Source organism: Callospermophilus lateralis, chromosome 16, assembly GCF_048772815.1.
Source record: "Callospermophilus lateralis isolate mCalLat2 chromosome 16, mCalLat2.hap1, whole genome shotgun sequence".
NCBI classification, from domain to species: Eukaryota; Metazoa; Chordata; class Mammalia; order Rodentia; family Sciuridae; genus Callospermophilus; species Callospermophilus lateralis.
The window spans coordinates 21499186-21643364 of NC_135320.1; the positions used below are offsets into that span (position 1 = coordinate 21499186).

General features: G+C 40.2%; 1 protein-coding gene across 1 annotated transcript; it reads right to left on the reverse strand.

Moving 5' to 3' along the window:
- Window positions 1–11830: 11830 nt before the first annotated feature.
- Window positions 11831–86916, reverse strand: LOC143381767 (extracellular sulfatase Sulf-1). Its single transcript, XM_076835405.1, has 19 exons — window positions 86745–86916; window positions 74229–74468; window positions 63274–63425; window positions 60651–60820; window positions 49863–50013; window positions 48543–48718; window positions 46741–46869; window positions 46404–46460; window positions 45523–45652; window positions 32920–33136; window positions 30154–30406; window positions 28702–28798; window positions 27714–27808; window positions 27328–27393; window positions 26011–26183; window positions 20230–20372; window positions 20014–20137; window positions 17913–17946; window positions 11831–12425 (listed from the first exon to the last, which is right to left on the reverse strand). Exons 1-19 carry the CDS (start codon window positions 86914–86916, stop codon window positions 12395–12397), a joined length of 2610 nt encoding a protein of 869 aa, XP_076691520.1. The 3' UTR covers window positions 11831–12394.
- Window positions 86917–144179: the final 57263 nt, after the last annotated feature.

Here is a 144179-nt window from a genome sequence, read left to right on the forward strand (position 1 = left end):
CAGTCACTCAGAATCATGGTTTTGGGAGTGAGGGAAAAGGAAGAGCAGAGAGGACATAAATGATCATTTGTGGAGTGTTGACTATTTTTAGCACTATTTTGTCAAACATTTAAATATACATCATTCATCTTCATCCTTTTAATAACTTGCAAGGAGTTTATTGTTTTTGTTGTTTCTTGGTGGTGCTGGGATTGAACTCAGGGCCTCACATGTGCTAAGCACAGACTCCACCAGGGAGCTACACCCCAACCCTGTTTTTGTTAATTTTTGAAAATAGATGTGAATGTGAAAGGTAAAGTAACTTATTTAGGATTGTACAGAGGGGCAAAGTCAGGGTTCAGATATAGGTTTCTCTCACTCCATTGTTCACTTTTTATGCTACCTAATGCAGAAAATAGCTTTCGGTTAACAAAGCAAAATGTGATTGTAAAATCGTGAAGTTATTTCATTATATTATGTATTACTGTCTCTGAAGAATAGAGACATTATTATTTCTTTGTGTAGATAGTAGAAAACATCTGTAGGAACCATCAGCATTTGATGTTTAACTAGATTTCTCAAGGTAAATTTCATTTGTTTAGCCAAATGTAATATTGAAAATAACTTGTCAAAACAATACCTCAAATATTTTTGTAGTTCATATTTAATAGAACAAATCCAATTTTTGTGTTAATATCTAGTTTCAGCAGAACTTCTGAAGAGATGCACTATGAAACATGGTAATTCAGATTTTTTGAATTGGAGCTTTGGGATGTCACATGTATGTTTTTTTTTCTTCCTTCAGAATATTAACCTTTCTATTACTATTATTGGCAAACATGAGTTTTAAGATTACTAATAAAGGCTTAAAAATGAACATATACAAAATCCAAACCAAACCACTGACCCAGACTGTTACCTTTAGTGGCTGTGACAGTGCACTGCAGCACATGTTAGAAACAAGGAGGTGCCACCAGAAATCAAACTCGTGCTCCGAAGTGGGTGGGCAAGGCAAAACTTCACTTCTGCCAGAACCACGAGCTACCAGAACCTGCTTACCCCGAAGTCAGTCCTCCTGTTCCTAAGTCTTAGTGCTGCCCTTTGCCCTGATTGGAGAACTCAGGGCTACAACCTACCTGATTGGTTAATTTTAAAACTGGGGCAGGCAAAGGGGAAGGGCTACAGTTAGAATGGCTACAATTGGATTCAATTAAGGCTGAATACTATATTTTGAAAATGGACCATCAGACTTTTTATTTCTCACACATATGACTCGGAAGAATCAGGCTTCAGATTCTGAGCTCCTCCCCGCTTCCCCCGCCATGTAGGGCTTGTGTATAGGTCATGGCTATCCTATATGTTCACTAACCACTGAGAAAATGTTTCTTCAGTTCACAATCCCAATTTGCATTCTTTGGTGGACTTGGAGCCAGAATATTTTTTTTCTCTTTTCTTTTCTTTCTCTTTCTCTCTCTCTCTCTCTCTCTCTCTCTCTTTTAGCTTGTTTTGTAGAAACCCTTTGTGCACCAGGGAGAAGCTTCACGGTTTGGATGGACCTGAAGTCTTTGTGGGAATTCTGTATTGTACCAGGGAACAGGAGGTTAGTCCAGCCCTGGGGTGGTGGCCTGTGTGTGTGCTTAAAATATCATAGATGATAGAGAACAAGACTCTTAACCATTGATAAATAAATGCATACTGAGTATTCTAAGTAGCAGATATCACAAAATACTGTGTAGCCCCAGAATTGCCTAGAGGACAGCTTGCAAATGCTCTGTTTGACAGACTAGTAAGTAGCCTTTACACATCAGTGTGTTTCCTCTTCCATAATGAAGGGAATGTGTGGCTGGCAGGTGAGATTAGTTTCCTTGTGCACTTTATCTTTTCTATCTTCTCCCTTTCATCTTCCAGGATTGCTGCTGACTACATCTGTCTCAGACTTCTTGTTGTGTTGGAATCAGATGTGTGTATGTTTAAAGAGGTTTCACTTTAAGCACTTCATTTTAACTCAGCCCTAAGGGAGGGTTCTAATGTGACCAAAACCTTCCTTAGCTGTTTGCTTCTGCAATCTTGGGGGGAAAAATGCCTTGGTGCTAAAAAGCATTTAAGGATGCATGTTCACTACTGAATTCACAGTATTTCACTGATAAAGGGTTGCATGTACTTTGCATTTGGAAGTCTGGAAAAATTCCCAGAAAATAAGCGCCCATTACTCTCATTTCTACAATTAACCTATGAACTCTACGCTGCAAAAATGAAAAGTATAGGAGGGGATTCTTTTCTATGGAAAACTCAGTGCTTTTGATATTTAGTTTAGCCAACCAGAATAATCAGATGCTAAAAATAATTTCAGAGAAAGGTAAAAGAAAACTATTTAACTATTTCCCATGATCTTTTCTTAGTTCTCCTCCAAAAACCTTACAGCCCTGTGAGGTGTTTTTAGCAGTGGGGTTTTGAGGGTGTCGTCTTTTCCTGGTAGTCTATTCTACATGTCAACATTGAAGGAGAAAAGGTTTTTGAAGGCTAATGTAATTGTAAGGACATATTAAACCAAAGTGGTGAATGAAAGAAGCTTCAAGTTTGTATCTAGAAATTAAAAATAAGAATCATTGGTAAAACTTGATAGTGGGCATTTTACTTAAGATATATACCTCTACCCAAAACACCAACTGTTAATTTAGAAGCATGAAGTGGGAAGATCAGCCTCTAACATTTTAGTTTAAGGAAATGTAATACCGTGTCCAATAAATACCGTGTCGGATAAACTGGCGTTAGGATCTCAGTGGAGCGTGTGATCTGTGTGAGTGATTTTTCTGTGTAGAGGTGTGCTTGTAACGAAAGGCTGTTTTTAGTTTGTTAAGTTTGATTTTGTGATTTTAAGGATTAATATTTATTTGGGGACCTGTTAGAGTAATTTAAAAGATGTTTGATTTTCTTGTGCTCGATAAAACTGATTGTCAATGTACTAATAAACCTTGGTTTACAACATCTTGAATACTTGATCATTGAAAATTAAGGGAAAATATTTTTAAAAAAGAAAAGAAGAAAGTGTGTTGGGTTGAAATTAGTTTGTCTCTGAATTTTTTTTTTTTTTGAGAGATCTAGCCAGAATGCCAGTGTGATCTCTCACCTCTTCCAAAAAATCAGCTTCTTACCCAACTGATAACTTTGTCTTGAAGCAGAATGCTTTATATGTAAACTATTAGGATTACAGTTTTCAGAGCCTGTTGAAGCAAGTTTTCCATTGAATCACCAAAGAGAATCCTTTTATGTCATTTATCACTTATTTAAATTCACAACAGATTTTTGGAGTGCAGAACTCTGTGCAGTATGAACTACGTGCATATTAGTGTGGTTTGTCAGGCTATACTTAAATAACATGCTAACCCCCAAATCTCAGTGGATTCATAGTACACAGGTCTATTTCTCACTCACTGTATGTCCATTATGGGTCTGTTGTCTGTAGCCCCTCAGAAGCCCAGGGACAGAGGCTCCACCATCTTGTCGCTGTGCCATCTGGAACTTCCAGGGTTGGTCTTGGTTGCTGGAGCAAGGAAAGGAAGATTCCAGCAGACAGCCGGTGGGGGCTTTTCTCTTTCCCGGCTTGGAAATAACACACAGTATTTCTGTTCCCATTTTCTGACCTGAACTAGTTTCATGGTTTTTCCTAACTGCCTGGGGTCCCCAAAAGAGAGGGCAAATTATGAGCATTTTGGTGGGTACTATTTTTTTGCTGCACACTTGACTATCAGATGTGAAAAAAAATCTTCAAAGGAGCCCAATTCATTATTCTAAACATTGGCACACAGGGCTGGGGACGTCACTTAGGGGTACAGCGCTTGACTAGCATGTGCAAGGTCCTGGGTTCAATCCCTAGTATTACAAAAACAATCAAATTGGATTCAATTAAGGCTGAATTGGTATATAAAGAGAAAGTCTCGAGTGTAAAAAAGAATGATTTCAAAGGAGGGACTATCAAAACTTGGTCAACAAAGCAGTTAGAAGCCCTCTTGGTCCTACCTCTACCAAATGGCCCAGAAGTCAATGCTGTGGGACTGGAACAAGGACTGGTGTTCAGACTCCACCCGGGGAGAGAAAAGCACTGGATTTGTACACACACACACACACACACACACACACACACACACATACAAATATACAAATATATATATAAATTACATATAAACATTTATCATTTCTTTGTGTTGGAAACATTCAAACTCCTCTGTGCTATCTATTTTGAAATACACAACTCAATGTCAATAATAGCCGCCCTATTGTGCTGTAGAACGTTAGAATTATTCCTTCTGCTTAGCAATGTGTGAGACCCTGGATTCAATCCCCAGCACTTGGTGGAAAGTAAAACAAACCAAAATCATTTTTTCTACACAACTGCAACCCCATGCCTGTTCACCATCCTCTTGTTACTGGGCAAACGCCTGCCTTGGAGCCGAGGCAGCCACAGCAGTCCTCTCACACCCATTCTTGTGATTACTCCAGAAAGATTTCAGACATGTCGCTCAGAGTGGCAGACATGCGTTTATTAGACGTGATAGGAAAGGGGATACTCTAAAGGGAGAGAGTGGGTCCCCACAGAGGAGAGGAACGTTTTGCCTTTCCTGCCCTCCAGTTTGATTGGGAGTTCCAGGGACATTTCCAGTGTCCTGCCCGTCCACCTCTTGACTTTTGACTGACAACAGGATGACATCAGATTTTCAAGTCCCCACTATGCTTGGTAAAGGTTTAGGACAACTCTAGGTCACTTGGGCCCATGCCAACCAGTTCTAATTGGAACCTGTTCTTACAGATTTTGTGATTAGCGGGAATTATCTCCCTGAATTCTAGGGTCATAAAAGGGCCCCCTCCCCTTCAGGGTAACTTATGTTCTCCTTGTGGGCATTTCTGGTCTGGATTTCTCCTGCAGATAACAGATTGGTTGCTGAAGAAGGTAACATATCCTATTGACTTAAGCAGGGCCAGGCTGCTAGTAGATTGCTTTTTGAAAGAAAACATGTGGGGTCACACACTGGGCCCAGTTGATGGAATTATTCCCTTAACCTCATATTCCCACCACTCAAGCTATTACCTACCACCCTCTCCTTCTCTCCTTTCCTGACATCCTTCCCAGGTTCTGATAACCACTGTTTGACTCTAAGTCTATGAGACCATTTCTTTTCAGCTACACATATAAGTGAGTACATGCACTATTTGTCTTTCTGTGCCTGATTTATTTAACACAATGTCCTCCAGTTCCATCCAAGCATTGGATTTGGTGGTCTCTTATGACCAACGACACCGTTTTCTAAATAAGCTGGCATCTAAAACTTTCGGGGGAGAGTCAGAAGGAGGTAAAAGAGACATGGAAATAACAGCAGGACTCATGGGCTGAAGTGCAAAGTGGTTAAATTTAGACCCTGCCCTGAACACTCTGTAGGTGGAAAACAGGGCAATTGATTTCTACTTCTCACTCCTTTTCTCCTGTGCACACTGAAGATGAAGGGTTAGAGTGGTCCAAGGTGCATGGGTTTGGGTGGGTGGGGGTAGTATGTACATGTGCTGACTAGTAAACTCTATTTCTTCCCTAGCTTTGTACATTCAAGGAAACTCTTCATTCAAAAAGCAAATAGTAACCCATGATCAAAACTTCCATAGTGTCTTCAATTATGTGTGCATAATTTTGGTAAAAGGATTCCTTCTAATTTCTTAAATTTGCTACATCTTTGCGATATAAGCAGAGACATTTTTTATATTAGGTTTTTTGAAGCAGACACATAAGAAAATGTTTCACTTTAAGAAATGATCAGTGAGGGAAGGTTACAGAATGTGGTCAGTTCTCTTTCTTGCTTTAGCCCCAGACTTAGTATAACCTCAGGGTTTTTAAGAGCTGTTAAAAAGCATCTAGTTCCTTTCTTATTTTTAAAATTGCCAGTTGGGCAGAGAGCGCCTTTGTGGCTTCAGCCCATGAGAGCCAAGAAACATTTTTAATTGCACCAAGTCACTGGAAAGCAAGGAGATCGATATTCAATGCTCATTTTTGAATTTAAATGTCAAAATCTGGTGCAGTTCCAACTCATAATACCAACATAAATCAGTAGAAATCTGAAACTGTAATTTGGTTTGTTGTGATGGCTAAGGTCCTAAGCACTGAAGAAAGAGTAAACTTGGCATGTATCAAATTGTTCTAGATGTGTTCCTGTCAAATGGTAATACTGAGAAGAGAGATGTCCCTTCAGAAATCCTGCTAAGTGGTGGCTTTGCCCCACCCCCAAGCAAAGATGTCTTTAGTTGCCCTAGAGTGTCACCTAGTGGTCCTTATGGAAAACACATGCTCTGCTAATAGACCTTGTTCCTGCCTTGAGAGAAAGGGGTTACTGGGGTAACTCATTATGAGTGGCAAGGTCCACGACCTCTCTTATTCCACTGAAACCTACTGGAGGTTGAATTGGTTTGCCTCAATTTCTGAGTCACCTGCCCTGTTGGACTTGGAAAGTAGGGGATGTGGGGAAAGCAAGGAAGGTAGGGATAATACAGATTCTGGATCCCAGAGTCATAGAAGACCCTGGTGTGGGGGCTAGAAAATTCAGACTGAAGGCAACACCTCTGCTGGATGCTTCTGTTCACCTGCTGAAGAACGAGGCAGTGCTCAGCACAGAAGACTCTTGACATGCCTGGCTTCCATTGCCTCCCACATGTTGCCCAAAGTAAGGGGCCAGGGGCTCTCCCTAATCCCAATAGGAATGAGCTGATATTTATTTATTTATTCTTTTTAGTTATACATGACAGTAGAGTCTATTTTGATACATTTATGCAAGCATGCAATATGTCTTATTCCAATTAGGTCTTGTGGATATTCATGATGCTGAGATTCACTGTAGTATGTTCATACGTGTACATGGGAAAGTTAGGTCAGGTTCATTCCATTAGCATTCCTATTCCTATCCTGCCCTCCCTTCCCTTCATCCCCCTTTGTCTAATCCACGGAACTTCCATTCTCTCCTCCCCATTGTTGTGAGTTACATCCACATAGCAGAGAAAACTTTAGAGCTTTAGTTTTTTTTTTTTTTTTTTTTTTTTTTTTTTTTTTTTGAGATTGGCTTATTTCCCCAGGCATGATAGTCTCCAGATCCATCCATTTAGCGGTGAATGTTATAAAGTCATTCTTCTTTATGGCTGAGGAAGGATCTGATTTTTGACACTTTTCTTTCTTCTTACAGTGGGATCTCTGAAGGTATCTTGCTGGCAAAGTCATCTACATCAACAACACAACTTAAAGAAAGGCGAGTTCACCAGACCAATGTGAACAGTGGTCACATCAGCATTGCCTGCTCAGAAGTAGGTAGGGAGCCAGATTATGAGCTATTCTCATTCCGTTGACCCCAGAGTTGGTATGTCATCAGTTTTACTTGAGAAAGAGTGTAAAATAGGAGAGGTGTTATGTCCAGGGATGGGCAAAGGAATCCAGAAAAGTTTACATGAAAAGAAAAGGACATTTAAATCAATATGGGGCCGGGTGAGGTGAGGCGGGTCTGTAATCTCAGGGACTAAGGCAGGAGGACAGGAAGTTTAAGGCCAGCCTCAAAATTTATCAAGGCCCTAAGCAACTTAGATAAGACATAAAAAGGGCTGGGTTGTGGTTCAGTGGTAAAGCACCCCTGGGATCAACCCTTGGTACCAAACAAACACCAACTAATGTGGGAACTGAAGGATGGATGAGATTTCTGCAGGCTGAGATGGGGTTGGGGGTAGGTATAAACCAGGGTAGGGGGGTAGATGCAAAAATAGGGAAAAATCAGGGCCTGGGAAAGTGGTGCTAATTCAGAAGAAGCTGAGGTGGCAGGAGAGGTCAAGGAGGAACAGGAGGGTGGATGGAACCCCGGGGCAGCTAGAAGGCTCAGAATCCTCCTGCTCACATGGAGGGTATGAGAAACACTAAAAGATTCCTGAGCAGGAGTGGGATCTGAGAGGAGGCAATGAAGGACACATGGGGTAGACTGTGGGATGTGCTGGGTGTTGGGTGGGGCTGGAGGTGGGAATGGGACTTGGGGACTGTTGCATCTTTTACAGCAGCCTCTGTGAGTCAGGAGGGCCTCAGCGACCCAGCGGGGTGAAGTGCGTGGAGATATTAATTGTCCTTTATACTTGGAAACATAAAGCAGAATTGGGCTACATTGGGGAATCGAGGACCTTAGGCAAGACCTCAACGTTAAGCATTTAAAGATCTTTTAAATTTACGACAACGTGTTTAGATATGTTGACACGGGGTTGGAATGTTAAGTTTTCAGTCCCTTTTTCTTAACTCCAAACCCCTGAAGATGCTAATGCTTTCTGGATTTATTTTTTATTTTTTTAGATTTTTTTATTTTATTTTTTAACTGAAGGTCAGGAGGGGCCTCAGAAAAAAAAATTAACTTGAGGATGGCAAATAGGTTGGTTATCTCACGTGCCAACACCAGTTCAGCCGTGGTCAGAGCTGGCTGGAGAAGTATCTGGCTCTGTTGAGAAGGACTCTAAGGGCACAGCTGCTCTAGCTTCATGAGAATGTGTCCTCATATATCCCTGACACATTTTTAGGACAAGAAAATACAAATGTTATGGACTTGCCTTCCTTGATCCAAACTTCTTTTATAACTTATTATTTTTTTTTAATAAATTCTAGAGTTGTTTTAAGAGAGGTTTATGTGACTTAAGCTCACATGGTAAAAATTAAGAGTTTGAATGTCATGCTTGTGGTTCCTTCCTTGCTGAATGGGGTCTCATTATCAACTGGGGCCCCTCTGAGGCTTTTCTTTTCCCTGACCTTGTGTATGTGTACGTGCACATGCGCATGCATGTTTAAATGGAGTGAGGAGAGGCACAGAGACTCACTTTGTGGGGATAGGGAGATGCACAATTGGGAAGTTAGCTCAGTTCTTCCAGGTATTATTTGTCATGGATTGAACCAGGCCCCTTGGTCAGTCAATCCTGAAGGGCCCTTAAGTTTCTGAAGTACAGTCTGAAACACAGCCCTGCCTGAGAGGCCCAATCTTCTCATGCCCTTTACACATGACAAGTACAACATAAATATGGAATTGTACTAACACAGGTTCTCTGGGATAACAAAAACTTGGCTTAGTTGCTTTTAACAGGAAAGGAACAAGTAGCAAAGCACATATTGCATACCATCTCTTATATGTGGAAATGAAAACAAACATTGATCTGAAGGTAGAAGAGTGATTACAGACACTGGGAAGGGTGCCGGGGCTGGGGAGTGGTGACGGTGGAAGGGTGGGTGGACATGATCAGTGTGTGCTGCATGCACATATGGAAATATCACACCAAATCCCATTAATATGTACAGTAGTGTGTTGATTAAAAACAAGAAAGTACAAAGTGCATCTTTAGACAATATTGTTATCGTAAACTCTTCAGATGATATTAAGGTTTCCTCAATCATCCTAAGTTTGATTGACAAGTTCTTTAATCCTTTGCTTTTATTTTTTGACCTTCATTTTTAACCTCCTGATCTCTGGACATTTCACAGATCCTTAGCCTCTCTACCTAAATGCTAAATCTGCTCAAGGGGAATTGGAATAGAAAGTAGACAGGGCTTGTCAATCAGAAAACGTGAGGTTTTCTAGAGGGGTTAGGTTTCCAAAGAGCTTCATGGTCCCCAAAAACACAAACTGCTTTTGTTAGGTGTATCTTCTTGCTTTTGGAAAACTCCATTTGTGCTGCCCAGTATCAGCTATTTCAGAGAGACCAATGGAAAATGTCAACTTGGGGCCCTTTGTTCAAACATTCATTGCTGAATCCTTCAAGATGTAAGGACAGAACATTCAAGCAAGCACAGGCCCTTTGCAACTTCCCAGATTGTGTAACAGGAAACCACCTGGTGCTGCCTCTGCCACCACATCCTTCTTGGTGGCAGTGAGGCAAATCCAAGTCACAATCTTTGATCTGATAATGTTCTAGAATGTGTGGACTTAATGGGGGGCAGGCAGGGCTTCACAAGTATGGTTAATGTTCCTTCATGTAAGTTGAGATAGGACTCAAGTTAACTTGCAGGGAACAGGTGCACCACGAAAACTTGGTTAAGTTCATTTCTCTGAAACAGGTAAAGTTCAAACACCTTTTATTTCAAGAATATTGCTTCTAGACTTTCCTGAAGCCAGAATTGTTCTATAAAAGTATCACAGAGTATTATACAGGATTAAAAAAAACACAGTATGCTTCCTAATATCTTGAAATATTTTTTACAAAGCACATCATTCATGACCATAAATATGTTTATTCTGTCATTCGGCCAATGACACACATCTGATAAACAGCTAGTTAATTTTAACATATGTACAGAGTCTATGATTAAGACTTAAAGTTACCAAAGATTCAACTATAACGTGTTAATTTTTTTAAAAAGTTTACCTTGAACACTTAAAAGAAACATAATTTACCTAAATGAATTATCTAAAAATAAAAAGAAAATCACTGTTAAGCTAAACAAACAAACAAACAAAACCTTCTTGGGAAGTTGAATGGGCTCTGATGACTCCGATGAGGTAATCCTTTTGCTGGAATTTAAAAATCTAATATGAAACAAGAATATTTGCAAGAATACAGAGTTCTTCAGAAGCAATTTTGAACTATATCCTTAAACAAAACCAGAACTTGTTGATGGTCTTAAAAAGTTATATAACACAATGTTATAAAGTTAACCTCCCTTATGGTCTGTTTAAATTATAAGACATTGATGATTTTTGTTTATTGGAGAAAATTCGTTACATAAGTTCAAAGCTACACATAATTTTTCAAATGCTTAAGCTTATTAACCAGGCCAAGAAAACAAAATGCAGATGGAAATAAAAGGTCTTTAGTCCTTTTTTTTCCTGTCAAGAAAATAACCACAATTTAGCAACCTTATTAAGCATACAGTGGACAGCTTGAGCCAGATGCAGACAGAGCAGGCAATCTTGGTTTTTTTATTTATTATTTATTTATTTATTTTTACCACCAACATTATTAGCCACGTCTTTCTGCTAATCAATTTTAGCAAGTCGAGGTAAAACACATGCAATATTTTCTGGCAAAAGCATGTTAAACAATATGTGATCCATACTGTGTGTCATCCTGGGGGATCTATTTGACTGTGTCACACTGAGAGCAACCAGTGTGTCTGTGATACATCTGTAAAAAAAAATTAAATGCACCAAATACACATGGCATTCCAATCTCAAAGTGCAAGATAACTGAATCCACAATGATGGCACTGAAAAATTCCAGTGGCTCGAAATGAATCAAAACTTCCTTATCCTGGCAGCACAATGTCGCCAAGGGTGTTGGTTTTAGAAGCTTGGAAAGGCACAGTTTTAGCCATTTTGACTGGGTAACATTTACATATGCATGACCCTACAATGCTCAAAAAGATAATACTGGCTTAGTACCAAAACAAAAACCAAACAGAAAAAAAACCTCAACCTTTCTTTCTATTCTTGGCAAATATGAATTCTGATGAGTCCCTGTGTGCACAACACTTGCACACTAACTCTTTCTGCACAAAGGTACCCAGGGCTGCTTGGAATGTTGGTAGCTATGATTGATTGCCCTTATTAGTTTACTAATAAAAAGTTAAAAAAATACTGCGTTTAGGATAAGGTAATAGTTTCATCTAATCGGGAGAGTGGAAAGCAGTGGGCACTGCCTTCTAGATTGTAAGCTCTCCTTTGTGTGATTATTCTCCATCCTCTCTGCTCTGCTGGAATGAATAGACTGGTCCATGATGGACAGGTTGAAGGTCTGATGAACAGAGGCTCCCTCAGAATGCACAGGAAGATAAAACTGATCTTCAAAAACTTCTTCTCCTGGACCAGCATCCTGGGGAAGTTCTTTCTGATGCCTGCTGATATGGGCCGCAGCCTGGGGGTAGGGCTGGTGCACCAACTCTGTCACACCATTGCTACTGAAATCACTTTCAGAAAGGAGTGACCTCTTCATTCCCCATCCATTTTTCAGTTTTACCATTTCTCCAGTGTTCAGAATTCAAACAATTCACTTCTGGAATGTCATTATTCCGTTCAAGTTTACTCTCTAGACTTAATGTTGGTTGGTTCAAATGCAGGGTTTGAAGGTTTGGCTGGCAAGGTCAAACGAGGTTCTTCCCCAACTTGGGCCTTCATCTGACTCTGCAGAGGCCATATCCACTGGCGTAGAGAGCTCAGCAGAGACAATCAGGAACCCATCACCTTGAGCTGTTTTCGTCTGACTTGTTTTATTCTGCTCAAAGTGACTGTTCAGCAGTGCAAATACTCCATCTATACCCTTCAAGTCATTAGTCCAGTCCACCAGACTACGTCTATAGTTGAGTCTGTACCTATAGATGTTTTCATTCACACTGTATGGTTCCTCCAGGCCTTGCCAGCTCATGGCTGCCGTGAGACTGGGCAGATTAACCTTCCCATCCGTCCCATATCTGTCCTCTGTGGAGAGAGAGGTAAAGGTGTCTCATTAGTGCAAAATATGTTTTCTACTTAACTGGACAAGCAAGTGACCCTGCAAATCAATTCAAAATAGAACAGTAAAAGGTATTTTTTCCTAATCAAGGAGTGGCCTTAATTACAAAGATAATTGCATAACAATTAAAAATTGAAAAAAAAAAAAGCCAGGTGTGGTGGTGAATGTCTGCAACTAAGGAGGCCCAGGTGCGAGGATCATAAGCTTGGGGGTAGCATGAGCAACTAGTAAGACCCTGTCTCACAGAATAAAAAGGGCTGCGAGATGTAGTAAATCATCCCTGGGTCCGATTCTCAATACAGAAAAAGAGAAGAAAAAATGGAAAGAATAAAGAGCAAACAAATAAAAGCTTCTCCACGTAGACATGGTTGGTGTTGGAATTGGCACAATCCTACCCATCAGAAGGCTTGCGTTTTACGGTCACTCTGTCCCCAGGAGAGCATATGAGACTGTGTGAGTCTTGGTCAAGTTCCCCTCCTCTGTAGGAGGAACTGGAGACTTTGGAGACACAACTGATTCCAGATGTTGGGGGGCAAAAGCACAAGATGAAACTGGAACAGCTGCTGGGCTAGAAAGCAATGCAGTGCTCACGAATGATGGGGATGACCCAGCAGCACACCGAAGCCACTGGAAGGCACCTGTGGCTGAACTTGGAACACTTGGATCCTTAAAAGACATAATGATAGCAAAAGAACATCCATGGAATAAAGGAAGGCTTATCATTCCATATGGATACAAATAAAGAAGTAAGAAGAGACATTCACTTCTTTACCATGGAACACTACCTAAGAAATGGAAGAGACACCCAGCATCTTGGGAGGCTGAGGCAGGAGGATTGCTAGTTCAAAGCCGGCCTCCATAACCTAGCAAGGACCTGAGCAACTTAGTGAGAGCCTGTCTCAAAATGCAAAATAAGGCTAGGCATGTGGCTCAGTGGTTAAGTGCCTCTGGGTTCAGTCCCCAGTACAAAAAAAAAAAAAAAAGGAGGAACAACTGGGGTAGAAAAATCAACAATTGCAGTCATTATGTTAACAATGAGTGATCCAGGCAAGAATCAAGACTGTCTGCAAAAGCTAGTAGGTGAATTACTTATTAATTGAAAAGGAAGAATAACAATTATACAGAGTATTAACCTATAGATCCACACTTTAGCCAAGTTATCAAAGGTTGCACCACCAAACAGATGTCATGCAGCTCCTGATGAGATATCCTGAGAGTACAATGTTGGTTAGGTGTATTCCTGCCCCAAATGCAAAACTCCAGTCCCATGATGAGGGACCACAGACAAACCTCAGACTGAAGGACACTCTACAAAACAACTGGCCTGTACTCTTCAAAATGTCATGACCAATGACAAAATGTTGAGAAACTGTTTCAGAAGAAGTGATACTGAAAAGAGGTGACAATTTACCACAATGTATGGTTCTGGATTGGATTCCAGATCAGACAAAGAAAAGCCAAAAAAACTATAGTTATGACATTTTTTGGGACAATTGGAGACATTTAAATATAGAATGTAGATTGGATGATACCTATCAACACTGAATTACCTGATTTCAATAAATTTACAGCAGTTATGTAAAAAGATGCTCTGAGGAAATATATATTAAAGCATTTTTATATAAAGAGGTATGATGTCTGCAAATTACTTGAAACTGATTTAGAAAAAGAAAAGTGTGTAATATGGGGGGAGGGGCAGAGAGAACAAGGGCAAATGATGAAGCAAATTTCTTGGAACTATTCTTGTAAGTTTTCTGTAAATGTAAAGTTAAATCAAAATAGCATGTTGAAAAATCAAAATAGCATGTTTAAGACCTAAAACGCCCATGTCCCTGTCCTGGGTTCTTCCAGCTCACAAAAGGAAGCCTTTGTCTTGGGCCATTCTGAGGTTCTTTATTCAGAGAGCAAAGGTCTGAGTAGGGTTGTTCTGGAGAGAGCATCTCTAGGCCAAATCTAGATGATTTCAAGCTGTGGTAATTGTCCCCCAACCCTCGACACAGAAAGGTTGTGAATCTATTAAGAAAGATTCAAGAACACACCTGGTTCTCACACTGAGTTGTAGTTCTTCCTTAATAACACAAAATATGGTAATGTCCTATGAGTTAGTGTCTCTACCCTCTTCAGCACACTGTTTCTTTTGTGAAAATGTTCTGTATTCTACTTTCCTAATAACAGCCGTCACTTCCTGGAGCTTGCTGAGTACTGTGCTGTTCTCAGCATGCTCACCAGCAAGGCTGGGTCTTGAACCAAGGCTGACTGTCTCCAGCACCTGTGTTCATAACCACAATGCACTATAGCCATGTCACCCACATCCATCATCAGAACCAACTGTTGCTCTATGGAGAGATGAATCAATACAAAACAAAGCAAGGTGGACTGTCTGGTTGTTGAGGGTGGAACTCCATGTGGTCACCTGGCCTGGAGGACCTGGTGCAAAGGCTCTGGAAGCAGTCTTGCCAGAGCCAGGCTGGTCAAAACTACTCACCATAGTGTCACACTGATGAGTTCAGGACAAGACAACTGGTCAACCTCAGATTTTGGGAAAGGACTACTGATTGACCACTCAGGGAGAGAGGAAGAGAGAAGAGGAGAAGAGGCCCTCTAGACCTCATAGTCATACACTGATCAGCTCAGGACAGGACAAGTAGTTGGCCTCAGCTTTTTGGAAAAGGACAACTGGTGGTTCATTCTGGGGGCTGGGAGGATGAGGGGATAAAGAGAAAGAGAGAAGAAGGAGAAGGAGAAGGAGAAGGAGAAGGAGGAGACGGAGAAGGAGAAGAAGAAGAAGAAGAAGAAAAAGAGAGAGAGAGCGAGAGAGAGAAATTTCCCCTTACACCCTTACAGCCAGTAGGCCCACAGCCATGACTGCCAGGAACTCTTCTAAGACATCAAAGAGCAGAAATGGTGAATTTCAAATGCAAAAGGAAAAATAAATACCCTATCATCCTGTTGATCCTACTCTATTTTGCAAGACAGAAGTTATTGTTTTCAAATCAAACTAAAAATTATTTCCTAAGTTGTGGGTGCCATGACTTTTTCTTACTGGAAAAAGACTGCATAAGAAAAGCATTTCAGCTCCCTTTGCCTCTTACACTTCGTAACTATGAAAACAAGTCAGCAAACAAAAACAAAAAGAGGGAACAGCTTTTTGAAGACCCTCTAAATAAATGTGAAGATTAAATTGTGAAAATCTATAAAAAGAAGATAGTTTTAAAACACTTATAATCCACATTGTACATGATAAATTTTCTACCATACTCTGCTGAGCTTTTCAATTCCAAATCTTTCAGATCTGATAGTTAACATTTTTCTCATTAATTTAAGATTAAGGTACATTTTAATTAGTTTTTTATTTAACTAACAAAGTCTTAAAGAACTAAGGCTTTTGAGTGGGCTTAAGTGGTATGCCATGGATGGAGGGCTCTGTACTGGTAAACTCCACCCACATATTCAGTGGCTTGTTTTGCATCTGTTCCAACAAGACACAATGAACAGGCAAGGCCACATTCAACATGCATGTAGGGTCCAGTGAGTCCTCAGCTTTGATTGACAAGGCACATGTTCTCTTAGCAACCCCCCTGTTAAGACGTGTCTGCCATGGTGAACATCTGCTGTAAGATGGTTCACCTTATGGATTATGAAACGGTAGAGTCTGGAAATTCCAGTTATTTTGAATTGTAGAGTATCCTTAGAGTTGCCCTTTGGTAAGGAGTTTCAAAAGAAAAAGAAAAGTAACAAGTAACATCCTGTCACCCTTGTTCACGTGCTTCCCAAAGCTGAAGTTGCCAAAGCTGTGTCAGAGTGACCGCAAAAGCAATTGATTATTTATCTCTTTGGGTGGTGCTGGCAGGGATCAGGAAAGGGGAGCATCCTGTCCCAGATGCCTGTCCCTTAACTGCACCCCACGTACAGTTAAACATCCTTCATTTCAGTTGTCCAGGAAGGACTTCATGGAGATAACTGACTCAGCTCTGACTAGGTGTGTTGTAAACAGTTACCTGCTAATAATACCCTTTCACCTCTTTCATGACAGAAGTGAGAGGATGCTAGACTCAAAATCCCTCAGCTGTAAAACAGAGTGCATCAAAACATAACTGTGAAGTCAATATTTAGTATTAGGTTCTTTTATAACGTTACACTTCAGAAATGTCTGAATGTGACTGCAGGGAGCAGAGAAAATATTCCCGGTGTATGAATCTTTTAAATGTACTTGGAGGGGGGAGGTGACTCAGGGTCGATCTGGGGACAGATGGAGTAAAGGAAAGAAGAAAAATGGGAGAGGAAATAGAAGAGATGCATAATGGCTATCAAATATCCTCAAAACAGTTTCTTTGGTTTGTTTCTATCTTTTTCAACACCTTCCTATTGTCATTTAGCTTCTTCTTAGACAAACCAGTTGCTTCTAAAAGGAGGAATCTGAGACCCTAGCTCAGAAGGATGGAGGGAGAGGTGGCAGGATGAACAGGGTCCCCTGAAATGGCGATATTCTTTTATTTTTCTGAGAAGATATCCACATGCATGGCGCTGATTGGGTCCATGTTTCTTTGGCAGAAATTTTTCTCGTAAGAGGATTCATTAATAAAGATTCTGGCACACCCATGCCTCAGTGTCCCCTCAGAAGAGGTGGCAAGGAAAGTTCCCATCTTCTTCACATGGCATGGCTTTAATAGACCCTCCTGAGGTCTGAATATCAGCAATGGCTGATATTCCTGGTGACCAAGGCACACATTCCATGTGTGGGTCCCCCCTCCAGAGCACAGTGAGGTAGAAAGGGATAGATGTGGCTGAAGGGGAAGAAGATGGATGCTTATGATGTTCATGTGTCTCGGTGCTATGTTGAGACTTGACTGAGTCTTGACTCTAGATATCCCGCCATTACCTCTGGCATCTTCTGTGAATTCACCACCACCCTGCAGAACCTTCCATGTTCTCCTGATTATAGCTGCTTTTGCCACTGAATGACCATTAATGAGGAAATTCCTTTGGTTTACTCCAAGTTCAGCTTTAGAATGTCCTTAAATTTCTCATTAGTCCTTTCGTGTTACCGATGTTATATTAATAAAAATCTTTAATGGTTTCCATGAAACCTCCAACCAAATTAATTGGCACTACAAAGAGAAGAGATCTCCCACTCTCTCCCAGGGCTCTGAAAGGCCAGTCTGTGTTTCTCCCCTTTCGCAACATTCCATGCTCCAAAGCATCACCCAACAAGCACACAAGGATGGGGGTGAGTAAGTGCCTGGAGATGCAGCTTGCTAGGTCAATGAACTGATGTAAAAGCAAAGCGAAAGATCTGTAACCAGGGACCAAATGTGATGAAGAACACGGTTAGAACAAGCATGCACTCCAAGCTATGTTCCAAGACATGGTAAGAAGCAGAAATTAGTTTGAATGGTGAAAACATGCAATTATTGAAAAGAAGTTTCCAAGAATAAAAAAATAAATGTGAATACCTGTGTGGGTCATAGCTTCCTCCATCTTTATTTCCTGATATAGGAAAATACAAGAGTGATTTATGTTAGCTTGAGAACTTATAAAACCATTCACTATGTAGTTTTTCATGCACAACATCTAAACCCTAGAAAGAAACATATTGGGTTAAATACAGAGTGCTAAAATCCAGAGATTTTCTATTAGAGGGGTTCGAAATGAGGACTGAAAGCTACAAATAAAAAGGTTTAAGGTTAAAAAATAAAAAAGTCACAGTTCCCATGAAAAAATAGAGTTGAGTTCATTTAAAAGCAGTGAAATAAGTACTTCCGGAAGTTCACATAATTCTCAGTGGAAGTTAAATTTGGGCTCTTTTTCAGACAAAACACTTGAAAAATGGACCCATAATGATCTCCCTTAGGAATAGTCTAGAAGGTGGATGACTTGAAGTGGAGCAGCAATAACGGACTCCACCTGGCACGTCATTCATCATTAAGGACTTTATCAGATGTCACCAAGTAGAGCTGCACTGTCATCACCAGTGAGTTAGAGTGTCATGTTCTTTTGGGGAGAGGTATCTGGGTGTAATATTTCTAGTGCCTCTAATAGTTGGCTGAGATTCCAGGCCTTTGTGGGCTGTTTCTTTCTTTCCTTTCTTCTTTTTGTAAGATTTCAGGAAAAGGTCGTGAGATTAGCAGGATATTTGAAAAGATTTGAGCTGAGAGGGGTCAGTGACCAAGGGACCTATTCTGCAAGCCCCGCCCTCTCTTGGCTTAGTGACTTATTTTCACTAAGTGTTAACTGAGAAGTGCTGATTGAGAACTGAGATGTGATCTCCCTCACAGGATTTATATTTTCTTATAGGACGCTCACATCTCAGAAAACTTTAGGATCCCATAGTGGTGGACATTACAGGCAGGAAGGATGGGAGGGGGGCCCCCTTTCTCCCTTCAAGTCGTATGGCCCAGAGAGCTGCCCACTTTTATTCTGAGGATGCTGGCTCTGTATGGGACCCACAAGACACAGTTTAAAACTCAGCTGCAGACAAAGGGCTCCTGCAAACCGCTCCCAAATGCCTGTGAGTCCACTTCTTTACTTTTTTGGGGTTGTCAGACTCGTCTATACCAATGTCCTTACTAGCTTCAGTTCTTTCTCTCTCCTTCTCTGGATAGCTGATCTTTAAATTTTTACATAAATATTGAGAAGCAGTGCATATTCTCATTAACTGGTAAAAAGCTGGGTCTGATTTTGAAAGAGAACCGCATCTCCATAAGCCAGAGGAGAAGTCAGTTCAACACTGCAGAGCAGGGACGGAACACTTGGCTGATTCCATACAGACCCTCTTATACTTTCAGATCCCAAGGGAATACACTGCTCAGATATCTCTATTTTCAGATGGGAGCTATTGGCAAAAAGAAATCTAATTCATTGTATAACAGACAAGGGTTCAACTGGGGGAGGGACCCAAACTATGACAAACAGAAATAGGGCATTATGTGTTTCCATCCAAGTTCCCTTAACAAAAGAGGATCTTCTGATTTTCTTAGAGAGTATTTTATGACTGCTGACAGCAATAGCAAAGAAATCCTCAGTTTTGTCTTGTCTTCTAATAGATGCTTTATCAGGAATTGGAGTTTACTAATCACATAGACTTGAGGGAGAGATTGGAAGAAAACACTCACCAAATCACCCAAACTTATTTGTGTGTGTGCGCGAGGGAGTGTCCCAGGGACTGAACTCGGGGGCACTCAACCACTGAGCCACATCCCAAGCCCTATTTTTTATTTTATTTAGAGACAGGGTCTCATTGAGATGCTTAGGGCTTCACTGTTGCTGAGGCTGGCTTTGAACTCATGATCCCCCTGCCTCGGTCTCCTGAGCCGCTGGGATTACAGGCGTGTGCAACCGCGCCCACCTTCACCAAATCTTTTGATGGCTAGTTTTTTGACTGTGCACTCAGAGCTAAACTTAGAGACCAAATTATGTTTGGAATTGCCTGGAAATTTCCCTATACATATCCAGAGCTATTTGTTTTCATGCATGTAGATATTTCATAGATAGAAAACTTGGTCACACAAAGAGATCTCTAGGCAATACAGAAAAACACAAGATTCTTGTCCTTACCAATTTCTAGGCCCTTCGGTCTTGGGTTGCACTGTTTATACCCTTGACAGCTGCGGAGCTCCATTAGCTGTACATGTAGCTGGTTCAAAATGCCCCGTTCTACTGTGTGCACGGTGTTTGTGAGCTGGGGAGGAAGAGGTGGGAGGACAGATTGAAGTTCATGTCCTGGTTGTTTCTTTCCAACAATCTTTCTAAAGTGAAAACATATTATCGTACCTGATAAGGATCTGTATTCATATCAAAGTACTCCAGAAAGCCAGTGGCGAACTCACAGAAAAGAAAATTATGTGTCTCATTCACTGTCCGTAAACACCAGTAGGTGTTATTGTTAGAACTGGTACAAGCGCAGAAAGATCCCACTGTTGGATAGGAAAACAAAACAAAACAAAAAAAGAATGAAAAATCAGTCACCTCCATTCTCTACCCTGGAAGCCTCAAGTGTTCTTTCTTATACTTCCTCCCATTCTATGCAAATTTGCTGTGAAACTCCATGAAAGTGGAAAACAAGATGGTGGGTTTGTAGAGGGTGAAGGTCAAGTGGAGTTTCAGCCTGATTCTCCCCTTAGTTCTGTTAGAAGTCTCCAAACTGGGGTGAATGCAGATTGGGAAAAGATTATCAGAACATCTCCTGATGGTTGTTCTTTACCTTTTTTGAGAAAGGAAAGAAATGGAACTGGTGCTATTGCCTGTTCTCTGGGTTACGTGGCCAGTGGGAAAAATGGTCAATGGAAAGACAGGGTTCTGCAGTGTGCAAGGTTTTGGAGAAGGTTTGGAGGTTGGTGGATTCTGGGATGATGTCATTTGAAATCATTGTAGACTCATTTTAATATGTGATTGGCTTTGATCCAAACATCTTTTGTACCATGCAGAAATTGCCTGGTACAAAGTATTGAAAAGAAATTATTAAATTTAAAAACAAATCATCCACTTTTATTTCCAAAAAGGCAAAGGGTACAATTTGCTGACCTTCCTGTCAATAGTAATCGAGTTTCAGAAACATAGTGCCTAGCAAATATTTTCAAAACAATTAGAATAGGCATACTTATTAGGATAGGCAAATATTCCTTGTACATTATACATTTTACATGTATTAGCTCACTGAATTTGCAAATTAACCTTCAGAGACAGTTTATTATTATCATCCTCATTTTGCCCATGAGAAAACCAAGGCACAGAGAACTTAAGTAATTTGTCCCGGTTGAAGAGTTGACAATTGGCAATGTGGGGGTCTGACTACAGGCTTTTCTTAACTGCTAGACTCTATTGTCCTCTGCGGTATAGATGCACTAAATCTGTCCATTTAAGTGAAAAGGGATATTTTAAACAATAAGTGAAAACTGATTGTTCTAAAAAAAAATCAATAGATTTTATTTTTTGGTGTAGTAGGTTCACAGAAAATTTGAGAGGAATGTCAGAGTGTTCCCATATATCCCCATGGATGTACAACATCCCCATGGATGTCCCCCAGTACTGACATCCCACAACAGGCTCATTTGTTAGAAATGATGAACCTACTTTGACACACTGGCACTATTGTGATTGTACACTCTACGGGTTTGGACTATATATAATGGCAACCATCTGACATTATATTTTCATACACAGTAGTGTCATTGACCTAAAAATCCTGTGTTCTATGCTCTCCTCACTCAATCCTGTCATGTTTTTACATCTTAGAAATGGATGATTGAGAATGATTTCATTGTTATATGATTTTTTTCATTGAAAGTAGGTGCTGTTATTCATAATTTATATTATTTTTAGTTAAGCATTTAGCTTACATCTAAATAAGTTAAAAACCATGGAACCAGAACTTTCTAATCTATGTATAAATCATCCAAATATATATTTTAAATAGGGTTTGAGCTTGTTTTATAAAATATACTAATATAATACCTTTTGATTGCTTTGAAAGAATAATTGATGAATCTCAGGAGTGATGAGAATTTATAAGTGAAATTTCAATAAAAATGACTGTTTAAGGGTTGAGGTTATAGCTCAAAATTAGTAGAATGTTTGCCTCGCACGAATAATGCCCTGGGTTCAATCCCCAACATCACACACACACACACACACACACACACACACACACACACACAAAATGAAATGAAATAAAATAAAAAGACTGTTTAGTTAACAGTAGTACTTTAAAAAACAAATACCCCAATTAACTCAGCATGCTAAGGATACACATCTATTGAGTCAGCACATCTTTCCAAGTTATTTTTCAAATCAAGACAGTCACTAAGACCACATTTCCAAAATGATCTTTTGGCTTACTGCATTGTAAAAAATGACATCTAGATTGAAAAAAGAACAAAAGCGTACTTAATAAGTGTAAGCCACATATTTTGGGACCTCTAAAGGATCAACTGAAAACAATTTTTAAAGATTCTTTATTTTTGTCTCTTTTAAAATTTTTATTTTGTGAATTCTCATAGTGTACAGGACAAGTTAGTATGGTAAAATTATAGACTGTGTGTTCATTTTAAAAACTGATAAATGAAAAAGGAAAGAAATGGAACTGGTGCTATTGCCTGTTCTCTAGGTTACGTGGCCAGTGGGAAAAATGGTCAAAAATGTTTAGAGACCATGATCCCCTCTCTCTCTCTCTCTCTCTCTCTCTCTATTTTTTTTTTTTTTTTTGCTGTTACTGTTGAATACCTACTACAATGCCAAGGATTCAAGTTGGCACTGCTAATAGAAGGAATAGGAGAATAAGAACATTAAAATATGAAATAGGAGATAAAATATATCAAAGCGTATCACATATGTTACTCTTCAAATTTTAAATTTCACTATGTAAATCACATATATACCATTTATGTAACACACACACATAGATACACATATGTGTTTGCATATGTGTACCCAGGATTCTAATATAAAATGATTTTTTAAAAACTGTGGTTTGTTGTGAAAAAAAAAAAAAATTCTAGCTTTTCCAGAATATCAATACCAAGAATGCTGTCCACTGGAAAAAGCACAAGTTTAGTTTAAATGAGACCAATTCTCTACTTTGCTCCTGAAAGCCAAGTGACACCAGGAGACTATCTTACTCCCTTTTATGTTCCTCACATCACTAGCGGTGACACCCAGTGGCAGGCATTCAAAGCTTAGTTAAATTGACATGAATTGAATTGATTTTGGATGGGGTAGTTTGCTTTTACGCTTATTTATTTACCTAACACTGGTTCTGCATTTCCTCTGTGTCAGGGGAGACATTGTTACATAGACATGGTATCCTATCTGAGAAACTGGAAGTCCAATGGGAAGACAACTGTTCAGTGAAGACAAAATCTAAAAACGACAATGATAATGTATAATGGCAAATATAAGTCCAAAGGAGACACAGAAGAGCTCACTCCAGAGTGTGCAGCTGTTCTTCAATATCCGTGTGGGATTGATTCCAGAATCCTCCAAGGATACCAAAATCCCTTACAGAAAATGTCTGAGTATTTGCATACACACAGTGCACATCCTGCTGTATACTTCAAATCACTAGATTACTTGGAATACCTAATACAACTGTGTACATAGCTGTCATACTCTATTGTTCAGAAAATAATGGAAAAATAAATAAATAAACAGGTCTGTGCCTGTTCATACAGATAGCATTTTTTTCAGAATATATTCCAAGTGTGGTTAGTTAAATCTGTGGGTGCAGAACCCATGGATAAGGGGAGCTAGGTGTGTGATAGGGGATTAACCTGGTCTGAGGCACAGGGACAATGTCTATGAGAAGAGACTTTGCAATTGAGGTCTCAAAGGACGAGTCGATGTTTGACAGGTATAGAACTTTGGGTGGGTATCAGGACAAGAGTCTTCTAGGAAGACAGAACATGTGCGAAGGCTCTGTGGTGGGAGAGGGCTCCGGATGCCTGAGGAAGAGAGAAGTAGGCCAGGGTGGGAGGGAGAAAATGGTTTCAGAGTAGGACTAAACTGGAGCGTGCAAGGCTTCATGGGATGTGTTAAGGATTTTGCTTTTTAGTCTAAGAAAAAAGAGGATGTTATTAGGAGATCATTCTGACTCTGTGTGGAATGGATTGGTGAGAGCAAGAGGAGTCTGGGAGTTCGAATAGGAGGCCTGGCAGGGGTGCAGGTGAGGAAATAGAGGTTTGGGCAGGGTGCCTCAGCTCAGGCAAGAAAGCACAGAGAGGTACAAGGACCTGCTCCTGCAGGAGCCAACTCTAGCTCCCTGTTTTGAATGTCCCCTCTTTTGAGGAACTTTCCAAACTGGAATGCACCAAATTTGTCACTTCCTCAGAACCCCTGCTCCTGTGTTCCCTCTGTGGGATGTGGCTCCCTTCCATTTGGGTGACTTTTCTCCACTCTTTAGGTTTCAGCTCCAGTGTCACCCCACTGTTCTGCAGCTTGGATCTGGGATGTTTCCCAAAGGCTCAAGGATTAAAAGATCCTTCCCCAGACGGGTGTTATTGGGAGGTGGTGAAACTAAGAGTGGGGGCAGCTGGGAGGTCTTTCGTCACTGGGGACATTGAAAATTACAGGGGGATTGGGACCCTGGTCCCTTCCTTTTCCTCTCTTTGATTCCTGGCTGCAGTAAGGCAAGCAGCTTCTTCCACAATGTGCTCCCACTGTGACGACTTGTCTTTCCATAGGCCTCAAACCACAGGGGCCAGCTAAGGACTGAAACCTCCCAAAGTGTGATTCAAAATAAACCTTTCCTTTTTAAAAGTTCATTATTTCAGGAATTTTGTTACAGCAATGAAAAGCTGACTTACATACCCATCATCCCCACCCTGAGTCCCCTTAAGATTTTTGATCAGTTTCCCATATCACATGCTTACAACTTGTAATTAGTGTATTTATTTCATTTACTTGCTTTGCTCACCCTCTCCCCCATTAGAATGTGTTAAGAAGGTACAGAACAAGGTGTCCTGTTTGTTATTGTATTGTTGATATGTAGCTCAGAGCCGGGCAGAGAACAGACCCTCAGCAATCTGAATAACCCTCAGAGAGTCCCCAGTTCCATTTTAGGAACTCTATCTAAGATAAATGCAATAACTTTAAGAGTCATCTGGTCTTGATGTGAATGCAAACTGAGAAACATCAAAACAAAATGATAAAACAAAAATCCTGCTGCATAGGACTTTAACCCTCTCAAAGATGGTCTGTAGATTCCTTGGGATTCCCAAATCCCAGTTTGAGAAACAGGTCCCACTGGACTTCAAAGATCATCTCAATTGGAAGATGGGAGCTTTTATCTACTCCATGGGCTGGCAAGTCTTCAATTGGGAGAACATACCACAGAATTCTTAAGGTATTATTTCTACATGTCCTAGGTAAATATTGTCCAGAGATCATTAAAGAAAATAAAAACTTTAATTTAAAAAGTGCATGATAATTCTGTATCCTAAGGAATCAATGCAAAGCCAAATAATTTTAAGGAGTCTTAATATTCTACAAGAAGGATGCTGACACTGAAGTAGGATGAGATGAAGTGGGTATTGGCTCAGAGTTTAAGGCACCCTCACTGCTCTTTTATTTTCCTATATTCCACTTGCAGTATGCATGTGAAATAAAGTAGAAACAAAATTTGGGGGGGGGGGCGGTGAAATTGTCCCTGCATTCATTGTTATTTACTTATAGAGCAGTTTTTATGGGGTAGTAACTCTGCCAGGTGCTGGCTACTCTGAAACATCATCAGGAAGAAGAACCCTGAGAGAAGCTTGATATTTAAAAAAAAAAAAAAATACCACTGGGGGCATGTATGAATATGTAAAACAAATCCCACCCCTATGTGAAACGATAATGCATCAGGTAAAAAATGCCAAAAATTTTTCTAAACAAAAAATCTGGGTTTTTTTTTTTTGGAAAAATAATTCAAGTATAAATTATAATGTGATGCTTTCCTCTTGAATCTCCCTGGATTCTTGGAACTGTGCTGCTAAGTAACTATGACTAAGTAACTATGGTATGGGCCATACCCTTTCTCTGCAGGGTGGAAGGAAGAGACATTTAGAAGGAGCAACTTACAGTTCCAGAACGGGGCCGTCTGCCAGTGGTTGTTGTCGTGGGTGAAGCAGGTGAGGCCAGGTAGGCTGCACTCCTCCCCCTTCCTCTGTCGTTTCTTCTCCTTCCTCTCCTTCTTCCTCCGACGGTTCTCCTTGAAAAGTTGCAGTTTGCTGTCAACTTCTTGAGCAGCCTCCCTGTTCCAATAGAAGGGATTTTTTTTTTTTTTTTTAATGATGAGAAGGTACTTTCTTGATGAAAAATAAGATCATTGTTGTGAGTCTTGCACCAACATTTAGATACATCCAATAACAGATGACCTTTACTTTTTAACAGAGAACTTCAAAATATAATCAGCAATAGTGAGGGCAAACTCAATAAGTGAGAACGGACTCAGAACTTATTAAACCTTAATACCATCACCACCTTTTTTCTTATTTACATGTAAGCATCAATTGAGATAAATGTCAAGTTAAATCAATGGATCCTGCTAGCCACACCCTTTGGACAAGGGGCTTAAATTTCTGGTAGCTCAGTACCAATAGAGTCAATGGTTAGTTGAACCAGATGGCTTGCATTAGACAGTTTTAAAAATAGGTTTGGAAAGCTGATTTAAAAAAAAAAAAACAATCTTTATTATCTTGCTTTTTTTTTTTTTTTTTTTTTTGTACCAGGATTGAACCCAGGGGTGCTTAACCACTGAACCACATCCCCAGCCTTCTTCTTCTTTTTTTTTTTTTTCTTAGAAACAGGGTCTCACTGAGTTGCTTAGGGCCTCTCTAAGTTGCTGAGGCTGGCTTTGAACTTGCGAATCTCCTGCCTCAGCCTCCTGAGTCACTGGATTACAAGTGTACACCACCATGCCCAGCTATTTATTGCTTTTCCCACACAAGGATTAAACTTCATTGCAGTTCAAATGCTAAATCTCTTTTTATGTGCAAATTCTGGATTATTTTAAAATATCCATGTATTTCTTTGCAGTTTCAGAATTCAACGCTATAACAGGCTGCTCTTTAGAACACACTGACCTAATTAAGAGGATCTGTAACTCTTAACCACTTTCCACAGATGGCACTGTATGCAGAAAAACCCTTCCTGGTCTCCTACGAGTAGCAGAATGTGCATGCAGGGTTACAGGGGAAGCTCCACATGGCTGTCCGTAAAAGGATTACAGAAGCCTTGCGAGGTCCCTTGGTGAGGCTTGAACTTGTGTCAAGGATCTACATGGATCTATCTCTGCCAAAACAGCATCACTTGAGACCTGGAGATCCCTTGCTATTTTTCAAGTGACCAGTGGATGGTTCTCAACTCCCAGCAAACACGGAAAAAGGAGTCACTTACTTGAAGGGGTGAAGATGGCTCTTCAATTTCTCTTGTTTTTTTACACCTTTTTCTTTATTGTAATAGCTGCAGGCCAGAGGGTTACAAAATGAGTCTTCATAACCTTGCATTTGATCGAAGAGTTCATTTTTTTTTTTTTTTTTAAAGCAACATAGATGGCAGGCAGTTACTCTGTTGTCACTACTGTAGTTTGTTAGGACTTAAAAAAAATCTTTTGCTTAAAATTCATGGCATACTTGACTTAAAGAGGTGAGGTCATAATACTTTATGTTAGTGCATTCATATGAAGCTTGGTGTTGGTAAAAGAGAAATGAGCCTCGTGCTCACCACTCTAGCTGTGTAAAAATGGGTGCAGAAAGCAGACCGAGGGATGGGCACATGCTCACCTCTGCTTACTGCAGCTGCATTCCTCAGGCTTTCTTCTCTTTAGATGTCCCCTCACTTCTCTCAAATTCTTAATTTTATCTTGGAGAACTTCAATCTGGAAAACATGTATTCAAATCATTACATTTTAACATCAGGATCTTTCTTTCTTTCTGCCCCCATCCTTTCTCTCTCTTTTTTTTTTTTTTTGGTACCAGGGTTTGAACTCAGGGGTGCTTAACCACTGAGCAACACTCCCTGCCCTTTTTATTTTTTGTTTAGAGACAGGATCTCCCTAAGTTGCTGAGGCTGGCTTTGAACTTATTATCCTTCCACTTTAGCCTCTTGGGCTGCTAGGATTGCAAATGTGTGCAACCGTGCCTGGCAACCTCAGGATTTTCTTTCCAAAATACTTTTTCTTTTCACCCTGTTTACTGTGTTCCTTAGTTACACCTATTCAAGATGGCAATTAATTTAAAAACAAACAAGGCATAGAATACATCTATCTGTATTCCAGCTGAAGTGTAATGGATAAACATTAACAGGTGCTGCTTTTATAACTGAATCCTTTTGTTGAACAGATGGTCAAAATATCATTGAGTCAATCCACATTCTCTTCTCACACCCTGTTTTGTTTTCAGCAGGACTATCACTAAACCACAGGAGAATTATAAATACTTTGACCAGTTTTCTATTTTTCATGGAATTATAAAAAAAGGCGATGCATTCAGTGGTTATGTCCCATCCTGCCAGATTCTGGCAAACTGAATCTGTATATATTGTATTTACTTTTCTGGTAAGGGGATGGAACTCGGGGTTGCTTGACCACTGAGCTATATCTCCAGATCTTCTTTTAAATTTTTACATTTTGAGATAGTCTCTTTACGTCGCCCAGGCTAGGCTTAAACTGGCAATATTCCTGCCTTAGCCTCGCGAGTTGCTAAGATTACAGGCATGCACCACCATGCATGGTCTGGACTTGGAATAACCTTACAAGGACGCCATGCTGACCTCTTTATCAATGTATGCCTTATGATCCTTCCAGGCTCTGGCTGACTGATACAGTTCTCTCTCACAATGGATTGTATCATTTGGAAGAATAAAACACCTGCAAAAACCGATAACAACAACAAAAATAAAAACATGACAAATAAGTTCATATTCTAATATTAAAAAACACAAGGGATGATAGCAAAGAGAACTTATTATCCTCAAAACCCTTTACTAGTAGGTAGAAGCAGCGAGATTGGAGCTGATCCCTAGACAAGGGTAAATGAGAATGTGTCCCCGGCTACTGCTCCGGCAAAGGAGAGTGTCACCTCTCTGTGACTGAGATCATCCTTGAGATCACCTGGGGAGGCGGCTTGCATTATGAACCCATGAATTGTTTCCACCCTAAATCCAAGCTTTGAAAGCCTGAGCAAATACACATAGAAAAGTAAAGGAGGTATCCACAACCATAATGCAGGTGGCTTATTTGAAGAAATGCAGAATTAAAATGGGAGTAATCATTCTGTTTCATTCATTTGTCTAAAAAGAGCTTGTCTTAAGTACTCTGTCAAGTTTTCTCCACCACCCACCCCCCCCCCCCCCGGCCTAGTACTAGGGACCCCTAGTTCTTCCATTAACTTTGAGGCAAAGAAAAAGTGTTAGGGAGAGAGAGAAAGTAGGTGGGATACGGGTCAATCTCTGCTGTCAGAGAAACAAACCCTGGCCTAAATCTCTAAGCATGTAATTCTAACAACTACAAGGACTGGAGACCAGTCCCAGAGATAAAAACCGTGGCAGAACTCACAGTACCTCATGTTCCAAAGTGATGACATTAGGAAAAAAACCAAATGTCTTGCTAATAATGTCAGAAAGAAAACATTTCTTTATCAAGAGAGTAAGTTGATCTAGGGAGGAACCACAGACCACGTGAGTCCTTGAAAGCCACAGGGGAGTCATTTCGCTTGCCTGTCTGCTAGACTTCAAGGATCTCCCTGCTCTCGCGATCTGAGTCAGGTCAGGCGTTTTCTGCAACTTACACCCATCCCCAAACGACACCAGTTTTCTAGAGCTTCTTTGTGATCCCTGTGTTTTGTTTCTGAGGCTGTGACTGTGCAATGCTCTAAGGGACAGTGACCATGCATGTGGAAGAGCCTCTACCAGCTCCTATAACCGTTTCCATCTGCTTCTTGCTGCCTACTAAAGGGTAAGTGCTTAGGGGCAGGAACCCCAGGCCTGCTAAGTCAAGATGTGACAGAATCACCCTGGCTGGATTCCCAGTTGATTAGCGTTAATGAGAAATTGAACACAAAGCACACCCCTTGTGGCTTCCTTAACCCCCAGGTGTCCTGGAGGCCAGGCCTTGGCCCGCCTCTCCAAAGCCAAGTTGATACCTTTTACAAAGTGCGAGTGGTGATGATCTGGGGCAGGGGGTCACTTTGATCTGAAACCTAGAGAACAACAAAACCTTCTTACTTGTGTGTTACGCGGACGGTGGTTGGTAAGCCCACGGCATTGCTGCTGTCTGCCAGCAGCTCATCCCCGTTGCCACCGCCCGCAGCCTGGCGGCCTCCCAACACCCTGTGGCCTTGGTCGTGACGCTTGGCAATGCTTCTTGGCTGCAACACTTGCAATTCTTCCTCTTCCAGATTTATGTCATATATTTCTCCTTCAAATTCAACAGACAAGGAGCGTGTCTGCCGGGTATGGACAAATCGGGGCTTGTACTCTGCAAATGAGGGAAGTGAGGTTAATATGGATGACCTGATGCAGTTTAGGAAGGAAGAAAATGATCACCGGCACTGTGAGGGCCTTGGAGAGGGTCAAGGAATACAGGCTGCTCTGCTCTGGGGCATCACGGGGCTCTGGGATTCACCTAGGGAAGTGGGGCTCTTGTCCTGGGAGTGCTACCTCATGGTCATCTCATGGGAGTCTCAACTGAGGGGACGAATATAGGTGATCTCCAAGGTCCTTTCCACTGATGGCAGGCTGTGCACTTTTACACTTAGTTCTCAACAGGAACCCCTAAGATGTTTGAATAAAACTATATTACCAATTATGGTATTCATAATCCTTAGCTGGGTGTGGTGGAGCCTGCCTGTAATCTGAGACTCAGGAGGCTGAGGCAGAGGATTGGAAGTTCAGGGCTGCCTCAGCAATTTAGAGAGACCCTGACTCAATATAAAAATAAATAAATAAAAAGGAATAGTGTTTTAGCTAGTGGTAAAGTACCCCTGGGTTCAATTCCCTGTTACCCTCACCCCAAATATATCCTGAGCTTTTACTATGCTTTGTACACCTTTTATTTATCTTGAATCTATAATCTTTATTGAGATTGTCAAAACAAGCTCGTGGAGTTGGTGTTATCATCCTTATTTTATGAATGAGAGAACTGAAGCTTTGACCATCACATAGATTCTGCAAGGCAGTGGGAGTTAGGGCTAGAACCTCTCAGGCTATGGTTTTACTATGACTTCGGGCTACTTTTTAAAAAAAGCTCAATGTTCTAGATATCTTGTATTTGCACAAATAGGGAAAGATATGTTTAAAAAATAATTAAAATTTGCTTGTGTCAGCCAAGTGACTTTCCATATCTGGCAAATGGAGGGTAAGGTAAGGCAGAGGCCAGCATGTTTTCTGGTGACCATGGAATATTACTAATTGCTCATTGGGTCCCACCCAGCTAAGAACTTTAATGTGCAAACATTGTCCCCTGTTTATCAGATGCACTTAGACTCTGTGGGTACAATCCTCTGGACTTACCTCTCCAACCTGATGCTAAAATAAAAAGAAGGGGGCAAATCAGATGAGGAATCAGAATCTCTCTGCTCCAAGACAGCTCTTGTAGGACCTTGCACTGTTCAGTTGAGTGGTGGGCCACCGTGACAGTGGGTCACGGGGCATGCCCACAAGTTCTACTATTGTAGAAAAAAGAAAAAGCCCCACTTCTGCTCTCAAACACACAATATTCCATGCAATTGAAACAGCTTGTGCCCAACGTGGAAAAAATGTGTGATCTCTAACTTTCTAAAGAGAAGGGATGACTCTGCTTCTAAGATAAACTTTTGTGATTCAGTTTTGTTCCCCAGGGAGAATGTCAGGAGACCTTGTCCCTTGTTGATTTTTAATTTTTTTTCTTTCTTTTCTTTTCTCTCTTTTTTTTTTTTTTTTGGTGCTGGGGATTGGAAGAGGGGCTTTCTATCTATCAGGCAAATGCACTACCACTAAGCTACACCTCCAGTTCTGATTTTGAATTTGATAGAATTATGTAAATTATTTGAGACTGGAATATTCCCTCAGGAAGAAGGAAAATCTTCTTAGCTTTTTGGGTTATGTATTCTTTTAAGAATTTGTTGAAAGTTAATCGACTTCGAGAAAAATATGCATATATATAAAGAATATACTCATGATTTTGGATGAATGATCTAGGATTCATAACCCTAAAACCTCTCATCCAAGATAAAAACACCATGTTAAGGGCATATATTTTTCTCATGAGTGACTGGATTTCCCCATCTTGGCCACAGAATTCATGTTTCTTATTTCCAAAGGAGTATAGAAAACCACCACAGAAGTGAGCCACTTTTCACATTATTCCACTAGATGGCACCAGACTCTCATTCTTCTACTGAAAGTGTGGGCCGGCTGGTTTTCATATTTATAATAATGATAGGTATCTCAAAGTGGCCTGATAATTTTTATAAATAGAATTCCAGGTCATACATTTCACACCAAATTCAACTAGTTTGACCCTGCCAGTTAACAATATCCAATAAGTTGACAAAATCTAATATATATTTTGTCCCATAACAGATTAAAATATATGCCCTTAACAAAAAAAAAAAAAGGTGTTTCTGCTTTTCCTCTGAAATGCATATGCATTGATGCCTTGGATTATGGTTTAAAGCAACTTAAGGAAGACAAATCAGGACATTAGCATAAAAGTAAAATAAAATGGACCTAAACCTTATACTTTACCCTTTGGAATAACCATTTTATAGTTTTTATTTGTAAATAAGTCTTGAATCTGGTGTTTTTACTAAACCTATTTTCATTCTATGCTTACGTGGGAATATTTAGAGAGTGAAATTTCAATTTAATATTAGTTTTCTTATTTTAAACAGAACAATGATTTTCTTTTGGTCTGAAAACTATGCATTGATAATATCTGAAATGTGGAAAGGGGAACTTTTATCTAAGACTGTGGCCTGCCATTGTGGTGGTCACAAACGTTTGTCTTACTTGGAGTCCCCTGGTTTCTCAGGAACTGCCTCTGACTCTTCCTCTGGCTTCTGCTGGCGCGGTAACCAGACTCCCTGCAACTGCACTCTTTGTCTTTATCATGGAAGCCGCGAGAGTAGAGGTTCCGCGTGCTCTGCCGGACGGTCAGCAGGTCACTGGGCCCTTTACACTTGTGAATTCGAAGCTTCCCAGATGTGTCCTCAATGCACTGCCATTTCTGCAAAAGCCAACGGGGAGGGGAGGGGAGGATTCAGATCCAGGTGTTATTTATTAAGGACTGCAGCCTTAGGAGTGCCCCCACCCACCCTTTTAAAGAAGCACTGTCAATGCTGTGAGAATGAATGAAGAACGCCAAATTTTAAGTGACCCTGCAATAACTCCGTTCTCAGCTACACTTCTTTCCTTGTAGGCAAACCCAGAAGACGACGAAATCAATGCAAATCACAACTACCCCAATGACACGAGAGCCAAAAACTGATATATGAATCCTCAGCATGCAGACTAAACAGTCTTGAAGCAATCATGTGAAAGCCCTTCCTTCACCAAGACCCAGGCACAGCTGTCAGGGCTGTTTTTCACCAGAACCCTCTTGCTCTGGAAAAACAAACCTGGCTGCTTTGTTCTCTGCCCCTGAATTTCTAACACCAGACAGGGAAGGGTGGCTCATGAGGAAGACAGAAATGGGTCTAATCAGAGAACATCCCAGGTGCTGGCAAACTGGCTAGGTTGCCTTTCATCTTTCCTTATCTTACTGCAAATCCTGCACACCCTGTGGGATGCTCCTAGGAGAAGTGGGTACACATGGGAACCTGCCCTGGGTTTCTACTTGGAGCTACTTATCAAGCCTGCTGCAGATGTATGACACTGCTTCAGGGCTCAGTGTCCCCAACACTTCCTGAGTAACTGGTTGAAAAAATAGCCCTTCACCCTCGGAGTCTGGGAGGTCATTTCATGGGATTCTCTACATGGAAAGACTTAAACTGGGCATGGTGGGCACGCCTGTAATCTCAGCGGCTTGGGAGGCTGAGGCAGGAGGATCGCCAAGTTCAAATCCAGCCTCAGCAACTTGGGGAGGCCCTATGCAACTTACAGAGACCTGTCCCCAAATAAAATATAAAAAAGGATGCGGCTTATTGGTTAAGCACCCCTGGGTTCAATCCCCAATACCAGCAGCGGAGGGAAGCACTTAATAACCTCTTTTTACTTGCATCCCTACCCCTTCTCCTTCCTCATGTATTAACTCGAGAGTCAGGAAGAATACAAGCCTCAACTAGAAGTTGATCAAATTTAATGAAAGTACTGACAAATGAAGCATCATCAAACTTTTATCTTTTTCCCCCTTTCTATTTATGAGTATCACCGATGTGCCTCTACGCATGGATACTTTAAATGCACACATTTCTAAATTGTGGCCAACCCAATAATATCTGCAAAATTATGTGTTGTGCCACTTATATATTTCCAAATCTGTTAAAATAATAAATATTTTTTAAAAGATTTTTTTTCATGCACCATTTAAAATGATCTCCTATCTATCCCCTCATTGTGTCCATATCACATTGGGAGTAATACCTTGGCTGCAAAGTGTACTAATGCCAAGTTGAGATTGGCCAAGAGTCCCAGAAGGCTTTGACAACAGGTGAATGAAACTTGTACACAGAAGTATCATGATGAACTAGAGACCTAGAGTCAGTCTTCATTTTCTGTTAAGGGAATTTACATTGAAGAAATGCAACTCTGAGCTGCTTTGATACTTCTACTGGACACTTCCCAGACCCCAGATAGATAGAGCTCATTCTATGATTTTTGTTTTAGCCCTTTATACTCTGGCTGTTATTGAATTTGTTTGTTTCAAACCATTTTAAAGTACACTTTTATTTGTGGGTTGGCTAGAATGTATTTCTATTTATTTATTTATTTTACTGCCATGGATTAAACCCAGGGGTGCAGACCTTTTTATTTTTTATTTTCAGACAGGGTCTTGCTAAGTTACCTAGGGCCTCACTAAGTTGCTGAGGCTGGCTTTGAACTTGAAATCCTCTTGCCTCAGCATCCCTAGTATCTGGGATTACAGGCATGCATCACCACACCCAAACTTGGCTAGAATGTCTTGAATGTTTAGCATCGACTGTGAGAGAACCAAGGCAACTATTAATCAACTCATGAAAAGGGAACAAACAAGTATAGTCTAAGGATTTAGAGAAGACTTAACTAAAAATAATGTGAAGTTAACTTGATCAGGCCCAAGGGAGGTAGGTCACATGTGGGGGTCTCAAACTTGGCTGGACCTTGGGATTTTCAGAAGCTCTCCACGTGATTATTATGTGCAGTTGGGGTTAAAAGCCCCTGCTATACATTAGCAATTGGGGTCCTCTTTGCAGCTGGAATCCATTGGGAAGGAAGGAGGGATATATTTCAGAACAGCTCAGATGCATGAGTCTTTGAGGAGGATGTAGGTATCTACGAGTGTGGCTCGTGCAAAGAAAGGCGTTTCTAGAAATGTACTGATGTAATTGGGTCAGAAAATGACTCCAGTTGGATTATTAAATACAACCAGCGCATCAATCCTTCAGGACAAGTGCTCTACTTAAGAATAACCAGTTTTCCCCATTCTCTCTCCACAGTTATTGACAGGTGACTTACACTTGGTTGAAAACTACATGTGACCTGTTGCCAGGTTCTGCTGGAGACGCTGGATTTCCAGGCCTGGGAGAGTGGCCTTCACAGTTATGTCCAATTAGCTCCAGAAGGTGCTGTGAAATTCTCAAAAAGTTTTCAGAAACTGAGAGGCAACTACACTAAAAAATAGCTATATTCCATATAGGATTCTTGCTGGTGAAAAGTGTTGCAAAATAAATAACTTTTCATAGCTCCAAAAAATTGGGAATTAGTAGTGCTTGAAGGTATGTGTAGATCTATATCTCTTAAATCCAAATGACTTGAGACTTCTCCATCTACCAGGTATCTACCTCTAGCATTTAAAAAGTAAGAATTGATTACTTGATGTCTCCAATAGCAAAAGAAGTGGCCAGTGCATTCAAACCCATAGGCAAATAGGTGCTTAAGAAGCACTCTACCTTCTATCTGAAAAATGGAACCAATTTTATTTTTTAATAAATAATGGTCTGTCTGTGGTTGCAAATGACACTGACTTTGGTATTATTATTATTATTATTATTATTATTATTATTTTGAGATAGATCATGCTTTATTGCCCAGGCTGGTTATGAATTCCTGATTCAAGCTGTTTTCCCATCCTACTTTGCTAGTAGTTGAGACTACAGGAGTGCACCATTATTCCTGGCCAAATGTTAAATTTCTTTTTCAGTACTGGGGATTGAACCCAGGGGTGCTTAATTGCTGAATCACATCCTCAACCCTTTTTAGGAATATTTTTATTTAGAGACAAGTTCTCACTGAATTGCTTAGGGCTTCCCTAAGTTGCCAAGGCTAGCTTTGAACTTGTGGTCCTCCAGCCTCGGCTCTCTAAGATGCTGGGATTACAGGCACCTTGCTTCAAGTATTAATTTTTATATCACACAATTATAGTAAATTCTTTTCTTTTTTTTTTCTTTCTTTCTGAATTGTCATCACCAAATCTATTTTAAAATTTGCTTTTTTTAGTCAGGCACGGTGGTATACACCTGTAATCCCAGTGGCTCGGAGGCTGACACAGGAGGATTGTGAGTTCAAAGTCATCCTCAGCAACTTAGTAACATCCTAAAGCAACTCAGTGAGACTCTCTATCTAAATAAAATATAAAAAGGGCTGGGGATGCAGTTCAGTGGTCAAGCACCCCTGGATTCAATCAATCCCCAGTACCAAAAAAAAAACAAAACCAAAAAACAAAACAAAAAACCTGCTTTTTTTCTCATTGGCCCAGAAAAAATGGTGGTGTAAGTAGATTCCTATGGAACCCAAAGACATAGGCAGAATTTTTAGCAACTTAGTGTATTTGGAATCTAACTTACATTTTCCCATTAGTCAAATTCCTGGTTGACTTCCTGTGAGGATAGAGATCAAGGGAAAGAGAGGTTTTTTTTGTTTGTTTGTTTGTTTTTGTTTTTTCTGAAGAGGAATTTAACCACACTAGTTGTCTGGCAGTGTCTCTGGTGTGGATGAGGTGTCACACAAAATCAAATACACATATATGTGTGTATTTGTGCACACATGCACCCACATGTACATCCATATACACTCTAGGTATACATATTTTTACACACCTACCTGGGGTAAAGCAAGAGTCACTGACAAGTGTCAATTACTTTCTCTACCATGGACCCTCTGAAAGAGTTACAGACCCTATTAGATGAAGTAATTAGCTAGAGGCTTTGAAAATCTTCTTAGTGGCAAGCATACTAGGAATTTCAATGAAATATAATTACCACACATTTACCACAGTCATTTTGGTGTTCCATATCATGACACTTTTTATGACTGTGCAATAAAACCTTGAAATAGCTGCCACTAAAAATGGTGATTTTGCTGGGAGAGTTTATAGATGGAGGCAGAGAAAGGAAATTTTTGTAAAGAATTACTTCGAAACCAATGCTGCAAGCCATTTAAACAGTCAAAACAAGGAGAAGAGAAGATTTTGCCTTCAGATGAAAATCTGAGCCCAGGGGAGGCACCTGTTAATGGAACACGCAATCAGCCCCAGAAATGAGCTCTGCTCAACAAGGGCCTTTGCAGAAATTTAGCTGTCACACGGACTTGCTTTTTATCTACTCTCTTGAAGTTTATCAGTAAATCAGTTAATTGCCAGATCTGATCGTCTCTATTTTTACCCTCACTCTGCACATTCCTCTTCTGCTTTCTGGGAGTACATCATTTCAGTTCTTCTCCTACCTCTCTAATTTATCAGTTTGTACCAATAATTTAGTACACACCAATTCCACAAATATTATGCACATCTAGTGTGGACACAGTGCTGAATAAAACAATTTAATTGATTTCTTCAGTTGTTATTTTATCTGAGTCTTTTCAACTTCACTGGAACCCAGAATAAAGAGCAAGGAACATGTCTCCTTAATTCTGAATAATTCCTGGAAGTTAGATCAAAATGGAATTCTTCTGGTAGGTAATTTTTGTATTAGTGTTTTTGATTCATTGTATCTGCCTATATATAAATCAGGAGGAATGGTTATTTTGGTACAAGGGTACATGCATAGCGAGTTTGATGAGGAAATAGATCAAAATAGATCAAACCCCTTTCAAACAGTTTTGTTCATCATCATCTTTACCATCAGAACCATCAAACTCTTACTTGATGCCAGGGGTCTGGTCTGGAGCACTTTATATGAATTTATTCATTCTACTTACACAACTACCTTAAGTCATTTATTGGGACAGTGAATATTACCTGTATCCTGTCTTGGTCTTGGGAAGGATATTTAATACCCATTTGGAGTGGCTTGAAGAAAAATTCTAGACTTTCAAACTAGAAAGCCTGGATTTGAATAGAGCCCCCTTTATCACACAGCTCTGTGGCCCTCTGCAAGGCAGCTGTGAGAAGCCTGGGCAGAGCCCTGAGCCTCACAGACTATCCACAGGAAGAAGCCAGCACATGGGCAGGTGCTCTGGAACACAGCTGCTATTACTGTTATCCATGCCCTCACACTACTGTATTTATTACTCAAACAATTACAGCTAATGTAAACTTGATGAGAGGGAGCCATTTTTTCAATAGAGATAAGTATTGGGTTGGGCATCTGAAGACCTCAAGTTGAACTGTCTTTTGCTGCTAACTCATGGCTTTAAGCACACTGCAGACTCTTTCTGTTCTTCCTGATTCCACACCTGGCAAAACAATACTTGCTTCTCCTGGCCTGGAGGGTAAGTCATGAGATTAAATTGTTAAGTGCTTTGGAGTTCTGAGGAGAAGATTGACTCCAGGAATCTGGACCAGACCTTTATAAATGTTTACCTAATTCCTGAACAGATCAGTATTTCCTGATGGTAAACTGTACATAATAACCATTTAGAGGGGGAGGTTGTAGCTTTTATTTTATTTTATTTTATTTGAGAGGGGTCTTGCTATAATTCTTAGGCTGATACCAAACTCTTGGGCTCATACAACCCTTCCGCCTCAGTCTCCCAAAAGCTGGGACTATAGGTGCATCCCTCTGTGGCCAAAAAAGGCTGTGACTTTGTCACATACACACATGAACTAACATTTGTCACTCTTTTAGAGTCTATTTTCCCACCTGAGTTTTAGCCTCTTCATGTATAAAATGGCCACAATATCTGTCAAATAGAACAGTTTTCCATGCACGGTGCACAGTAGAATGTTAGATGACGGTACATCGCTGGTTACTTCTTCTACCTGAAGTAACAACTAAGCAATCATTGTAGTTTCTACACTTTGAATCTCATAGATTCCAGGTTGATTAGGGATTTTTTAAATGTTCATATTTAGATCTACTTATGCCTGTTTTTACGAATAAGAAACAAAAAAATTGACTATAGCTTTCTCAAATGTAAACTGCAATGAACAAATAAATAAATGAGACAAAAAATGTAAACTGTAATGGAAGCTTAATTTGATGCACACACATGCACACATACACATATTGGTTCTCTGTTATTATGTATATTATTACATGGATTTGGGCATAATTCAGGTCAAATCACGGTAATCTGAAATGTAATAATGATACAGTAATTTTGACAATCTGATTTTTGACAATTTGATTATCATTCTGTAGACCAGTATCAACATCATGAAAAATAGTTACCTGAATATGGACATGAATTTAAACTTTTATCTCAGCACTGGGGAATATTAGAAAAATATAAATATTCTTGTCCAAACTGCTACTTGGCTCAACCACTATCAAATTTTCTCAGCAATGTGAAATAGTTGTGTGTAGCAACTGTTTTTAGGTGAGTAGAGACCGGATGGGGGGTGGGGAGTAGAAAGGAGAAGCAGAAGAGAGAAAAAGGTTTCTTCATTTAGATTTTGACCCAATCATTTGGAAAAATAAGTGTTAGAATGTTGTAAGAAGTCAGTACTTCAGGAAAAATACAGCTGGCGAACTAACATTGGCCAACAATCAATAGCCAACATTTATTGAGTGCTTGCTGTGTGCCAGACATTGTCTCAGGTGCTTGATTTAATGTGTAACTCATAATTCTTACAGCAATGCTCGGAGGTAGGTATTATTATGTCCATTTTACAGCTGAACAAAGTGAGGCAGATGAAGTCAAGTAACTCACCATGGTCACAAACTAAGAAAGTGGTGGACCCAGGGTGTAATCCCAAAGCACCTTGAATGGTGCCTTCAAAAGCAGAATGATTTGGGGGAGGGGGTGGGTCTTCAGATGGGCGTCAGTGAGGAGAGAGCATTTGGGGAAGGCAGAAGTAGCAATTCACATGCAGATCAGAAACTGGGATGAGCACCTGACCAGAGCAGGTTGTTGGGAAGTGGTGGAAAGAAGACAGAGTGTAAACAGTGTGGGGCCACACGGTGTAGTTTTTGTGTCAAGTGCCTGTTCTTACATTTGTTTCTGACTTGTCTGGAACCATATGCACAGAAGCAAAACATAAGGAGATGCACAACTTTTCAGAGGTGTGCTTTAGTGGAGGTTGAGGCTAGAAGGCTGAGTGGTCTGCACAGCCTAAGTACAGGTGGAAATTCAGTCGGAGGATGGCAGCAGGAGCTCAGTCCTTCGGGGTGTGCCTCCAGAATCCAGGGGTGCAGGGGATGCCTGGAGCCATGATGTGCTTTTAACCAGGGTTCGGGGAGTTTCTGGAAACAGGCTGTCAATTTCTGGCAAATTAACAATTCTAGCCAGATCTTACTAGTAAATGTCTTTTTAATTCATGCTCTGCAGGGGGTCATATAGAGCCAGAGGGATATGGAGTGTGTGTGTATGTATATGTGTGTGCTTGTGTAATATATATTTATATATATTTTTTCATTCATTCAGAGGAACATAGATCCTGGAGCTAAACTGGTTTCTACTCAACAACGACATTCTAATTTTCTTTACAATTCTACCAGCTTGCCTGATATCATCTCTGATTTGTCATCCACACAATAGTAGAAAGGCAAACTAAACTGTCAAGATGCTGGAATTTAACAACTCAACAAAGGACATTTGCTCTATGAAAAACAAATCAAGTTTCTCTTTTTCCCATGAAATGGCAGAGAATACATTAAAAATGTCCTTCCCAATTGGATGCCCAGGGAATTTCTCTTTTTAAGGAGATGATGTCTATACCTAGAGGAAGAAAAAAGAAAAAAAAAATACCACCCAATAATACTCATTTGGCATTTATGTTTCTTAACCTGGGCTGTTCAGAGAAATGATCCTCAGGGACTTGAAATAGAGCTGATACCTGCATATCTACTCACAAGGTTCTGACGTAATCTACCTGAGGTGGACTTGAACATCCGCATTTTTTTTTTTTTTTGCACCAAGGATTGAACCCAGGGGCATTTAACCACTGAGCCACATCCCTACCCCTTTTTAATATTTTATTTTGAGACAGGGACTCGCTAAATTAATTACAGCCTTGCTAAATCGCTGAGGCGGGCTTTGAACTTGTGATTGACTCTCTTGCTTCAGCCTCCCAAGTGCTGGGATTACAGGAGTGAACCACTGCATCATTTCTAAAGATTCTGCTGTGCAGTCAGAGCTGAGAACCACACCCCAGGTGCTGTGAGTAGCTGTTACCATTAATAGCAAATGCCATTTGCAGTTTTGAAGGGAAAATATCTACCATCTTAACCTGTCAAAGAGATTGTATGTCACAGGTTAGAAACTACTCAATTTGAGGTGAAAAGATGCAGTTAGCTTAAGTTTTCTGGACCAAAACTTCCTTATCAGGAAAATGATACCATTCAACTGGAAGATTGCTAAGACTCCTTCTAACTTTGATATTCTCTGATTCTAGGCCTGGGGTTTTTAACATTGTTAAAAAAAATATATACAGATGCCTTGGTCTTGCATTAAGACATTTAAAATCTGATTGGTTTGGGGTGAGGTGGTGCATTACTGGTTTTCAAAAGCTCACTCAGGTGATTCCCATGTGTAGCCAGAATTGAGCATCATGGATCCATTCTCTGGTAAACAGAAGTCTTTTAAGACAAAAGTTGAGAATTGCACATGAACATGTACATGTGTGTGTGTACAGAAATGTGCTTGGGGGGTGTAATGCCTAGCTGAGAGAATGGTGGGAATTCACACTTTGTCTTGGATTAATTCAGAAACATGGAAGTAGTGTAAACACATATGTCCATGTTGTCTTAATTAGTCCCTGCTGGTTGCTCTGTGCACATTGTCAAGGACTGATGCCAAGCGCTTGGGATTCCAGCCCATTTTAATTCCCTGCTGGTTTCATAGAAATGAAAACAACAGGTAAGTCGGCCTGGAACAATAGCAATACCCAGCCTTCACACAGTGGAGAAAAATAGATCTCAGTCTCACCTAGTCCTTTACGTGTATGGTATTACTTAATCCTCATAAGAGCGAGGTTAATTTTCTCTATTTTAGAGATAGAAGACCTGCAACTCAGGAGAAATTGAAAGATTTGTTCAAGAAGACACTGTTAGAAAGTGGAGGTAACTGTTTTCCAACCCAAACCTTTTTGACCTCCTATTCTTTCTTCCTTTATTTATTTACTCTGCTTTATACACACACACACCCTCTTGGCTCTGGTTAGATGACCAGGCACAGGGGTATAATGGGAGGGAGCCATACACTGTCCCTGGGGATTAGGAGTAAAAGGGGCTAATGGTGCTGATTTTTCTGCTACACCTCATGGAGGGTCAAACCTAAAACTGTGCTGCCTTAGCATGTAGGCAATTACCTGGGTAAGAGGAAGAAAGCAGGGCACAGGCCAGGTGTGACCCCAACATCAAGACAGGGGATTCCAAGCAAAGTGGCATAGCCTTAGTTGTCACCTTGATCCTGGACAACAGAATCTCATTGTTCTGGACTCTGTTTTGTTGTTTCGTTTTAAGTCAGTGACATGGTCACCAAAAAGATCATTTCGGAAAGTAGTTAGAGCAAAGGGCCAGGAGATAAAATTCTATAGAACTCAATAAATTATGCGGTTTGATCCACAGATTTGGTAACTCCTTTGAAGAGGCTCAAGATTTTCAAGGCTCTCAGATTCTTTTTTTTTTAAATTGTTTTATTTCTATTTGTAGACAGATTCAATACCTTTATTTTATTTATTTATTTTTATGTGGTGCTGAGGATTGAACCCAGTGCTTCACATGTGCTAGACAAGCATTCTACCACTGAGCCACAACCTCAGTCCAGTCCTCAGATTCCTGAGCTGTGATTTAGGCACCACCAGGAGGCCAGAAATGTGCTTCAGAGTCACCCGAATACTTCTTAAAGCACCACTGAGGACTCCAATTCAGTGGTCTGGGGTACCAGGGAACTTGCATTTCTGAGATGCTCCCAGGGGGTGCTGATCTCACTGGCCTGGGGACAGACACTAGCAACTACTAGATTAGAACAACTATTCAACGAAGCTTGAGGCAACCTAATAATCTTGCTAGGTCTTTATTTCTGCCCAAATTGAAAAATCCTGTAGAAAGAAATTACCTTCAGGGCAAAGCTGAATTCTTCATTCCACTAATTCAGGCACTTTTTAAGAAAGAGATGCTGGTAAATGTTCCTCCTATCCATGTGATAGGATCTAAGTTCAGACTAATTCACATAGAAATAAAACAGCATAGGAAACTTCCAGGGAGCCAGATATCAAAGAATTTCATGGGAGCAAAACAAGTTGAAACAAATATGAAAAAAGTAAAATTAAAATTTTAATACAGTTAGCATTTAGCACATGAGTGCTGAACTTATGCTCAAGTACCATCATCCAGTTAACGCTACGTTTGGCCTTTTAGGGTATATATTAAAATTTCAGTACAAGCCATATGGAGAGATTTGCAAAATTATATCCTGAAAGGTAGGGAGGCAATGTACCTTATTCCCAAATGGCTATCGTACTCCCATTTAGAGGACTCAAAGAGGAATAAGATCACCAATTTGCATGAGATATATTTAACACTGAACATTTCCAACTCCTGAATAAAAGTAAATTAGTCTATTGAGGCTGGCTCATAAGAATCAGAGAGCTACAAAACAATTCTGAGGCTTTATTCATAATAATACTTAGAGCTGCCATGAGAAAGATTTGAAGACTTCAAATTAAAATATAATGAATAGGTCTAAGCTCCTCCACTAAACACTTGAAATAAAGACTTCCTAGAAGAACTTGAAGGCCTGATTTTATTCCTTCCTTCCACAGATCTCCCCCCCACCCACACCCACACACACACCCTCTTCTATTTCAAAGAGATCCTGTGTACAAAAAAAGCATGAGGAAATACAGAGGTAGGATCAAGTTGTTTGTTTTGATCATCTACCTAATATGCTGGCTACCACCATATAATAATACCATAATGAATGAGGGCATTTTGATAATAACCGGGCTGCCCATTTCATGAATCTGCTCTCTTGAACTGGCATCAGCGAATTTTGTGAATACCTAGAGGTCAGAGAAATTTTTAAATCTCATCTAGGATTTGAACTTCTCTTTATCTATTTAATGTAGCTTATCTTGGAGGGCAACAAGTGGCTTGAGTTTTTGAATCAGTAACTCCTCTTTGGATCTCAGCTTTGCCACTTACCATCTGCCCATTTGTGAGATGGAGATGAAATGACCTAACCTCACTCAAAGAGATCAGGATTAAATTGAGTGAATACAGATAAAAAAAAATCTGGTGTATTGTGCTTTACATAAGATAAACAAAAATTTTAAAAATTAAAATAAAAAATAAAAAAAGTTCTTTTCCCCTTCCTCTGATTTTATTCTAAGTTGCTCTGATTTTAGCAGAAATTCAATCTGTCAACATGACACGGTATTTTCTTTTAGCTTGTATAGTTTTCCTTTTAGTACAGATTCCAATCAAGAGTTTTTAAAATTGCTAAGGTTTGTATATCTTTACTTTTTTTAGAAGTGGTATTAATTCATTGTGTAATATTTCTTTTGTTCTTATAATAGGTACTACACTAATATTTCTGTTAATGAAGATTTATCACAATGAAATATTTGATGTCAAAAAGTTTGTGAGTAAAGGTGGAAACAATGCACATACAGAACGTGGTTTTGTTTTTCCTTTCTTGACCTTGGGCATAAATTCTATCCTCTACTGTGTTCATGACATCTGACATTAATTCAGGAAGGGAACACCCCATCATGTCTCTTAGGGTGCTACACTGTCAGAGGCTCAGCATCTACCCATGTCTTGACTGAGTGACCTTGTGACCACTGTTTGACGACTTGTTAACAGGAACCCCAGGAACTTTTTTCTTGGTGAAAGCATTGTCTTTAGGCATAGAAATCTCTCTCTGAGAGCACCATATTTTTTAACTGGAGGGAGCTCAAGTAGTGATGAGGAGGGCCAGTGTGAAGCAGTTACACATGACTGTCAGTGGAGAGGTGTCACAATGAACTTGCCCTCATGACCATAGGAAACTTACATTTACACAAATGTACATTATTTGTAAGTTGAAAATCTTTTGAGTTAGTAATGGAGAGGTGCATAAATGATGGAGAAGAAGAGTGGTGTCACTCACCTGCCCAGGCTGTTCACAGGCTGTCTGGTACCTGGCCTGTTGGCACAGTTCCTTGACTCGCTCATATTTAGGCAAGTGATTTGATTGTTGGATATTTTTGCCAGATTCTTCCTTCTTTCGTAGAAATTTGCTTTGACAGAAAGGAAAAAGTGAGAAGTGATCAGCATTACCTTCCTGAGACCTGCCCATTCTTTTCTTTTATTTTTTTCCCCTTGTTGCATGACTCTACATGCTTCAAATAGCAAGATGTAAATGTTAAAGCTCTGTCTATAGGATTTCAACATTTTCTGAGCCCTTGCCTTAATTTCGACACATTGGGCATTCTCAAGTTCTTCTTGCTAATAAATAATGACATAAATGCTTTTCTCGCTCCCAATTTATGTACAAAGAAAAACAAGGCAATAAGCATGACCAATCAGAAGGGGGACCCAAAGTGACTATGGAAATAATTATAATGGCTTAAATTTATGTTTAAAGTGATGACAGGAACATAAGGAAAAGAAGTAGAAGGTAGGGGACCAGACATGCCTTGGAGGCTATTAGAGAAGGACTTGGGAAGGCTGGTTGAGAAAGTTGATTGGTCTGGTTAGAAACCAAGGTTGAGAAATGCAACAGTAAATCAGTACTGATGCAAAGGCTTTGGCCCCATCTCTCGATAATTTATTCTTTACAATTGTGATGCAGGAATAATTACTCCCCTGGCCAGGAGAGAATAAGCAGCAAAACCATTCAATCTTGCAACTAGGCTTGCAAAATCCACATGCTTAGTAAACCAAAATAGGAGGGAGAAAAAAAAAATAAAAGGAAGAAAGAAAATATCCATCAGGGAGAGCTGCCCACTAGGACTGGTTCCCAGAAGCACCCCAGGAACCAATAATTACCCTCTTTCCACTAGGAATGTATCTCGCCAAATTTTGGCCTTCTTGTTTGTTCGAAACCTGAAAGCAAAATAATAATATTTACTGCTGGCATCTGGATGTTTTTCCAAATGGATCTGTGCTAACAGTTTATTTAAAGAAACACCCCTCACTTCCTGCAGACCATGACTGCATCTCCATCCATGTGCTATTCACATACGGCAGAGAAAGGCCCAGCTCGGGGCCATCTGCACGGGTAAAGTGTATTTTATCTTGGCTTTTCTCAGCTGTGGCCTGCCTCTGAGAGCCAGCCAGAGCCCTGGGTGCTTGGGGATGGCTGAGAGAAGGAATTCTGACGCACCTGTTTCCTGGCTTTTCTGGGTCTAGAAGTTTGAGGACAGATTTGCCATCCACATCAGGAGGCGTGTCAAGCCCAGCAATATCCAGGATGGTAGGGGCCAGGTCGATGTTGAGAACAATCTGTGGGACTCTGCAAAGACACAGATGGTTAGGCTCAGCCCCAAAGCCAGGGGAGGGTGGCATCTAAGGCTGCTCTTTCCACAGAAGTGACTCACTGGTCTTCAACTCTTCGAGCCCTTCACCTTTGGTTTCACAGGGATAGGTTGTGGGATATCTCCAGGGAGAGTAAGAAGCAATGGCACACAACAAGATTAATGGACTCATGGTGGGGAGGAGGCTGGGCTGGAGAGAGAGCCCATAGCCTTGGGCTCCAGCCACACTGCCAGACAAGATGTAGCCCGATTTTATCTTTTTGTGGGTTGTATACTTTCTTCTAAAACCTGACAGGTCCATAACTCCTCTATTGAACCAGGGCTTTAAAAATCCATATTCTCAGAAAGAACACACGACTTCGGAATTGAATCTAACCCAGGCTACCAAGGCTTTCTTTCCAACATAAAGCTTTCTAACTATAGATGTGACAATTCCCAGGGTGTTGCTAATGATCATAAGAGACATAATAACATTCTTCAGAGAAATCCTTCTTACTCCCATCACCCTCTCCTCAGTGTGCACTGTGACGCACACATGAGACACATGGGTGAGATTTAGAAAATCTGGGTTATGTATTCTGTTGCCACCACCAGCAGAATCAGGGACAGGGCGTACATGCCTGTCTAGCTTATCCAATGATATATCGGGATCCAGGCTAGATGACAGGCATTTTGAAATATAATTCTATGCTTTTCTTTTAACCTTCATGTAATTCTTTTATGCACAAGATCTCATGTTATACAAAACATGGTATAAGACATGTGGAACCCATTTTATCATGGGAAAATAGAGATGGAAAGGGATGCAGTGACCAGCGAGTGGTGACAAGGTGACAGAAATAGAACTAATAGCCACTTAAATCTTTCCTTTAAAAAGTCAATCTTGCTTTACAACATTTAATTTTTTAAAAATTCAGTAATTTAAAAAATTTTTAGATGGTGATGATGATGATGATGATTCTTGGTACTAGGGAATGAATCCAGGGGTACTTAACCAGTGAGCCATATCCCCAGCCCATTTTTATATTTTATTTAGATACAGAGTCTCACTGAGTTGCTTAGGTCCTCGTTAAGTTGCTGAGGCTGGCTTTGAACTTGTGATCCTTCTGCCTCAACCTCCCCAGCTGCAGGGATAATAGGTGTGTGCCACCACACCTGGCAGAGATTTTGTTTTTTGGTACTGAGGATTGAACTCAGTGCCTTGCACATGCTAGGCAGCATGCCACCACTGAACCACATCCCCAGCCCTCTTCTAATTGAATAAAAAATTAAAAACTGAGAGAATGGTATTGGTTGTTAAAAAAAAAAAAAAAAAAGCAGTGTATCTCTCTCTGATTCAGAGAAGGTAAAGATGACATCTGTTCCCCCAAATCACATTTTGTCCATGTACACAGGCCAAAAAGATATGAGTTCTGATCAATTTGAGAGAATTAATCATCAATAGTTATTTTTCTTTTCTGTTTAAACAGTACATGTTAGTTAATTTAACACGTGGCAGTGGGGAAAGGTTTTCATCTTCTAAATTACCCACCTACATGTAACCTTTTTTTGTTTTGAATGAAAGGAAACCAGACACTGAGATGAGTAATTGTATTATCTCAGATGTGCATGAGCTGAGGCAGCCGAACATTGCAGACAGAGAAATACATACGTTGATCCCGGTTCTATGCTTGGACCACGAATAAAGAAAGGCACACGGATATCGAAGTCATATGGCATGGATTTCCCCTTGACTAGTCCAAACTGCCCAATATGGTAGCCATGGTCAGCGGTGTAAATGACATAAGTGTTATCCAGCTCCCCCGTCTCCACAAGCATGTCATACAGCTGCAACACAGCACAGGATGTGTCAGAACCCATCATTGAGACACAAGATGACATGATATGCTGTTGCCACAATTTGCTCTGAATCTTTTTTATGCTTTTTTTTTTTCTTTGGTACCGGGGTTTGAACTCAAGAGCACTCAACCACTGTGCTGCATCCCCAGACCTATTTTGTATTTTATTTAGAGACAGGGTCTCACTGAGTTGCTTAGCAGCTTCACACTTGCTGAGGCTCACTTTGAACTTGTGATCCTCCTTCCTCAGCCTCCCGAGTCTCTGGGATTACAGGCAAGCACCACTGTACCCAGCTTTCCATTATTTTTTAAAAAAACAAGAATTCTACAATAAGACTGACAGACGTGAACATGAACCACGTTTTCTAACTGCTTACAATCCTGGAAGGGAAGGACCCAACGATACAGTTCAAGTGTCACTTTTCTGAAGGCAGGACGTTCTACTAACAGGTTTTGTTCATCTGTTTAGTAAAGCAGCAGTAATGATGATAAAACATAAACAAAACAAGGCACAAAACAATCTCTACGGCCAAACTTTATAAATTTTACTTTGAAAATCCCCTGCTAAGGTAAATCTTAATTTCATTACTTTTTTTAATCTAATAACCAAAGGTTAAAAATAGACTGCCTGTCAGCCTGATCTAGGTAGATCCAGCCTTAGGTGTGTCTTATTTGATTTTAAAATTCAGGAAATTTCAAATGAAAATTTTTGTATTTCTGGCTTCTTTTTAAAAGTCAGAAAACTTGATAGTTGGTGTTCATTTCTAAATGGCAAAAATTAGTTGGGGCTATGCATTGCTACTTGCTTTCTATAGGGCACCTAATCCTAACCTTGCCACACTTCTCACCAATCCCTATTGCCTAGTTCTGGAACTTCGACAGTCATTTATGTTATTGGCTTAATTTCTGAGGGTATGGCCTGATTTATGATGCTTTGATTTTTCTCTCCTTGGTCACCAGCTCCTTAAGAACCAAACTAGAAAATCAGAACAGGGACAAGATAAAGGAGACATGAATAAGTCATCCAACACTCTCTCTTTTAATATGAGGCCAGAATCAGAAAGGAATGAACAGGATTGGCAAGAATGGATGTACCCAAAGGAAGTTAAACAGAAACTCATCCCTGTACTTACCCTTTCCACAGAATCATCTACTGACATCAAAGTCTGGAGTCTTTTGCGCTGTAGAACATTTGTAAATTCCATGTGGATGGGCAGCATTGGTCCCGTGTACTGCATAATCCAGTGTTTATCCATATTTGGTGCATAGTTATAACTAGGAGTTCTGAAAACATCCAGAGAGAAAACTTATCATACATTTTTTACTTAGTCATTTATGGAGATATCTTCAGTTAAAGGTTGTGAAATAATCATATTTAGGAAAGACAATCTAGACATAGCTGGAGTGTTTACCTCTTTGTGTTTATAAGAAGATCTGAAGTCCTCACAACCCGCCCCCCACCCCGCAAGAATCTACTCTCTGGGGGTATGAGGGTATATAAATTAAAACAGATGAAACCAAGATTGGCGGCTGAACAGGTTATTAGTGCAAGTTTTTGGGTTCATCAAATAAAACGTGTAAGAAACCCATCAACACGATTATGGTTATGTTACAAAGCTACAGATAAAACTCAGTAATACAGAAGGGAATGTTCTCAGGGTGATGTTAACTCATAAAAATTTTATTGCTAATTAGGCTATTAAACATAGTCGCAAATGTTATGTGAAATGAAGATGAATCACAGCCTCAGTGCATTTTTCTCTTGAATTTCTTAAGAGCATTTTATTGATTACTTATATATCTCTATGAGTTTTTCTCATTCCTGATCTTGTGTATTAATACCATTAATTACACTCACTGGAATTATAGCCAAGATGATGTCTTCAACATATGTGTTTACCATGAAAGCTATTCATTTCATAGACAAATCAGCATGGATACAGGGCATGATTTTTATTAACCACAGGTAAGTAGGTCCTAGTGGTCTAGGATAGGTTAGTTCAAATCTATATTTAGTCTAACCCAGAGGCCCAAGTGTTGTCAAATGTATTTCACTGGGGACCCCCAAAATATCTCACCTTCCTGTTGAAGTCCAAGTCCCTCAACCATTAGATACTACCACCTTGTGTTCCTGAAGTGCAGACTCACACTAAAGCAATTCTTAAACTCAGAATTATTTATTTACACTTGAATTCTTTGCTAGACCATAATCCACTGGAACCTTCTCTTTAAACATTATTGGGTACATAGGAGTTGTGAGTATTGACCGTGTGTTTGATATTGTGCAAAGCATTTTATATGCCATTAACTCATTCAATTATCTCAGATGTCCTGGGAAATAGGTTTATTATATTCATTGAACAGATGAGGAAACCAAGACTTAGCAAAGTTAAATGACTTCTCCAGATTAACAGTTCATCAGGGGTCAAATCAGAACTGGATTCCAAAGTTCACTTGCTTTAACAAAAAAACAAAAAAAAATAGTCAAGTGAGGGTTGATTCCAAACCAGGACTTTACAAATGGGTAAGGAGCAGTCTATGTTGATGGAAAAATCTGATTAGCCCTTTTTGTTCTGGAGAAAAGTCTATCAGTGAAAGATTGTTGATAAGAATTACTAAAGGGGACCCTGGGCCACTATTCATATTATAAAACTAGAGAAACAATCAGTCACTGTGTGCCCAGTGACTTCAGGAGACTGGCAGAGTACTCTCTTAATTCTGTGGTGCTTTGAATTTCCTCTGGAAAAAAAAAAAAAAAATGGAGCTTCTGAGACACATGGTTGTACACTGGCACAATCCTGTGCACACCGAGCCATAGAAATGCACATTTTCTTCTGCTAGGGGATTTGCAAAACCTCCCTTTCTATAGGAGAAAATGCTCGTAGGAATTATTAGACTTCCTGTTCCATAGTTACTCTGATGATCAGTGTGGATACTGGTTACCTGAGCAGAAGGGCAACAGCATAAACACCAGTTAAACCCAGAGACCTTGTCCCTTAAAGTGTATAAGTTATGATTAGAAGTGTAAGCCAACTTCCATCTACAGGGACGTGTTCCAGAGTGGGCAAGAACGTGTGGCTGGACATGCTCATTGTAAAAAGGGCTTCATTACCCCTTTCTTAAAAAGCTGTTTTGATCTCAAGTTCAAGGCCAGCCTGGACAACTTGGCAAGATCCTGTCTCAAAATTCAAAATAATAATAATAATAATAATAATAATAATAATAATAATAAATAATAACAACAGCAATTATAAAGGGCTGGGGGTGGAGCTCAATGTTACAACATCCTTGGGTTCAATCTCCAATACCACCAAAAAAATAAAATAAAATAAAAAGGCTGTTTGGTGAAACAACTACACATACACATTATTATTATTATTGTTATTATTATTATTATTATGGACACATATATTTATTTTATTTTTATGTGGTGCTGAGGATCGAACCCAGTGCCTCATGCATGCCAGGCCAGCACACTACCATTTGAGCCACATCCCTAGCCCCACATATATATTATTTAAGCAGGCCTATTTAGATGAGGTCCACAAGTTTCCTTCATGAACCATTGAACAAATATACTTCATGTAAGTCTTTGGGTTGAAAAAATCCTGTTGTATTAAAATGCTTCAGGTCCACAGTAAAAATAGATAAATAAATGAAAACTCTTCAGGTAGCATCTGTCATTCTTTTAAAGAGAAACTTTTAATATAAACTTTCTTCTTATAGGTTCCTATTTTGGAGCCTGCAGGGGCTCCTCATATCCAGAACTAAGGCATGGTGGGAAGGGAAGAAGGTGAGAACTGGGGCTATACTCCTCATCCCTGATGCAGCCTGTCCTGCTACAGACAGGGTTAGACCAAGAGATTGAGGAGCAGGAGAGAGGGACTTCCAGATCACCTCTAAAGGGCTTTTCATCCCTGGGGGTTGTTTGAGGTTAGAGAAATAAAGCAACTTGGTCGTGAAAGGTCTCCTAACTATTTACTGATACGTGCCCTGAAAGAGAACACAGCTATAAAAGATTATCCAGGGTTTCTTTATCATAAACATCCTCCCTCTTATTGCCTTTGATGTTGGGGTTGGCTCAATTTAAAAATAAATCTGGTTGACTTTCTTAAAACCACAAAACCTCAATGCAAATAGAAATTACAATAGGAAACTGACACACAGGCTCACTGTGGGCAAATTATATCTTCCACCAGTTACCTTGATGTGCTTGGCCTCGTCCCATCTCCCTTCAAGGAAGAGGGACGGTTGCAGCAAATTACAAGCCTCCAATTGGACTCTCGGATTTACAGAATGACATATGTTAAATCTGGCTTATATTAAAAGGGAGAGTTCAGGGTCTGCTGTCAAAGCTGTCCCCTGCCCCACACTCCTTTATTGTTCTTAATTTCTAGTTATGGGAGATGACCTCCAGTTCTGGGATGATATGGAGGGAGGGATCCCTGTGGGGCAGCGCAGTGGGCGGTGGGGAGAGAGAGGCATTTGCCTTTTAAAGGAAGACAGACTGCCTCTGCTTCTCCCCCCTGCCCCCCCCCCCCCCAGAACAGCAGCTGTTCGGGGGACCTGCAGGTGGAAGGTCGAGGGTTGCTGGAATTGACAATGTTGTTGAAAAGTGATCTTTTGCCAAAGACCTGTGGTTGCCTCCTGCCGAGATCTGCCAAATTCCTTGAAGATGCAGCCTTCTGTCCTCCAGTGATAATTAAGTCTTGCTTCCCTAACTAAGGATTGACTTAAAATTATTCAAACAGGGCCTGGAGCTGTCAGCTGGAACACCAGCCACTGGAAGAAGTGGGGAACTGTTTTAGGTTAAAGTGGAAAAACTGTACATTCGGCTCTTTCAAAATGTTTTGGGCTCAGATTCAAATTTTCCTCCCAACTCCGTTACTTACTGGTATGGGATTCTGGACAATTTTTTTTTTCCCTTTATGATCTAAGCCTCCGTTTCCTCTTCTTTATAATAGGAATAACATACTTTGAAGAGTTCTTGTGAAAGTGAAAAGATTTCTGTGACTCGATAGAGCAAATTTGGGGATCATTTTGTACTTCTAGGTAACTGGGAAATGACTTATCACTTAATTACTCATTAAGGCTTCTTGTTTCCATTTACAAATGAGAAAGTACTCAGATGTGGCAGCTTTTGGCGAGTGCTCCTATGATGTCACTTGGACATGTCCCCCCTCACCACCAACCATACCATCACAAAGCATGTAAAAATCCCAGCCATTAAGCAGAGTGCAATAGCACATGCCTCTAATCCCAGCCTCTAAGCAATTTAGCAAGGTCCTGTCTCTAAATAAAATATAAAAAGGGACTGGGGATTTAGCTCAGTGGTTAACTGCCCTTGGATTCAATCCTTGTTTTTTTTTTTTTTTTTTTTGTTGTTGTTGTATTCTTTTGTTTTTAAAAGCCCAGCCATTAAAATGAGGACTGATGTACACATGTTTTTTTTTTTTTTTTTCCTATCAAAATCCTCCAAACCTGACTCTTTGTCCCAATTTAAAATATTAGCAACTTCTGCTTCTCATTCAGGTGCTTCCCACCAGTTGCTCAATGTCAACTTTTGTTGCAAACACAGAATGATGTCTGGCCCTCCAGGGCACACCAAATGCATCTGCAAAAAGGGAGATAACACTAGCTGTTGCTTTAAAATTAAGAGGACAAAGGACCAGAGAGTCTTATTTGACTTTCTGTTGCTTTCTTTAAAAAAAAAAACTATTTCAAGATTCAGTCTCCCATGCCCAGCCTGGTTAGACTTTGTCTGTTAGATTAGGGTTTTACCCAGACTTGTGCACTTTAGCTCTTAAACTCATATACCTCTAATCCTCCAAGATGACTACTGTATTTAAAAGTTTTAACTTTCCCCAGAAGCTTCCTGCATATTGCCTCTCTCTTGTCATTGCTTGTTGGGATGCACTGCTCAGCACACTGGGTCATACACTCCTGACCCCCCTTCACTTGTAAATTTGACCTTCACCATCATGCCAATTCTCTTTGGGGTTTGATTTTTCTTTCCAGCATTGCTTATTGACAGAGTAGGAATACGAATTCTGAAAATCAATAATGTCACTTTTCTTTTTGATGGTGGATTTTTTTTAGGAGAATAATGCTTACTGGCAAATTAATAGTTTCAAGAAATGCACATGTTGTATATTAAACCCATATTGGGGACTTGCAAAGAACTTAGCAATTCATTTTTACTGCCGATGGCCTTTGCTGTCATTCCCGTGAAAATAGATGTTTTTCTCATGTCTTGTATTTGAACATGTGTAGTCTTCATTTGTTAGCTAGTCTCAAACAACAACAAAAACCCTAATAAGGGAACTCTTAAAGGACACTGGTAGCAGGAACATAATTCACTGAAAAATGAAATAGTTCTCAATTCTCAGAATAAGCCAGTTATACGAATTTAAAGCACACATGCAAAGCGTTAAATGGAAAATTCTATACCGAATCTCTCAAAGCCATACCATCTTGGTTTTCACTAAAATCAAACTTATTTAATGGCTTTGTGGAGTTATCCCTCACCCAACTGCAAATGTCTTTAGATAGGTAATGTTTGAAAACAAGCAGAATAATACCAAAAGATTTCAATTATGGTTATACAATGGAAATAATTTTGAAAGTCTCTTAATGATGCTGAGAATTAGAATATTAATAGTGTGTGTATTGTGAACTGAACAAACCTGGTGTAGTAGGGAGAACAACTGGGTCCAATTTTGTCCCTAACTACTCATGTGACTTGGGAAAAGTCATTTGGGCTTTCACTTAAAAAAGGAGAAATTGGAATTAGAATATCTCTAGGGTATTTTTAATTCACAAAACCCATTATTTAAATGGTTTGCTGTTACTTAAAATGTCTTAATGTCAGCCAACTGATAAGGTTAACATTATTCATTTGGTAAACAACAATAACTTTTGCAACTGCTAAGTATGTCAAGATCCATGCCCACCAGGACCTGGGAGGTAAACAGATGTAAGGCTTAGGTCCCTGCCCTGGGAATTGTATGAGTCCAGGGCACTATTCATGACATTTTCTTTGAATGCTGCCCCCTGGAGTTGTACACAGTAAAACCTGGGGGATCTGGGCTAACCCAGATATGTAGTCAGGTATAAGACACAGGCAAGGTAGGAATATAGAAAGGGAGCAATTAGTTCTGCCCAAACCAGAAATTTGCATAGAGAACTTTAAATTTTCTAATCTGAAAACACCTCCTTTTATGAATTTTTGGAAGAAAAAAGTTAAGGATGTACAAATTCTTTTTAAGGTAACATCTTTCTTTGCAGCTTTAGATAACAAAGGTGTTTGAAAAATGTTGCTCTATGGCTTACACAGGTGTATTCCTCTGACATACTTGGTTTATCCAAAAGCTCTATTTTCACAACAGCTCTTGCCAATTAGTGGAGATTCTTCTGAGATTTTAGGTTCACTTAAAACTCTCTCTTTCTTTCTCTGTGTGTGTGTGTTTCCAGTAACAACTTTTGAACTGGAATAACAACAAAATTTTTTTCAAAGTTGCTAGGGGCATAGCTCACTGGCAGGTGGTAAGGATTCCGGCTCCCCAGAGCTATGTGCCTATTATCACACTGTGGAGAAAACTCACTGAATAGTGTGGCAGTCTTAAACATAGGGAAGAACTTTATGATAAACATTATTATGTGTATATATATTTTTTCTTTTTGCTGAGTTGGGGATTGAACCAACGGGCCTTGTAACGGACCTTACACGTTAGGGCCACTGAACTACAACCTCTGCCCCTGTATGGACTATTTTTGTGACAGAGGCTCTCTCAGATTCCTGGGAGGCCATAATTGGCTGAGCTACTGTCTGATTAACAGTTCCCCGTGCAACAAGTGGGTCATAACTCGCTCTTGGTCTCAGTTGGTAGGCATAACCTCTCCCCTTGCTTTGTAAAGCCAACATACCAATCTTGAACTGGTTTCCTCTTTTTGCAAACACTGTGGAAACATGATCCATTTGCTCCGTCTGAGAGGGTCAGAGAGCTATAACCCAAGACTGGATAAAAGGGATCTGGACGATGCTTGACCACCTAGGAAGAAGACCTAAAGCAAAATGTTCACATTGCTAGCTGCCCCGCAACAGGGGACAGTCTATATAGCTCCTTGCTGTTTGTGCAGGGCCTGCCAAATATTTCTGCAAAATACTTAACTTCTTGCATCCCATTGCTTGAGCATGTTGCTAGTGTTTTCGCTGAGGAAGCTGGCCATTCAGTAGCTCCCTGCACCACAATTGGCAGCTTGTCTTCAATTTGTCTCACTTCTGCTGTCTGAGGACTGAACTCTGAACCTGTGCACTCCACTCCCTATGATGTGGGATGTACACTCATGCCCTCCAGCCTCTTCCTCCAGCAGCTGCCAAAGAGAACTTTACAGAAAAGATGCTAGGAATTCAAGCTCCTAGGGCAGCTAGTGATGTGGATCTCCACATTCTAGGTGCACAAAGCTTCAGGCTTAGTGGCCAAGAGAAGCTGAGACACCCAGCCAACCACATGAATTTTCATTTTCTGTGGCTGAGGGTGATTGCCCACCGTGCACCTGGAGAAAATAATACAGCCCAGATTGGTACTTATCCTGAGTTTTTTTTAAAATGGCCAGATGTGAGAGACTCATCACAATATAGTCTTAGCTTGTCAAGATATTTGCCAGGTCACCATGGACAAGTGTTTGACTTGTTATTTGTCAAGCTGCTTCCTCCTAAACTATAAGTTGAATGATATGAAATTGTGCCTTTTTTTTTTTTTTGGATTCTGAGGATTGAACCCATGATACTCTACTACTGAGTCCCATTTCGGCCCTTTTTAATTTTATTTTTTATTTTGAGACAGGGTCTAAGACATTAAGGCTGTCCTTGAACTTGTGATCCTCTTGTTTCAGCTTCCTAAGTAGCTGGGAGTACAGGCATGTGCTATCACGGAAAGTGCATAGGTCATATATTGCCCGGTTGTATATAATTCATCTTAAGAGCAAGGATCAACATGAATTAACAGTTTTGAATTGGCTTCCTATGTTCCAGGCCCTGGGTGGGGATTTACTTATGTCGTCCCTCTAACTTTTTGTTCATGACATCACATCAAAGTGCTGGTATTATTATTATGTGCATTTTACAGATGACACTGAGGAGGTTCTGAAAGGTTAAGGAAGCTTCTCACAGGCTTAGTGAAGGCAGGTAAGACAGGATACCAGGCTTGCTTACCTGTAAGGCCTGAATATGTGTAGATTTTACTTAATAGAATCAAGGGTAAGGACACAGTTGGTTCATTTAAACTAAAAAGGAATACCTGAAGCTATTCATGTGAAATGGCATGAGAAAACATCCAAGTCACTCATATTTTGTTAGTGCTGTGGTTACATACAAACTCACTGAAATTTCCAATATTTTGCAATTGTTTTCTTTTGGAGATTTATCCTGTGCTATTTGTTTGTACTCTGTTCTCCAATTTTTTGCGCCACTTACATGGTGAAACTCTCTGTGCTTTATTCTCTTCCTGAAATCATCTACTTAATGTTAGTTGAATCGTCTGCAAAAAATTTTTTCCATCCTTTAAGGCCCACTTAGAAAGCCTCTTGGTCTATGAGATTTTCCTGGCTCCCCCCAGAAATGTAAATGCTTTTGCTCTAACCTTCCCTAGACCCCTGAATGCCTGCTCTGGACTTGCCACTTGGAGTACTACTATTGATATGACTATATGGACACTTAACTCCTCTTCCCTCTAAAGCAGGTGTCAGGGCACACTTACTTTGTGAAGGAGCAAATGACAAATATTTTATGCTTTGCAGATCATTTGGTGTCTACTCTAACTACTCCACTTGACTGTTGTATCTCAACAGCAGCTGTAGAGGACATGTAAATGAACACGGATGTTTGTGTTTCAATAAAACTTTATTAACAAAAAGCTGGTGGCAAGCTGGATTGGACTGTGGGTCCCTGTGTGCCAATCTCTGCCCTGGTTTACGGGTTTCTCAGTGAGAGTCATAGAATCTTCCTCACGCCTATGTTTTTTGCATCATGCTGTGTGGTAAAATGGGCATCACTCATAAACATTTGTGAGCTCAGTAGAATTTTTAACTGTTGGAATCAGAGATGCTTTTGTGCAAAGCTATTGTTGAGGCCCTGAGAACTCTACAGATTCCTCTCCTCATGCAGTTACTGTCTGGACATGCAATGGAGCTGTCAGAACCTTTTGACCTGGGGCTGATTTTCCTGTAGGCTTAGGACCTTGTCTTGAAGCTTCAAAGGCAGGCTAACTTCTAAGGAACCATGAAAACACCATATTTTATCAACTCCCTCTCTTCAAATTCAGGGAAACACCTGTAAGGTTTATGGTAAAAGAAAGTCACCTTAGGCTGCGATTCTGCTAATGCAACAAAGGAAACTATACAAAGTATTTTCTGATTTCAAAAAAAAAAAAAGGGGAAAAAGTGGGTTTCAGAGTAGGGGAGAAACCTACAAGACTTTTTCCCTTCACTGACTCAGCTGGTTAGTAAATTTGTGTGTGCATTAAAACAGAAAGTCTCTTGCCAAGTGGCTTCTTTCAGGAATTTAGTTGCAGAGTTATATGTGGGTAAGGCCTTCAGAGGCTTGTGTATCTGCTCATGGGGTTGAATCTCCAATACAATGGCTCATCCAGACCAGAGTCTCCAGTTGCTGTGACAGCCTTCTTTATATATGGGGTGTGTGTGTGTATATATATATATATATATATATATATATATATATATATATATATTTTTTTTTTTTTTTTTTTTTTTTTTTTAATAAAACACTTCTAGCCTCCAACTTCCTGGTCATGCTCAGTAGGTCTCCCACCCTGGCTTCATATATTTACTGTTAATTCCTAAGTCAGCTCAGGATTTCTTCTTTCTAATCTCAATCACTTGATATACTAAAGACAATCAATGTTTCCCTGTTTAGGAATCATTAGTCAATTAGTTATAATGAGATCTAAAAGAAAAAGAAAAATTCTCCAGGGATATATAATGACCAGCAATCATACCTTCCAGAAGTTACTTATCTATTTTCATGAGCTTTCTTTCTGTCTGGATGGAAACAAATGGTATTTAAGCACAAATAGATTAAAAACCGATTCTGGAGGTTTGGTGATAAGGAAATAGATATCAATTTCCTGTTCCCTGCCTTTCTAATGGGCAAGCTTTCAGCAGACCCAGCGCCAGCCAGCTGCACTGCGTGGAAGACTGAATATTGATTGCAATGATTGGGAAGAAACTGTGTTGACAGAGTCAACAAAATCATGTTCTTTGCTGCCAAAGCACCCAGGCTTCTCCATCCTTGGCGTGTTACAGCTCTCTGCTCACTCTCCCCCTCCCCCCTGCACTCCTCACTCCCTTTTCTCTGAGGAGACTCCTGCCTCTCAAAAAGAAACAGCAGGTTATTTTAAAGCCGTGACCTGAGCAGGCCTCCTGGGTGAGCCACTCCAGCTGCCTTCTGCAGATCCTAATTGCACATCTGCAGCAAAGCTGCTATAGTATTTGCCCAGAAAACAAACCCATGTTTCCTTAACCAGACCTGGGTGGCCGTTCTGCTGCTATGAAAAGCATACTGTTTGATTATTATTATTATTAATATTATTAGATCATACACATGAATATTCTTTAAGACAATGAATGGCAACTTTAGGTAAAAACTGCCCCCATTCACCTGATGAGACTCTTTTTGAGCTGCTGGTAAATGTGATTCCAAAACCATCTAGACAAGACAGAGATGTCAGGCCTGGTGGCTCTGTCGTGTTCAGTGATTGGCACTTATCAGTTTGTCACAATGGACTCTGGCATTTCTGCCTTGGGGACACACAGTGTGGAAGGAAATGAGGTAAAGGTGAGGATCAAGTGGAGAGCAAAGGAAAGGCCATATTTGTCAGACACAGCTTTGAGGTTTTACTCACATGTGTTGGGAGGCATTGGGGTACAGTTTTGAAAACTGTGGGGCCGAGTCCTCGGGGCCGTGGGGCGCAGCGTGGCTGATCACCATCATAATGGGCCTATGGGGATACATTCTCTTAGACATTTTGAAGTAATTAATGCTCTCGTTAGTGATTAAGTCTGTGAAGTAGTCCTGAAACATACATTTGACACAAAACAAAAATTACAAAAGGTGACATTCATCAGAACACATTTGAATACTGCTTTTCTCAGAAGTCTGAACGAAGAGGTAAAGGTTTAAAACATGAAAGAAGATGGTAGCTTCTGAGGCAGCAAAACATCTTCAAGAAAAGACAAAAATCAGTTGCTAGTTAATTTTGAGGGTTGCTGGCTTAGTAACATGCACAAAAAAAATATTGTATTTTAAGTAATGCACAATTTAGCAATTAGGGAAGAAAAAAGACAAGTTGTGTTTGCCCAAGATAATGATCAGACCTGGCAATACACGCGCTAGCACACACGAAGCACCGGATATATATTTCATTCTCAGGTTTTGTTGTTGTAATTCGTTGGCAAAAGTTTTAATTACTTCAAGGGCAGGAAACACCCACGCCCACCTCAAATTCACAGTTGCAGAACACACACGCACACTCACACACAAACTCATGTACACACAAAGGCACAAACACAAGAAAGGATCTTTTCTTCACATTAAAAATTCACCTGTGGGAATAACATAATAATCACTAATCAAAGCCATAGCCAAAATCTGGGAGCACAGGGGAAAGCTGCAACATTTTATCAATTAGTTTATTTGAAACACTTAAATATGGGGAGCGGTTGATTTCCTGCAGATTATACTGTGTTAATTGCACAACTAAAGTAATACAGCTGCTGGGATTAGAGCCTGTTGCTAATAAAATGACTTAACCCACTGTCGGGGGCGGGTGGGAGGGCTGATGCAAGTCTGTGAGGGGGTGGGAGGGAAAAATAAAGAAAGGATGAAAACTTAAATCAAACCACCTGCTTCCTCTAAGTGTGTATCACTGGGCTGGAAGTTTCAGTCTAAACTTTATTCAGAAAGTCCCAGGCCATGTTCACAACGTCAAAGACTTCCAGGCATGGCTAGTCACATGTTGTGGATTTAAGGACCAGAACAGCTGCAAAAGCAGTGCTCAGGGGACAAAATCTGTGTCACATGTCATTGTTAGGACAAGTCCGCAGGCTTGTCCCCTTCCTCCATGAGGGTGTCTGTTTTTATTTCTTTCCTCACTACAAAAAAAAAAAAAAAAAAGATATATCTTTTATTTATTTCTTTCTTTTTTTCTGGACACAGTTGTCTTTGACACTTAATCTGCTGTGATAATGAGCAAGTTAGGCTGATTTAGTATTTGGAAAGAATCTTGATTACTTTGCTCTCCTTAGGACAACAGGGAATGAAAGGTTAATAGCTTGAACAAGGAGCATGAAAAGCATCCCCACAGATAGAAAGCCATAGCAGTGACAATTAGTGCGTGTGGCACACATCCTTGGCATGCAATGAGTGTAGCCACAACCCGGGGAAGTGACCTGGGGTGTGAGACTGGTGGAACCACTCTGGGCTGCTTTATTCTTCATCTTGTAAAATGAGGACATTGCTCAAATTTGCCTCCAAGGTCCCTGCCAGCTCTCAACTTTGATGAGTCTAGAAGCCTATTAACAATGTTTGTGAATTAATTTGCATTCATTGTGTTCTGAAGGGTACGATCAGAACTTGTACCTTATCTCCTTCCATGTCCCCTGTGCTCAAATCAGGCCAAGCACAAAGACAGCCATGTGCCAACCACATTAAGTCAAGTTCCCTTTTTCTGTTTCTACCAAGCGCCTAGTGGGAGGGTTGCTGGACGAGAGAGGGTGCCATGGGTATGGCTGGAAGGGAAGGGAGCCTTTCAGGCTACATTCAAAAATATTGTCCCTTTTACTCTTATGATCTGAAAACAAATTTTTAAGTAAGCAGTCACAACACCTTTGTGAATTTCTAAGGCAAATCCAGTCTCCACTGGTTAGAGAACCCTGGAACACACCAACTTTGGTTTCTATGAACGGATTTAAAAATCCTGATTGATAGCCCTGGAGACTCGTGTGGACTATGGCTGCCATGGGGCAGGTGTCCTTGTCACATATACTAAGCTTGGTCAGACAGGAGTACAAACAAGGAATGCAGTTTCCCAACCTTTAATTATTACACTTGTCTGCTCTTATTTTTACATCTACGTCTGAAGCCACAGACACAATATTCTTTCACCCCACTGAAAAGCAAAACAGTATAAGATGAACATTTGATTATGTTGACAAGTCCTTCAGAGAAAGGGAAAAACAAAAATTAGCACGAGCAAGGGCTGAGGATGTATGATTTTTTTTTTTTATGATACTTTCATCAAGCACTGATTATGTCCATCCTAATGAGGGGGAAAAATTACTACACAAAGACTGTGTTCCTTGTGAATCTTTTTCTTGCCTGCAGTTGAAAATTACCTTAAAATTCCTCATTTTAACATCGTGAGAACATAGAAAGCCAATCTTGTGGATAGTTTAACTCACTGAAAATGGCTTTCCCCCATTATGCACAAAGTAAATTGATGCAGTGTAAAAGTGTCTGAAAATTACCTTTGCATAATCAAATCCATGCTTTTCTTTGATGCCATTTCGACAAACAGTGTAATTATAGAAACGAGAATTCTTGATTAATCCAAGCCATTCTCGCCACCCAGGAGGGATGTAGCTGCCATTATATTCATTGAGGTATTTTCCAAAAAAGGCTGCAGTGGGGGGAAAAAGAGGATTATTTTCTCATGTGAAATGATTAATCATAAGTAAATGCCCACGTATAAAATTAAGACTTGAAAAAGAGATGGTGAAATGAAAGTTAATCTAGGTAACATTAATGCCAAAACAACATTAATGTAATACAGGGCTAGTGTTATACATTGAACAAATGTAAGTAGCACCAAGGTACGTGGATTATGGTTTAATAAAACCGCCATAATGATTATTGCACTCTTATTTCTTATGGTCCTCCTGGAATACAACCAGGATATATTCTTTTGATAAGTTGATGTAATGAAAAGAGAAGTAGCCAGTGTGAGTTTGGGCTGCTAATCATAGAGCAAGTATTGGAGAGTTCAGACTCTGTAACAAAGTTTTCTAACTTACTGTTTGAGAGTTACGAATTATAAAGACGATGCTGAAAAGCTCATCGTGGTTTTCATATATCTAGAGAGCACAGATTTTTCCAAGCCAGGGAACTGTGGGAAACTCCATCTTTATGGATACGGACAAGGTTTTCATGGTACATGGGTGTTTGTTATGTGTATTACGTGGACATCTATTATTGATAACAAAAAAAAAAAATTCTGGGAACACAAAACTTCCACACAGCTCACTAATGTTCATAGAATGACAGTGAAGTAGAAGGTACATGTTCCACAATTAAAAAGGCCCCTGGAAGGACTCTGCAACTGTAACTTTGTCATTCCACATCTAAGTCACTATGCAGAAGGCCTGATTGATCTTTTCCAAGAGGAAGACTGCAGTTTTGCTCCTCTGCTAAAGATGATAATAAAGATGATAAAGATGATAAGGACAGGGCGAGTTGGAATATCACAGGAGCCAAATGGTTATGTATTAAAGTCAAATAACTTATAACTGTCACAAGGGTGGCAATTAATGTATTATCAGAGCACTTAACTGAGAAAGAGGTGCTATTTGTAATTCTGATTACACTAGGAAAACTGTTACGGTTGGTCACTTTAAGTATGAAAGAATGGAGAAAACTTTTATTTTCTATATGTCTGTATGCATACATGTGGATGCATGGGTGTGTATAGACATAACACACTTACATACCCACATTTATGCAAGCTTTACTTTTCTGATTCTTAGAAACCTGCAACATTTTGTTTTGGGAGAGACCATGTTTTGTGGCCAACTAGATACCTACGTAGAAACCACTTCCTGGCTTCACTGACCACGTTTTACAGGTCCCTTCATTTACACATCTGGCAAAAGGTCAAGTTCTCGGAAGACTGGCTTGGAATGATTTTAAAAAGGAAGATGTGTGTGGGGGGATCCTAAAATCAAGGTACCCTAAGACAGGGGTATTAAAGTGCACATTTCTGGAATCTTAAACTTATGCCATGAACTTCACATCTGGGTCTCTGTGGGACAGCCACTCAGCTTGCTTTCATCATTAATATACAATTGCCTGTAACACATCTCCATCTGAAGGTGCCATGTGCTCATCCAAAATGGAATGAACTATTTTGCCTTTCAAATCAACTTCACTCCTCAGCTATCTTTGAATCCTCCAAGTGGCATAATCACCCTCTTTTTAGATTTTACCATCCAGGACCTCCTCTGATTTAACCTGCCCCATCCGCTCCCCCCCTTGCTGAACAAGTGGCTCCCTGTTGCGATTCCACTCAGTGACAGGACTCAACTCTGTCCCTTCTTCCTCGGTGACTTGACATCCCATGGATGCTCACAGGGTCACTGCCGTCTCTCTGAGCCAGCTGCAGGGTCTTTCCACCCTCAGTGTCACCACTGAATCTTCCCAAGGACCAGCTGTGGTCATGTCACCCTCTTATCATAATCCTGGATGACCTGTGTTGCCTGCAGAGTCAAGATAAATCCTCTACCTTGCCCATCCTGGGTCTCAGACAAAATCCCGATCTTTCCAGCTCAAGTCTCATTTCTCTGCTAGTCATCCCTGTCCCTCCCTCCAGACAGAGTGCTCCCTTGAGTTGAGCTCTGGTTTCCACCCGTCTGCTTTTTATTTTATTTCATGAGTTCTTCTTAGTTATACACATGATCCATTTTGATGAAATTATACAAGCATTAGATATATCTTATCCGAATTAGGACTCCATTCTTGTGGGTGGGCATGATGGTGGGGTTCACTTAGGTATTTTCATATGTATTCATACGAAAATTATTTATTCTCCTTTCTTTCCTATTTCTAGCCTCCTCCCTTCCTTTTGTTCTCCTTTGTCTAATCTATTGAGCTTCTCTTCTCCCCCCTCCCCCTTACTGTGGTTTAGCTTCCACACATCAGCAAAAATATTTGTCCTTTGGGTCTTAGAGATTGGCTTATTTTGCTTAGCATGATATTCTCCAGATCCATCTATTCACTGGCAAGTGTCATAAAGTCATTCTTCTTTATGGCTGAGTAATATTTCATTATATATATATATATGTCATTATCCATTTATCTGTTGGTGGGCATCTAGGTTGATTCCATAGCTTAGCTATTATGAAATGTGCTGCTATAAACACTGATGTGGCAGTGTTACTGTAGTATGCAGATTTTAAATCCTTTGGACATAATGCGAAGAAGGAGTGGGATAACTCGGTCAATTGGTGGTTCCGTTTCTAGTTTTTTGAGGAATCTCCACACTGCTCTCCAGAGGGGTCGTACCAACTTGCAGGTGCTGGGAAAAGTAGAGATCCGTTTGTAACAGAATGAAAGTCAATCCATTTCTCTCACCCTGCACAAAACTCAATTCAAGTGGATCAAAGAACTAGGAATTAGGCCAGAAACCCTGCTCCTACTAGAAGCAAAGGTAGGCCCAACCCTTCAGCTTATTGGTACAGAAACTGACTTCCTGAACAAGGCTTCGACAGCTCAAGAAATATAATCGAAAAATCAATAAATGGGAAGGCATCAGAATAAACAGCTTCTTTACAGCAAAAGAAACCATCAGGAGCATGAAGAGAGAACCTACAGAATGGGAGAAAGTCTTTGCCACCTGTATACCTCAGATAACGGGCATGAACTTCCAGAATATACAAAGAACTCAAAGAGCTTAACACCAAAATAAATAAATAAATACATCCCACAAATAACTCAATCAATATATGGACAAAGGAACTGGACAGGCACTTCAAAAGAAGAAATATGAGGTATCAACAAGTATATAAACAATGTTCAATGTCACTAGAAATTAGAGAAATGCAAGTTAAAATTACACTGAGATTCCATCTCACTGGAGTCAGAATGGCCATGATCAAGAATGCAAGTAACAATAAGTGTTGGCGAGGACGTGGGGAGAAGGTGGCACCCTCCACTGCTGCTTGTATTGCTGTCTCCCTCTGCCTTTTGATGGATCCTCCCTCTCATTCACACCCTTGTCTGATCCCGCAGCCGGGTGTCCTGTGGCTCTAAAGTCATCTTACCTTTCTCAGCTGCGGTTAGTCATTTCTGTAGGGAATCCCTCTTTGGCAGAGGCTTTTTGGGAGGAGAGACTGCCTTGGCCTCATCTCCATCCTTGAACACATCGCAGTTTCCATCTTTTTTTGTTCTTGAGCTGGGGTTCATGGAACACAGTGTGAAGTTCTGGGGATTCGGCAAGTTACCGACTTTTTGTGTGTGTGTTTTCACTTGAATTACAAGTTTTTAAAACGGATTCGATTTTCTGAAATATTTTCATAAAATAGAGCTTCCGAGTTTCTAAAGTTGATCTTTCTTTTATTTTTCTTTGGGGAAAAAAAAAAATCTGAGAAACATGGCTATGTTCATTTATTTATTGAGTCTGTGAGTGAGTGAACCAACCAAGAAATCAGCCAAGTACTGCCTCTCCCAGAATCCTGCCTGGGTGCGGGACAAAGTGTCAGAGGGTCTGGAGTCAAATGGCTCAGGATTTCCCCTTGAGCTGACTGTGTACATGAAGAATTTCTCTCACCTTTAGAGAGGGCTCGACCTTTTCACATAGAACCACAAAATGATTTTCCTTTCTGACCAAATGCATCATGACTTAGAGTCACAGGCAGCAGACTAGGGTCACACCCTAGCAATAGTTAGTTCAGAAGAGGACCGTTTCCAAGAGCCTGGTATTTAAGAACCTCAGGCTTGGCTCTCTTTTTGGCTTCCTCCTCCTCCTCCTCTTCCTTCTCCTCCTCTTTTTCCTCCTCAGGCCCCCAACCCCCGACTTTTCTCTTCTTTTATTTCCAAGAGGGAAAAGCACAGTGTTAAGAAATATAAACCCTACAGCCAACCTGCCTGGGTTGAAATCTTAGCTCTGCCTGGGCCAGCCATTCATCCACAGGCCAGATACCTCACCTCTCCCCACTCCTATCCCCTTTGTAAAGCTCGATGATAATGAGAGTAATAATTGTGGCAGGATGGTTGTGAGGACTAAATGAGTTAATCCACATGGACTGTGTCTCTCACATACCTTGGCTCATTCAGTGCTGCTACTCTTAGTATTATTATTATCATCACCATCATCATTATCCTCGTACCACCCTGTCTTCCGATTTTAAATACTTTACCGCTCGGCAGTGCAAGGAAATCTTGCTTTACCCTGTGCTCTGCATCATGCATTTGAAAGCATCTCCTGACAGATGATATACTTTTTTTTTTTTAGCCACCTGATAGGACTTAGATTTTGGAAATAAATTCTCCCCCATTTGGCTTACATCTTCCTGTTTAATTAGTTTTAAATCTTTTTTCCTGCTACTTTTAGAGTTTGTTTTTTGTTTTTGTTTTTTTCCTTCCTCCTTCTCAAGGCAGCCGTGCCAAGTCAGTCCTGCCCTCCCTCATTGTTTAACGTTTTAGGTTATTTTGTAGTGTTTTCTACCCATTGCCATGGCTATCACCCTTTGCCTTAATCCTTCCCTTGTAAATTACTCCTTTAAGTCTCTTAATAGTCCTTGTTATTGGCTTCAGAACTCCTTCCAGGTTTTTGGTGTCTTTGTGTTAATGGAGTGTGAAAAATGTACTTAGGATTCCAGATGTGCCCTCACCCATCACACTTGTTCCAAGCCAGACCAGGCCCTCCCGTGTCAGGATGCGACATTCAGTACCACCGTCAGCCTCAAGTTACTCTGGCCTTTATTTGTTGGCTCATGACATTGAGACTCATTTGTAATCTCCCCTGGCCTCTTTGGACATTGCATTTCTTGGCAGCACACTGCAATTGATTATCTGGGCTTCTAATTATTTTTCTCCAGATGTATTAAATCTCTTCCTCCCTCCCTAAGGTGAATTTTGTTTTCTTGCCCATATTGCCTTCCTGCCCATGTGTAGAGGTTATGGATAGTCCAAAGTGATTCTATCCTTTGGCAGCGGCAATTCAACCCAACTGCTACTATCTGAATACATGCAAACACGACATGTACGGGACCTTCTAGATCATTCTTTTCTTTTGAATGCCATTAAACACTTCCCTTCACAGCTGTTTCAGAAAGTGGTAGGAGATGGGGCAACAGGGAGAAAGTCAAGAAAGACCTGATCATAATTATTGTTGGCTGTGGCCTGTGCTACTTCTGTCTAAATCTGTTACATAATCCTTAGAAAAGTTTCCTTAATCTATTTGAAGCAAAAGCATCTATTTTTTAAGTGAGAATAGCCATACAACAGATCTGATGCTGCAGAAGTCAATTTTTTTTAAGTATATGAAATGACAGATAAATTGTAATTCTACTCCATGTAGTTTATAGATAAAGGGTGCCAGGATTTCATGATGAAATATGCATAATTTTGAACCAAGCTGAAATTTTGATATATGTTAGTTTGTATACATGAGTCTGGTTTCCTCAACTAGATTTTAAGTCTGGTGAACACAGGAAACTTATGATTTATCTCTTCATAGCCCTGTGTCTAAAGTATTTCAAACATACTGTAGTTGAATAAATGTATGCTATGTTTCATGTTCACGTACCTATCAAAAATCTGTAGCACCATAATCCATAAAAATAAGAATATTAGGTCTTACTTTAAGTAAAGTCTACGTTTAAATAAATCTCATACTACAGAATAAACACACTTGCTATAAATAACATAAATAAATTTTGCAATGTAAAAAGACATAAAATTAGAAAATAGATTAATTTGTCTAAATGGATTCATTACAAAAGGATTCTTTACAAAAAGGCTTATTGTAAAGCCACGCTTGATGATAAGGATATGTAATCCCAGGTACTCAGGAGACTGAGGCAGGAGGATCACTTGAGTTCAGGAGATCAGTCTGGTCAACATAGTTAGACCCCTTGTCAAAAAAAAGAAAAATTTTTATTGCAGATCTTTATTAAATATACCCCCTTCCACTTGTGACATGAAGTAGGATTAGTAGAATTAGTGTAACTAAAATTAACTCTCGTGTGATTTTATTATATTGTCTTATAATTATAATTTGGATACTATATTTTTTAAAAAGAATCAATAATTAGAGTGGATACAATAAAGTTACAATATAATTTTGAACAGAAAAGGAAGTTTAGTAATATTTGCATTATATAGGTTGGAAAACTGGACTGAGTCATCGAAATAAACTAAGGATAGCAAAGGATGGGACTCTAGATCCTTCCATCTTACTTCAGGATTTTCCTTTTGCATGAGATAGTACCTCTCAACTGTGGCTGATTATTTTAACTTTAAAACTGGATGTGCTAAATTTTATATTAACATCTGTGCCCTCCTAAGAAATTTAAACCTTTTTTTTTAAAAAGCAGATTTCAGGCAGCATATTCATTTTTATAATAGAGGATACACTGTCATTCCTACTTCACTTTTTAGAGCAAAATACAAAAGACACATTACTGCATTTTTTCCCTCCTTGAACATTTAAGCTCTTAAAGACTCATGTTTTCCATGAGTAAAGTTAGAAGAATTTAGGCTATAGCCGGTCCAAAAATATGCCTAAATTCTGAAAAAGAAAAATCAACTCATATGATGGTAAATATAATATTGGATCAATTCAATTCATTTAAATCCATGTATTCTGGATGCCTCCCAAAACAAGCCTCTTAGTAATTTGTCTTCTTGGAGCTGTTTGTTCTTCATAAAATTTATGGCTGCTTTGTGTTTTCTCTAGATGGATATTTATGTATAATATATATTTCAGTTTCCTTTATTATTTTTCTTGGTTTGCAGCTAAATAGTCCAAACAATAAATTCATTATCAGGGAGGTAATGAAACCTTTATACGTCGGTTATTTCCCCCTCTAGGTTAGTGTCTCATAAATAATTATGTCAGTTTAATATCTACTCACCAACACTCATAATTCCTTAACAAGTCTGTCATTCTTATGTGCTTATTTGCACAATTTCAAATGGGTCACAATCCAGGGCTAGATCAATAATTATTGTCACAGAAACATCTTTATTTCCTAATAGTCTGAGATGTTTCAATATTTTCTCAGAGATAAATTTAAATTATATCAATCTCTATCACTGCCATCAATTTTTTTAATCTCTCTGATTAACTAATAGGTAAATCAACAGTTATTTTCGTAAGTGCATATTCTCCTGTTCCTACTCCAAAGTATTTGGAAATGTCCTTCTTCCCCTTAAAGAATTCTCTGTATTTTGTAGGAGTGAGCACTATAAATTCCCTCATTACCCAAGCACATCAACCCTTGGGAAGAAGGGTGGCTTTCAAATCAGACTTAGTTTCCAGGGGGAAATCTGTTCTCCCTGGAGAAAACCTGGGCTGGAGCAGGCTTGCTGGGTAGCAGAGGGGAAGCCTCAGGGTGCACTCACGGTAGCATCCTAGGCACAACCCTTCAGATCAGGGTAGCACACTGGACAGGATCCTGAACACCGGTGCCCACTCTTCTCATTATAACATCAACATAGCTTTAGCAAGTCTCTTCAATCATTGGGTCTAAATTTGCTTCTCTGAAAATAAGGGGATTAAACTAAACAATCTCTGGGTTTTATTCAAACCCTTAAAATCCATTACTGGGTGAATACAGCCTAGTATAATTGAAACAAGTTCCAGAATATACTTACACTTCTTAGAAACAACGGATTTGTTCTTATTTGTTTTTCACTAGTGACCCAGTGAACTTTGCAATGAATAGTGATTCCATTTTTGCTTTTGCCATCTGGAAGCTTATTTTTAAATAAACAGCCTTTCCCTACAGCTCCATGTAGTTTGTATACCAACCTTTGCCTTGACTTTAACTAATTTACTTTTTTTTTTTCTGTTTGCTAAGTTTTTGTTTTGTTTTGTTTTGTTTTTTTGAATACTGGGGATTGAACCCAGGGGTGCTTAACCACTGAACCATATTCCCAGCCCTTTTAATATTTTATTTAGAGACAGGGTTCACTGAATTGCTTAGAGCCTCCCTAAGTTGCTAAGACTAACTTTGAACTCGAGATCCTCCTGCTTCAGCCCCCCGAGGTGCAGGGATTATAGGTGTGCACCACCGTGCCTGGATATGTGCCAAGTTCTTATTGCTCTGTATCCTATTGTTTTCTATGTGTCTCTGTAAGGCATTTTGGAAAAAGGCAGGATGAATAACATGTAAAGAAATAAGATGATAAAAAGAGAAAGGAGTTTGGAGCCAGATGTGCTGAGTTCCTTCCACCACTGGCTGGCCTGCAACCCATTGGTCACAAGGGTGAAACCTCCCTTTCCAAGATTGCTGTAAATACTATGGTGAGGTAGCTAAAGTGCCCAGCACAGAGTAGGTAAGCATCAAAAGCTAACTCTTTCTTTCTTCTTTTCCCTGAGTTAGCCCTGAAACAAATTAGCACACCCTTTTTGACTGTTCTAGGTCCTGATTGGCCTGTGATTCACCTTAACGTCTCTATTCCTCACGGCAATCACCATCCATATACTCTGGATAGGGTGAGCGCCCCAGCCCTCCCAGCTCCAGGTCTGCTGCTAAGGGTGAAATTATAGGGAGCCTGGGAGTTGAAAGGCATTGATTTCACACAATACTTCCCAGGAGCAAAACACAATTTGGTGTTTAAAATCAGGAACCAGGCTTTGGGGGACCATTTCTGCTTCTGCCTCTGAGCTGGTTACACAACATTTGAAACCCTCACCTCCGTTATAAAACATAGCCAAGTACGTTTGCCGTCTGGGGAACCTACAGGGATGTTTGATGGATTTTCAAATTGCTTTAGAGTCCTCAGATGAAAGGTGCTATAAATTTAAATCACTAATGTGAGAAAACACACTTGGATAAGGCACTCTCTACAACCTCCCTGTAACCCAGTTTCTCTCTGTAGCAGAAGCAAACACCCTTGAGATCACAGGAGAAGCTGCTTCTGCGAGGAAAGATCTTAAGCAGGCCTCTGAATGACGATACTATCATAGGCACAATCAATATTTTCATCCATAAATAACAAGTAGTAAGTGCCCACGGGGTACTCTGCAAAAAAAGCAAAAAATGGCCACATATTTCCTGAGTCAGGTGGGAAAGATTAATTTCATTTTTAAAGGAGGTTTAAGAGAATATTTATCTGAAATCCTTTACTTTTAAACCTTCAGCATAGAAAAACTGTCGCCCTGAGAATCATTTCCAATAAACTTTCATGGTAACATTTTTAATTCTCATGAATAAATCTAGATGGTTCTGTAGGAAAACAACAACAACAATACCCAACTCCTATTTTTGTATGCTCCCCCACCCTCCGCCCACCTGTCCTCATTTTGTTCCATGATGAAATAATCTAAAAGCCAAGGTTAGCCTCCAGTGCTGGGGGAATAAGGGACTTTGAGGGAAACATCTTCAGAGGGAGTCTTGCTTCTTTCTCATTAAGTTTGCCATGATATTTATAACACCTCTTGAAAGAGTTTCCCAGTTTTCAAAACACCAACTAAGGACTTCCTCTTGCCCTGGGTATGTTATACAATGCTAGCAGGAATAGCAAGATGGAGGTGAACACTTGAGATATAAAAAGAACCACAATTTAAACTAAAGCAACCAAGTCCTATTAACTGTGTGAATAAATAAATAGGGTACACACTGGCTTGTTCATTCCATTATTCATTCATTCAATAAGTAATTTTGACCATCTGCCATGTCCCAGACCCTAAGCAGCCCGAAGACACTTGCTAATTTCTCCCTGAAATAATAAGTAGGAATTTGTGAATAGCTAAGGAAAACTGCAAGTTGTACCATGGCCCCTTGAGATTGGGAGGTTGGAGTGAGGCGGTAAATGGGACACACACTCTTTGTTGCAAGGTTATTATTCTAGCATAGTTTAGCCACTGGATGCCCAGGAGGGTATGACATTTTCTGATGGTGTCCATTGAGCACCCTTCTGATCTTTCTCTAAGGGATCTTTCTGGTACATTCTTCAGAGTAAAAAAGTCAGTGCTCACCGTCTGAATATGGTTTGTCTACTCTGAAACTCGTATTTATGTTTGATTTTCATTATGGTGGTTTTGGGAAGTTGGGTCTTTAAGAGGTGATCACGGGAGTGGATTCATCCCCTTGAGAGCAGGTTGCTATAAAGCGAGGCTGCCCTTTGTGAAGAGACAGATCTCTTCTGCATGTGCTCTTACATATTTTTACCATATTATGACACTGTACAAAGCCCTTACCAAAGCTGCCCCCATGCTCCTGGACTACTCAGGCTCCAGAACCTTGAGATGAATAAATTTCTTTTTGTTATAAATTATCCTGTCTCAGGTATTTGGTTATAGCAACAGCACATGGATGAAGACAGTAAGGGATGGGGAGGATTCTGACAGAGAAGAGAGAAACTAGACTAGTTTAGAGGCTTATGGGAACTTCATATCTATTATACTACACAATGCATTTTCCTGTGTCTAAAAAGACATAGTAGCAGAGGTTCATGGGCTAGAAACGTCATCCTTTACCTGTTCTGTAGCCAGTGTTGTTAAGATATACAGCGAAGGTCCGAGGTTCGTGCATGGCCTGCCAGGAGGGCGAAGAGCAGTTCTCATTGTTGGTGTAGACATTATGGTTGTGCACATACTTCCCGGTGAGCAGGGACGACCGGGACGGGCAGCACATAGGCGTGGTCACAAAGGCATTGGTGAAGGTGGCCCCCCCATGCTCCATAATCTTCCTTGTCTTATTCATGACTTGCAGGGACCCTGAAAGGCACAATTCCCCAGTGTTGTTCAGCAAAGTGCACATGTCACTCAATGTCTCTGTTGCCCTGACTTATCAATTTCCTTCCCTGACTTGAAGGAGTCTATAATTTGATCACTGTTCATTTCCAAAACAAACGAAACATTTGGGATCCTACCATCTCAAGTAGATTCTGGGATAATAAACACATTTCAGCTTTTCCCCTCTTTAATCACAAAAGGGGAAAAAAAAATGCAAGTTAATCTGATAATTAAAGCTAGAATTTTAGATATGGAGCACATTCAAAGGTCAGCAGCCCTTTGAAGATTAAGAACAAATAACCTATTACACGGAGTATCAAAACCTCCCGCCCGCCACACATGAAAATGCTAGCAACATTGCAGAGATTATCACGCACAGTACCTCAAACATATGATGAGGGATAAAAATCACTGCTAGAAAAGTCCCCCCAAAATGCTTATGTCTAATTACAAAAAAAAAAAAAAAATCTTCAAAGAAACTTGCTATCCTCTAGCAAGCTAATTAACTGACTGCCAATGTTTCTATCAGGACAGGACCACCAGTTCATATTTGGACCAGTTTACGTATAATTTGAAAAAATAGCTCATTTGCTTGTGAAAGAAGTAGGATTCTATTATACTCGAAAAAGTACCTGCATGATTGTAAAATATTTCATTTTAACTGTGAGGATGGAATGGTAACATAAGATTGCTAAGGAAGCGGGAAAAAAAAAAAATCTATTTCGATTACCCAGTCAAACACTGCAGCTGAAACACATCCAAACACTGCAGAAAAGCACTGGCCAGAATTCAATAGGCTTTTCAGGCCTTGTCAAGTAATGCACTGCAGAGCACTCTAGCCAAGCCCATTGCATTTGAATCCTGGAGCCACAGATTCCCAACAGGTCCCACTCCTTCCAAAGAAAGGGAGAAAGTCTGTTTTCCAGCAAGGAAAGAAATCATAATGCAAACCAGGCAAGCATTCAGAGCAGAAGAGAAGCATGAAGTGGTCCAAAAGGCTATAGTTAGCCCGATTTCTTCATGTATTAACTTTTTCTGTTCACACGATGCATCTGAGAATAGGAAGAAGGTTCCTATTTGGTCTCATTAGGACTTTCTGAATATGCTGCAGCAAGGGGGGGACTCCAAACTGCTCTTTTTCTTCTGGTTGTCTTTAGGGAATCGAGTAGCCTTTTTGTAAGTCAGTCAATAAGAGGCAGTGAGCCCCCCACTTTATTCTGGATACTTTAACTTAGTACTCTGGACTGTCCACCCTCTACCACCCAGCCCCAACGTATAGCATTACCAAAAGAAATGGAAAATTCTCTGCCTCTAGACTTCAGTAGTAAAGTCTCCAGATGGGAACCTACATACAGAAATCGCCCCAGGGATGTTTGCAAGGCAACACACATGGAAGAATGTGGTTATAGCAGTAGCACTACAGTAAGGCTAGAGGGTCTTGATTGAATGCTTAATAGGAGCTCTGAAAGGAGAAATGAGGACAAATGGAAGGAAAGAAGAAAGAAAATGTTGAATGGGTAAAGTGCGAGGTTGGGGATGTGGGGAAGAAGGCACAACAGGTGATGCTCTGGCGGTGGGAAGAAGCAAGTGGAGCCACGTGAATGGAACATTGATTTCCTGGCATGGAAAGGAATATGGAGAATTCTCTTGATGAAATGTGGGAAGCAAGAGTTAGCAAATAGCTTGGATGCTGGGCAGAGACATCCGGATTTGACACAAGAGACGAAGTGAAGGCAGAGTGGGTTCTTTGCTAAAGGCATGAACATGATCCAAAAGTCTTTGAGAGGTGTTGCTGTGGCAGCGATGGCATGTGGGACCAGGAGGCTCCACCAAGGGTACATACAGCCAAGAGCTTGCTGAAGCCGGCCAGCCCTGAGGAGAGAACTTGGACCACACTGTACCCGTCTGACATAGAGATTCTAAGAAGCAGATCCAAGAGATGTCGTAATGCATCAGAGGCTGTGAGCTGACTAACACCTCCAAGTTTTCAGCCTAGGAAGAAAGCTGGAAAAGTGATTGTTTCACTGGTGGAGAGGAAGTAACTAGAAAGGAATATGCACCATAGAAGTAGTGTGTTTTCTATTTGTGTCGGTTGATCATATGGAGGAACACCCTGGAGTTCATATACCAATGAACAGAGATGTGCAAGAGGAAGAGAATAGGAAATGCTACCGAAGATGTCCATTCAGCTCCTTCTTTCCCCTCTTTCTATATCTGCAGGGCTTCTCACTGTAGTGCTTGAATTTTGAGAAAACAGCAAACATTGTTGATGCATTTTCTTTGCCTAATAGTCTATTTCAAAAAATGAGCTCTCAGAGTTTCCTTTATGGACCTTAACTGAATACTATAAATAAATAAATAAACGAATAAATAAATAATAGGTGCAGCTGGAGGCCATCACCAAGGTCTTGAATCCAAAGCTCCAACCTCCAGGATTCAGACTCATGGGGACTACTAATATGATATGGTGGTAGAAATCTGACCTCTCCTCTCAATCTCTCCCCGTATCATCTTCCCCCTGATTAACTCAGCTGATTGTGTAGAGGACCTCAGCACCCCTCCACCAAATGCCCTGCTTCTAACCAGTCCACCCGTCAAAGGGAATGATGAAGACATTTGATCCCCACAGGCACTGTTTACAGTGCAGCTCAGCCGATGGGGTTCTTGGAAGTGGGCATCTGGCTTAATTTCTCAGTTAAGAAAAAAATGCTAAGATAATGCTTGCTCAATTTTTAAAATTCACCTGAAAAGAAGAACCTGAGCCCACCTTGGTTTAGTAAATCGGGGACGGGGTCTGGGAGTTTGCATTTCTAACAAGCTTCCTAGTGGTACATAAGCTGATTCTTGGTGGACCACACTTGGAAGAGGAATGAGAGGTTGGACAGAGAGTCGGGGAAACCCAGAACTGGCAAGTGCTTAGACCACTTCCGTAAGATACACCACGGACAGGACTTCATCTGGGCAAGGTTCCCTTCTTTGTGTTTCACATGCATTGATTCACTTAATCCTGACAATGACCTTCGGTGGTGTGGGCTGTTAATGAGGGTTCCCTATATTCCAGATGGTGAAACTGAGGTGCACAGGGTTGATTCCATGCTTAGGGCCACACAGAGCCTCACCACCAGAGTCCAGATGCAACTGCAAGCAGTCTGCCCGCGAGGCTGCACTCTTAAGCTCCTTCTAGGCTGAATACTGGCCTGGACATTGATGTTTTCAAGATTGAGAAAAAGAAATGATGTCTGTTTGCTGTCAGGAAGGGTCTTACTTGCTGCCGTTTCATCTTTGCTTCATCTGGCTTCTTGGGGGGGGGGGGCGATGCCAACAGACACAAATGCCTGTGTCTTGTCTCCTTCAGGGCTTTAATGATCTTAGTACTCAGGCCCAGGTGAAGGAGAGAGGGCTGCAGATGGTCTGTCTTCAGCAGGGCCTTCACATGCTGGCATGAACTGCTGCATCTCCTTTTGATGCACTCAGGGTGCAGGTAGATGACGGAGCACAGAACCTAGACGGCTTCACTTTGCTGAGGGGGTGTGCTCCAGCAAAGACAACACAAGCACCCTTGTCCCTTCTATGGTTGCTCACTGATTAATGCTGGCAACACCCCTGCCTTGCATCTCCTGCCACTGTGACTGCACCTCTGCACCTTTGGTTTTTTCATTGGCAAGCTTTACCCAGGACTATTCTGTAACATAACACATTGTTAGGTATTCACAAGTTTTGAGAACAGTAGGAGGAACAGCTTTGTGCTGTAGCTCTGTATTTCCCTGGGTTTCAAAGTCTTAAATGCTATTTTTCTTTGCAGTACTGGGGATCAAATTCAGGGCCTCATGCATGTTAGGCAAGCCTTTTACTGCTGAGCGCTCTCTCCCTCTCTCTCTCTCTCTCTCTCTCTCTCTCTCTCTCTATATATATATATATATATATATATATATATAATTTTTTTTTTTGGTACTAAGGATTCAACACAGAGGCACTCAACCACTGAGCCACATCCCCAGCCCAATTTTGTATTTTATTAGAGGCAGAGTGTCACTGAGTTGCTCAATGCCTGAGGCTGGCTTTGAACTCAAGATTCTCCTGTCTCAACCTCCAGAACCACTGAGATTTACAGGTGTGCACCACCTCGCCCAGCCATAAAATGCTGTTCTCGATTGTACGCTATCTTGTGCAGAAAGTTGAGATCTATCCCGATGGTGAACAGATAGCTTTTGTGTTTCTCTTTCTTGAAAACATTGGTGTCAAAGCCAGGACTCAACCTGGATGGAGTTTAACAGTGTGGTTTTAGGGCAGACCTGCATTTGGATCGGGTTCTGCTGTTGAAGCTGAATACGCGCAGATTTTTTTCTTGTCATAATTCCCTAAACGACACAATACAGTATAACTACTATTTACATAGCATTTATATTGTATTGGGTATTATAAGTAATCTAGAGATGATTTGAATATACAGAGATACATATATGTTATATGCAAATATTATGCCATTTTATATAAGAAACTAGAGCTCCATGTTTGGTAATCTCTGGGGTCTTGGCACCTACCTCCTGTCCCTACCAAAGGACAACTATAAATTCATTCTGTGCTCACCTCAACTCTACCACAGTCAGTTTCCTTCTATTTTTTCCATTCCGTCTTTGAAATCTACAGGTGAATTTCAAAAGCTGGCATAAGAGGAGTTATGTTTTCTGTTTTGAGATTTAAAATGTTAATGTTGGCTCATAATTAAAAATACCAATTCTTCTCGCTCGTCACACACACACACTTGCCCCTGAGGCCCCAAGCAAATATCCTAACTTCATTAGTGTTTGCAATTGTCCTGTGAGGAGGGAGGCTGACAGAGACGCCACGAAGCATGGGAGTTAGGTGTGAGTAGCTGGCTCGGGGACACTGCTCACTGAGCTGGCATGGTGACAGGGAAGGTCCAGGCCACAGCTGAGCCCCAGGACTGCCAAAAAATATGCTGTCTCAGAGCCAGAGTTCCAGGTGGGGATTGGGGACATCTGCCATTGCTCCTGCAGGATGGTGGCTGCGGTGACAGCAACCAGCTGTGGACCAATATGCTGAAGGTCAGCAGTGATTGGGAATAGAAGAGCATCACTTTCAGGAATCATGAAAGAGCCACCATGTTTGCAGTGTTGGTGGAGTCAAAAAAAAAAAAAAAATCATGACTCCAAAGCAGTTTGAATGCAAATCATTCTACACACTCCAAGGGCTCAATTCCCAAATCATCTGTGTGGAAAAGGGCAGGAAGGAGAAGACATCTCACTGATCTAAACTACTAAAACGATCTACAGAGGGCCTGGGTTACTCCACTGACAGGTTAAACTTCAAAACAAAGCTTTACCTTTCTTGGTTCCAACATCTTAGCATTGGATACAATGATAACATTAGAATTTTCTTTTAAGTCTGCTTATCATATCCAAATAACCTCACAGAACCAGAAATTCAGTAATCAATATTGTCATCATAATCACTTCTGAAAGTCCCTGGAGCCATCTCCATGTGGATTGCCATGGGTCCTGGTTTGGTGAATGATGACCATTAATTGGGCAGGGTTGTTTGTGGATGTCACTGTTTACGAGAAGCTAAGGCTCATGCTAAATATTGAAGTGGTCTGTAGTAAATGCACCTCTGTTATTTCGTATGCCCAAAGTTACTTCTATAGTAAAGCATGGGACCCTGAACAGTGATATCTCTTATATTAAAAATGGCTTTATTGGTCTATTGAACGTTTTCATTCTAAAAGCACAAGAAAATAAAAACATGATAAAACTATGTCTCTTTTTCTTCCAAAATTATAGAGTTGGCTAGGGGAAAAAACAAAAAACAAAAAAACTTCACAGATGTTTCCAGCTAAAACTAAAAGGAAAAAAAAAAAAAAAAACAAATTGGGGGAAGAGGGAACAAGAAAAGATAATAAATCTGTCTGGAATGTTTCCAGGTCACTAAGACTCATTATTCCCTTCCCCCACCAAAAAGAGCAAAACGCCATTAAAAGCTGAGACCCAGTTACTTACAGAAGGGAAGTTAATGTGCCCTAAAGGGCTACAGTCAAGATAGGCAAGTGAAGGCAGCCAGGTATAAGAAAAATCCTAGGGCTTTTGTCTTTTATACTTTTACATTTAGGAGAGATGAGCATTTATGGAACTTGGTTGACTTGAAGAAAAGCAACAGTGTGGGCATTTTGAGAAATGGCAACCGTTCCTGGTGCGCATGCTAGAAAGCAACAGAGAGCAGTTTGGATCCACATGTCCTGGGAAGGGAGTGCCTCACCCAAAGTGGGGCCGCCGCCCTCACTCCCCTTCAGACCTCTCACTGATGGCCATCTCATGGGAATGCAAGCTGTCATTCTTCTGAATTTAAGAGAAATCAGAATTTTTAAAAAATTACAAAACCACTCCATTTTTTAAAATGTTGTCTTTGTTTTTTTAAAAGTACACTGGTCAAACACACATCTGTGGGTTGGTTCAGCCTGAAGACCCTGTTTTTTGACCTCTGCTTTAAAGAAACAAAAGCATCTCCATGTGTTTATGGCTTAATTCCACTTATGATCTAAGAGAAACACTGGGTCAGGATTACTGCAGTGGTTACATCAGTCCAATGTCTTAAGAATCAGGAGAAATGTCATATTGAGTCAGATCTGTGGCCCAACTGGTGCAATATTTTGCTTCTTGGGATGGGACCAAGGGAAAAGGAAAACAAAAAATGGGAAAAGAAGAAAAAATGCAAAAGATTTAGAGCCTAATATCTACCTCATTGACACCCAGTCTCAGAAAGTTAAAAAAAAAAAAAAAAAAGAGTTCCTCAAACATTTTAAGGGTTTTCTTTTGATGTACAAAATATTTCAAGCATAGGAAATAACAGAATGAATAACTCATCTCCCAGTTTTATCAAAGTGTAACATCATTATAGTTCCTTCACATATATACATATATACATGTATATATACCTCTGTGTGTGTGTGTGTGTGTGTGTGTGTGTGTGTGTGTATACAGAAAACATGGACGCCGTCGATGCTCTTGGTAACGGCTCCTTCCCCAGGAATAACCATTATCCTAAACCTCATGTTGATCATTTCCATCATGTGTTTTCCTGATTTAAAATGTTTCTTTTAAATCTTCCACCCATTGTATTAGTCTAAAAAACCCAAACCACTTACAGGAAAGGATACAAGTTGAAGAACTTGTTAAGTTTTGGAAAAAGTGAGCTCAGAAGCAAAAGGACCACTGTTAGGTCATGTGATCTGTCCACATATGGTTTCCTCCTGAGTGATGATTTCCGTCCCAACCACTCAACTTGGATGGGATGACCATATTCATTCCCTACACTGTGAATGAGCATTCTTGGGAAAACGACGGAGTGTCATCCACAAGCCACGTTCTAGCATGTTCACTAATGAATTCCTAGGTGACTTACTCCCTTTACAAAGTACCAGTTTATTTTATTTGTACTCCAAGTGGAGGGAGTGGCCACCAGTTGTGCTGGACAATTCTTCCCTCCCCAGCTCCATTTCATAAGTTTGGTTTACAGCCTTGCTTGGCCTTTGTCTTTCCAGATCAAAAGACAGAATTGCTTCATTCTTTCCCAGTAAAAAAAGTGTTCAGTTAAAATTTTCATAATTGTTCTTCTATGTCTTTCCTAAGTCCGTTATAGCTTTTTGGAGTCACAGAAGTCAAAATCGCCTGCAGCGTTACAGGTGCAAAAAGTCTCGCATAAGCAAAGGCTGACGAAAGCACTTGGCAAGTCAAGTTACTTGGAGGAGAAAAACAAAACCAAACCCAAGCATATAAAAAGCCACACTGAGAAACCACCCTACACATATCAGGATGGCTGCTATAAAACAACCAAAAATCAAAATAACAAGTGTTGATGGAGATGTGGAGAAACGTTAACATTTGCTCATGGCTGGAGGGAATGTAAAATGGTGCTGTTGCTATGGATAAAAGTAAAATGGTCTCTCAAAAAAATTAAAAATAAAATTACTCGAGGGCTGTGACTCAGTGGCAGAGTGCTTGCCTGTAGGTATGAGGAATTGGGTTGGATCCTCATCAGCATATAAAAGTGAATAAATAAAATAGAGGTATGGTATCCGTCTACAACTAAAAATTTTTAAAAAATGAAATTGGTATGTGACTCAATAATTCCACTTCTGGGTAGACGTTTCCTTTGCAAAAGAGACCTGAAAGCAAGCTCTTGAAGGTGTTTGTACACCCATGTTCATAGCAGCATTATTCTCAATGGCCAAAAGGAGGAAGCAACTCAAGTTTCCAACTAAATGATGTGTGAGCAAAATATGGTACATGTTGTACACACACAAAGAAACACTTCGGTCTTAGGAAGGATGGGAATTCTGACATGTCACAACATGAATGGGTCTAGACATTATAGTATGTGGGATAAGACAGTTACCAAAAGACAAATATCGGATGATCCCACTTATGAAAGATACCTAGAGTACTAAAATTCAGGAGCCACAAAGTAGAATGGTGATTATTGGGGCCTAGGGTGGGGACAAAAGGGAGGTCTTGTTTAATGGATGTAGAGTTTCAGCTTTGATGATGAAAAGAGTTCTGGAGATTGGTTGCACAGTAACACTACTGGCTGCGCTTAACAGTACTGAATGCTACACTTAGAAAATGGTAAAAATGGGGGCTGGGGATGTGGCTCAAGCGGTAGCGTGCTCGCCTGGCATGCGTGCAGCCAGGGTTCGATCCTCAGCACCACGTACAAAAACATACAAAACAAAGATGTTGTGTTCGCCGATAACTAAAAAATAAATATTAAAAAAATTCTCTCTCTCCCTCTCCCTCTCTCACTCTCTTTAAAAAAAAAAAAACGAAAATGGTAAAAATGACAAAAATTAAAAACAACTAAAATGCAGAGCAATGGATGCAAGAAGGATTATGGGCGTATTAAAAAAAGATGGGCAAAGGTCTCCATCAAGTGCTATCTACTACCAAAAGCATGATGTTTTTTGTGCTGAAAAATCTTTTTTTCCCCTTTTGTACTAGAAATTAAACTTGCAGCACTTAACTACAGAGTCACATCCCCAGACCTTTTTTTTTTTTTTCTTTTTGTATTTTTTACTTGGAGACAGAGTCTCACTGAGTTGCTTAGACTGAGTCGCCAAGTTGCTGAGGCTGGCTTTGAACTTGTGATCCTCCTGCCTCTGCCTCTTGAGCTGCTGGGTAACAGGTGTGCACCACCATGCCAGACCCTGAGAAGTCTTTCCTGAACTTTGCACCCATGGTTTGCTATGTTACATCTTCTTATGTCAGTGAGGAAATAAGGCCCGTCTGACATTCTGTTCTCTCTCTCCCACAGCCTAGAGCATTATTATATATTTACAGGTTGTTTTTTAGGAAGGGCTCACTGAATGCTTGTTGATGGACTAGTTGATGTAAAGGAAAGTAGCCAAATACATAGCCATGACGACTTAGACCTCATATAGGACCTGGTTTCACTATTTACTAGCTCTTCACAAGCTACTTGACTTCTCTAAGGCTCATTTTTCTCATGTATAAATTGAGGAAAGAGTAACTACTTCATAGAGGAATTAGGAAGATTAAATGAGCTAATGCATAGTGTGCTATCTGGGGCCTAGGGTGCTATCTAGGGCCTAGAAAATCAAGGAAGGAGGTAAAGTCAAGTGTTTAGGAAACACTTGGGTTGACTGAAGCAGGTTTACAACCTTTCACCATTGTATCCACATGTACCAACAGAAGCCAACACTTAGTATCTACTCAGTAAATATTTACTGAACAAATGTGATCTATAAGACAAGGCTAAAAACCTGAATTGTATTTTAAAATAAATTTATCAAATAGCTCCATGATTTATAAGACAGTGCTGTATGTTGAAAAGGTAAAGAGTGATGGATACCTTCTTTATTCCTGAAAATCGTGTTAGCTTTTTCAGGCTCCTGTGAGTCTGTGCCAAATTTCTTTAGCACTTACATGCTCCCAGTACAGTCTCACATGGAGATTGCAACTTAAAACACAACCCTGCCTGTGGGAGACCAACCTTACACTTGACTGAGTCACACTCCCTGGCTGGGTGCTGAGGCACTCAGTCACAGAAATGTGGCAGAGCTTTCCCTACCCTTCTTGGGTTCAAGGGTCAGTGTCTCATGCATGGGTGTGTCTTGCTACAGCCCCAGGGTGAAGCTATGCTCACCTGTTCCTTTGTAATATAACCCCTTGCCCTATTTAGGATAGAATCTTCCATGGAAGTGCCTTGTGTGTGTCCCCTTCTCTTACTGTGCCCTTGGGTGTGGCCTGCCCAGGTGTCAGTCAACCTGCTGACAGTGGACATCATGAAGATAGACTCAGCCCCCTGAAACCTGACCCCTTGCCTCATTTGAATAGCTTCTCCTCAATAAAAGGGGTCAGCACGTGCTCTCACTCTCTCTCTTCCTGCGGATCCTTAAGGTCAGAGGAGCCGTCACAGCGACACCTGGTGCACCAGCAGGGGCAAGGTGTACCAGGGACAGAGGTAAGAAATGAAGCCACCAGACATCTTCAGAGAAGTGAAAGTTGTTCCACGAAGCACAGAATGAAATGGTAGGGGGAGACCCTTAGAAACAGCAGGGGATGGATATAGCCCAGAACTCATTGGCCTGCAGAAGAGAGAGAGACTGACTTCCCTTGGCAAAGCGGAACCAGAAAGGAGACTTGATCAGATACTCTCAATGGGGTGAAGACTGGGCCAAGACTGGGGAGGACAGAGGCCAGGTCATCAGCCAGCAAGGGCAAAACTGGGGCCAAGAGGAGCCTCCACTAATCTCAGCTGCAGTGAAAGGAATGGATGGGAGAGATGTAAAGGAAACAGAAACCAGATGAATGTCGTGCATTTCCTCGCTCCATAAGTGAAGGAGAACGTGGAAGCCAACAGCTACATACATTCTAAAGTTGGATGTATAAGACCTTTTCATTTTGGTATGTTACCTGAAAAATCAAAACTCTATTATTATTAATTATTAAAAAAAAAACACTGAGAGAGCAGACAGCAAACTGACAATTTTCAACAATTATGTCCCCTGCTGGCTTTTAGTGCATCTGCTTCCAGTTGAATCTCAGGAGTTAACTTTGTTGAGATTTCATGGGTTGGTTTCAAACTGGAAATCAAAGTCTCCACCCATATAGATTAAGTTCTAGCATGGAGGTATCCTTAAGAACCCGGGTCCAAAGTCCTCTGCTGATACCACGTCTGAAAGATGTTACCCATGGTCAGGTTGAATGTGATGGGTAAGCATAGCTGAGTGATGCCCCATAGTAAGCATTTAGGGTTGGTCCAGGAATGGAAATGAGAAGATCTGGTGACAAGCTGAGGAGCAGCTTTTTATCTATCTTAGGGTACCCTGGAAGATCTTGGTCATAGGACTATGGTCAAGACCTTAGGGCTAGACATTAAAAGAGGCCCAAAAGCCTCACACGTGTAATCCTAGCCACTTGGAAGGCTGCCGCAGGAGGATTGCAAGTTTGAAGCCAGCCTTGTCAACTTAGCAAGGCCTTAAGAAACTTAGTAAGATACTAAAGTCTCAAAAATAAATAGCAAAATGGACTGGGGATGTTGCTCAATGGTAAAGTGTCCCCAGGCTAAATTCAATACCAATTAAATAAATAAATAAGGCAAGAAGACAAGAAAATCAATCAGAAGATGAGTTTAAATTGCTAGATTTGGGCTCACTTTCCCAGGTGGGCTAATTCTAAAAGAACTATCCATAAAGCAGTAATAAGTGAATTACTACAAGGATATGTAGAACATGGTACATTTCAATTACTTAATAATTGCTGTAACAAGCTGTGAATAAGTAATTCCACTCTCAAAACAATAACCATTGAAAGTTCCTTTAGGATCAATCTATTTTCCTAGACATTGCCTCTAATGCCAGAACTTGCATTCTCTTTCAAACAACTTTGCCCAGATATTTTATAAATTTCTAGACCCAGAGTTTCCAAGGTGCACAGTCAAATCCTTGACTTCTAGATCATCGGTGTTAATTCTCCTCACCCATCCTTCTGTTTTCTGGGGCCCCTCCCCTGACTGTTTCCAAAGCTTACCACCGGACAAGTAAGGTTGAAATACAAACCAAATGCTGTTTGGAATCTATGAGTTCACTGTATAAACTAGACTATTGGTGGAGGCACCGTATGTAAGTGCAAACGTCCAGAATGCTGGCTGAGTGTCCCTGGCAAGCTTGGGGCTCTGAAATCATTTGAACAAGAGACTTAGCAAGTGAAGAATCCAGCATCTCACCCAGCTCCACGTCCTGATCATCAGTAAGCACAAGGATAATGTTGGGTCGAATGTTTTTTCGTTCCTGCTGTATCCGTCCTCTGAACCTCGGGGATCTGACAGTTGAACACAGGCTTCCCAGCAATTCTGTGCCCAGGACAGCCAGCACCAGAGCACAGCAAGAATACTTCATTGTACTTGGTCCAATGTCTCAAAACTGACAAAATGTCTCGCTCTCCTGAGTTCTGGCAGTCTGGGTAGTCAAGAGAAAAAAAAAGAGAGACGGAGAGACTAAAATGAAATCCAAACCCCAAACACAGTTACAGAAAAAGGGCTACAAATAAGTCAGACCTGGCACATAAACTGGCAGAGAGCTGCTCATGAGTCAGAAGTAGCAAACCTCACAATCATTTTTTTTTTAAGCACTTGATTATTTTGCAAATTCACTTTTGTCTTTTATTCTTGGTCCAACTTTTCCTATTTCAGTTCGTTGCCAAAGTGTAATTTCCAGCACAGAGCTCAAACGTAAAAGCTTTCTGACAAGAGCTAATACCTTGAATTAGGTATCCTGGTTGAATAATCAATTTCTAGACTCAGAGGTATTCAGAACATCTGCAGATGGAGTCCTAGGAGGGGGAGGAAAAAAAAATACAAAGGAAACATCAATCAAGGGTTTTTAAAACAGATTTTTGATTTGAAGTCGTCTCTTGAAACAGCACAAGATATGTGTATATACTTTACAGTTTTTTTTTCTTCTGTTCTCCAAAAGGAACAGGAGGAAACATGCAAAACTGCTAATAAATGACTCAGATAATATCTCCATTTCCTAATCAGCTCCATAAAATGTGGTAAGCATATCGTCCCTGCTCACCCTGTAGCAGTACTTTAAACATCCCCAACAAAACTCATGATTGATGAGGAAGACTCATCGTACCTGAGAAACCACAGTGCATAGGTGTGTGTCTGCATATGGGAAGGGCTGGCGTCGGGGGGCACGTAGGGGGAGCATTAACTCACCTGCACACGATACTGAGTAACTATCAAGGAGAATGAGCCACAAAGCTGTCATTTGTCATCTGCATTATGTCACTCATTACCCAGGAGAGTCCTTTCTGCTGACAAAGACTTCATAGTGGGTGCGTGGGAGAACCGCCTATTCCAGCCCCCCCCCAGCCTCCTAACTGTCTCCCATCAATCACCAGGAGAAAAAGGTGCTTCCTCCCGGCAAGGCTGGTCGCTTTGTCCAGCCCGGTTCCTCGGCTCTCGAGCTGGCGCCCAAGTGGACTGAGCCCCCTTTTGAGTGTCAGTCACTAGCCTTACTGTTGTCAAGACCAGGTTTGGCGCGGCTGGCACAGGGGTTTGGCTTTGCCGCAGCAGATCTAAACCTGCAAAGCAAGAAGACTGATTGGCTATGAGGCTGGAGGTTACTTCCACATTAGGAAGTAAATAAATGAAATCCAGAGGGGGAGTGCAGCAAAGGAGAGTTTTGAAAGGGTTGAAAAAATGCCCCTCTCACTTTGGAACTCCAATCTGCAGAAAGCTCCTTTTGAAAGATAGCAAAGGGGTCATTAAAAACAAACAAACAACAACAACAACAAAAACCCATCTTTCTCTGGTATGTCAGGAGGGAACCTCTTTATGGGAATTTAGGTTGCTGTAAAATTAATTAGATAGCAGGCTGCTTCATCAGCCACTCTGTCCCCACACACCTGAGGATCTGTATTTTGATCTGCAACAATAAACTGGCATCAGATAAATACGCATAACTAATCAGGCGTAAGCAGCACAGAGCAGGAGAAAAGGGGCTCCATCATTCATTCATCTCCTTGCTCTAAATTCTGGAGGGTGATGTGGGAGAGAAAGAAGAAAGAACAAAGAATGTGTACTGTTTACCCTTGCCATGCACATTATACAAAGACGCACACAAACCCCTATTATTTTAAAACTTTATGAGCTGTTTTGTAAACAGTTTTAATGCTTTTCACTTTGCAGCCTGTAATTACACTGTGTGTGTGTGTGTGTGTGTGTGTGTGTGTGTGTGAGAGAGAGAGAGAGAGAGAGAGAGAGAGAGAGAGAGAGAGAGAGACTCAACAAGAAATATCTTTTAAATAAAAATCTAGTGTCTGTAGCAAGGCAATCCTGGCTAGCTACATTATCTTCAGAGCAACAAACAAGACATTTCCAACTGATCTTGTAGTTCTAGGGAGTATGATTCTGGTTTTGTTTTTTGTTTTGGTACTGGGGATTATAATCCAGGGGCCCTTAACCACTGAGCCACATCCCCAGCCATTTTTTTTTTTTTTTTTTTGAGACAGCATCTCTCTAAGCTGCTTCAGTCCTCTCTAAATTGCTGAGGCTGGCCTTAAACTTTTAAACTGATGCTCTTCCTGCCTCAGCCTCCTGAGCCATTAGAATTACAGGCATGTGCTACCATACCTGGCATGATTTTTTGTTTGTTTGTTGTTTTGTGGTGCTGGGGATTGAACCCAGGGTCTTGTGCATGGGAGGCAAGCACTCTACCAACTGAGCTATATCCCCAGCTGATTCTGGGTCTTTTTCCTTAAAAACCCAGGGTTATTCCAGTGATTGGTGTGTGTGTTGAACACTGAGAGCCTGCAATTATTCTGCACTGACTGGTTTCCGTGCATTTGTTTTCAATCATGAGAAAACTGATACAGGCACGAAAGACAGGAAAATGAAAGAAATAATTTGTCAAACAATGGCTTGTTTTCCACAAAGTGTGATCAGGCTTAATGGTTAAATGAAGACATTTCTTACAGGATTGGTCCTTCAAGCCCCACATTGTTGCCCACCTCTCAAAGCCTGCAAGGGTGTGTGAAGCATCACCTAGAGTATCAACACCACTGTGCCGACATGGAAAGGACAGGTTTTCACCACACTGGAGGAAATAGTGGCACTAAGCCATCAGCCACACATGAAACGGAAAGTTCTTGACAATTAAGATCCTGATAACATTCCCTGGCACCCAATCAACACCACTAGTCATTCTTTATCTTATTTCCTTTACTTCTTCCTTTAGGAAAAAGAAAATTAGCTTTAAGGGCACCTTGCATAAACTACATCAGAAATCATTTCTCAATTGAGAAAGGAGAACAAAGTAGATGTAGCTTTTCCCTGTTTAGGACCTTTCATCCTGATGAACTAAAACCTGCAGGAGAGACCTCTATATATATTTTTTCTGCTTCAGCCTCTTATTTTTTTTAACTTAAAATATCTGTGCTTTTATCGACTAATAACAACTGTTCATTATATAGGGCACGATGTGTTGTTTTGACCTATGTGTGCATTATGGAATGATTGCATCAAGCAAATGAACATACCCCACAGCTCACGTATTTATGTTTTCATAGTAAGAATATTCTCTTAGTCCTTTTGAAAACTACAATACATTCTTAATAAGTGTGGTCTCCTTGCTATGCAATAGATCTTGAAAATTTATTCCTTCTGTCTGATCAGAACTTTGTACCCTTTGCCTCCATCCACAGTAGACTACCAATTCATGGGATTCATACGTAAAACCATGTAGACTGAGTGGTAGAAAAACTGAATATTTGGACGTGTCTGGTTGATCCTTTGTTCCATCTCCTTTGCCTAAAGCACAGCAAACACACTACCCTAAACACACTGCACACAGGGCTGAGGGGTAGCACAGTGGGCAGAGTGTTTGCCTAGCATGTGCAAGGCCCTGGGTTCAATCCCCAGCCCGGTTGGGGGGTGGGGGTAGGGAATAAAAACCCTACACACAGACAATTCTTTATTCAAAAATGACCTTTTAGAACCTGTCATCCTCTCACTGCGTGGTTTCCAGCTCCAGAAGGAAAAGAAATAAAGACAGAAAACAAAACAAAACAAAAAAACCCCTGACAGACAAAACGCAGGACTTGACAGAGGAGACAAGGTTGCGATGTTTGAATTGAATACTTCGTGGTGGACAACAAATGTCCTTAGAGACTAACGATTTGTCTTGAGAAATAGTAGGAAATGAGAGAAATGGGGAAAAAAAAAGAAAAAAGAAAAAGAGGCTTTCTCACACATGGAAAGTGAGTTTGAAGAAGGATGTCGTATTCACCAATTAGGACCAGAATATAAATTGCCTTTTCTGTAGGCTAGAAAATGAAAATCCCAGTTATAGTTATGGTCATTGGTGTGGAAAGTTCACAGGACTTTGTTGAGGGCAGCTAACCCAGGTTATACATGTGGCATTATATGTTTTAAGTCATAAATAAAAGAAGTAGGGGTGGGGGGGACTTGCAAGATTCTAAGTTAATTGAAAAGTTTAGTTCATATAGGTTTGTCTAGCAGTACCCCAAACTGAACTGAAGCCTTCGTCTTTCCACTGGTGGAAGGTGACTCTGGTTTCATCAAGCCCCCTTGGAGTGGCAGTTGGTGCTGAGATCTTGAAAGGGGATGATGGCTACACTGGGGCGTAGCTCAGTGGTAGAGCATTTACCTGGCATGCACGAAGCTCTGCCCTCCATCCCCAGCACAGCAAAATAAACAAGCAAATAAATAAATAAGTAAATAAATTTTAAAACAATGGCTGATAATTAAATACAGTAAAATAAAGGAGCTGGTGGCCAATATGCCCACAGAACCCTGCTTTTCTCCCATAGCAGCTGTTTTCAGTGAGTTGAGGACTTCGGGGTGGGGGTGTCTGAGAAGCCTAAGATCCTTCTGCGAGATCCACAAAGTCAGAACATTTTTTTATGCGAATACTGACATGTGATTAGTTTTTTTCACTTTGTTGAAATTTTCATTGATCATCTAAGAGCAATGAGAAAACGGCTTTTTGTCTTGGTGTGACTAAAGGAGGTTTCACACATCATTTAAAACAAAACTCCAGCTTCTCTTCAGGTGAAGCTGTAAAAGGTTCATGTTATTAAACCTTGACCTCAAATAATGAATGAAAAGTAAAAAAAAAAAAAAAACACCAGAAAGGCTCTCAGTCAATTGGAAAGTTTAGTTCACACAGGTTTGTCTAATAGTACCCCAAACTAAACTGAATGAAATGAGCCTATCAGTTTTATCAATGACAGAAATCTAGCTTCTAGCTTTCAAGGTGAAATCAGAAGTTTGGAAAATACGTATCGACCACTGTGAACTTAGCACCCCAAATGTAAGACTTCTGATGGCATTGGTGGTGATAACAACAAGTGTTAGTTTTTGATATTATAAAATAAAACGAGTCAACATTTACAATGCCTACATAATTCAGTGCACTGATATTTCCCAAATGACTGCAATGCAAAAAAAAATCAGACATGAGTTAAAAAATAGATTCATTCCAAGTTTAAGATGACCACTGGGTTTTAAGGGAAAATTATGTAGACTTCATTGATGTGGTTTCAGATTTCTTACTACAACTAACCTTTAAGAAATTACTGCTTGTCAAGATTTGTTGTAATATCAACAAATACCTACAAGTATCTGAAAAAGCTATTAAAATACTTCTACTTTCCAACAGCTTGATATTTCAACAGACTAAATGCAGAAGCAGATACTGTGTATGATTCCAACTCTCTTCAGATAAACACTAAAGAGATTTGCAAATATGTAAAACTAATGCCACTTTATTCACCAGTGCTTTTTGGTTTGGAATTTTTTTTTTAATGAAACACATCATTTAGGGCTGGGGATGTGGCTCAAGCGGTAATGAGTTCGCCTGGCATGCGCCGGGCGCTGGGTTCGATCCTCAGCACCACATAAAAATAAAATAAAGATGTTGTGTCCACTGAAAACTGAAAAATAAATATTAAAAATTTTCTCTCTCTCTTTTAAAGAATGTTTTTTTAAAAAAGAAACCAGTCATTTAACATAATGTATTATTGTTATTGTTTTTTTTTTTTTAGAAAATATATATATTTTAGCTTTCTCAGTTTGAATTTTCTAAATTTTAGCTATCATCCTCATAAGTGAAAGTTCTTGCAGGAAGGAAGCCTCAATAAACTTTAATAATATAAGTGGGTCCTAATCCCAAAGACTGAAGAATTGCTGACCTATAGTCTACCTGGTTCTGCCATTAAGACTTACTTCTAGCCTTTAAATCTGGTCCTATTCACAAACTTTTCATTTTTTTTTTTTTTCCTTAACGCTTGGAACCATCCTCAGATCTAAATGCCTTGTCTCACATAGGAATTGTTGATCAGTGGAGACGTTGTGTGTGTGTACATATGTGTATGTAGTGCGTGGTGTGTGTCTGTGTGTGTATATGTGCGCGTGGTATGCATTTATCTCTATGTGTGGTATGTTTGTGTCTGTGGGGTGTGTGCGTGTGTGTGTGTTTGTGTGCATGCGTGTTTCCTAACTCAGAGTAACAAAATTTCACAAATGAATGCTCACTTATCTGAAGTATGCGAGGTACAGGGTCAGAACAACCCCACAGAAATAAACCTGTCTGAGATGTGGCAGAAGAACTGCTTTTAGTACAAAACAATGCCACTCCTAGTAGGAAAGGGGACACTGTAACCAAGTGAAACAGCAGGAGAGATTACACAGTTACTCAGGGCAGAGCACTGAGATGTTGTCAGAGTGAAGTGAACCAGGACTCTTAACTGGGATCCCCGGGATCTGCACCCCAGCCTCCCCTCCCCCATGGCCAATTGACATGCCCTTCTTGGGTCAGTTTCCAAGGCCCTTTCCCCCTGATGTTGGCTTTCAAGTCTCACGTACATTGCTGCTTTCTTTAGAGGAAGCCTTTGGGATGCACCAACTCTTTACGATCCATGTGAAACCATGAAGGAGCTAATTTCGCCTCTTAACAACCCCATAGCTGGCAGAGTTCATCTATTGTTAATCCCCAGAAAGCCTGTTTCCCGATCTAATTTATCACAGCTCAGAGCAAAGAAGATAGGCAGCAATCTTCTGGAGCACTCACATTTTATCCCCCTCCAGTCATAAATCCTCTTCCAAGGAACAATGACAGCCCCGAAAAGCTTGGGCTTCTGACCTGGAGCACCTTTGGGGAAATACTTGGCTAGATAATGAGCCCCTCCTTCAGCAATGTTTGCTTTCTTCCCTCTCCACCCTTCCTCCCCTCAACACTTGTGAATTCTGAAATGGGAAGGAACCTTGAAAAGTCATTGTTCTCAAGACTGGTTAGCATTGGGTAGTTAGTTACCCTTGGGTTTGGCAAGAGAGGAGCAGACACTAATTTTTAATTCATTCATATATAATTTTTTCAAGTGATCTGTTGCACTGCAAAAATAGAAATAAATAAATTAGAGTATTCTAGAATTTCTTTCTGTTTTCCCATGGAGGAAGACAATAGGTAATGGTTGAAAGTATGAGGTTACAGAAAAAAAAAAAATACCTTTGAGGGCTAGTGGTGCAGCTCAGTCGTAGAGTTTTGGTGTACACAAGACCCTACACTATGGGGAAAAGAAAGAATGAAAAAAAAAAAAAGAAATGTACTTTCGAGACTTAGCTTTAGAAAGACAGGAATTAAAACCCCATTTAAAAAAAAAAAAAAAAAACAAGTTTATTGGGGACAGGGGAGTTAGCTTGGTGGTAGAGTACTTGCCTCATATATGCAAGTCACTAAGTTGGATTCCCCAGAATTTTGAAACAACAACAACCCAAACAAACAAACAAATAAAAAACAAAAAGGAGTTTACCCAAGGCATTTTAGAAAATGCAAAATGTCCAAGACTGAGACTATTTGTCTATTTTTTTTTTCAAATAGAAATTAGGAAAACAAAGTGATCTAAATATTATGAAAAGAGCCAGATACTCCTAAGGCAGATGCTACAAATTGTCTAAGGGACTCATATGAGTCACAAGTTCCAAGGGTGGCAGTGAGATCCAAGAGAATGAAAGAAAGCACAGACTTTTGGATTTCAAGGAAAAAATAAAATAAAATAGAAGAGGCTTTGGAAACTTTTGTTATTGACAGTAATCTTGATAAAAAGAACTATTGAATACAGTAATAAGTAATCTCAGCTGGGTCCTAAAGTATATGGTTTAATCCATTAAGTTTGCCTTAGATTTGATATAGAATATTTGTATTGTAGTACTGTGAGACTTTATGCTACCCAGAATATTTTTTATTTTTACTTTTTTGCAGTGATAAACTCCATATATCAATACCTTAATACAATAAAGTATATTTGTCACTCAAACTCTGGGTCATACTCAGGGTGCAGAGAGTTCTATGCCCAGCCACGCGTGGATGCACACTGATGGGGGCAGTTTTGTTGTCTTGTTGCTGCAGTAACAGGACTTCTTAAGAAGCAAGGAAGAAAAAAAAAAAAAAAAAAAACAGAATTTTGCAGGAATCTTTTCATGGCTTCAACTCCACGCCCTGACCCCCTACCCCCAACTCCTGTCCTATGGATTGAGCTCAGAGGTGATTCACTACTGAGCTACATCCCCAGTTCCTTTTACTTTTTATTTTGAGACAGGGTCTTGCTAAGGTGCTGAGACTGGCCTCCAATTTGCAATCCTACTGACTTGACCTTTCAACTAGTTTACTTCTAACATTTTATTGGTTGCAAGTGGTCATATGGCTCTACTTCAATTTGAGAGGGCCGAGAAATTTGGTAGAGTTGATGAAGTATTTGTTGAGCACTACCGTCTATGGCACAATCATAAAGTTTCAACAGTACCGTATGCATTTATCTTTCTATCATTTGTCGCATACACACACAAGCATGCATACTTAAGAGACATGTACAAATGTCTCAGCACCAAGATACATAACAGCTCAAGTAATGAAGAAACAATCTTCACAGCTTAAAGTTCAACCATTCTTTTTAGGGCAGAGGATGCAGCTGAATGGTAGAGTGTATACACAGCGTGTTCAAGGCCCTGGATCAGATCCTCAGCAACACACACACACACACACACACACACACACACACAAGTGCTTTTAACAGATCTGAGGATCTTTTAGGCATGTTTCATTTTGGTCTTTTTCTTTTTTATGTACATAATCTAGCATAATGCACATATATTTTAAAGTTTCACAATTCTTGTGATACACGTAAGTTGAAGAAAAATTTTTAAAGACAGTTAGATAGTATATCTATATTTCGATAACTTCTTCTCCACTTAGAGTCAAACTCTGTGAAGGAAAGAGGAATACCTGATCTGACCATATAAATTAAACCACAGTCTCCTTCCATTTCCATGCAATATCTCTTCTCTCTCCCTTTCCCTCCCACCTCTCATTCCTGTTTAATGTTAATCTTCTTCTCATGCTCTTCCTCCCTACTCTGTTCTTAGTTACTCTCCTTATATCAAAAAAGACATTTGGCATTGGTTTTTTAGGGATTGGCTAGCTTCACTTAGCATAATCTGTTCTAATGCCATCCATTTCCCTGCAAATTCAATGATTTTGTCATTTTTTAATGCAGAGTAATACTCCATTGTGTATAAATGCCACATTATTTTATCCATTCGTCTATTGAAGGGCATCTAGGTTGGTTCCACAGTCTTGCTATTGTGAATTGTGCTGCTATGAACATGGATGTAGCAGTGTCCCTGTAGTATGCTCTTTTTAGGTCTTTAGGGAATAGACCGAGAAGGGGAATAGCTGGGTCAAATGGTGGTTCCATTCCCAGCTTTATATTGCATGGAAATGGAAGGAGACCCTCAGGGTTATACAAAATTACATACAAGAGGAAGTGAGGGTAAAGGGAAAAAAAAACAAGGGGGAGAAATGAATTACAGTAGATGGGGTAGAGAGAGAAGAGGGGAGGGGAGGGGAGGGAAGGGGGTATAGTAGAGGATAGGAAAAGAAACAGAATACAACAGACACTAGTATGGCAATATGTAAATCAGTGGATGTGTAACCGATGTGATTCCGCAATCTGTATATGGGGTAAAAATGGGAGTTCATAACCCACTTGAATCAAAGTGTGAAATATGATATGTCAAGAACTATGTAAGGTTTTGAACAACCAACAATAAAAATTTTTAAAAAAAGAACTTTCACCTAAAATGATATTATGATTCTGTAAATAAAAGTCGGAAGATAGATAAAAATAAATAAATAAATTAAACCACAGTCAAAGAGAATTACACTGGCCTACTTTCTAGACTCTCAGGCTCACCAACAATGTAATGCTCTTTTTACATTTTGTAAAGGCTTAAACACAGCAGAGTAGATCCTCCTTCTGGAGATCCTGCTGGCCCCACACAAGCTGAGGATCAAGAAATGGAGCTCTGAGAACCAGAGTGTGAAGGATGAATACACATTTCAAAAGGCAGGGAAACAGACTTCTAGGTCCCAGCTCAAGAGAATTCTAGTTAGCTCAAAATTTGTGGAGATTAGTCCTCCCCTTGCGCAAAGTTATTACTTACAGGAGAAATTTTTTTTGAAAAAATCCAACACCCATGCTAAAGTCAACACCTTTTCTCAGAGACCTTTTCAAGCAAACCTTAAAGTTCAGGTTAATTCATATATTGATATTTCAAAAAAATTCTCCTTCACAAGTTGTACTGGGAAATATTATTTTGAAAGCTTCTCTACTATTAGCTAAATATATTATTCTAAGTCTTTTCAGGACAAAAATCACCTTCAACATGTACCTAAATCCTTGTGCTATCTTCAGGTTATTAGGTCTCCTGTAGCTGTATTGTTACTTCCAAACGACTAAAAAGCACTTTTCATTTATCAAACACCAAAAGTAACTCTGCTTAAGTTTATGGTGAAATCCAGGCCTGCAGTCATGGAAAATACCAAAGCAGTGGGGCAAGTTGAGTAACTAGCAGGCATCTCTAGGTGAATTAACTCATTAATCTTAGCCAGAAAGCAAATCATAGATGAAATTGTCTAACTATTTTTATTGACATTTGTATGTTTAATAACATTCATTCTTGTCCAATCGAATTGACTGATTTATTTCAAATCACTATTTACATAGATATGAATGGATTAGCACCCGAGGAGATGAATTTTCTAAAACCATAAATTCACCAACATTTATGGATTCACATGATGCTGCTTGTATCAAAGACCTGTAGTGACTTGAAAAATTAAAATATGACACTGACTTCATTTACTGTCTGTGTGGGAGTTGGGAAGCTTTGTAGCTAATGAAAAAATGTTTATTGTTACAAAAAAGCAGGCTTTGTGAAATTTAAGCTATCAAAGAATTTACAGGAAGAAAAACATCATATTAGGACCTTAACTTGCCACTTTTCTGATTTTAAAATAAACTTCCCTGAGTTTCTCTCTCTCTCTCTCTCTCTCTCTCTCTCTCTCTCTCTCTCTCTCTCTTTTCCAATTATGACCTATATCCATGGCTGTTTTGGACAAATATATGTTTATTGAAGGGTGGACCAGTCCTTAGAATTGTCTAGACTTCTAGACTATTCTAAGTGTAACCTAATGGTGTCCCACTTCCAGAATTCACTTTCTCACTAACTACTTTTGTTTTAAAACTTCATTTCTCAGCACACAGCAGAAAAGCACTTGTCACACAAAGGAGCTGATATAATTAAACCAGATGATGTGCCCCACAAGTAAAATCAGCCATTCATGAGAGCTGGCCACCAGAGGCCATTCCAAACAATGCATATTTCCAAGGCATCTAAAGTAATCCCTTCTTTCTGCTGATTTGGTTTCCATGAAGTCTTAAGCACATGTGTGCTGTGAAAGGAAGGTTTATTAAAACCTGATGTGATATTAGACATTATAATGCAGTGGGGTTGGGCTGAGCTTCTTATCTAACTTTTCAAAAAGGAATGCTTGCAATAATATTTGTAAAGTTTGCAAACTACAAAGATAGATAATGTCTGTTTACTATTTTAAGAAAAACAAAAAAGAATGATTCCCTGTTGACTGGATTGGGTTCATATACACAATTTTCATATAAAAATAACGGGAAACTAAAACTGTCTTCACTGATGGATAGATTAGCAAAACACAGGAACAATTTTATAACTATAAATAGTGAGGAGCTTGGGTTTTATAGAAAATTCTTTGTCAAGTTGTGAATTTCAAGTGTATCGTTTCTCTTGGCCCACAGTAATGAAACATTGCTAACATGTGTCGAATAACAATATGTGACAACTTCAAAAATTGGTTGTCATCATTAGTAGAAGTTTTTAAAGCTACCAAGTCTAGCTGCCTAAGAAGGTTACCAAGACCCCCAATATTCACCAAGACTTCCAATTCTTGTAGATCTCCAGAAGTTTTGTTCTTTCCCCCTCTCCCCCCTAGTTTCCTCTTGGTATTTAATTTTAATCGTGGGTGAAAATATAAAAACTCAGATTGGATAGGTTTCTTGTCTTCACACCAGACTACAATAAATCAATGGTTTCCAAATTCACTGAAAAATTTCCTTCTGTATCACTAATTTTGTACTGGAATTTAATCCAACTCAGAAATCTTCCAAAATTTGCATAAATTTCTGGTTAATTTTATTGGAAAGTAAAGACAGATATGAAAGATGAAGATTCCGACTATGGTCATAATCCAAATACCATTTTTCTTTTTTTTTCCAATTCCCTGGCAACTTAGTCGTGGATTCCCCTCCAGCAGTTAGATTTCGAGGAATCATTCCTATTCTTCCAAGAAGAAACATCTTTAGCACACTTGGTTCCTGAGTTCGGCATATTGGATCCTTTAAAAGACCTCTGCCAGCGAAAATCAAACCATTCTCTCATTAAACCAGGGCCCCAATCTCAAGTCTGTAATTCTTTTTTGGCGGGGGAGTGGGTCTTAGGGATTGAACTCAGGGCCCTTGACCACTGAGCCATGTCCCCAGCCCTATTTTGTATTTTATTTAGGAACAGAGTCTCACCCTCAACACCTGGCTTTTGCTGAGGTTGGCTCTGAACTTGGGATCCTCCTGTCTTAGTCTCCAGATCAAGTTGGTATAATTCTTAAATCAGGAATTTATGAGAATCACCTGGAGGTCTTGTTAATTCCTCTAGTGTTCGAGATTTGGGAGTGGGGCTCAGGAGACTGCATGTTTCCCAAGTCCCTAGGAAATGCTGACACTTGATGGTACAGGTTCAGAGCATAGCCATCAACCCAGGAGCACTACAGAAGGAAAAGTGAAGGACCAGCCAAAGAGGGGTTCAAATCTCTATGAGGGTTGTTTTCTCAGAACTTTGGCACTGGTTTAAGCACCTGAGCATTCTTAAGAGAGACACTATGGACATTACCAATTATTTCCTAGCTTGCAGGACTATTTTGGAAGGCCATTCTTTTGCAGAGTTGCTGAGAAAGCAAACACATTCCAGCGTACTCAGTCTTCACTAGCATCAACAACTGAAGAAGTTAACCATCGAAGAGCCTTAAACTCGCTTCAGCCAATATTTCTAAGTGATCTTTGGAGCAGCTTCCATACGAGCACCTAATATTCCTTCCTACATATTCTATTCTCCTTCCATGTTTAAGAAAACACGGTTCCTCAAGTCCTCGAGACACATGAACTAATGGAATGTGACAGTCGCCCAGAGCCATGTTGAAGTTTATTACAGTTATTAAACAACTGTTAATCACCAAAGATATATGTTTTATCACCATCAAATTTTATTTTATAACCTAAGGCGGATTATTGCCAGAGAGGGAGAGGCAGAGTGAGTGACTTGGTTTTTGTTTGAATGGAGCCCCTCCTCAGTTTTCAAGTTCACTCACCAGGTCTCTGACAATCCCCTGCTCAGGGCCTTTCACCCCCACCTACCATCTCCTATTTAAGAGGCTGGCATAGCTTTATGGCTTTGATCTGGAATGTCCCTAAAGTCTCATTGTTCAGAGGTGGGGTTTTAGGCAATGACTAGATGATGAGGGCTCAGACCTCACAAGGCACTGATCCATGGATTGCTGAATGCACAACTGGGAGGTGGGATCTACTTGGAGAAAGTAGATCATTGGGGGTCGGGGGTGCCCTGTAAGAGTTCATCTTTTCTTTGGTCCCTTGCCGGGCTCCCTTCTGCATCCTGGTGCCATGAGCTGTGCAGCTTTTCTCTGCTATGCCCTTGTGCCATGATGGCCTGCCTCACGTCAGGCCCAGAGTGATGGAGTGGGCAGACTGTGGACTGAATCCCCCTAAACCAGGAGCCAAAATAAATCCTTGCTTCTCTAAGTTGTACTTGTCAGGTATTTTAGCAACAGTGACAGAAAGCTAACTAGCACACGGATGAATATAGTTACAGTAGGAAACAACTCTGAATCGGTTAAATAATATGATCTGAAAATAAATCAACCCAGCGGGATTCTACATCGTGTACAACTGGAAGAATGAGAAATTCTACTCCATCTATCTATGAAGTATCAAAGTGCATTCTACTGTCATGTACAATGAATTACAACAAATAAAAATTTAGTTTAAAACATATATATCAACCCACTGTGACAAGCAAGACACACCATTAGGTACTCTATGGAACTCTGAGCTAACTCTCCTTCACACCCTGTGGAAGAGTAAGGAAAGTCGCGAGGCCATGCAGGATGAGCAGAACAGGGACTAGGTACAGTGACTGAGACACAGGCAGAGTCAGCTTTGCAATCTTCCAACACACCATGTCTATCTCTGTGTGTGTGTGTGTGTGTGTGTGTGTGTGTGTGTGTGTACTGGGGATCGGACTCAGGGGCACTCAACCACTAAGCCAATTCCCCAGCCCTTTTAAAGTATTTTATTTTGAGACTGGGTCTCACTGAGTTGCTTAGGACCTCACTGTACCTGAGGCTTTTACATATTATATTAAATATATATATATATATATATATATATATATATATATATATATATATATATTTTTAAACTAATATTTTTATTGGTTCTAATTCATTATACGTGACAGTAGCATACACTTTGATACTTCATAGATAGATGGAGTATAATTTCTCCTTCTTCTCTTGATCCTCCTGCCTCAGCCAGCCTCCCAAGCCGCTGGGATTACGGGAGCGTGCCACCATACCTGGCCCAAGATACTATGTCCATCTTGATTCCTGTAACAGCACATTCTCAGAACCCCAAACTGGGACACAAGATCTGACATCCAGTAGAGAAGGGGAGAGAATTTGGAGGCTGGATTTTTCTGTGGCCTGACTGCAGGAAATAACTTCCAGCAGCACATGGGCTACTGCCAGGGCCTGAGCGCCACCAAGAAGAGGCATGTCCTGTCTTCTTTGCCTCCCCTCCTTCTGGTCCTTGTCCCCTCACTCCTTATTTTACCACCTGCCTCTCCTTGTTCATTCTTCAGGTACCACCGCCCTATTCTGCCTCTTTGACTTTTGAAAGTCCCTCATCACCTCCTTTGTTCTTCTGGGTCTCCAAACTCCACAATTTCCAAAAGGTGGGTGAGATGTTATACCCTTTAGCAAGAAGAAACAGTTATTGTTAATATGTGTAGAGCACACACTCTGCATTAACCCTTTCGTGATCATTAGTTTCCTCTATTCCAGCCACATAGCCTTAAAATAGGTAATATCCTTATTACTATTTTTTTTAATGAGAAAACAGAGAGACAGAGAAGCTAAGGGGTCTGTCCAAACTTACATGGCAAAGGGCGGAATGAGAAGACCCCACACTCGAGTCTTTGTTCATAACTGTTCTGTTTTTGTGTTTTCTCTTGAAGCGCATTTTCACTGTAAAGATCTTGTCGGTCTAAAAAATTTCAAACTAGCAGAACTAATGGGTAGAAATGTGGGGTGAAGCCGGGCTTCAGGTGTTGCTGGTGTTTCTAGGCATCTGCACTGTGCCTTTCAGTATCTCCCCAGAACAATCCAGGGCATCAGTATTGCAGCCACACACCACGTGTGCCCCCCCCCCTTTCACCTTAGGAACAGAAGGGGACCCCTCAGAACTCACTAAAACAAAGCGGCGTTGCTGGGTGAGAGAGTGGCCTGGCGTGGTTAAACATGAATATTCAAGACCATGAGTCACAGCCCCCTGAATTCGAGGGTCTCCTCTATTTGTATTTAGCATTGTGGAGTCGCGAGACAACTTGCAATGATTAATTAATCCTTGGTACTGAGGCAGAAGGTGAAATAATTTGTGCACAGTCACGAAGCCGGTCATTCTCAGGCTCCCAGTCAGAACTGGAGGGCTTCGTTTTCCGGAGACAGAGAGAAAACTGGACTTGACTTTTCCTTTTGTGCCTGTGATCCCAGAGATCCATCCCCCATCCCTGAAAATTGTCTCAAAGAAGGGCAGGTGGCTGCCAGCTGTCCTTAACCCACACCCTAATGACATCATCCTCAGTATCTCTAGTCCCTGGAAATTTCATCCACTGAGATCTCTCCCTCTTCTCCTTCTCCAGCAGGACCTGTCCCCTGCAGCCCACAGAGGGACACCCACAGGAGCCGCCTAGAGGCCCTGCTTCCTGACTTGCTGGGTGGAGGAGGCACAATCTGGTTAATATATCGCACTTGGCTGATGGCGGTTGTCTTTCCACCATTTCCTCTTGTGTGATTTTAAACTCAGGCTATTCACAGAAATACCTCAATTATCTATCACAGTAGGGGGAAGGAAGGTTTCCAAATAACTACTTAAAGGCTCCAACTTCAGCAAACAAAGAGGAACTATTTTAAGGCAGACTGAAGTTGTACAAGGAACTCCCTAAAGTTGCTTGGGACAGAAACCGATGACTTCTAGAGGTGTGTTCCATAGGGGGCTGCAGCGGGCAGTGGCTCTGCCCTGCTCTGGGCGGCAGCCAGCTCCTCACTCCAGGACTCAGGTGGAGGTAGCAGCCCTACAGTTGGGAACTCAGAATGCCACTCAAAACATCTGCATGGACACGCCTCCTGCACACCTGCTCACCTGCCATTGGTCAAGCGAGTCACTGGTCCAGCCCAGGTCGGGTGGGGATACATTCTGCTCCCCAGGTGACCCCGATGAACTCGGTTCACTTCTCTGGTAGGGGAGAGGCCGCCGTAATTGGAGGCTGTGATATAATCTCCCATACACACTTTCCAATTAATGACATATTTCCTGGGCTTCACAGAATACTGCAGATGACGTCACTGATTAGTAACTCGGGGTCATCCTTGTTAACATGAATATTGCCCTTGGCTGAAACTCAAGACTTTCCCCCACGGGATACTGGGAAATAGAAAGCTGTTTGCCCAGTACGTAATTGATACCAGACTGTTTGAAATTCCTTTTTTTTTTTTTTTTTTTTTTTTTTTTGTGGTATTGTTTTTTTTTTTTTTTTTAACCTCCTTTGCTATTAGTGGCCACTTCTACTTATTTATGGATGTGCTCACCTCTCACCCCTCCTTGGCTCTTCTAATGAGCAAGGGAGGTACCAGAAAGGTCCTGTGTTGGAGCTTGTGGGATCTCTATTTAAATCAGGTGTGAAGACATGCGGGTGTCCAGGGTGACATGTCGGTGGGATGTTGTGATAAATGTTTGGGTGTGGGTACTTCGTAGGCTTGAGATTCCTTCCTGGTTTTGCTTGTATTTGCTTGCTTTTACTGGGTTTGGGATTAAGTTTCAAGGAAGCATTCCTGCTTTGTCATTTCCCATATGCAACAGAAATTTTTTCCCCTAGATTTTTTTTTTTTTTTTTTTTTTTTTGAGGGTACCAGGGATTGAACCCAGAGCCACTCCACCACTGAGCCACATCCCTAGTCCTATTTTGAATTTTATTTCGAGACAGGGTCTCACTGAGTTGCTTAGAGCTTCGCTTTTGCTGAGGCTGGCTTTGAACTCTTGATCCTCCTGCCTCAGCCTCCGGAACCGCGGGGATTACAGGAGTGTGCCACCGTTCCTGGCTCCCCTAGATATCTGACTAGTCGTTAAAGCTACCTGCCTGCCTTGTTTAGTTCCATTTATCCTAATTACACTAAACCTTTTAATTGAGCAGCCCTTTGTTGAGCACCTGCATAAAGCACTTTGGTAGGCACTAGTGAGATAATAGGTGAAGGAGAAAAGAGCCCTGCCTGGGAATGGGTACTTAGAGACAACTCTGGGTATTGCACACACAGCTCCAAATGGGGCTAGCAACGGCCCTCTTGGTGAAGGAAGGACAGACAGCACACTGGGAGGCCTCAGGGCTCCTGAGAATGTGCAGGAGATTCATTTTGGGTTAGCAATACCCTGAACACCAGAGTAGTCTGATGTCCATTTTTTTTTCCTTGAAATAAAAATAAATAGCAAAGGTGGATGAAAGTCAAATATTTCCAACCTGAGTATTGGACAGCTATTTCCTAACTGGCACTTTTCTGTAATAGACATTTATTTATCTTCTGAAAGCCTAAGCTCATATCAATAACAACTGAATGGCAAACAATTTGGCATAGGAGGGACATTGGCTGAAGCTGAAATCCACACTCAGGGTTTCTGACTCTGAAGCTGGTAGCTGTTTTCCCTAAGAAATCAGCTCCTTTCATTTCACCTTGTTATTTTGTAAATTGCTAAATGGCTCATCCATGAATACAGATGTTAAAAATGTCTAATTTAATGCATATGTTAGCAAAAAAAAAAAAAAGCTATTTTACCTTAGTTCTAAACTTTTTTGTTGCCACTTTTCACTACAACTGAAGCAAATAAATAATGGTTTTAGGTTTACTTATTCTTTCTGTGTAACCCTATCAGCTGGTGAAAATACAAGGAGGCAGTAAGTTCCTTTGAAATGGGAGCATAGTGAGTTAGAGTGTGAGTCCGCTTCCTCATAAGTTTAGTAATACTATTGTTGATCACAGTATGCTTAATAGAATTTCATGCTTGAAAAAAAAAGTATTTAAAAAACAACTGGCAAATGGGGAAAATATGCCTATAATTGAGATCAAATAACTTGAAGATTAGTAACTGGAAGAGGGCTGGGGATGTAGTTCACTGGTAGAACACTTGGCTAGGCCCTGGATACAATTCCCAGTTCTGCAAAATAATAATAATAATAATAATAACAAATGTTTATTTATTATTTTTAAATAGTCTTTTTACAAAAACAGATTAGAAAGTGAGAATGATTACACTGCTGAATATGCTTTTTTTTTATGTGATACTCAAAATTTTAAATAGGAAAGGTTTGCTTTGTGGGAGGGCAGTCCCTTCTCCATGAATAGCAGCTAGAAAATGTAATTTTCTAGGTAGGAATCACAGGGGAAAGGGAAGTGGCAATTGCCAGTTGTTCTTGGAAATTCACCTGATTTTAAATCATTGCTTTGCCTGACCCTGGGGATGAATATAGAAGACAAAATACTATCTGATCCAATGATGATCAGCTACCACTTTTCTTCATTTAGTCTGATGGTGATACTTATTTTTTTCCAACTTCTGAGCTCATCTTATTTATGTTACCATTTCTTGAAAGGAAAATACATTTTTATGTTTGACAATGAAAATAGCTCTAAATTATACACTCCGGACTGCTAATTGCTTACCTCATCTTTCATTACCTTTATTCATAGCAAGATCCCAATTTTGTTTGCAGTGGCAACATGCCCAGCTTGAGGCGACATTTCTTAGCTTCCCTGGCAGCTATGTGCCCACATGACTGAATTCTTTCCAACGAGACGTAATAAAAAGCTTGGGTGGGACTGCGGGTGGCCACTTGTCATATATCATGGCTGGAGCTTCAGCAGCCATCTTGGAACATGAGGCACTCTCATAGATAAAATGTTCCATGATGAAGCAGAGATAGAAAAGAAGCTTGACCCCCTAGTAACTAATAGTCCAGTTCTGACGGCCTGACACTTGATTTCCTTTATGCTTGAGGACAAAAACATGTCAATAGGCACTACTTTGATTTCTCTTATGTGTCGTCAAATTCCAAATTACATCTCCTAATTAAAACTTTGGTTTTTCTTTCCCCTATTCAACAACCATCCTAGATTTAATGTTAGAAAAATATGGCCTTTTTTAGCAAACCAGAAAAGGATAGTTTATATTTGGAATAGGAAAAACAACAACTGTGGTTAATGAAAGATCTGAAAAAATAAAGAACTACACAAATAAATATATAATTACAACTTAGGGTAAATTCAGTGAAATCCATAGGGGCAAGTGGGCACATGGAATTCTCTCAGCAGGCATTAAGCTCCAAACTATATTTAACCAATATTTAAGGAATCTTAAGGTTTCTGGGTCAATTAAAGAATGTTAGGAATCTCTCATTAGCCATCAGATGAAAAACAGAAATGGATTCCTCTTTTATAATTTCCCAGGATTCAAGTGGATTTTATGATGGTATAAACTGCTCTTTGGCTTCTCAACACAACAGCAAAAACAAAAATTAAGGCCTGGGGACATTTAGGAGGTAATATACCACTAGTTTACCTGAGTTGTTTTGAAAGAGGTTAAGTGGAAATTATCTAACAATGGATTTCACATCCCAAGAGCAATTTCAGGATTTTCCGAAAATAGTGCTGGGGATATTCTAATGTTTTCTTACCTAATTGTGAAATTGTGATGTGGAATACAAAAAGAACCCCTGCAAAAGAATGTCGGCTAAGCTTGAAAAACTTTTATTCTTCTTCTTCACCTGCAGATATTTTCTTTTTCCTTCCTCATTTTTTGCAAATCTGACTTTTATTTTCAGTGGAAAGTAAGAATTCTACCTTTACTTGATTTGTGAGGACTTTAAAAAAGACGTTTGAGATCCTAAAACAAGGTCTCTATACTTCCTAGAAGCTAAAGAAATATTTGTTTTGCATATATGCCTCCGTTAGATCTTAAATTGAGATTTTTATAAACTCAAATGACAACAAAACCGTTCTCCAGGCTTGTGAAACTGATTCCACCGTAATTATTAAAATCCAGTTATCATTAAAACACTGGCAAAGTTTAGAAGGAAAAACATGAATTCGTACACTGAAATACCTCAGTCAATTTGATTTGTGTTTAACCACCGTGACATGGAAGTCACTTGGTGACTGTGATTAGTCTAGGTCATGATTCTCAAACTTTATGTCATGGCACACAATGAAAATAATACTGATAATGCCCGGCACACGGGAGCAAGCCCACAAGGCCACTCACAGGGCCCACAGGCACTGTGGCTACCCTCGCCCTGCCCAGCCATCCTGAGCTGCAGAGGTGGGTGCCTGACACACCTGTGTTCTACTTGTGCCCACTGCCATCAGAGTGACTGCTAGGGTACTGAGGTCCAGACTGTCATATTGGGTTATGAGGATTTCTAATGCTGCTGTTCCATATTGTTTACCAATATTATGTAAAGGTGTTAGGAGATTTAAACAAAAACAGGGACCTGATTTTCTATATTTGTACTACTATATGTATTACAGTGGTGTTATTTTGGAGTAACTTAGAAAAACAAAATTGTCTGAGCTAATAAGAAGAAACAACTGGGTGATCACTTGAATCTCTATCTTATAGAATTACAGACTCATGGAAGTTGGAATCAAGAATGGACTTTAGGGATCAAAGACGTAGACACTAGAACAGAGACCCTGTGCCTGATAGAAGAAAAAGTAGGCCCAAAGCTACATCATGTCGGCTTAGGACCCGACTTCTTTCACAAGTCTCCTGAAGCACAAGAAGTCAAATTAAGAATCAATAAATGGGATGGATTCAAACTAAAAAGATTCTTCTCAGCAAAGCAAACAATCAGTAACGTGAAGAGAGAGCCTAAAGAATGGGAGAAAATCTTTACCACATGCACTTCAGATAGAGGAGCATTAATCTCCAGGACATACAAAGAACTCAAAAAACTTAACACCAAATAAATAAATAACCCAATCAATAAATGGGCCAAGGAACTGAACAGACACTTCACAGAGGAAGAAATACAATTGATCAACAAAGATATGAAAAAATGTTCATCATCTCTAGCCATTAGAGAAATGCAGATCAAAACTACTCTAAGATTCCATCTCACTCCAGTCAGAATGGCAATTGTCAAGAATATAAGCAACAGTAAACGTTTGCAAGGATGTGGGGGGAAAGGTACACTCATACATTGTTGGTGGGAATGTAGATTGGTGCAACCACTATGGGAAGCAGTATGGAGATTCCACAGAAAACTAGGAATGGAACCACCACTTGACCCAGCTATCCCACTCCTTGGTTTATACCCAAAGGACTTAAAATCAGAATACAACAGTGACAAAGCCACATCAATGTTTATAGCAGCTCAATTCACAATAGGTAAACTATGGAACCAAGCTAGGTTCCCTTCAACAAATGAATGGATAAAGAAAATGTGGTATATATATATACAATGGAATATTTCTCAGCCTTAAAGAAGAATGAAATTATGGCATTTGCAGGTAAGTGGATGGAGTTAGAATATCATGCTAAGCAAAAAAAAGCCAAACCCAAAAAACCAAAGACTGAATGTGTTCTCTGAAAAGTAGATGCTGATCCATAATGGGGGCGGGTAGGGAAAAATGATGGAACTTTGGGCAGAGGGGAGTAAGGAGGAGGGGCAGAAGAATGGTGGAATGAGAAAGATATTATTACCCTATGTACATGCATGACTACACTACTGATGTGACTCTGCACCATGTACAGCCCAAGGAATGAGAAGTTGTGCTCCATTTTTGTACAATGTGTCAAAATGCATTCTACTGTCATGTATACTAATTAGAACAAAAAAAATGGACTTTAGGAATCATTTCCTCAAAGCCCAACATAGTGGTGCATACTTGCAATCCCAGTGACTCTGGAGGCTGAGACAGGAGGATCCCAAGTTTGAGGCCACCAGCCTCAGCCACTTAGCTAGGCCCTCAGCAATTTAGAAAAACCTTATCACAAAATAAAAAAAAATAAAAAGGTTGCAATGTAGCAAAGTAGTAGAGTGCCTCTGGGTTCAATTCCCAGAACTTCCAAACAAATGAGTAAATATGAAATCATCTTAATCAACTCATTTTGAAACCAAGGAGACTGAGACCGAGTAATCCATTAATACCATTGGTATTCAGCTTACACGGCACAAAGGTTTCACATACTTCTAATTTGAGTTCTAATTTGAGTCTTCCAGTAACCCTTGGGTAGCGCTGTCGATATCCACACTTTTCAGAGGTCGAATTTTTCAGATTAGAGAGATGCTAAATGCCTGACCCCAAATCCCTGCTCTTCAAAGCAGAGCAAGAATTCCACATTAGCCTTTTCATTTTTTGGGGGGTGGAACCCAGAGCTTGTGTGTGCTAAGCTCAGGCTCCACCAATGAGCTGGGCTCCCAGCCCCACATCTTGTGCTCTCCCTCTACATCCCAGACTGTCCACCAGGAGCACACGGGGGGGGGGGGGGGGGGGGGGACATGCATTCTACTTGATGCGATGCAATTTCCTCCCATGAATGTTTTCACTGAATCCCATTCTGTCTCCACTTAAGGGAATGGCTCCAGTGAACGCGCTGTGTACTTGTGCCGTGGAGAGATGTCTCCGCCCCACTGCACCCACAAGCCCAAAATCTGGGAAACCTCTTCAACATTCCTGGATGTAGGCAGAGCTCCCAATGTTGTGAAGGTCGTAACTCCCAGGAGAGGTCACGCTGATGAAGAAGGCAGGGGAGAAAGGCACGGACACAACCTGTGACCTCAGCTCTCCTGGAGGAAGGTGACAGGAACCTGCCTGTCCTCTCGCCCACAGAATGAAGGACTGCACGGAGGGATGGTGCCCAATCCTAGGTCTTTCAATCCCACGTTTAAGGAAAGACACTCCTTCCTAACTGCTTCATTCCCTACCCATATAGTTCCCATTGATGACTTTCTCAACCCAAAAGGATTAAGACTGGAAAAATCAGTGTTTTTAGTGATCTACAAATTGGTGGATTCCCCCGTCCTAAGCTTTAAATATGTCTCCCTCTTCTTCTTCTTTTTGGGGGGGGGTGGGTACCAGGGATTATACACAGGGGCACTTGACCACTGAGTCACATCCCCAGCCCAATTTGTATTGTATTTAGAGACAGGGTCTCACTGAGTTGCTTGGCACCTTGCTTTTGCTGAGGCTGACTTTGAACTCACGATCCTCCTGCCTCAGCCTCCCAAGCAATTGAGATTTCAAGCATGCACCACAGTGCCCGGCTCTTTTTCTTTTTATTTAATTTTGTCTTATATTCTCTGCTCTGGAGCACAAACTTGATTACTTATCCCTACATGCATATGCTCAGAATTCCCACACACTGATGGCTTGTTCTCTCTAAGAGATAACGTGCAGCAAATGCATTCTTCCTCTGAGAACTTTGGTGTTGTGGGATTCCCTGCGTAAATAAGAAAGCTGTGTTTTCAGGTCCATGTTTAGGAATCACTGTGCTTGTTTTAAAAATGTGTTAGAAGTGATTATCTTTCCTTTCTCCTCTCCCTTTCTTCCTTTTCTCCTTTGACATATTCCTTATATCTGATTTTTTAAAATGCCCTAGGTTCCCTCATTAGGGCCAAGTCTATTTCTCCCCTTCCTCGTGAAAGTAAAAACATAAGGAGGTTTCAAATGGCATGTTAGTGTAAACAAGTGGGATGGAAGTGAAAACATATTTTCTTTATTTCCATGGCTTCCGTTTTTCTGAGTGAAGACACTGATAATCCAGACACAGGGTTGCACATCTGTAATCCCAACTACTGCGGAGGCTGAAGCAGGAGGATCACAAATATGAGGTCAGCCTCAGCAACTTAGAGAGATCCTGTCTCAAGATTTAAAAAAATAAGTGAACTAAAAGGTAAGAAGTCAGGAAACACCATCACCAAGGCAGAATGGCTTGTGCCCCTGTGCTGGTCATGGGGTCAGCACCTCCTGCTGTAGGGGAGGAGATCTGACTGTAGAGGGGTGTTCTCAATTGGGGTTTCTGCTCTGTTACTAGTTACCTAGCTTCAGTCTCCAAAATATAGTAGCTCTGCCTGTCTTCCTGGGAGGTGATTATTACCAAACAACCGAAAATTAGTGGAGCACTTGATGAACATGAAAATGCCACATAAATATCAAGCCTTCTAGTAGTTTGGTCTGTGCTTGCGGAAAACAATCCCTGTCTTGAGTTAGGAGGAAAAGTGACTCCAGTCTTCTTGAGGGTGTCTGTCTCACGTGGTGGCGTGACTGCCATTCTGTTATCGATGAGATAAACCTGGAGGGCATTCATAGCCCTTCTCTGCACTTACTTCAGCACCTTCCTGACTCATCAGATGGGATCAATCCTCTCACCTGCTGATTTTATCCTTAGAATGTTTCTCAACTCTGTCACCTTTTCTCCATTCATTTCTTCAGTATCGTAATTCAGGTTTTCATCAGCTACTTTCCAAATCATTGTCGTAGCTTTTAAGGGTCTTTGTGCCTTCTGCCTCATTCCCCTTAAATTCTCAGAAGGGCTGGAGGTGGAGGTCAGTGGAAGGGCATGTGTTTAGCATCAGGAAGGCCCTTGGTTTAATCCCCAGCTCCCAAACCAAACCAAACCAAACCCAAAATAGCAAAAACCATCTGAAACTCCTTCCCTGTTCAATGCCTTCCCAACCATTTTAGTACTCTAGTATCTTCCTATTTTAATACTCTAGTATTAAAATGCTTTCTAAGCTCCAGAACCTACTGATCTCTGCCCAGCCAATTCCTCTTCCACCAGAATGGTTGATCCCTTTGACTTCCTAAGACAGGACCTGCCTTGACTTCTTACTGTCACTCAGACACCTGCTTCCCTTCCCAGCAATCCTGTGTGTGCTCCCCCTGGACTCTAGGATACTTTGTGCCTATCTCAACCTTGGGATAATTGCTTTCCCTCCAGGGCACCCATAGGGGCTTAGTAAATGCTTTTGGAAGAAAAAAAAAAAAAAAGTTTGGTTCTGATATAAGGTGTCTCTGAAAAGTTCCAGTGTGAGATAACACAAGAATGTTCAGAGGTGAAATGTGAGATTCGGAGAGTTGCAACCTGATGGATCGGTGGCTTAATCCATTGATATGAATTAAACCAGGTGGTACCTGTAAGGCAGGGTGTGGCTGGAAGAGGAAGGTCACTGGAACCGTGCCTTTGGGTTTTATATTTTGTCGGTGGTGAGTGGAGCTCTCTCTCCTTCCTGACTTTCATGTCCTGGGCTGCCTCCCTCCTCCCTGTCTTTCCACCATATTGTTCTGCCTCACCTTGGACCCACACCCATGGAGTCAGCCCACCATGGATGGAAACTCTGAGCCTGAGCCAACGTAACCTTTTTTCCTCTCCAATAATGAGAGTAAATTAGGACATCTAAATGCCTTTTTTTTTTTTTTTTCAAATAGCACGCAATCTTTCATCTTTAAAAAAGCGCCTTCCTTTTTCACGGAGCCTGGATTTTTTTTCTAGAAGATCATTTTCACTGAGTAGACAAAAAAGAAGAAAAATAAAAGAGTGAAAAAGTCTGACTTTATTCCCAATCACCCTGAAAGCCATCTCTTAGCTTTTAATTTGTCCTTTCCAAGAACAAAGGCTAAGGGATTTCAGTCCGGAAGCAGCCCCCTCAGCCTTCCAGCAAGTTGGATGACAAGAGAGGTGAGGTGGTGAGCAGAGAGAAGAATCCACTGACAGATGGGACCTGTGCTGTCTTTTCAGACAGGCTGGACACTCTCGCAGGTATCCAAATGCCAAGGCTCAGTCCGGCTTATCTCACTTTGTTTTGGAAATAAATGGAAGCTTGCAAAGAGCAAGAAGACCATGGTGTTGAGAAGGTTTTGACATGACCGGATTTCCAGCTGTCTTTCATTGTCTCCGTTTGGCTCTGTGCCTTGTTTCCAAACCCCTCTGCACAGAAACCATTCCTATAGGCACCCCTCCCTCACCTTCTAGATCGGTACCTTCAGAGGTCACTCTGGGGCAGACCCCTGAATGTGACAGCTCCACAAAGGAGTCCTGACCTTTGTGCTTTAGTACTCTTAACCTAGAAGGCTCAGACCCCAGGCTGCAGGCAAAGGGACATGGCTTCCTGGACGCTGTGTAGGGGGACAGGAGTGAGAAGCACCATCCTGTGCAAGAGCTCAATGCAAAAAGAAAAAAAAAAAAAATGTCATTTTTCAGGTTGTATGATATTTCATTTCCAGATGCAGTTAAAAGGACCCTGAGAAGGCACAGTCTTGGAGAAACTTGAAAATCGGTGAAGTCATTGAGAAGCTGAAAGTTAACAATGCGGTCCTCTTAGATTGTACAAAACACTTTGTATCGCAAAATCCTTTCTAATAGTCAGATAGCAGCCCTCGGTGTCCAGAGGATTTTAAGCACTTTTGTAGATTGCTTCACCCTTTGTGGTAAAAATAAGAAGCCCGTGAACTTGAATATCAGGGAATGGCTTAGGCTTCTTAAATGATTCACATCCTTGGGTGCCCTTAAGATGCCCACACCTGTGCTGAGTAGAGCTAAGAATTTTTTATCTCTATTTAATAGGGTATATTCTTGGAGACCAGTAACCGCTTTTAAAAGAATTATGTATATTTAATGACAGTTTAGTTTCTGCCAACAGAAATCCATGTTACGTGGCATGACGTTGATGTTGTTAAGAAGAAATGTATGAAACTCTTAAGCTATGGATATACCTTGGGAATGAGAAGTGGCTTTCAGACAGGGTACTAGGATTCACTCAGCAAACCACTAAGGAGCCCTATTGGTACAAGATGCTGTGAAGGATGTCCAGAAATCCAGGTATTTGCACCTGGTTTGCTAGTTAATCTCTTTTCTCCAGTAGAGGAAAATCAGAATTCTCTGTAACGCCAGCTCAACTTTTTTGCTTTCTTTTGAGGACAGATGTTTCTAAAGATGTGCATTGTGTGAGTCTGAGATAGTAATGAGATTAGGTTTACTGAGCACATAGCATGTGCCAGGAATAGTAGATTAATAGCCCACCAAACCTAAAAGGTAGGGCTATTTTCCGATTTTTCAGAAGAAACTGAGGTACAGAGAGATTAAATGGCTTTTCTAAGGTTTCACTGCTGGTAGGTAGGGGACAAGCAATGAACTCAGACAGTGGAGCATCTGGGATCTTCACAGGATACTGTTCTGCCTCCCGGGGGTGGAGGGTCACACTGGGCAGGAAAGTGGTTTTCCACAATCTCACCAGACTTCCTGGCAGTGACCACACTCTATGTCTTCCTTCTGTGGCTCATGAGTCCAACACATTTTCTTAAAACAATGAAAAACAGATTATGCCACACTGCTCCAAGAGAATAGAAATCAGTGAATCAACCTAGCAAGACCTTCTAGAAGCGGGGGACAATCTCCGTAATCTGTGCTTTGGGGCTCCAAACTCAGTGGTTTATGTTTCTCCGACGATTCTCTTAAAACACAACCCACTTTAGACTGGGGAAATGTGGCTAATGGGTTACACCCTGCCAGTTCCCCCAACCAAATCAACCTAGAATGCAGGGCGTCCTGCTAACCACAGACAATGAACACAAATAACGGGTTAAAGACAGCCCAAAAGTCCTCTGATGTGGTATGGATGTTAGAACGTCAGCTACTTTTAATTTAAATAGTAAATAATACGCAGAATCACAGAGCTTGTACAGAGTATATAAACAAAATTAGTTTCTGTAGCATGTTTAATAAAGGGGAATAATATTCCCCTTTTGATGATTTACATATTGCTTGAATAAGAACCTCGTATGCACTGCAAGGTGGGTGTAGGCACGTGAGCAGGTACACTTACTGACAACACACAGATGGCTGCTTGTATTCCTTGTACCTAATAGACATTGGGTGGGGCTGTAAGCCAGCAGTACCACAAAGCCTAGTGAGACGCTGTTTGTAAGACACCTAGGCATAATTACTGTAAAAAATGTGATGAAATGCAATTAGTCAAAGCTTCAAGGATCATGACGTTGGTTGAGTTTGGTGGTGCACCGCTACTTGGGAGGCTGAGGCAGCAGAGCCCAAGTTCAAGAGCAGCCTGGGCAACTTAGTGAAACCCTTTCTCAAAATAATTTAGTAGGAATATAAATAGGGAGATAAGCCTCAAGCCTTACTTAGTACATTGTAATGCTGAGGGTTGTTGTTCTTTTTCCTGTCCCTGAGCTGCATCTTATTGTTTAACTTTGGTTTTGAGGGAGTTATTTCTCTCCCTTCGGTATCCCATGCACTTCTCAGAATAGTCACACTTCCTTCCCCTACTTCAGAGGCACCATTTCCCAAAGAGTACATTTTACTTCTGTTTCATCCAACAAAAGTGACTGTTTCAAAGACTGATAAATGACCAAAGCCATGTCACTGAGTGTCAGTGAGACTCACTTCAAAGGCTTTGTTGTGGAGGTGACTGGTGCTTTGTTGTTCATTGACTTAAGGTTGTGAGGATGTGAAGCTGGAGCTGCAGCAACCACATTGTAACCATGAGGTTCTAACCACACTTAAACAGAGAAGAAAACAGAACAGGTGACTTCAACTGAGCTCCAATACAGCCCCAGGGGCAGCATGCCTTATTCCCTGGAGATATTATTTTTGAGTCTAAACATTCCCTTGTTACCTAAGGCAAATTGGCTGGAAGTTTTTTTTTCATCCCAAAAATGTTCTAACTTGCGTGTGTGTGTGTGTGTGTGTGTGTGTGTGTGTGTGTATAAAAGCTTCCTGAAGTTTTTGATTTTCACCTGGTCTTCGGAGATTGCCTATTTAATTAGCAGCTACCGTCTGCAAGAATTTCAAGTAAGCAAACCTCAGGGTTTCATGGTGCATATTTATCTCACACACACACACACGCACGCACGCACGCACACACACACACACACACACATAAAATTTTAAAATTTTAGTTTTAAAAACTTCCTTTTGTAGCTGGGCTTGGCAGCACGTGCCTGTAATCCCAGAGACTAGGGAGGAGGTTTGAGAGTGTGAGATCAGCATCAGCAATTTAGTGACGCACTCTCTCAAAGTAAAAAAGCCACTGGGAATGTGACTCAGCAATAAACCACTCCTGGGTTCAATTCCCAGTATCAGAAAAACAAAACAAAACAAAACAAAAATCTTCCTTTTGTGATTGAAACAATCCATAAGAAGTCTAGTATTATTTCATTTCCAATCAACACACTCCAGGATAAATTATTTAAAATTTTTTTCACTCAAGTATTAATTATGAATGATAACTTTTGTGTTTAGGGCTACTTAAAAATGCAATGCTTGTTAAATATGTATGACATCAATTGTATCAATGTAACATACTCATTTCATAGGCCTGAGAAATTTGTAATCTTGCCAACCTCTCAAATTGCCTTTGGATACTGCCGTCTGGTCTCATTTCTTAAATCTCAAAAGAGTGGTGAGACAAAGTCATTCATTCATTCATTCATCTGTCAAGGAAATGCTGTCTGGGACATTTGGAAGATCATGCTAACTTCACCAAGGTTGAAGTCCAAACCAGTAATAAAGCCTTCAGAAGTAACAAATGTAATATCCTTACTTTCTGAAAAAGAATACTTGTTATTAAGTATTATAAAACTTGAATGCCTGGTAATGTTTCCAGAAATACATCCCTGTTCTTCAGAGATCTTCAAATCCACTAAGATTCTTGTTTCTTTTCTTTTTGGGGGACTGGGGATTGAACTCAGGGGCACTCAACCACGGGCCACATCCCCAGCCCTATTTTGAATTTTAATTAGAGACAGCGTCTCACTGAGTTGCTTAGCACCTTGCTTTTGCTGAGGCTGGCTTTGAACTCAGCGATCCTCCTGCCTCAGCCTCCTGAGCTGCTGGGATTACAGGCGTGCACCACAGTGCCCAGCTAGATTCTTGTTTCTTATGGCATATAAATAATTCCCTTAAAGGCAGAGTTAATACTAGGTCACCCAGAAAAATATTGACCATGCACTATTCAGCACTTTTAATTAAAGAATTTCTCCAAGAACAATTCAACTCTAAAGATGTCCTATTATCTTAAAGACATTTACACAAATCATTCATAAGTGCTCCCTGAATATTTTAATTTCCAGCTGGTCCTTAGAGATTGCCTATTCAATTAGCAGCTACTTCCTGCAAGAGTTGCCAGTCAGCAAACATCAGGGTTTCAGTAATGTGCTGTGCACATGAGTAAGTCCTCGGCCTCCTCCTGAACTCAGCTTCCATCCTGCAGCTCTTGGTGAGGGTTTTCCTAAACCATCCATAGTTTCCTTCTCATTCCCATTCCACGTCATGGATTTGTTATTATCATAACTGCTAAGAATAAAACTCCCTTAAGCCAGGAAAAATAGTTGACTTTACAACTGAACCTTGCAAATATCTTCTCCCTGACTGTTGTTTGCCTTTTAACTTTGTTTATGGAATTTGGGACTATTCACAACAAGCCTTTGATTTAAATATTACCAGTAGAGACAGGCTGGGGATTAAAAAAATAATAATAACCACATTCTTTCCAACTTGTTTGGTTTGGGAACAAATGTGCTTAGGGCGTCAAGAGCTAGATTTTACAACTCTCCACCATCCAATGAGACAGTGGCCTTATTGGGGTTATAGATATCAATGACCAGGATTTTTAATAACTGTGGCACAAAACTGAGCACGCAGAAGAGAACAGTGGAGACAGCAAGAGCCACATTGAGTATGTAATCATCTAGCCAAGCTCAGTCTAATCCATGATTGTCTTAATATTAGTACAACCAGATGAACCAATTTGCACATCTAAATCTTATTTGTACTCAACATTATTCGTATTAAAAATAAAGCTAGGGTATCTACAGGTCAGACAGATAGCAGTTTGCATTTCTTCTCTCGCAGTCTTTTAAAATTTTTCTCACTTAAAAATACATTTAAAGATCGCGCCACACATTCTCTCCTTTCAGAGGTCAACAAAACACCCCTTTTCTGTCCATCAGCTCATTTTTCTAACATTTATTAAAACCAGCAAAGTATTTGTTGTTGTTTTGGAAAAAGAGGGACTTGCTTTTTACAATGTCACCTTGAATGCATTATTTTCTTCCCAGAGTTGTGTGTGTGTGTGTGAGAGAGAGAGGTGTGAAGGGGGGGATTGAAGGATACCTCCCTCCATCATATTGAAAATTTAGGGGGCTCTCTCCTGAGTCACATCCTCAGCCTTTTCTATTATTTATTTTGAGACAGAATCTCACTGTGTTGCTCAGGCTGGCCTTGAATTTGAGATTATCCTGCTTCAGCCTCTCTAGTAGCTAGGATTTCAGTCATTCACCATAGTCCCTGGCTGAATTTTCTTTTAAGCTTTTTCTTTTCTTTTCTTTTCTTTTCTTTTTTCTTTTTTTTTTTTTGGTGGTGCTGGGATTTGAACTCAGGACCTTGTGCATGTGAGGCAAGCACTCTACCAACAGAGCTGCATCCCAAGCCCATCTTTTAAGGTTTAATGAAGTTTAAAGATTTCTCAAGCCCTTTCAATTAGAAGCAATTATTTTAAGACACAGAATGACTTGTTCCCTTACAAGATCTTTGGGGGAAAAAAACAAAAAACAACAACAACAAATTTTTAATGAAAAGATAAAAAGTGTGACATTCTATGAATGACCTAAAGGAGACAGTCTTGTAATTTCCATGGAGATGATGATACTCATCTAATGAAAAACACCACGTAAGGGTTTGTTCTCAGTGTTCTCCAATAGAGAAGCAGTAAGTGGATCCTAACTCCTGGCTTCCCTAACTTGTTCTTGGAGTCTCAGCAAAGCTAGAAATTGACCCATCAAAGGCCATCCGCTGGCAGAGAGAGCCTGGGCTTCAGCTGAAGAGCTGTCAGTGCTGTTAAGGACATGGATTCCCAGACCTGGCAGCTGTTCTCAGGAGAGAGGAGGCAAATTTTCTCTTTCCCAGGGTGGTACCGAGGGGTGGAGAACGCTACACAAACAGAAGCCAACAGGAAAAGGTCTTGTTGGTGATTATAGGGAGAGGCAAAGAGAAAGAAAAGCCAGTAGTTACAACAAGTGGCTGCATTTAAAAAATGATTCCAGAACCAAAAAAAAAAAAAAAAAAAATCCTTCCAAGTTGAAATTAAGTTCAGATGTAGAGTTTCCCTGGAGAGTTCTCTCAGTCAAAATAAAGTTGATATTTCAGTTTCTATATTAATTACTGTAATCACAACTCTGCGGTAGATAAATGTATAAGCTAAGGAGAACCTTTTGGGGGAGCACATATGGTATAATTAGATTTTTTTTCTAAGAAGAACCAGATTATGTGTCCACGAAGAACCTATGAGGCTATGAACCTACAAAACTAGACTCATCTCTGGGAAGAGGTATCATCAGTTCAAACAGTGCATCTGGTTACTCGTAGGGCAAAAGCAACGAAATCTACTGAGAACCTCCGAGAACAATTTTAGGCAGTTATTTTGATTGTGATTTCATCAATGAGAAATTAAGGCAGAAGAGATTATATAAAATAAAAAGCAAGTTTTAGTTTTCTGGGGACTTTTTTCGTTTGTAACAAGTGGTGGTGGTTATACTTAATCCTCTTTATGACTCATTTGGCCAGCCTTCTCAGTGGTGCGTTATATGTAAGATTCTGCATGGACCCTGGCTCTGTCCATGCAGAATCTTACACAAAGAGTATATATTAATAAATAAATATGTTTATTAATTTAATAAGTATATTTTGAATACCTGGCTCTGTCCATCAACAGGTATTCAAAATATATTTATTAAATTAATAAATATATTTATTTATTAATACACACTCTTTCTTGGCTCAAAGTCCCTTAATGATTGAGTGTCTTACTGAGCGTGACTCTCAGTGACAAACCCTCCACTTGTCACAGCAGGGTAAGAGAATGACTGAAGTTGAGAATCCAGCAAGACTCCTCAACTCTAGCCTTCTTTGGACAGATGCAGGGGTTGGTTACCTGCTGCAATTGCAACTGTAGGAGTTTACTGCATTTATTTCATCTCTCTGTTACTTTTTCCCTGAAGCAGAAAAATCATCCCAAACCATAAAACAGCACCATAAATGAACCCAAAGCATGGTATCCAGTCCCCAATGAACTCTCCAATGATTCTTGCTTTCTGTCAACTACGTCATTGTGGAGCTCCCTCCCACCCCAAATCAGGCTGACCCACGTAATCACTGGGATATTACAGAAATGATGGACAGTGACTTTGGTCACTAGTAAACTTTGCAACTTCTGCCTTATTCTCTTGGATCACTCTGGGGTAAGCCAGCTGTCATACCGTGAGGACACTCAGTCAGTCTGTGAAGAACTTCACACACACATCAAGGAGCTGAGGTCTCTCATCAATAGCCAGAGGCGACCCAGTGAGCCATCTGGAAGAGGGTCATCCTACCCAACCAGATGACTGCAGTCCTGGTCTATCTTGGACCATCACTTCACCAGTGACCCTGGACTAGGCTCATCCAGCTTAGCTGCTCCCAAACTCTTGACCTGCAGAAACCACGTGAGTTAATCAATGTTTATCATTCTTTTAAGTGACTTTTTATAGCTGAGGTCACCTTAAATGAAACAACAGATGATGGCTACCTTAAGTTTCTGGAAAAGATCGATTTTATGAATGACTGAAATTACCTTTTTATTTTTAGTTAAGAGTTACAGTGTGAACTGTTGGTGATTCATGAGAACAGTGCAGAGGTGTCCTGAAATTTAGTATTTTATCGATGATAGTTCAAAGGAATTTTCTAGTGAACTCTCAGATCTCTCCATATATCCGAGCACTCATTCACCACCTAGCACGGTGGTTTAGGATAAACCTGGGCTTTGGGGTCTGACAAGCTGGGTTCTGGTGTGGGCTCTGCTCCATGCCATCAGTGAGACCACGGACAGATTAAATCTTTTGGATCTCAGTTTCTTTATTCAATCAAGTGAGGGTAAGAGTACCTACCTCATGGATTTAAGATTCAAATCATCTAATACGTGCAAAGTGCTTAGGAGAATAGCTGACACTTAGTTCTCCTTCAGTGTTGTTTTTATTGCAATTTTCACATCTAAAGATTTTAACTGGGGGGATCCAAGATGGCAGGCCAGATGGAGGCAGCATTCTGTGTCAATCCATGACCGGGGTCTCAACTCGTGGGAATACTGCTGTGCTGACAGTGATGGAGGACCCCTCCACAGTTGCACCTGCACAGCAATCACAACCCCTGTGCCACATGGCCCTGGGACCTCGGTGTTAGAACAGGACTCCCCACTCCCGACTCCTCGCCCAGGCAGGTCTTGGGGTGCCTTAGCAGGACCACTGGCATCATTACTAGTGGAGAATTCCCAGACGTGGCTCCAACAAAGGACACTCAGCCGCTACCCACACGCAGGAACTCCAGCCGCCACTCCTGTGCGGATCCCCGTTTACTAATGTGGGGCTCGCCTGGTTGCCTCCATCTTGGGACTCGGAAAGCTACTGCCATAGTCCCCTACTTTCGGTAGCCTGCCTGCACCCAGGGGCATCACAGGCTCTGAAGAAAGCCGACAGCTACAACACTGCATGCCACAGAGCTCACCTCTGATTGCATCACACAATGCCATCACCGGGGTCCTCCCACCCGAGCTGGCATCCCATGGATGAAAGCAGCTGCCTCCATCTTGGGTCACCTCCATCACCGTCTTTAGTGGGGGCAACAACCAGTCTGGAACACCGGATAGCCAGGGGAGGTATTGGAATCCTACATGGGCACCATGAGCCTATAGGGTACAATAGTAAGGCCTCCGATCCACAGAGCTAGAAAGGAAGACACAAGTGCAACATGAAAAGACAAGGGAAGAAAGTGCCCCAAACAAATCAAGACCACATTATTAGAATCCATGGATAACACGGCAGATAAAATGACAGAGAAGGAGTTCAGGATGTACATGATTAAAATGTTCTGCCAATAACATATAAGAGAGCAAATACAGGCAGCAAAAGAGCATTTCAACACAGAGCTACATAAGCAAATACAGGAAGCAAAAGATTATTTCAGTAGGGAGCTGGAGGTTCTAAAGAAAAACCAAACAGAAACCCCAAAAGAAACAATAAACCAAATTAAAAGCTCCATGGAAAGCATCACCAACAGATTAGACCACTTAGAAGACAGGACCTCAGACAATGAAGACAAAATATATAATCTTAAAAAGAATGTATACCACACAGTGAAAATGATAAGAAACCATGAGCAGAACAGTCAAGAAATATGGAATAGCATAAAAAGACCAAATTTAAGAGTTATTGGAATTGAGGAAGATATAGAGTTCCAAACCCAAGGAATGAACAACCTATTCAATGAAAAAGTATCAGAAAATTTTCCAAACATGAAGAATGAATGAAAAACCAAATTCAAGAGGCTTACAGGACACCAAATATACAAAATCAGGACAGATCCACACTAAGGCACATTATAATAAAAACACCTAACATACAGAATAAGGAGAGAATATTAAAAGCCACAAGAGAAAAGAATCAGACTACATATAGGGAAAAAATAATTAGATTATGTGCAGATTTTTCAACCCAGACCCTGAAAGCTAGAAGATCCCAGAAAAACACATATCAAGCTCTAAAAGAAAATGGATGCCAACCAAGAATCTTATATCCAGCAAAATTAAGCTTTAGACTTGATGATGAAATAAAAACCTTGCATGAGAAACAAAAGTTAAAAGAATTTACAACTAGAAAACCTGCACTACAGAATATCCTTGGCAAAATATTCTATAAAGAGGAAATGAAAAACAACAATGGCAATCAGCAAAGGAAGGTATTACACTAAAGGGAAAGCTAATCAAAGGAAAAACTAAGTCAAGTTAAATAACAAAAATGGCTGGGAATACAAATTATATTTCAACAATAACCCTGAATGTGAATGGCCTAAACCCACCAATCAAAAGACATAGACAAAAAAGAAAAAAGAAATAAAATCAACAATATGCTGCCTCTAAGAGACTCATCTCATAGGAAAAGACATACAAGGACTGGAGGTGAAAGAATGGGAAAAATATACTACTCATGTGGACTATGGAAGCAAGCAGGGTTTCCATCTTCTTATCAAATAAAGAAGACATTAAGCTAATCAAAAGGGACAAAAAAGGAGATTTCATACTGCTCAAGGGAACCACACACCAACAAGACATAACAAGTATAAATATATATGCCCCAAACAATAGATCATCTATGTTCATTAAACAAACTCTTCTCAAGTTCAAGAGTCACATTGACCACAACACAATAATTCTGGGTGACTTTAACATACCTCTTGCACTAGTGGATAGATCTTCCAAAAAAAAAAAAAAAAAAAAGTTGAACAAAGAAACTCTAGAACTCAATAATATAATCTATAACTTAGACTTAACTGACATATATAGAATATTTCATCCTTCAACAAGAGAAAACACTTTCTTCTCAGCAGCATATGGATCCTTCTCTAAAATAGACCATATACTATGCACAAAGCAACTCTTAAAAAATACAAAAAAAGTAGAGATACTATTCTGCATTCTATCAGATCACAATGGAATGAAATTAGAAATCAATGTTAAAATAAAATATAAAAACTATTCAAACACCTGGAGACTAAGTAATATGCTACTGAATGAACAATCGATTGCAAAAGACATCAATGAGGAGATTAAAAAATTCTTAGAGGTAAATGAGAACACTGATAAAACATATCTAAATCTCTGGGACACTATGAAGGCAGTTCTAAGAGGAAAGTTCATTGCATTGAGTTCATTCCTTCAAAGAAGAAAAAGTCAATAAATAAATGACCTAATACTATATCTTAAAAACCTAGAAAAAGAAGAACAAATCAACACCAAAAGCAGAAAAGAGGAAATGATTAAAATCAGAACTGAAATCATTACAATTGAAACAAAAGAAACAATTGAAAAAAAATTGACAAAACAAAAAGATGGTTCTTTAAAAAAAATAGTTAAAATTGATAGACCCTTAGGCATGCTAACAAAGAAAAGGAGACAGAAAACTCAAATCACTAATATATGTGATGAAAAAGGACACTACAGAAATACACAAAATAATTAGAAATTATTTTGAAAACTTATACTCCAATAAAATAGAAAATATCAAAGGCATCAACAAATTTCTAGAGGCAGATGACTTGCCCAAATTGAATCAGGATGATATACACAATTTAAGCAGATCAATTTCAAGCCATGAAATAGAAGGACACCATCAGAAGCCTACCAACCAAGAAAAGCCCAGGACCAAATGGATACACAGTTGGGTTCTACAAGACCTATGAAGAAGAACTAATACCTGTACTCTACAAACTATTTTCTGAAATAGAAAGAGATGGAGCACTTACAAACTCATTCTATGAGGCCAATATCACCCTGATTCCAAAACCAGGCAAAGACACATCAAAAAAAGAAAACTTCATACCAATATCTCTAATGAATACAGATGAAAAATTCTCAATAAAATTCTGGCAAATCGAATACAAAAACATATCAAAAAGATCGTGTACCATGATAGAGTGAGGTTCATCCCAGGGAGGTAAGGATGGTTCAACATATGGAAATCAATAAATGTAATTGACCACATCAATAAACTTAACAATAAGAACCATATGATCATCTCGATAGACGCAAAGCATTTGACAAAATATAGCACCCCTTTATGTTCAAAACACTAGAAAAACTAGGGATAACAGGAACATATCTCAACATCGTAAAGGCTGTCTATGCTCAGCCCCAGGCTAACATCATTCTAAATGGAGAAAAATTGAAGGCATTCCCTCTAAAAACTGGAACAAGACAGGGATGCCCTCTTTCACCACTTCTATTTAACATAGTTCTTGAAACACTGGCCAGAGCAATTAGATGAAAGAAATTAAAGGGTTACAGATAGGAAAAGAAGAACTCAATTTAGCACAATTTGCCAACAATATGATTCTATACCTACAAGACCCAAAAAATTCCACCAGAAAACTTCTTTAGAACTAGTAAATGAATTCAGCAAAGTAGCAGGATACAAATCAACACCTGTAAATCAAAGGCATTTCTGTACAGCAGTGACAAATCCTCTGAAAGGGAAACGAGGAAAACTACCCCATTTACAATTGCCTCAAAAAAATGAAATAAAATAAAATACTTGGGAATCAACCTAATGAAAGAGGTGAAAGACCTCTACAACAAAAACTACATAAGTTTCTTCCTTTTCCATGCCCTTTACCTGGTCCTGACAAAGATTTTCCAACTTGACTTTGAAACTTGAAACAGACAAGGAAGAACTATCAGAGAGTTCCTGTTGCTTCTCAGCTGTCTGTTTTCATCCCCAGTTTTACCAGCTGTGATTATGTCTCCTGAGGACTGGTGGTTCGGTGGTCAGCCTGGGTTGATCTTACTTCATCCTCTTATCTAAGTGCCACCCAGTCACAGAATGGGATGTGACTCTTCTCTAAGAGATATATGTCCCAAAGTTAGATTTTTTTTTAAGAGTGAAACTTTAGATAACCAAATGATCCAGTTGTTTTTGTTTGTTTGTTTGTTTGTTTTTTGGTCACAGCTTAGTTATATATAATTAAAGAAAACCACTGTGTTGGTGCACCCTAGTAATCCCAGGGACTGGGGAGACTGAGGCAGGAGGATGGCAACATAGTGAAACCCTGTCTCAACATTTAAAAAAAACAAAAAAGACTGGGGATGTAGCTCAGTGGTAGAGTACCCCTGGGTTCAATTCCCCGGACCATAAAAATATTAATCAGGCACAGTGGTGTATGCCTGTAATCCCAGTGGCTCGAGAGGCTGAGGCAGGAGGATCTTGAATTCAAAGCCAGCCTCAGCAACATCGAAGTGCTAAGCAACTCAGTGAGACCCTGTCTCTAAATAAAATACAAAATAGGGCTGAGGATGTGGCTCAGTGGTAGAATGTCCCTGACTTTAATCGCCCGTATCCCCCCACAAAAACATTTATATATATGTATAAGTGATATATATATAAATCATCATTATAATAATTACAGAAAACCAAGGTTTATAGTAGTTGTCTTAATTTCAAAGCTCATTATCCACTCAACTAATCTTTGGAGAATGTGCCTTAATTTTTTCACCTTTTTCTTATGAGAGAAGAAATCCGAATTCACATCTGTCTACAAGATTTTTCAACTCCCAGTCTTATTTGGAAATTACAAGCTCACAACCATCCCTACAACTATTTGTCCCACGTCACAAGAATTGCTGAGTTGGGGTTTTGGTGTGGTTCTGAATATTAGCATATTCATGCTCTCTGTGCTCTGTTTGGATTCCGTGGTGGGGGAAATGGTGGAGCAGAACAGCAGGTGGTTTCATCAAAATCTCCCTGAAACTCTGAGCTCCTCATTCTTAAGGTCAGGAGGCAATGTGCCGAAGGTCATGTGGGGGCAAAGGGCAAGAAGACTGAAAAGGATTAGAGGGAGATAAAGACTCTGGGCATAAAAGAGCCCCTGGGAAAGCAAGAACCTGGCTGGATTTATCACATTTTTATTATTTAACTTAAAAAAAAAAAAAAAAAACTTTATTCTTTCAAAGCCAGCCTTCCTTTGGTTGGATGCATTGTGCTGGGGAAGGGGAGAGGACAATTTTTAATCAAAATCTACAAATTCCCTCTCTTATTTTCTCATCCTCCTCTATAACCAGTGACACATATAGAATTATTATTCTAGCATCATTTTTCATCATACATTTCCCTGCAATTCTAAAGAAAAAGAAACAGATGCATGCAGCACATACACACACACACACACACACACACACACACACCCCAGCACAGTACACCCACATGTGACATGCGCACACAGGTGACAGGTGTCCACAACAACTGGGTAGAAACCACACAATGAAAAATCTCAATTCGTTTCTAAGTCTTTAAATCTGTGTGGATAGTGGTTGTTTATTTTTCATTTGATCTACCTGTCTACCCTTCTGCCTATCCTTTATTTACTTAGGAATCTGTAGAGACACCTGCAATTTTGATTTTTGCATATTTTAAGTAAACCAAAGCCCTGTGCCTGCTTAGTCCCTAAGCTGCCCAGCAATCCCCTGCTGACACCAGCTAGCCGGTGTCTTTGAGCATCTGGAATGAAGTTTTCGCCCTTTCTGCAAAGCCTTTGTGCTTTCTGACCTCGGGTTCTTTCCTTGGGCTCAGTGGGTCATTCACCTTATCTTTTCATTTGCCCCCAATGACATGGCTGTTGTATGGCTTTTGTATTATTTGGGTTTTACTATAAGGCTTTCCATGGACAATGTCCTAGCTAGAGTTCTTTTTTTTCCCTATTATCTTCTCTTTGCAACTTTTCTGTTTGTACGCAATTTACAGATTGACAATGTGATTGTAAACCGTTCAAATGAAAGCTCAGAATACAAACTACTTTTGCCTTTGCGGTTCTGAAGAGTGCTTACAGACCTACCTGGTAGGTATGAATGTCATCCAGTCAGTAGGCAGAAAACTGGAAGGCAATTCTCCAGGGCCTGAAGCTACTAGCCCAAGACAAACAAGAACTGTTCACACTGACATTTTACTATTTGTATTTCTCGAGTGCTTGAAGTACTCTGGATTAGTTTTCTCCTTCAGACATTTACAAGAGGCTGTTATTAATTTTTAAATTCTCTTTCTTTTAGGGGGTGGGGCATTGGGAAGGGAGGAGGCAAGTATCTTTCTCATGAAGTTAATCCTGTAACTTGAGAGAAATTCAAGTGGCCTCTCTATGGGCTTCCAGAACAAGTACTTTGAAATGGAAGCATTTTAAAACATGGACTAATAAAAAAGTCAATCATCCAAACAGATGGACTAATAAAATAAAGTTTTAAGAAAAGATAAGTTGATCTTGGGGGAATGAGTCTGTGACTTCATTTTTTAGAGATGAGGTCTCGCTATGTTGTTCAAGCTGACCTGGATTCTGCGAGCCTCCTGCCTCAGCCTCCTTAGGGTCTGGAATTATAGGATTGTGCAACCATGTCTGGCTCAAAGTGCATACATTTAACTTCTCCTTTGTATGTAGTCAAGAGCCTTGGAAGGAAGTCTTTAGTCTTCAGGAGGAACTGAAGAACAGTTTTCTCCCTTGACACAGTTTGCACTTCTGAGTACTGCCACTTACAGGAGGATTTTTGTTTCACTCAACGGACTGACTGGTGAGAGGGTTAGTGGGTCAAAAGTCACTATCCTAAGTGTCCCTAAGCTGGCAGGAGCAGGCAGAAGCCATGTATTTGGTTATGTAACAATTTGTACTTCCAAATATTGGGGGTCTGGAGTAAATCTGGCAAAACTTACATTAATTTCTAATCACTGTTTTGAAGTATATTCTGTTGTTCTTCTTCTTTTGTGTACTGGGGATTGAACCCAGGGATGCTTTATCACTGAACTACATTCCCAGCCTTTTGTACTTTTTAGTTTGAGACAGGGTCTTGCTAAATTGTTTAAGGCCTCACTAAGTTTCTGAGGCTGGCCTCCAACTTATGATCCACCTGCTTCAGTCTCTGGAGTTGTTGGGATTACAGGCATACACCATTGAGCCCAGCGTGAAGTATATTATATTCTTTCAAACAATAGAGTTAGGTTTGACCTCTCTACTGGAGAGCTGCAAGAAATCTGTACCAAGTGCAAGTTTGCCCATCCTCCACCAAAGGTGCAAAGTTCCTAGCAATCACACAAACACCTTCCACACCTATCATTATAGCTTTATGTCCTACAGAGGTAAAGTATCATGGTCATCTTAGAGTGTAGGCTCCCTGAGAGCAAAGCCTGTGGGGGCACATCCTATATCACCCCCTCAGTGTCAGAACAACATCTTGCACTTATAAAGCATGCAGTGATATTTGTTTGAATTAATCAATGATCTTTGTCATGTGAGGCGAAGTCCACAGTCTACATTGCATAGTACCAGGTACCTGGTTAAACTTATTGCAGTTTTTATAATAATTGCTATTTATTGTGAAGTCCAAAAGCAAGATGATAACTCATTAAAATCTTCTACTTAATGTCTTATTTGAATATTTTCTTTTTCTTCCTAACAGCTTTCCTAGAAAAGGGCAAGGAAGAAGGTTTTCTCTGCTTTTCTGATGTTTAAAACGAGCCACCTGCTGTCATCCCGGCCTCTCTGCTCACCACAGGCGAAGACATAACTCATAAACATGAAAAGCAAAATTACTCCAGGGAAATTCTACCCGGTCACCTTTCTCTATGTCACTCCGAAAGAAAATAGGATTCATTTCCACTATGAAATTGAACTTACGAGACTCAGTCCCATTGAGGACTTCCCGAGTATTTATGGGCTCAAACTGGTACCGAACCTGCCCAAGGTGCTATTCCTGATTTTCAGATAATTTGAAAAAAAAAAAAAAAAAAAAACTATTTCTCTAGCATCAAGAATGGAATACAGCTACAACGATGAAAATATAAAAGTTTGATCACCGCTTATGAGCTGTCACCAGGATAAATACCATGAATTACTTTTGTGGGCATACAATCTGCACAGGTATCATTGAAATAAGTTCACTTCTGAATGATCTTTTGTCAAAGCAAGGAGAAGATACAAAGTCATAAAAGGGTAGTAAAGCTACCATTATACATATAAAGCATCTCTATCTACCATCCTTCAGAGAGTTCAGTTTTTTTCCCAGGGAAGATATTTGGTTTATTATTGTCATTAAAAAAAAAAAAAAAAGCCTGGGCCATCTATACTTAAATTGGATTCCTTCTGTGCTGTTATTTAGTATCTTTCTAAGGATTTGTTGTTGTTGTTTATTTTACTGTAAAACAAGAAGAGTAAGTTACTGGGCATCTTGATTGCTCCTGGTTAGAAAAGGGAAAAGACTCTCATTTTGGCAAAACTCTGCAGACAATCATTCATCGTGGTTTGTATGTAACTATACAATCTTTTCAGAATGTAACTTTAGAAAACTGAATGCAAAAATTTGGGTGTATCTGTTTATTCAGTATCATGCTAAAAATCTTCTTTAATATCTCTGCCAGCCTGCCTGCCTTCTTCTTCCCTTCCTCAATTCCTTTAATTCTCTCTCCCTAGGCACTCCTCCTTAAATCTATTACCTGTCTGACTTCTAATCTTATAAAAAAAAAAAACTGACATCTGTCATCAGACAACACAGTCAGCTACTTCCATAGTTATCGAATGGCCCTGCGATGTTGCCCTTCATTTCTAAGTTATTTTAGTTCCTCCTTCACTTTCCCTCCAGGATTTCATGTCTGAGTTTATGGAGATTTCTAACATTCATGGAGGGGCGCTCACCAAGCACCACTGCGGGGCCATTTCTCTACTTGAGTGTTTTAGTCAGATTTTTCTCTGATGTGACTGAAAGATCTGATGAGAACAATTTTAGGGGAGTCAAATTTATTTGAGGGCTCACAGTTTCAGGTGTGGTCCATGGAGGGCAGGCTCCATTCCTTGGGTGAGGAAGAACATCGTGGTGGAAGAATGTGGCAGAGGAAAGCAGCTCACATGATGATCAGCAAGGCAGCAAGGAGAGAGAGAGAGAGAGAGAGAGAGAGAGAGAGATTCTCTCCACTCAACAGATATAAAATATGGACCCTAAAGGCACATTCTCAGGGACCCCCCTCCTCCAGCCATACCCTATCCACCTTCAGTAAACCACTCAATTGATCCCAGCAGGAGATTAATTCTTGGATTAACTCTCATAACCCAATCATTCCTCTTCCAAACCTTCTTGTATGGTCTCACACATGAGCTTTTGGGGGACACCTCATATTCAAACCAAAATACCTAACTACTTTCTAGCCCAATCTAGTCAATCCTAGCCCATGACAGTACTTACAACTGCTCCCCGCCTCATCTCAATTTCATGGGTCCAGTTTTCTGATCATTATTCTCAGTAGTCAACTCTACTTTTTTTTTTTTTGACATTGTGGTCCCTTCAAGTCTTTGATCCTACCACTGTCCCCAGCCCTCACTCCCTGGAGATCTCCATTCCCCTCCTTATCAGGCTGAATTCCACAGTCAGTCATTATACAAAGACTCTCAGCTCCAACTCCTCTCTGCCTAGTCCATAGCTACCCCTGTGCAATTCTGCATGCCTGGAGAAAAACCACAAAATTACCCCGAAAGGTCTCAGGTTATATATTCAGTTCCAAGAACCCCGAGGAGGCCCTTAGTGCTTCTAGGAAACGAGGCAACAATACTTCATTGTTTCAGTGCACTTGGAGGTCTAACTGGTATCTTGAACTAGATTTCCCAAATTACTGAACTCCTGATCTATTCCCTTCCTTCTTTAATTTTTTTTTTTTCCACATAACCACATCCAGTTGATCAGGAAATAACATTGGCTCTATTATCAAAAATAGCTAGCACCTGTTTTTGTGACTTCAGTTGCTATTACCAACTCTTAACAATTCTTATCTTTTTCAACGATCTCATCATCTTTTCCCCTTTGTTCAACTCTCATCTTAACAGGACTGAGAAAGTTCTTTCCATCCTTCCTATGGCCCATTGGTCATATGCAGAACTGGTGTGACTTGAGCTATCTCATTTCCTACCACTCCCCTGTGGCCTCCCTCCCCTCTGTCATGATGGTCTCCTTGTGGTTCCTTATGTAGGTAGATGCCCACCTGGGCCTCTGCTCTGCCTGGCATGCTCCTCTTCAATACACCTTGCTCTTGCCTCCCCACTTCCTTCGGTTTCTGTTCAACTCTTAGCCATTGGGATGAGCATCTCCCTATGAGTCTTCTTCAACACTGCAACCTCCCCTAATCTCCAATTTTGCTTCTACTTTTATTCCATAGTACTTACCACTTTCTCATATAGACTCAATGTATTCGATTTATCTATTCGGATCTTGCTACTAGAATGTAAGATCCACAGAATTCTGGATCTCTAAGTATTTTGCCCAATGAGTATCTTCAATTCCTTGGAACAGGGCTTGGCATGTGTTATAGTTCGATTCTTAAATGTCCCCCAAAGACCAAGTGTTGAAAGATTTGTTACCAGGCTGTGGGACTATTGGGAGGTGGTGAGAACTCTGGGAGGTGAGACCCTAATGAGAGGAAGTTAGTTATTTGGGGTATGCCCTTGAAGAGGCACTTCCTTGCCACCATGAGATGAGCAGCCACATATTCTCACCCAAAACAAAAACAAAACAAAACAACTACAAAAAGCCCAAAGCAATAAGGTCAAGTAATTGAAGCCACAAACCAAAACATACCTTTTCCTTTATTAAGCTGATTTTTCCTCAGGTATTTTATCACAATGATGGAAAACTAACCACACAAGGCATGTAACAATATTCACTGAATATTGGCTGAAGCCATGAATGCATTAGCAAAGGAAAAAACGGGGAACAATGAATTAAGTTGGTCTCTCTGAGCTGTTTACTTGAGAACCCTTTTCTTGAGACTTCAAAAGAAATTCTTTCCCCAAAGTGCTTTGCCTTATACTAGAACCTCTATGATTGAGTCTGTCTGGTTTCTCAATTAGAATGAGTTCCAAGTGGACTGAGACATTTTCCCTCACATCATACTGAAGTAAAGTGTTACTGTGCCTCAGCCTCTAGTCATGATTATGCACACTGTGGGGACCTTACACAAAGTGCTTTTTGAAGGACGGAACTAGGTGAGTGGCCTCATTATGGGGTCTGATGTAAAATCAAAACTCAGAGCAGGTTCACCTAAAAGCTTAGCCAAGTTTCATATGTGCCTGGCTTGCCCTGAAAGAGAACCCAAGTGGATAGATCATTTCAAATGGAAACTATGCAAAATTCAGTGGCTTCATGTGGTTTTAACCCTAAACCAGGTGGAACCTGAGGCTTTGGCAAAGGTTCACTTTAAATTCTTAACTGCGGAATGTAAACCAACGAGGGAAATGCTGGGGAAAAAAAAAGACAAAGTGAAACAAAACCCTTAGTTTTAAACAATTTTGGAGCCATGGATTTAAATCAGTGCCCTTTAAATGCCATTTCACTCAGACTCGAAACGAGTACAATCATTATTTTGAAAAAAAATCTCCTTCAATAATGCATCAGTCTTTTTGTAGCCTGTTTCAGAATTTCAGGGGTCCTTAATGCACATGTGGAGATTAAATGATTATTTCCACCTGGCAGGTTGTGTAATCAAAGAACAAAGATGAAAAGCCGACTTGCTGCAGGTAACTGAGAAGAATGAACCGATAGAGATGACACCTCGTTCACGGGGAACTTCCTTAACCTGAAATACTGCTGGTTTTCATTGAAAGGAGCCAGAAATATAGTCCAAAAGGAACCAAAAAGAATTTTAAGAATCCTGTGCATCAAATGAGATTGAGTATTACCAGACTGTGGTACCGATAATAACAATACTGTGTGAACCTGGACTGACCTACATAGTAGGTATAATGTGGGGTGTGTGTGAATGGAACACTTCTGAATTTTAGGGAATTTTAAATAATGAAGTAAAGATACCCTCACTATAAGAGATGTATCTATCTCTCCCAGAGATTTTAAGCATTATGATTTTTTAAAGAGACTTCCCTAGGCCTTACATTCTTCCAGATTCAGTTACTTCTTTTGTGAAACCTTGGGCACAGGTGTTCTACACTGTGCCCTGGGAGGCTGAGACAGGAGGATCATGAGTTCAAAGCCAGCATCAGTCACTTAGCGAGGCCCTAAGCAACTCAGTGAGATCCTGTCTCTAAATAAAATACAAAAAAGGGATGGGGATGTGGTTCAGAGGTTAAGTGCCTCTGAGTTCAATCTCTGGTACCAAAAAAAAAAAAAAAAAAAGACTTTAGAGGGAAATCTTTAATGCAAACATGCAGAACTTCCTTCCCAATTTCTACAGTTCAGAGCTATAGGACTATGATTCTTATTTTGTAAGTTGACTTTTTGATCATAGAAAGATAGCTGGATAGGCCAACTCAATTTACATGAAAAGCTATCCTAGTCTTTGGAAGATTAAATGACACTAAAATATGGGAATTTATAATCCTGCTATATGCTTACAGAAATCCCTGCAGGTTGATAGTTGTATTTGCCAATTTCATGGGCTGAATGCTAAAAATAGTTTCTACTACTTTACTTCTATAACAAGTTGTCATTACTGTCCTATACTGCCTGAAAGCATGTGATCTTGGCTTCCGGATACAATCTTAAGAGTTGTAAAGAATGTTAAGCATAGAATTTGTCCAACCTTAGCACTGATTACTAGCTTATGTGCCTTCGATTGTGTATTCGATTTCTCTGTTGCTTAAAAGGGCATGCTACAGAAGTACTTTGGTATTTATATCAACGTCTCAAGTATGGGGTCTGATATAAAATCAACACTCAGAGCAGGTTCACCTAAAAACTTGGCCAAGTTTCATAGACACCCTAAATATTGTGGCTTGGTTTAACAGCAATCACTCCGTCAATATTTATTATAACTGCAGTGTGCTAAACTTCCTATTAGGCATTGGAAATAGAGATAAATGAGGCCCAGTTGCTAACAGGGAGGGTATGACTGACTAGTGGGAAGGGAAAAAAAAAAAAAAAGAAAGAAAAACTGTGATGGAACTTGAACTTCCAGTCATGATGGAGTGAGTCACTGGTTAAAAGACTGGTCCAAGTACAGGTGAAGTAGCTGTCTCGGGCATTGGGCAGGCTGCAATCTCTGAGGGGAAGGAGACAGGTGAGATGGATTCTCCTGAAGATGCTTGCTGGACACTGGCCCAGAGAGAGAAACCTGGACAGAGAGGAGAGCGTGCTATTTGGGAAAGTGAAGTGAATTTGTGGGATAGAGTAGGAGAAGAGAGATCCACGTAGAGCATTCCAGAATCCGTATGGGGTTGCCTCAAGTCATTGAATACTGACCTACAGCTGTGTAGAGTGACACTGCAATGTCGAGCAGCCGGTGATTACCAGGGGGCTGCCAGTTGAACAACTACATTTGGCATGGCTGGGAGACATTCAAGTTCTGAGGAGCCCGAATGGGAAGAGCTGGGTGTGGATGAGGCATTCATGAGAAATACGAGTGGAGACCTCAGAAAGGCCAAGCCTTATGAGCTCTGGAGGACAGATCATTCTAGATCTTAAAAACAAGCTTTAAAAAAACCAGCTGATACTCAACTAAATTAACTGCCTCCTGAACACAACTAAATATTTTTTTAAGAGAAGACAACAAAATTTAGAACTACTTACAACATTCAGTGGTCAGTGGAGTATTGCTAGATGAAAAAGCCAGAAAAACGTGACCTCGTTAATAGAGACATGGAAATGACAGAGAAGATGGATCCACCAAATGAAGCCTCTGAAATAGCTATGCTCAAAGACTTTAAGGAAAATGTGGCTACAATGAAGAGATAAGTGGATGCGAGTCAAAAGGACTAAATAGAATGTCTAGAGCTGAAAAGTGCAATGCCTGAAATGAGGGGCTTTCAGCAAAAGTTAATTCTGTCTCATTGACTTGAGGAGCATGGGAAATATCAATTAGTCTAACATGGGTGCATTTGGAGTACTGGGAGGGGGCGGCGGCAGTGGAAAATGAATTCTAAGCAATCATTACTGAAAAACCTGCAGTCATGTTAACAAATATAAATTCTACACATCTGAAAAGTTCAACTAACTACAAACACAATGATCAATACAATGAATACCATAACAAAAATATATAACCTATATGCTTATGATACATGTAAAACACAGATTGAGCATCTCTAATCTGAAAACTCCCAATCCGAAATGTTCCAAAATGTGGAAATTTTTGATCATTGACATGGCGCTGCAAATGGAAATTATACACCATGAATCTCTGTTTCATGCACAAAATTATTAAAAATATTGGATTAAATCACCTTCAGGTCAAGGCTTATAAGAAACATAGCTGAGGGGCTGGGTTGTGGCTCAATGGTAGAGCGCGTGCCTAGCAGGCGTGAGGCACTGGGTTCGATCCCCAGCACCACATAAAAATTAAAAAAGTAAATAAATAAAGATATTATGTCCATCTACAACTAAAAAAAAAAATATTGAAAAGAAAAAAAAAAGAAACACAACAATTTTATATTTAGATTTGGGTCCCATCCCCAAGGTATTTTATTTTATGTACATTATATACACATGTGTGCATATATAATATATATATATATATATATATATATATATATATTTTTTTTTTTTTTTTTTTTTAAATATTTATTTTTTAGTTTTTTTGGCGGACACAACATCTTTGTTTGTATGTGGTGCTGAGGATCGAACCCGGGCCGCACGCATGCCAGGCAAGCACGCTACCGCTTGAGCCACATCCCCAGCCCTATATATATATATTCCAAAAATTTTTTAAAATCTAAGATCTAAAACACTTACAGTCCCAAACATTTTGAATTATTAGCCAGTATTTGTGCTTTTGTTTTTCTTCTTCCTTCTGTACACCATCTGGAGTATGCACTGACATTTCCCCTCTTCTCTTAGCAGTGTCAGGATGACTGAGATCTATGGTCAAGAGAAGGGAGAGGCAGAGGTAGGCAGTAGAGGCATAGAATGACTATACAGAGAGACTCTCCTCTATTCCTGCTTCGTTGCCATTGGCTTAGTATCTGGATGCCTCTCCTCTCATTTGCTTCATCCATGCCTCATAATTAACTTGCTCCTACTTGACACAACTCCTCCATCTCACCGAACTACTTTTGCACCAAGGTTCTGGCTCCCCTTTTGACTGTCCTTCCACCTGACTCTTCAGGGCTCCACGGCAAACTCCATTCTCCTTTCCCTACCTTGAGTCCTTTCATCTCCTTAAAACTCTTTCTCCCTGGTTCCTCCACCTTTCTACTCTTTCTTCAGTGTCTTGCCAGCTCTTGGCATGCCTATGTATGAAAAAGAAGTGAAAAAACTAAAAAATCCAAAGTTGGTTATTTTAAGAACTTTGGATAACATATGATATGTAATCAGAATTTTGAATTCTAGGGCTGGGTTTGTGGCTCAGTGGTAGAGCGCTCGCCTAGCATGTGTGAGGCCCTGGATTCGATCCTCAGCATCACATAAAAATAAATAAAATAAAGTTATTGTGTGCAGCAACAATTAAAAAAATAAATATTTAAAAAACGAATTTTGAATTCTATATATAAAATGCCTTTTTCTATGTCAATTGTAGGGGCATATGCCTGTAATCTCAGCAACTTGAGAGCTTGAGGCAGGGAGTTCACAAATTTGAGACCAGCCTTGGCAAACTTGGTGAGACCCTGTAGTTCAGAGGAAGAGCACCCCTGGGTTTGATCTCTGGTACCAAAAAGTAAAATAAAATAAGATAAAATATCTTTTTCAAAAGTATAAAATACAAGGAGAGTTAGTACCCTCCAGTTGGTGAAAAAAAAAAATCCAAAATACTTAAACTTTTCTTCATGAGATTTCCTTTCACAATATTCTTTCTCTTTTGGTACTAGGGATTGAACCCAGGGCACCTGACCACTGAGCCACATCCCCAGATCTTTTTATTTTTTATTTTTATTTTGAGACAGGATTTCACTAAGTTGCTTAGGGCTCAGTAAATCGCTGAGTCTGGCCTCAAACTTGTGATCCTCCTGCATCAGGCTCCAAGCCGCTGGGACTACAGGCATGCACCACCACACCCGGCTCCTTTCATAATTTTCTAAAGATATTTTCCCCTATTTTCAACAAAGGAATCTGAATAATAGCACAAATTGAAGAGGAGGAGGCTGTACAGTTGTCAACCTGGAGCTTTAATATCACATCATTTAAATAGCACCGTAATACAGCTCTAAAAAATTAACAAATGTACATAATTTGCAAATAAACTATTAAAAACTGTTTTGATGACACATGTCATTGCACATCTATCCAAACCCACAGAACAACACTGAGAGTGAGTCCTGATATAAAACATGAACTCTGGGTGACAATGGTGTGACAATGTAGGTTCTTCAATCCCCTCAAATAACAGATATCACAGGTAGACCCTCTGGGGGCGGTGGGGACAATGGGGGAGGATGTGCATATGACGGGGTAGAGTGAGGACATGGGGATATCTCTGGACCTTCCTCTCAGTTTTGCTGTGAACCTACAGCTGCTTTTTTAAAAAATAAAGTCTTAAAAAAATGTTTGATGAATCGAACCCATTTTATTCCTTTGTGGCCTTCAGCATCCAGCTCTGTGAGGCTGCACTAAGGGAGAGAGTGGACTAGGGTATATGTGTCCAGTCTGTTTGGAGATCAGAATCTGGGTCCAGAATCCTGAGAACTTCATCAGGAGGATCTTCTTAAAGGATTTAAGTGAGTATCACTGTTTATTAGCCAATATTTGTCAAATCATCATTGGATGGGGGGGGGGCGGAATTGAATAAAAGACTACATAAATGTAAAGGAAGGTCAGAAATTAGAAAGCTAAAAACTGGTTTCAAAAAGGTTCTCCAGGGCTGGGCTGTGGCTCAGTGTTAGAGCACTTGCCTAGCATGTGTGAGGCACCAGGTTTGATTCTCAGCACCACATATAAATAAATGAATAAAGTAAAGGTCCACCAACATCTAAAAAAATTTTTTAAAAAGTTTCTCCATGTGTATATACCAAAATGATGATAATATTCCCAAAGTTCTTTCCTATTCATGCATCATTTGACTTCCTCAACAACTGTTGCAGGTGGATGTGTGAGTATTTTAAGTGTGTAAAGGTAAGGTATTTTTATTGGTTGTTTGAGAGGTAAATGCATATGTCCTATTCTTTTCTAACACCAGTTTCCATAGGACGAGGGCTGTGAGCCAAGACTAGCTCCTCCCCATTTGAAGCATTATTGTCTACTTTGTCTATCACTGTAATTTTAAATTTCCTCTTGTAAGGACAAAGCACCTTATTACATGTTAGATATTTTCTGAGCCCTTAATAACATTTGAAATCATCTAACCTTCATTCAACACAGGTGAATGAAGTTGATTATTACTGGCCACCATTTCTCAGATGAGGATACTAAGGCACACAGAAATGAAGTCACAGTTAGCAGATGGCACAGCAGGGATTCAAACCCAGGTAATCTGACTCTGGAATCTGTGATCCTAGCCTCTATAGCACACTTCTCTCAAGGTCACTACAAACTGGGGGGGAAAATAGGTTTCCATTTTAAAAAGATCAGATTACCTTTGCAGGTGATAGCTCTTGCACTCTTCCCAAAGGCTCCCTGAAGTAGGAAAAGCTCTTTCTTACATCACTCTAACATACATCATTTTCTATATTTGCAGACATCTGCAGAAGCCAATAGCTCAACCTAGTTATGATGAGGTAGATGCCTGGTCTTATTGCCCACATGAGTCAGGGAGAGAAAAAAAAACAGTTTTGAGAGTCAGAATTATTGTCTGTCACCTTTAGGGGTAAGCTGTCACTAAATAGTTATTCATACATGTATACACAAGTCCTGCCATACAAACTCTGTCGTAATATTTCCACAACCAGAGAGAAAGCTCTTTAAACTAGCAGGGCTTCTAAACAAAAAATGTAAACTACATTCCTCTCTTTTCACCCAGAAGGGACAGTTCAGCCCTTATAAACCACTAAGCTGGTAGTGTCTATGACATGTTTGAAAGAAGTTCCTCTATAAATCAATGTTTGGGGGTGTAAAAGGCAACAAGAAAATTGAATATTTCCCTGAGAGAAAGGCACTCTGTGACAGGCATTGATAGTGAGCAGAGGGTTGTCATGTTTTATCTCTGGCCTCTGTCTGGAGATCCAGATGATAGCAATTTCTCAACCATTTTAGTGTATGACAGAAGCCAATCAACAAAATATTAAAAGCAATAACACCTACCGTCTCCGGGAAATAGTCTTAGATGCTTTCTAATTGCAAAGATGATTTGGAGTCAACCCTGACCTGAATTCCAACAAGTGCCAGTGTATATGACAATGCATACTACTTTTATATTTTTTTAATTCTGTTTTAAGTGCTTAAGCCAGTACAGATTATCCATTCTATTTTATTTTAGTGTTTTTACTGCAGTGAATATGTAGTTATAATCCTAGCTATTCTATTGCCTTTCTACTTTGCAAAACATTTTTGAATTTTTGCCAACCATCAAAACACAAAACACACACACACACACACACACACACACACACACACTGGGGTTAGTTTACTGGCAGAGAGAGACATAAAACTAAAAGAATAATGAGGGAGAAATAAGGTGCTGGGAATAATACAGGATGATGGGAACTAAAGATTACAACACATTACCTTAGCCTTTTAATATTACAACAAGAACAATAGGTTATGTTAGAGTGGCTTCCTACATCTGCTTCCCTGTAAAGTGCTTTATACTTTCAACATCCCAGTGAGGGAAAATGGAACAAGTATATTTTAAGTTTGTACAGAGTTACAGAATAAATAAAATGCCTAAAACCAGATCCAACATCCTGATTCTCACTTCAGTGATCTTTGGAGAGCAGAATTATGTAACTTGTATTATAGCACACTTATCATCAGGAAAGACACTCTATAGCCCTATCTATAGCACAACACTGACTACTCCAAATACTGTTGGGCCATGGCCTATGGACATTGTGCAATGCTGAGCTCATCACACCTGTACCCCTGACTGGACTGACTGGACTCCCATGGATACAGATGAAGTTAATCTCTTGGGATATTCATATTTTATGTAATAAATAAATGAATACATTTTTTAATGTAGAAAATGCATCAAATCCCTTTTTTTTTAAAAAAATGTAATTGCTGAATAGTATTCCAAAGTGTTTATACACCATATTTTTTTTATCCATTCATCTACTGAAGGGCATCTAGGTTGGTTCCACAGTTTAGCTATTGTGAATTGTGCTGCTATAAACATTGATTGGCTGTGTCCCTGTAGTATGTTGTTTTTAAGTCCTATATACAATGGAATATTATTCGGCATTAAAAGAAAATAAAGTCATGGCATTTGCTAGTAAATAGATGAAGTTGGAGAATATAATGCTAAGTGAAGTTAGCCAATCCCCAAAAAACAAATGCTGAATGTCTTCTCTGATTTAAGGCTGCTAATTCATAATGTGGTGGTAGGGGGTGGGCATGGGAGGATTAGATGATTTCTAGATAGGGCAAAGGAGAAAAAGGGAGGAAGGGGGCATGAGGGTAGGAGAGATGGTGGAACGAGATAGACATTATTAACCTAAGGACATGTATGAAGACACAAATGGTGTGACTCTACTTTGTGTACAACCAGAGATATGAAAACGTGTGCTCTACATGTGTAATATAAATTGTAATGCATTCTGCTGCCATATATAACAAATTAAAATTAAAAATATATGATCACAAAAAAGGGTTAAAAAAGGTAAAAAATGTAATTGCAAGAAATTTTAAATATAATTTTATGGTGAATTCCATCATAGAAGCCACGACTAGCTTACTTGCTTTGTAAACAACAGATTTGCTTATTATAACACCTGTATTTTTGATGCTGATGAGCACTAACTATAGATAATGGGCTTGGATGTCTTTAGAGGTTGCCAAAAATAAATAGAAAAGAAAACAATTAAGTCGGGTCCTGAAAATTTGGGAGCTTCTGATAGTGCTGACAATTTGTTGGTAAAATTTTTGGTTACTTTTGAAAATTTCAGAGTGCTGGGGATTGAACCCAGGGCCTCATGCATGCTAGGTAAGTGCTCTACCACTGAGTTATATCCTTAGTCTTTTTTGAGACAGAGTCGCTCATCAATTGCTCAGGCCGGCCTTGAACTTTAGACCTTCCTGCCTCAGCCTCTTGAGTAGCTGGGATTAAAGATGTGTACCACCACACCTATAGATTTTAGATATTTTTAATTTCTAAATAATTAGTATATCTCAAATACTCTATAACCAAATTACCTTTCATTTTAAAATAAGGGTAGCAGAAATCACTGAAGTTTAGAATTTGCCAAAAAACAAACAAAAAAAAATGCCTCTTTTTATTTTGATAGCCATATCAAAAGCAGTTTTCAAACAGCTTTGTCCCATATACACCACAAGTTCCTCTACAACCTAGATTCTAATGAAGGTTGCCTAGGAATTTGAGAGCAAAAGCATTAGATGGATATGAATTCCCACTAAAATCCAACTTATTTTTTACATTCGCATGTAATCTATGAAAGAGATCCTGACTCTGGATATATGTATATACCTAAAGCTCAGAGAATTTCCAAAAATGAACATTCCCTACAAATTCTCCAAGTTACAGATACTGATGTAAAAGGGTTGCATACAGTGTTTCAGTTTTACTAGTATACTCATATAGGGGGGAAAAAATTAGGCTGGGGAAGTAGCTTTGTGGTAAAGCAGTTGGCTAGTATACACAAGGCTCTGAGTTTGATCCCCAGTATTGACCACCCCCCCAATAAAAAAAAAAAAAAACTAAACATTTCTTTTAAGCTCTATTAAAAAATGACAAAATCTTAATAACAAGATTTGACCTTCCCACCTAATTAGTCCAGGGATGCTTCTTCGAAAGTCTAACTTTCCTTTATAATTATGATGCACTCTTGTGAAATCTAAGCAGATAAATTAGGTCAAATCAGGACACCATTGAGAGAAGAAACCTAAAATTGAATGCATTTGCCACAGGAACTAGGAACGCAAGATCAAATGCTTCTTCTGAAAGCAGAATTAATCAACCCCATAAATGCTCTAACATGGCAAAGGCAGTGTTTCTTTTCAGGAAGTGGCTTCCTGAAACTTTCTACTGAGGAATATGTTCCATTTTAATTTCAGTGTGCCATTCAAAATTATCCTACAAAAAAAGAGCAACAATTTAAAACATCTGGCCTGATACCAAGATGTATAATTGCATTCTGTTTCTTTACATTGAATATGTTGCAAGAATCTGGACCCAGTTTCTATTCTAAACTGTGGCACAGTGATTTTAGACAAGTGCTGTGAGCCCAGAGTAGGCCATTTCTGCACATCTCATCTTCCAAGTCTGGGAGCAGAGTTTCATGTGAGTAGCGGCTCTTACACCCCTCCTGAGAAACATCCCAGCAAAATAATCTCTTATAACTGTGGTTCTGAGAATAGAACAAGACTATTGTTGTGTGTGGCCTGATTTCGTTTCAGTGATTGTCCCAGTGAAGAATGACATCACCCCATTCTTTTTTCTTGATCACCACTTGTGAATGTCCCTGAGCCCCCACCATCTTCATAATTAAGCTCTATCCCCCCGACTCCCAGCCCCCGGCTGCCAGGAGAAAAACTATTTTCTTCCTAACTTCCTGCTTGAATGTATTATTATGGCAAGAGCAAAGGGTTTTCCTCTGGTCAGCCAACATGCCTGCTGTTTGTGTCTTCCTCATATCAAACAAAGCACTATTCTGTGGGTACCTAAAGCTTACTGAGAGGGTCATCCCCTGGGACAGGTCTCTGTCTGATGAGAATATAGAGAAGCCAGCTAAATACAGTGTAACCTGAGGGGCACAATATTTCTCATTTCACTAGCTCACCAGGCGGTGGGTGTAGCTCAGTGTTAGAGCTACTACTGCATGTGTGAGACCCCGTGTTGGATTGCTAGCACTGCAAAAACAGAAACACCCCCTCCTCTGCTTCCATGAATCCACTGGCTTTGAAGATGTACTGCCTAAATGGACTCATTTAATTATGTACATATATGTGTGCAAATGTGTGTGTTTTTACATTGTAACCCTTGTGTATTGCTCAGACTGCTACTGAAAACACATGACAGTCTTTTTTGTCTTAAAGGGATAAGAGCTCATGTAGGAAAAGATGCTACTTTAAAAACTGGCATTGGATGGGGCTGAGATTGTGGCTCAGTGGTAGAATGCTCTTCTCGCATGTGTGAGGCACTGGGTTCGATCCTCAGCACCAATAAAAATAAATGAAATAAAGGTATTGTGTCTATCTACAACTACA

Excerpts from the sequence above, each read along its gene's own strand:
- LOC143381767 (XM_076835405.1), bottom strand. The coding sequence starts at position 86,916 with ATGAAGTATTCTTGCTGTGCTCTGGTGCTGGCTGTCCTGGGCACAGAA. Across the intron at positions 46,461-46,740 it reads CCAGAAAAGCCAGGAAACAG|GTTTCGAACAAACAAGAAGG; the intron begins GTGCGTCAGAAT and ends TTTTGCTTTCAG. Across the intron at positions 26,184-27,327 it reads AGCCATCTTCACCCCTTCAA|GGAGGCTGCTCAAGAAGTTG; the intron begins GTAAGTGACTCC and ends CTATTGGAACAG.